General features: G+C 38.8%; 2 protein-coding genes across 4 annotated transcripts in view; one reads left to right on the top strand and one right to left on the bottom strand.

Moving 5' to 3' along the window:
• mroh1 (maestro heat-like repeat family member 1) overlaps positions 1–41,970 on the top strand; it is a 152,450-nt gene extending 110,480 nt beyond the window's left edge. For 2 of the 3 annotated variants that reach the window (XM_051936040.1, XM_028818100.2), the window contains 13 exons: positions 628–763; positions 5,499–5,611; positions 8,568–8,720; positions 11,362–11,516; positions 12,172–12,337; positions 17,829–18,031; positions 18,873–19,010; positions 19,619–19,733; positions 19,834–19,980; positions 20,865–21,053; positions 27,727–27,876; positions 29,288–29,422; positions 31,079–31,240. In XM_051936040.1, the coding sequence (XP_051792000.1) occupies positions 628–763; positions 5,499–5,611; positions 8,568–8,720; positions 11,362–11,516; positions 12,172–12,337; positions 17,829–18,031; positions 18,873–19,010; positions 19,619–19,733; positions 19,834–19,980; positions 20,865–21,053; positions 27,727–27,876; positions 29,288–29,422; positions 31,079–31,225 (1,947 nt within the window). In that variant the 3' untranslated portion in view covers positions 31,226–31,240. Of the gene's footprint in view, positions 1–627; positions 764–5,498; positions 5,612–8,567; positions 8,721–11,361; positions 11,517–12,171; positions 12,338–17,828; positions 18,032–18,872; positions 19,011–19,618; positions 19,734–19,833; positions 19,981–20,864; positions 21,054–27,726; positions 27,877–29,287; positions 29,423–31,078; positions 31,241–38,326; positions 38,392–39,877 lie in introns of those variants that run through there. The other variant, XM_051936041.1, reaches the window with a different exon arrangement.
• A 10,511-nt stretch (positions 41,971–52,481) lies between these two features.
• Positions 52,482–134,922, bottom strand: slc39a4 (solute carrier family 39 member 4). Its single transcript, XM_028818099.2, has 12 exons — positions 134,267–134,922; positions 108,281–108,574; positions 105,016–105,223; positions 102,699–102,820; positions 97,681–97,855; positions 85,143–85,315; positions 75,498–75,662; positions 73,336–73,437; positions 63,746–63,800; positions 63,264–63,416; positions 58,789–58,976; positions 52,482–53,544 (listed from the first exon to the last, which is right to left on the bottom strand). Exons 1-12 carry the CDS (start codon positions 134,411–134,413, stop codon positions 53,416–53,418), a joined length of 1,911 nt encoding a protein of 636 aa, XP_028673932.2. The 5' UTR covers positions 134,414–134,922; the 3' UTR covers positions 52,482–53,415.
• Positions 134,923–144,179: the final 9,257 nt, after the last annotated feature.

The following is a 144,179-nucleotide window of genomic DNA, read 5'->3' as shown; positions in this document are numbered from 1 at the left end:
TCAATAAAGAGTTGAAATCTGGAACATAATCTAAAACTTGCATGTTAGTTGTAAGCCAATACACCAAGAAGTTATGTATTTAAAGTTCAAATGAGGTATCAGAAATGCTACAAAACGAAAATTCTGTGAACAGAGGCAGCATTGAGCCTTGCATAAATACAAGGCACTCTGGTGACTCTGATTTGTCTGTTTCTCCTGTGTTTGGATGGGTTCTTTTTCAGTTACTGATTTTTGTTTTTCCTTCTACATCCCAAATATGCACGTTTTAAGTTACTTAATAATAGATGAATATTCCTTTTAGAAGTAGTTCTGTTTGTAATTTGTAATATGTAAATCTTCAGTATAATAAATAAATATTATTCAGATTTCTGTATTGTATCTATGAGCTTGTATTTTTCTGTGTGTGCACTAGTATGGAATGTTTGACTGGTGAGTATTTCATATTCAAGGTTTTTACTATCTTAGAACAATTCATCAGCTAAATGAGAATAATAGAGTTTGGACTGTAAAGTTTATTGTAAAGGTGTTTCTGACGATTAAAGTAAAATATAAGATTACAAGTTTACATTTTGTTAATCTAACATTTTTATAATAATAACTAGCTCTTTGATATTTCTTTCTGAACAGAACATGGTTACTTTTAATAATCTGGGAGCATTACTTGGACGTTTAGCTCCAAGATGTTCTGACCCTCACCGAGTTGTACGAAAAGAAGCCATGGATTGCATTTATACCCTGCTTTACATCCAGCTGCGTTATGAAGGTAATGGGTGACCAACAAACAAAAACTAATTACAGGAGGGTTGGGGTGGGAGGATTTGTGCCATGGAAATTTTCAGTGTTTTTGTCACATGACCATTTCAGTTATATTTTAGTGTTTATGATTACATTTTTTTTAATAATAATAATTCATTACATTTATATAGCGCTTTTCTCAGTACTCAAAGCGCTATCCACACAGGGAGGAACCGGGAAGCGAACCCACAATTTTCCACAGTCTCCTTACTGCAAAGCAGCAGCACTACCACTGCGCCACCTGTTAATTAGGTTAATTTTAGGTTAATTCAGACACTTACTTAAATGATGGTTGCATGGAATGAACTACAGGTTGGCCCTTGCAATTCAGGGTTTTACGATCAGAGTATCTGCATATTCATGGGTTTGTCATCAGTAAATAAATGGAAATTATTTTGTGAGTTTTTGCAATCTATTGTGGAAAACCACAGATGACACTGTAGCATCGCTACTTAAATGGACTGCAAATCCCAGCAAGCCCTGGATTACTGCATCATTGTGCAGCTTCGATGGTTACCGCAACAGCTGCTGGGTGAAAGATAATGGTGCTAGCTTTAAAAGTGAGTCATAATAAACTGACAGGGTCAATATCTGTGGTGTCCTTTTGTTTAAATGCTTCAATTCACAATTGATGTACAATTACATCCATCTGATCACAGTTTTCTCTGAATTTATGTTCTTGTCCTGTGCCTTCTTATTCATATCATTTCATCAATGTTGGAAAATGTTTTCATATGGGAGTGCTCCCAACTTTTACAATTCTTCACATACATTGACATTAAGGTAGAACAAAACTTTATGTAAATTTCAGGGGGCTGTTCACAGGGGATTTCATTTCATAGCTACACCAACATCAATTGCATCTGCAAAAATGGTCTGTGTCGTGTTTATCATTTTCTGCTTCGTGTTTTGTTAAATTTATGTTTTATCTGTAATATTAATCATCTTTGTCATTTAATACCATAAATATATACATAAGATTATTATAATAAATTTTGTGTAAGGTTATAGTCCACTAAAGAACTGCTGAACTATGCACTTTGTCTAGAGGAAGCCACACATCTTTATATCAACCATCAGCCCCACAAACAGGATTTTCTTGCACAGTGATTATTCTACCTCACATTTCTTTCAGTGTTTTATGTCTTATTTAGTGCAATAAACTTGATGTATACAGTAATCAAGGACCAAAGCATATTCACAGATTTTCACATTCACAGGGGTTAGAAGCAAGGGATAACTGCATTTTGAATAGAGCTAATTTGTGTAATTAAAAAACACAGAAAATTGAATTTTTTCATTTATTTTTAATAAAATTTACAATAAATAACAATGTATGTTTGTGTGTATATATGTATGTTCCAGCTTCACTTCCGAACGGCTGGAACGATTTTCATGAAACTTGGTACACATGTTTCTCATTGGTCGACTAAAAATACTGTAAAGTGAAATCAATTCTAACCCACTCCCTTCTGGGTAGGGAGGAGGGTGATCTTGTGGTCTTGTATGCATGTTATCATCCAGTTGACACTCGGAACAACCACCAGAGGGCGACCTGGAGGTGACTGCCAGCATTCTTTACGTTTGAGCGCCACCTGTTGCTTTTGAAATTAAATGTAGTTGCCTGGTTCTGAGCATCAACTGGATAATAACATACATACAACACCACAAGACAAGCACATTAGTGAGTCTTCATTGTTTGTTAATTTATTTTTATTTTTAAAGTTGTGTATTTTTTTTTTAAATTGTATTTTCCTCAAACAATTAAAAAAAACACTTCTATTTCATGGAAAATGCTAATTTGCAACTTCAGTTTATCGTATAAAAAATATATTTTTTTTTAACTGATTTGTACCCATCTTAAATCTTAACAAAATAATGTGCCTTTTCCAAGATCCAGTTCTTTAATTTTCTTCCTTGAAATTAATGTCACATTATTCACATTTAGTTGACTTAATTTCTTTCACTCTCAGAACTTGATCTAAAGTTGAGAGACATATTGGTATTTGTCCAGTTTGACATGAGCACAACAAATATTTTATAGTGATGCTTTGTGTATTGGTTGCTGAACAGGCTCCGTTGCATCCTTGGCATTTTGCAGTATCTTGACATGCAGTGGCGTTTGTGACAACTCTGTGTTCAGAACTTTCCAGTTACTTAGTTTCAGGTTTTCTGTTTACCTTTCCTTGTTTTTCTGTCTTCAGCTCAAATCAGTCATCAAGGCTAATGTTGTTCCACTAATCTCTTTGCTTACTTTTCATCCTCTTTACAATTTGTCTACCGTTTCCAAATTTAAAGCTATTGGCCACCTCATATGCAGCGCTGTGTGTAGCATCTTCTGGGCCCTCACTGATATTTTGAGTTTGATAGTGTGGCCTCTCTTGTCCTCCCCATCTTTTGGAAAGATAAATTAAGTAACATCTATTCCCTAAAATTCCAGACTATCTGTATATTTGGTTTTAATTTTGCCCTGACTATACCTAACACCTCATTAACTTTATGATGTGCATCTGGCTGCTGATCCCAACTGTCATCATTGCCGCAAAAATACCCTGACGTGTTTTTTACAATACTCTATGTTGGTATTGTCCATTGATTTATGCTTTCTAGCTTGCTCTCTTTGAGTTCATATCTTCCATTCCTTGAATTAGTACAGTATTCCTTTTTCACTACATATTCTTTCTCCAGGACTACTATGTTGTTTTTCACACTTTTCTCTAGGAGAGACTGCTTTCTCTGCTTACAACTGTTGTTAAATTGACACTGGCATTACTCTAGCAATCCCCTGATTCTGTCTACTTTTAATTTTTAGAAATGCCTTTGCTTGAACTTTCTGTGTCATGAAGCAATGGATCATCTAGCTCCAATATACAGACGTTTGCTGAAAAACTAGTTGGTAGCAGGTTGGTCTGTGTTGCAATCCCAGTCTTAATAGCTAACTATCGGATTTGTTGCTTTTTTCTATGTATTCTTCTTTCTGTTGGGCCTGCACAGACTACATTCATTCTGAACCATCTGGAGACTTCTATTTACAGACAGGCATAAGATTTCACTTTTTTAATACACATTTTTATCATAAGTTTGCACAAATGTGGAAATATTTCACTTAGTCTTTGTTTAGAGGGTTTCCTTACTACAGAGATGTCATATTCATATACGTATGTTAGAAGGAGTTTCTTTTTTTCAAGTTTGAATATTCAGAATTAAACTTGAAGTTGAAAATCTCTCCTTTTAGCTTTCTGTTACTGCATATGACTAGAAGAGTTCAGCTGCTGTGGCCCAGCCTGTGCTGAGAGAAGTATAACAACATTCCTGTAACTGACTAAAAGAGCTGTGGCCATGTTACATCGAGATAAAATTGCAAGAAATGTTCATAGTTTGTGTGCCTTGGAGTAGTCACATTAATGTTCCTATCCCAACAAAGCATTACTTCCATCAGTCATTACAGGGATGTGATTCTCTACGTTCAAGTTCTCCAAACATGAAAATATAAAGTGCATCCAATTTATGTAAAAGAGATCTCACATGATTTTAGAGAAGTGCAGCTGTAGAATACAGAGGGGGATTTAAAGTCTGTATGTAAAATTTTTGACCAGTCATAAAAAGTCTTTGCAGCCCAATTCTATGTCAGCCCTGTGTATAAGAGAATCATGGTTGTGTCTCCTTTTTGTTTTCTTTTTATAGTAGGAAATATAATAAACAAAATAAAAGTCAAAAGAGTAAAAATTATCAGTGCATCACTTTATGCATGTGGAGTCACTTGAATTAGTCGCTACATGAATTACATATATGAAATGAAACATCAAAACATGACAAACCTGATGTCACATAATATTTACATATTCTGATAATGTTTATACCAAGTTTATATGCAATAAATTACATTTTTATTCCAGTACTTTTAATTGAGTTCAAGTTTTTTATTTTGTTTTTTTTTTTGTTTGCTTATTTTTTTTTTCTTTAAGAGCTTTTTATTAAGAGAATTTGGGTCTAGTTCAGCCTAAATGTTAATATATTTGCAGAGTTTAAATTTCAGGTCAGGAATCTAAGCATTGTTCATTTTAATGAAGACATTCCATACAGTTTCAAGGTGTGAAGGTCAGTCACTTCATTCATCAGCTTACAGGATGAATAAAGCAATTACAAATGATGTGAGATGTTGGGTGTTGTATCATCTAAAACTTTCTTCAAGGAATGGTCAAGAGCTTTTTCAGAATTTGACTAGAATGTTTCAATCCTGTTCTAAAACAAGTATGTTGGGCGTCCGCTTAACCTTCTTGATGTTTGAAGTTTGGAAATTCTCTTTACATAGCTGTGTAAGTTGGGTCCAGTTGTAAAGTCTGACATTATTTAATTTCATTAACTGTAAAAGTTTGGAATCTAGTATCGATTATAATTTTGACTGAACTGCGTTTTACTTTTTCTTGTGTAATTTAGAGTACAAGTTAAATATATTTTAAAAATGACTCATCTTGTGGCTATCTGTTTATATAGAGCACCACAGATACATTGAGCGAATTAACTTGTCACGTGGGAACCTTTAAATCTGTCATGTTAGCCTTATATTAGACACATTAGAAAAATAAGTATTGTAGAGATTGGTTGGGCTGAAAGGCCTGTTCTTATCATAAAAAACTTAAATGTCTTTAAAATGTAGTATTTTTAGTGTGGAGACTCAGAGCATCATTTTAATTTTCTTTCAGGATTTGCTCTTGACTACAAGGATGAAGGTGTTGAAAGTTTGATAACACTTCGGGACAAACTTGATAATCCTGATCCTACTGTTTTATATCGGACCTGCTCGGAGCTTACAAAGGTAAAACACATATTAGTAACATTATTGTGCATTGATGATTAGATATATAGTACTAGGGTGTTGTACCATGTTAGCCATTATGAATGTAGTGAGAAGTCAAGCAAAATGACAGCTTTTATTGGCTAACTAAAAAGATTACAGTATGCAAGGTTTAGAGGGGCCTGACTTGCCTCGAAAGCTTGCATATTGTAATCTTTTTAGTTAGCCAGTAAATGGTGTCATTTTGCTTGACTTCTCATTGATTAGATATATGAAAGGAAGTATTTAATTGACATGCAGTATTTTCTAGGAAAAAATAATAGTATGTTTTCACTTGATTCTCAGAACTGTGTAATTGAATGCTATACTTACTTGTATTTAAAGGCCTTGATTTAAATCTAAAAGTATAAATGATTAAAGCTATTGGCTGACCAAGAATGTTTTACCTAAGCTTAAAATAGAATCTTTTTTCAGTTTAGTTCTGCATTGGTGGGTGCAGCAATGCGCTATAATCAGCACATGCTTCCAGCCTCTGCATTTAAAGCATAAGTATGCAATAAAACCAAAAAAATGCAATTGCATGAATACAATAATCAAATGAACAATAAGGATTAGGGTTTAGGGTTAGGATTAGGCCACCATTAAGGCTAATTGGCCATTTGCCTAGGGTTTGCGATGGTGGACGCGGTCGTGTGTCATAACCGAAAAGAATACAGTGGAACCTTGGTTCACGACCATAATTCGTTACAAAACTCTGGTCGTAAACCGAAGCAATTTCTCCCACGGGATTGTATGTAAATACAATTACTCAGTTCCAGACTGTACGAACTGTATGTAAATATATATTTTAAGTTTTTAAGCACAAATATAGTTGATTAAACCATAGAATGCACAGCGTAATAGTAAACTAAATGTAAAAACATTGAATAACACTGAGAAAACCTTGAACAACAGAGAAAACTAACACTGCAATAGTTTGCGCTATAGCGCTACCAACCGCTGGCTAAAAACACTTTTTTTTTTTAATGAGTTTTAAGCACAGGGAAAAAACTGAACATTTGAAAAAATCCGTAATTTAATAAACCACCAAGAAAAGTAACATTGCAACAATGCACACTACGAACCGATCGCTGTAAACAGAAGTGAAAACAAAATCAAGCCCAGTGCATTCTTTAACTGCCTTCCTACCTTATGAGTCCAGCCCCCTCTCTCTCGCACTGCCTGTGTGTGTGCGTCTGTCTCTCTCTGGCTCTGCCTGTGTGTGTGCCTCTGTCTCTCTCTGGCGCTGCCTGTGTGTGTGCGCGGCTCTCTCTCACGCTGCCTATGTGTGTGCGGCTCTCTCTCTCGGGCTGCCTGTGTGCCTCTGTCTCTCTCTGGCGCTGCCTGTGTGTGTGCCTCTGTCTCTCTCTCGCGCTGCCTGTGTGTGTGCGCGCGGCTCTCTCTCGCGCTGCCTGTGTGTGTGCCTCTGTCTCTCTCTGGCGCTGCCTGTGTGTGTGCACGGCTCTCTCTCTCTCACGCTGCCTGTGTGTGCGCGGCTCTCTCTCTCGGGCTGCCTGTGTGTGTGCGTGGCTCTCTCTCTCGCGCTGCCTGTGTGTGTGCCTCTGTCTCTCTCTGCCGCTGCCTGTGTGTGTGCGCGGCTCTCTCTCGCGCTGCCTCTGTGTGAACCGATTCCACTGAGGTTGACTAATGAAAAGTCAACGTGGCTCAGAGGTGCATGTGGAGTCTAGCAGAGACAAACGTGAATGACGCCCAGTGTTGTGAGTTGCTGCGTCCGAGTTGGTGGGCGTGGCTCTGCGAGTTGTCGTCGTAACCAATGGTCTTAGAGTTGGTGGGCGTGGCTGTCTTGCGTGCTTTCCATGGGTGGCTACTTGTCAGCGGCTTGGTGAATTATATATTTATAGATGCACCATTGCTTAAAAGATTGATCTAAAACAAACACCACTTACTGTATATACCGTGTCCTCTTTAACACATTTCCCTTCTATGGTAGTCAAGATTCCACTGTCAGATTTTTTTTCCCAAGTATTCCTAAAGTGTGGTTCCATTTGTTCCTTTAGCCATACATCATTTTTAAAGAATTAAATTATGTTTCATTTGTTAATTGACTGTATATGGACAGAGATGAATCTATTTAGAAAAGCAGGTGTTAAACTCCTCTGAAGTTTTGTGAATACTGCCTATTTCCCCATTTGTTTCTTATAGCGTAGTGTTCAAAAAATTATCACAATTTTATTTCTTTGTCTTGTACTTGGCATTGTGATGTTTGGTAGACTGTATTAATTGCAGAGAGGAATTATCTTTTAGTGTGACCATTGGTGGTCAAAGCACAGGTTCAGCCATTGTACAGTGCCCCGGAGCAATTTTCAATTTAAGGGCCTTGTTTAAGGGCCCAGCAGAGTAGAATATCCCTTCTGGCATAAATGGGATTTAAACCGGCAACCTTCTACATACCAGTGCAGATCACCACTTGGAAGGATTTAAAATTTAAGAATAAACTATTTTGACAAATTTTGTTGAATAATATATAACATTACTTAACAGAGTCAGTTTGAACAGGTTCAATAATTGGAGTGTATCTTTTAATTGATCTCTCTTACACATTTGAATATAGTACATTATAAACTGTAATAATACTTTAATTTATAATAAACATGATTAAATGATTCAGTTTGCTAAATTTAACGATGAAAACACAAAATATTTGTAAAAAATATTTCCATTGTAAATCTAAAACTTCTACAAACTGTGTGTCTTGTTACTGTGACATTTCTTTGATCTGCTGAGCTTTCTCCAATGAAATGAAGGGACAGTCACCCCATCTAGTGGTTGTTTCTGAAGCTCCTAGCTCTTTATCCAGAATTTCAGTTAGCCAGCCTTCCTTTATGGTGATCAACTGTAGGTAATCTGGTTTGTACTGTACTATAATTATATAATTATGGTAATTAATAATAAATATGTAGTTGTTATTTTTTAACAGATAATTAGCAAACGTCTTCCTCAGCAACAGCTAAGCACGCTTATCTTCATGCTATTTGAAGGACTAGTGGATTCACAGCCCAATTGCTCCAGGGCATCCAGTGTTGTGATTAACACCCTCTTAAAAACCCGTGGGGCTGGACTGCAGGAGATGGTAAGATCATTATTACATTCTTAAATTGAAACTTAAGTCTTGCTTATAAGAATAGAATCTTTTTGCATAAAGTCCTTAGTTTAAAATGTTTTTGTTAAGTATAGAAGTAGAAGTAAAGAACTTTTAAGTACATGCATCCATCCATTTTCCAACCCGCTGAATCCGAAAACAGGGTCACGGGGGTCTGCTGGAGCCAATCCCAGCCAACACAGGGCACAAGGCAGGAACCAATCCTGGGCAGAGTGCCAACCCACCGCAGACTTTTAAGTACAGAAGTAACTAAAGTTTCTCAAGAATATTTTTTCTTTTTTTGCCTTTTATTCTACGTGTGTGACAATTTTTGTCTTTATTCTTGTGTGGATTATTTGCTTTTAACTTTAACTAAATATTTTTAAAACAAACTTTTGGACTGAGAGATTTCTTTTGGCACGCGTTTTACCTGTGCTTGAACTCGCCTTATATTTCGGCGGCTACAATCATATTATGTGCTAATATAATATAGAAAATAAGTCTTTTCAACTCATGCAAAGTGACAAGTAGCAGTTTTTTAAAAATCGTTTTTAGATTTTCCAAATAAATTTATTTAAAATCTTTGTGATTATTTATGTATCTAATGTTAAATCTTTTTCAGTGCACCAAGTTCATTTTTTGCAAATATTTTTTATTTTAAATTTCATTCAGGATTCGGGGGACTACAGCTGTAGTAAATTGTGAGATACTAGTAATTCAAAAATCAGATGCGTCATTTAGCATCATTTCTTCTTGGTATATTAAAATAGCTAAAAAGAGCTGTTGCATTTTTAGTAATAACAAAAATGGACATAATTGCAATGGTTCAGTAATTTCTTCATCCCTTTAATTTTAGTAAGTTATTTAGGTTTGTGCATTATTTGTAAACAAAATATTAAAAAGTCTCACCCAATGTAACATCAATGTCAGCTGTTACCTGCGACACTCCCCTGTATTTGTCACTGATATGATATCTTTGGCTTTAGCTTTTTTTTATTTTTTATCAAATCTCTGTCAGAGTTTTGTCAGTTTTGCATATACAGAAGTTTGTAAACTTCTCTGGTCCCTGTTTTTTATGTTTTGTATATTTTATTTATTTTTTTCAGCATTGCTCCATTTCAAACTTATTAAAATTGCCTTGTCAGCTAGTGCAAAGCGGTAGTTTACTGCTATTTTACAAGCTCACTATTAGTAATTTTTTGCAGCTGGATAACCTTGAATGTTGAACTTACTATGTCATGTTGTTCCTATTATTCTTGCTACTCATAAATCATAATATTAAACTGTACCTGCTTGAGCAGTATATTACAGTTTAATTAAGTACTTGGAAGTGCTCAGCCAAAATGACTTCTGTAACTCCATGAGGTGGGGCCTTCCTCTAAAATCTGATGAAAATACCTGGCTATTTTTACATGACACATAATTGAATATACTTAATGCAGATAACTGTAAATGTAGCAAAATTAGTGGTTTTTGCTTTTTTAGCATTGTAATACACCTGAATTATTTTCTTTAGGTTTTGTCTCATATTATTTAGATACTTGTATTTTGGTATCTTTATAGTCTGTGTTTGTTTTTACATTTATATGTAGATTAGATTGTAATTGTATTTTTGTTTTTGTTTGAATATATATTCAAAATAATCAACAAACCTATTAAGAAACTTTCTTCCCAAGCTGCCAAGAGAAAGCTGGCACAGAAAATGGGTAGATTTATTTTTTGTGAAGGCAGTTAATGTGTAAGTTTTCTTGTTATTACAAATATCGGATTTATTTATTATAGGTCTGGTATGAAGTCATTCATTCAGTTTAATTGTTCTGGCAAAAATGAGTAATAATATAAGATACAGCCACATAAAGGCATTTTTCTCAAAATGAAATTTTAAACTCACTTAACCTTATTGCATATATCTCAGCTGTGTTTATTTGATTTTCACTTGAGACATTTTTATGAATGCTAAACTAACATCTCATGGATGTGCTAAAAATAAAAAGATTGATTAAATCCATAAGATTCACATTTCAAGTTTTTTTTAGTTAAATATTGGTGTAGATAACAAGCGGCTCTAACCTTTTACGGTAAAGGAGTGTTTGCTTCAGCTAAATTTTCTGCCTTATTAAATACTTTTTAATACTTTTTAAATACTTTACAGTAAAACTTACCATATTAACAGTAGATGAAAGTTAACTCAGCTTGAACAAATAAAATTTTGATACTTCATTTATTTATTTAAAAATGAATTGTAATATCCCCTTGAACTCTGTAATGTTTCTGTTAGTTTCTGAATTGGGTTAAAATCCACAGAGTTATAAAAGTGTTTTTCTTCTGTAGACAAAAGTGAAAGCAATCATACAAAAATGCAGTGGGCTGAAATTAAAATAAACTTGAAGTTTACATTTGGATTTGTGTATATCTTGCCTGGCCCATCCTGAAATATTTTCTAATTATTGTACCACACGTGTATGCAGTTGGAATAATTTGAACATTATGTTAAATCATTTTTATTAGATGTTTAACCAGTAGTACTCAGCTCTACTTCATCCTGTATTAGTTTAGTAAGTAAATAATGATTGATTACTCTTTAGTAAAGCATTCACATTATTTTATGTTATATCATTTCTCTGCTCTTCAGGTTCCTGAAGTTTTAGAAGTTTTACATATTCGTCTCCAAGTGATTACTGAGGAGCAAGTGAAAGTAGCAGTGGGACAGTCAGTTCTTATATTGGCCACACAGCATCTTCAAACGGTTGTGAATACTTTGATTTCACACCCACTTCCTTTTGACAAGTAAGATTTTTGAAGCCTAATAACAGAGAGTTATGTGGAAAATGTTTAATTGTATGTATTTAGGCAACAAAAAGTTTATTAAAATTTTTGCTCTACATCATCCTAATGTATTTTCTATAGTCACAAGATATAACTGGAAAGAGTAAATCAATTTCAGCAATTTATTGTCTGTCCAAAAGTAGCAGCTAAGAGCTTTTTTAAGTTGTACATAAAAGTCTATTAGTATCTTGGAAAACATTCAGTATATAATTTCACATCATGGTAGCTTTTCCCAACTATCTGTATATTTCCACATGAAGAAGGATCTGCTTTAGATTGTTTGGAATTGGTGTTTTTTTTTCTCTCAACTGGAATTTCTTGTGTCTTTCAGGAAAATACTTGTTTTTGTATTTTTTATAAAAATATATTTAATTGAAATCTATGAGAATAAGTATTTTATATATACTGCATTTCTCCCTCTAATACGTATGGTGCCATCTCTTTGATGTAACTAATGTAGAGTCTAGGTATATTCTTCAGTCTACATTTACAACATCTTATAATATGGTGACATAAACCAAACTGTTCTATAACATTAAAGAACAATTAAAAAGAGATTGACAGTTGTCCCTTTTTTAAATTTTTATTTCTCTTTTTTGGTAATTTTCTTGTGCAGCTGGACATGTGAGATGTGGCTTGCTCTTGGTGCTGACAGTAATTTGGCATCCCAAATAATGGAACTAATAATAGAAAAACTGAATGTAATTGTACCTTACGTGGAAAAAAAAGAGTTCTTATTGAAGTCTGGTATGACTAAAGTAGCAACCAATCAGCCACTAGCTGTAAGTATGCTTATTTAACTGCCATCATTCTCTTGTTGTGTTTACCAAATATGTGTGTTTACATAATGTGCATCAATGTTATTTTGGGTCCTTTTTAATTTTTTTTTCTGTTCTATTGTCACATGTTATTTCATTTTCAGTTTAGTTTTATCAACGTTTGACCAGTTCCATTTTATATTTAGCGACTTTCCTTAATTCACTTTTTTTTTTTTTGAGAGAATCCTTTTAGGTTAGTTTTCCCTTCAGCTTAAAGAAATGGCTGTTCTGTGAAGATTTAGAATTGAATTATAGAAAAATGCAGATATGCTCATAAAGGACACAGAAATGGTTCTTTTCGTTTGAGCCAACTGTACTGAGAGTTATTGCTTGTGTTGTGCAGTGTTCCATCTGTTCAAGAACCAGCCTGTTTACTCTGACATTTGGCATTTTCAACTTCGGATCAAGTATTTTACAGAAACTAATGAGGGCAGGTAATTCACACAACCTATATTCAATAAATACCCATGTTAGCCCTTTTTCTCTTTTTCTATGTTTGATAGACAGACAGCAGGATTCTGCAAAGTTAAAGTTTGTTGACCAGTGTCACGTGTCAGTGCCATGGTTCTCACACTCACTATAGACTACTTTATGAAATTAGTTTCAACATTCTTTTTAAATTCATCTGGTTCTTTCGCTGCTGGAGTATGTGAATTTCCCCTTGGGATTAATAAAGTGTCTGTCTGTCTGTCTGTCTTTCTTTTTGAATTTCATAAACCACACTACCATTATCGATTACACAGTTGCTTTTGTTCACTTTTAGTTCCATATTTCAGGTACTCCCAGAAAGGACATTCCTGTTTACAATCAATACTTTGTTGTATGTCCATATATGAAAACACATTATGTCTAGGCAGCAACAAACCTTTTTGCTCATTAGGCTTCATATACATAGAATACATACTGTAGTTATTTAGTGAAAAAGGATGGACAGTCAATAGCAGTGTTCCCTCTAAGGACTGGTTTAGCACATGCAGAAATTTTTAGTTACATTATTATGTGAGCAATACATACTATTATGCAATATCTATTCATATAAAATATTTTTAATGCATTACAAACACACTTGAAAATGTATCTATTGATGAGTTATAATTATTTAAACTATACAGGCACAAACAATTTAACACATGAAATCATTCAAGCCGATCAAATGTATTGAATGTTGCTCATTACTCCATGTATCTTTTTTATAGCACATTACATAGAACTTTTATTTTATTAACAATTCATGTTTTCCCATCCACTCATGATTGGATGTGGCTCATGCACCAGAGCCTAACCCAAAAGCATCAGGCATACAACAATAATCAAACCCAGACACCAGTTATTAACTTCATAAAAAGACAAAATAATACAAGAAATTAAAAATAAAACACAAAACACTGCATTATTACAATTTAGCCACCTTTTAAAAAGGTTAACTGAAGAGACCAAGAAAAGAAAAACTTTAGGGTTATTATAAATGGAGTCTGATGGAGGGCGTGCAGTGCTACAATATAGTATATCCATATTGTGATCCAGCAAGCAGCACAGTTCACTTTATTTAACGTTTTGCAGGCTACTTTTTTAGTTTCTGTTTGAACATTTTACAAAACGTTGCTTTTCCTGCCTTATACCTGTTCCACTTTGCATATCATTGCAAATAAAAAGTGTGCGACTTTTTGTATTACCAATGTTATCCTAAACTACTATAACTGGGGCTCTTCTTTGATACAATGGATTGATCTCCAATCAAACGTTAATTCTTTCTTTTTCAGATCAGCATTCATTGTTAAATTATTTGGTCATTGAGCTTTGCTTCACTATATTTTGCAAATCAAAGTTATTTCAAAGCAAATAACATTTGCAAAGGTTGGTTATGCAACAAACTAATTGAATCATTTTAATGTTAGTTTTTAAAGGATTTGATAAGTGATTGTAATAATTGCATTAGTGGGAGGAAGACTGTGATGCTGTTCCTTCTTTGTAAACTTTCAGCAGGGAATTTAGAGACATGCTCCTTAATGTTGTGTGCATCCACACACTGTATGTATGCACCTCAGAGGAAACGTTGGTCACTGACAATTTGTTTATTTACAAAAAGGAAAAAAAATATATTTCACCTATTTTTATTTTATTTTATTTCGCTTTCATTTTCATTTATCACTCGGCTTTAGTTTCATTTTTGTTTGTTTAACAAGGTGCTTTTTTTTAGTAGTTTCTTATTATTTTCACTAATAATAATAAACCTAATTAATATACAGTATATGCTGTTTACTGTATATTTATGTATATTATATATATATATATGTGTGTGTGTGTATATATGTGCATACAGTGGTGTGAAAAACTATTTGCCCCCTTCCTGATTTCTTATTCTTTTGCATGTTTGTCACACAAAATGTTTCTGATCATCAAACACATTTAACCATTAGTCAAATATAACACAAGTAAACACAAAATGCAGTTTTTAAATGATGGTGTTTATTATTTAGGGAGAAAAAAAATCCAAACCTACATGGCCCTGTGTGAAAAAGTAATTGCCCCCTTGTTAAAAAATAACCTAACTGTGGTGTATCACACCTGAGTTCAATTTCCGTAGCCACCCCCAGGCCTGATTACTGCCACACCTGTTTCAATCAAGAAATCACTTAAATAGGAGCTGCCTGACACAGAGAAGTAGACCAAAAGCACCTCAAAAGCTAGACATCATGCCAAGATCCAAAGAAATTCAGGAACAAATGAGAACAGAAGTAATTGAGATCTATCAGTCTGGTAAAGGTTATAAAGCCATTTCTAAAGCTTTGGGACTCCAGCGAACCACAGTGAGAGCCATTATCCACAAATGGCAAAAACATGGAACAGTGGTGAACCTTCCCAGGTGTGGCCGGCCGACCAAAATTACCCCAAGAGCGCAGAGACGACTCATCCGAGAGGTCACAAAAGACCCCAGGACAACGTCTAAAGAACTGCAGGCCTCAGTTGCCTTAATTAAGGTCAGTGTTCACGACTCCACCATAAGAAAGAGACTGGGCAAAAACGGCCTGCATGGCAGATTTCCAAGACGCAAACCACTGTTAAGCAAAAAGAACATTAGGGCTCGTCTCAATTTTGCTAAGAAACATCTCAATGATTGCCAAGACTTTTGGGAAAGTACCTTGTGGACTGATGAGTCAAAAGTTGAACTTTTTGGAAGGCAAATGTCCCGTTACATCTGGCGTAAAAGGAACACAGCATTTCAGAAAAAGAACATCATACCAACAGTAAAATATGGTGGTGGTAGTGTGATGGTCTGGGGTTGTTTTGCTGCTTCAGGACCTGGAAGGCTTGCTGTGATAGATGGAACCATGAATTCTACTGTCTACCAAAAAATCCTGAAGGAGAATGTCCGGCCATCTGTTCGTCAACTCAAGCTGAAGCGATCTTGGGTGCTGCAACAGGACAATGACCCAAAACACACCAGCAAATCCACCTCTGAATGGCTGAAGAAAAACAAAATGAAGACTTTGGAGTGGCCTAGTCAAAGTCCTGACCTGAATCCAATTGAGATGCTATGGCATGACCTTAAAAAGGCGGTTCATGCTAGAAAACCCTCAAATAAAGCTGAATTACAACAATTTTGCAAAGATGAGTGGGCCAAAATTCCTCCAGAGCGCTGTAAAAGACTCATTGCAAGTTATCGCAAACGCTCGATTGCAGTTATTGCTGCTAAGGTTGGCCCAACCAGTTATTAGGTTCAGGGAGCAATTACTTTTTCACACAGGGCCATGTAGGTTTGGATTTTTTTTTCTCCCTAAATAATAAAAACCACCATTTACAAACTGCATTTTGTGTTTACTTGTGTTATATTTGACTAATGGTTAAATGTGTTTGATGATCAGAAACATTTTGTGTGACAAACATGCAAAAGAATAAGAAATCAGGAAGGGGGCAAATAGTTTTTCACACCACTGTATGTGTTTGTTTATATATATATATATATATATATATATATATATATATAAAATGTTTAATGTATGTATAAATGTAAACTAGTAGTAAATAATGTGGACATTGTATGATTTTTTTTTTTTTTTTTAGAAAGTGATTTCACTTATTTAGAAAAATAGTTTTGTAATATTTCCACAAAGTTCAATGGCTTTTGTCATTATCAAAGAAGATATTAATCAGGGACAGTTTTAGTTAAAACATTAGAACGATTTTGACAACAGGTGTCTGCCCAACATTCTTGCCAGTTCTGTTTATCTAGATTCCCAAGAATTAACATTTAGCTGGGTCTTGAATAACCCCAAAATCTTACTGTCTACCACATCAAATGATTTAATAAGTTAGTACATAATTATAATAGAGAATTGTTGGAAATATATGTAATTCCAAAGAGTAAAATGCAATAAAATGATAAAAGTGTTCGTTAGTAATAGTTAATGAAAGTCTTACTTAATACATTTGTTTATTAGTACATACAAATAAGAATTTCACTGTACTCTGTACACGTGACAATACTGATCCTATTATCCTGTTTGCTGAGCACAAACTGTTCATTCATTCTTAATGCTAAGCTGAAACTGTTTCACTTGAGCCCAGATCTTCACCAAGGGTGTATTCTGACTTCTCTTATATTAGTCAGGACAGACTATAAAAGAATAGCCAGGGCTTGGAGAAAATGATTTTAATCTTTGAAGGACACTATATGCAGATGATGTAGATGATGATGTGCCTATAAACTTATGATGTTGTCCTCATGGCCTTGAATACCAGTTATCACTTGCAAATATGAATCATGATTCTTAAACCGGTGAAAAGGAATCTGGAAGTGCTGTTCAAGAGTCAGAGCAGAAGGAAATTTGGAGATTAAGCACCAAATTGGGGCAGTCATGTCAGTATTGTCAATGTTGAGTTAATTACCATGTAGAGCTTTAGATTGACCATTCCTTCTCACGTTTAAGTACAAGCTTTAGATAAGGACTTTAAAAATGGTATCTTTGTTACTGGTGACCAAAATGAGGTTTGTGCTTAGCATTCTGGGGATCACTGTTTGTATTAGACTGATAAAATGTCCAGAGTATAGTGATATTAAACAGAGTCAGTTAAGCTGGTTTAGTACCTAGTGAGTATGATTGCTGAGAGCTTCCAGTGGAAGATATACTGAGCAAGATCTACTGTGAGGAGGTCCAGGGTTAGACTTTGGACATGGATTGAATTATTTCTCCGTAATAATGTGGAAATTTCTGGGAATGCCTCATTTATATATGGAGAAGATTGTAATGTGACTATTAACAGGACAACATGATATTTTGGTATTTGGTACACTGTATTAATCCCAAATCATAAAGTGATTATCATCACTATTAACAATTATATCACAGTCCTAATTATACATTTCATATAATAATTTATGCAGGCAAATAATCTACTTCTTTTTTGTGCTATTATCAGCTGCAATATTGATATTATTTACTTTTTCCCCTGGCAGATGACCTGTGCCCTCAGAGAAATAATGCTGAATGGCAAGAGCGCAGATGCTGTTTTAGGAATATTCCCACAGTTGTTTAGTGCACTTCTAGTGCGTTTGGGGTCAAGTGTTGGGGTCCAGCTCCCAAAAGACATCAACAGCAATAGCATTAATCAAGAAAAACGTCTTTTCAGCAAACCTCCAGTTTCGTTAGATGTCAGTGGGTAAGCAATGTTTGAAACATAGTTGCAAAAGTTTATACTTAAGTCCTAAATCTTGGAATTTTTTATGACTGTTGAGTGGATATTGCTAAAGTATTGGACAATTAAAGGACATTTTATACAAATCTTCTCCTACAAGAAAAAACTTGCACTGTTCATTATTTAATATTATAAGATGGTATTTTTGATTAAAATGAATTTGTACTATTCAATTAGTTTATTGAAAATCACAAAAAATCTATTTTCTTTGTCTAATTTCTTCTTAAAAGAAGCTGGCTTAAAATGTTACTGGAACATGGTTCCATCATGGAGCATTAGAAATGCAATCAGTATTATTAAAGACTTCACCCATACTGCACAGTATTATTAAAGATCTTGGCCATCCTGCACAGTCTCTTCACCTCCACCTCTCCGGTAAAGAGTACCCAGCCATTAGCACTAACGTCACTAGATTTAAGGGCAGTTTTTATTCACACTTTATAAGGTAACTTGACATGTACTTGTACTGACAACATGGTATTTCTTGTATATGTCGTCTGGTGTTAAATTTAATGTATGATTCTGTGTTTATCTTCTTTAATTTGTACTGTAATACTATGACATGTCATTGTACTATACAGTATATGTACATATGAACTTGAGCTTGAAAGATAGAAACATACAAAAGATGAGACTAAAGCTAAATTTTCATTATTTTTTGTGAATTACTTTCAATATTGTCTATTTGCTAAACAGTCACAAATAGATAAGAGTACTTGGATCTAATTTTTCCATTTTAAATGTTTTATAAATTTCTTATATCACGCAAAATGCAGTTTTCTAATTAATTTATTGTATGTCGTAGAGTTGCAGTAGAGGCACTTCGAATTCTGTTAGCTCGTGCTCAACTGGATGATGTCGTAAAACCATTAGATGAAGAAGGAGCTTGGGAGAAAATGAAAGACCCACAGCAACACACTAAAGGCATAACTGTCTTGGCAAGGTGAGGAAAAAGTAATTTTTATTAATTATGTTGTAAAGTAGTTTACCTTACCCAGGATAGTAAAAGTAAGAATGCAAATACCACCATCATATATAGTGCATGTAAGTATTCATACCTTTTGTCTTTTCTTTTTGAGCAGACTTAAGAAGAAGTTGCTGATAAAATAAGACAAATGCAGTTATTGTCTTTCTTTATAACAAGTTGTATAACATAATTGTCATACTGTATACAGTAGGTATTTTATCTATAACTTTATCCCTTTATATCAGAGCTTGATTAAGTGCAAATTTAGAAATGTGTCCCCACCATACACAGAACTTTATTTGTCCCCTGCTGCATTTATTGAGATTATTGGTAGTATTTAGTTTAGATATTCACTGTACGGAAGTGAACAGTTTAATTTTAATATTCTAAAACTATAAAGTGTTTAAAATATATAAATATTCATCTTAGTCATGAACATTTCTGTTATAATTATTGGAATTAAAGAAGATATGGAAAAGGATAGAAGCCTAGGTCAGCACACACTGCCTACTTTATTGGCAACCCATCCACCATCAAAGGAATAAAGTCACTGAAATATTGTAAATGTTTGTCCGCACTGACAGAGCCATGGCCAAACACGCAGGACCTCGTCTTCCTGGAATTGTTGAAAACTTGTGCCCAAGCCTCAGTAACATCTATGAATGTCAGAGAATTACAGTAACAGCCTTCTTTTCAGAGGTGAGCATATAATATAAAGATTGAATAACTGTGTATTGTTGAAGATTTCTTAGTTTAGTCCCAATTAACTCTTGTTCTTTGCCTTGTTTTTTTTTTTTAGTTACTTAATCATCATGTTGTGTCAGAACTCATGATGATGGACATGCTAATGAACAATATGATGGAAAGGATATCTGACCCCTGCAGCACCATTCGTATGCTGTCCATTAGAGGGTTAGGGAATATTGCTGTTGGTTCTCCAGAGAAGGTTAATGCATTAAAAATGTTTTTAGAAATTAAAACTTAAATTTGAATTTTAAGCAGCGTATTTTGCTGCATTTCAATGGATAAGTGGATAATATAATGTCATGTAAAAGCATACTGAAACAGGAAACATTTCTTTAAATTCACCCATGCTATTTTACATGTACAAAAGTTTACAAGACAGAGCTGAAGAAGGAGCATTATACTACCTAAACTCTAAAAGACCTTCAGTTCAATATATGCTTTGACAATGATGATTTTTCCCAGATTTCCACACTTGGTCATGCCAACAGTGTATTCATTGATTCTGTCTATCACTTTTTTTGTTGGACTGATAGATAATTGATTTTTGGCCACAAAGTACAGCATGTATTATCCCGTTTTCTTAATGCAGACAAACTCTGTCAGAAATGCTTGATACTCTGAAATAACGTATTAATGCAGCATCTAAACACAATCATCACAATCATAATCCGAGTATTTTTTTTAGTTTCAAAGTAAAATTTCAACTAACAAAAGAACCTTTTTATTTGATCTAGTTTCAGGTTTATACTATGTTTAACACACACTACATACTCCAAAAACTGAATAAAACACACTATATATATTGTATAAAGTGAAAATTGAGTTTATACAGGTTTTTATTATCATATGTTCATATTTTACACTGGAATTTATGTATTTGTTAAATAATGACTTAGTAATATGTTAAACATTGCCTGATATTGATGGGTGTTTTTACAGAAAGTGTATTATGTAGTGTCTTAGTAATGAATATTTTCTCAGCATCTTAATATCCTTTTTGTAAGGATTTTATTAATAATGTTTGAAATCTGTTTAATTCAAGTAAATTTACAATTTATATATGTGATCTGGTTTATAATTCAGGTTAACAAATATGCCAAAGAGCTGTTAGCTGCTATGAGCTCAGGAATGGAGGAAAAGGATGACCCAGATAAACAGATTACTTTGGAGGCAATGTCTGGCCTTTCCAAGATTCTTGATTACTTGGACAGAAAAAATGTACAGCTTCTTGTGGTCTACATCTTCATGAAGATCAAGCCTTTCTTAGAAAGTGTATGTTGTGTTTATTTATTATGTTTTAATTACAATAATAAAACTGTAACAGAGCATAAAAAACAGTTCCATTTAATGCCATACGTACTTATTTTACAATTGTTCAGTTATATATAATATTCCATTTTTATTTACAGACATTTGTGTGTGATGCATACAAGTAATCAACAATTGACGCCATAAATCAAATTAATCTGTGTTAAGTGCACTATTGCAATAATGTATACATAGGTAAGAGAGGCAAAAAATAAGCAAGAGTTTAATGCTATTTACAATGTACATTAAACTGCAAACAGGGAAGTGGGTTTCATTCCTCTCCAAATGGAAAAGGAATAATCAGTTGCAAAATCAACAACTGCACATCAAAAGTGTAAGCAGTTTCTTTTTAGCACACCTTCATTGACATATCTAATGATAAGGAAAAGCATGCCCATCTAAAGACAAAACATAGAGATTTGTTATTTGATAAACATTATTTCCTTACATTAATTCTTTGAATAGATAAAATAACCACAGTGAACTTGAACTGATGAGCTTGCCAGCAGCATCATGTGAAAACAAATATCTTTTAAAAATTAAGTGTGGGACTAAACAAGTAAATGGCAAAAGTGCTCATCTCCAGTTGCAAATTTATGTAAAGAGAAGCCAGTGCAAAACAGTGTAAGATGAAGAATGATTAGGAGCATGCTTCTCTTTGAAACAAGACAAGAAACTTTCAGTACATTAATTCTTCAGGGAGTGTTTGCTACAAACTGTAAATACATTTAACACAGGCTAAGTAGGGACTACCAACACACCTCTCTGACCTAAGAGGATACACTCCCTTTTTAGGCAATTTTGTGAAGACATAAACACATCTCATGATATCTGCAAAAAATATCAAGTGTTTGAAGTAAATGTATCATTTTGCAGTTTGTATATGATGATATTAAATCACACCTTCAGTGCAAACCTTTAGACAAAGTGCTGCTTCAAATGAAATATTCACTATTGCTGTGGTAGTTTTGTCATTCACATTTCTGTTTTCCTTTTTCATGAAGTGATTGTTTAAAGATGACAGAACGATATATATAAAACAATACGAAAGAAATGAGGACCAGCATCTTTATTGCATGATCACGATTACCTTCAAAACACTGAGATGAACTTATTTAATGGATTTTTTTTTTTAAATAGTCAGTTACTGTAATATGAATATTTTGATTTTTATGCCTGATCATTAATGTATCTTTTTGCATTTTAATTTGTTTCCCAGTGGAAGGAAATTGTAATTTGACAGCTTATTAATTATAATTGTCAGTTTATTTTATGAATCATTAACATTCCTAGTGCTTATAATTTATTCTACTTCTAATTAAACAAGCCCTTTCTGTTGAAAATACAGTAAGTTAAATAAGAGAGACATTTATAGTTGATAATGTTAGGGAGTTGAAGAAATATGATAGTTTAATAATGTTTCAAAATATATAGTACTAATTTACTGTAGCAATTTAACTGAATTTGATATACAGTCATATGAAAAAATTTGGGAACCCCTCTCAGCCTAGATAATAATTTACTTTCAACAAAAAAGATAACAGTAGTATATCTTCCATTTCCTAGGAACATCTGAGTACTGGGGTGTTTTCCAAACAAAGATTTTTAGTGAAGTAGTATTTAGTTGTATGAAATTAAATCAAATGTGAAAAACTGGCTGTGCAAAAATGTGGGTCCCCTTGTAATTTTTCTGATTTGAATGCATGTCACTGCTCAATACTGTTTACTTGCAACACCAAATTGGTTGGATTAGCTTGTTAAGCCTTGAACTTCATAGACAGGTGTGTCCAATCATGAGAAAAAGGTTTTTAAGGTGGTCAATTGCAAGTTGTGCTTCCCTTTGACTCTCCTCTGAGGAGTGACAGCATGGGATCCTCAAAGCAACTCTCAAAAGATCTGAAAACAAAGATTGTTCAGTCTCATGGTTTAGGGGAAGGCTACAAAAAGCTATCTCAGAGGTTTAAACTTGTCAGTTTCAACTGTAAGGAATGTAATCAGGAAATGGAAGGCCACAGGCACAGTTGCTGTTAAACCCAGCAGGTCTGGCAGGCCAAGAAAGATACAGGAGCGGCATACAGTAATCCCTCGCTATATCGCGCTTCGCCTTTCGCGGCTTCACTCCATCGCGGATTTTATATGTAAGCATATTTAAATATATATCGCGGATTTTTTGCTGGTTCGCAGATTTCTGCGGACAATGGGTCTTTTAATTTCTGGTACATGCTTCCTCAGTTGGTTTGCCCAGTTGATTTCATACAAGGGACGCTATTGGCAGATGGCTGGAAGCTACCCAACTTACTTTTCTCTCTCTCTTGCGCTGACTTTCTCTGATCCTGATGTAGGGGGATTGAGCAGGGGGGCTGTTTGCACACCTAGACGATACGGACGCTCATCTAAAAATGCTGAAAGATTATCTTCACGTTGCTACCTTCTGTGCAGCTGCTTCCTGAAGCGACATGCTGCACAGTGCTTCACATACTTAAAAGCTCGAAGGGCACGTATTGATTTTTGATTGAAAAACAAACTCTGTCTCTCTCTATCTCTCTCTCTCTTTCTCTGCTCCTGACAGAGGGGGTATGAGCTGCCGCCTTCAACAGCTTTGTGCCGCGGTGCTTCGCATACTTAAAAGCCAAACAGCCCTATTGATTTGTTTGCTTTTCTCTATCTCTCTGACATGCTCTGCTCCTGACACGCACTCCTTTGAAGAGGAAGATATGTTTGCATTCTTTTAATTGTGAGACGGAACTGTCATCTCTGTCTTGTCATGGAGCACAGTTTAAACTTTTGAAAAAGAGACAAATGTTTGTTTGCAGTGTTTGAATAACGTTCCTGTCTCTCTACAACCTCCTGTGTTTCTGCGCAAATCTGTGACCCAAGCATGACAATATAAAAATAACCATATAAACATATGGTTTCTACATCGCGGATTTTCTTATTTCGCGGGTGGCTCTGGAACGCAACCCCCACGATGGAGGATGGATTACTGTATACGCAGGATTGTGAGAATAGTTACAGGCAACCGACAGATCACCTCCAAAGACCTGCAAGAACATCTTGCTGCAGATGGTGTATCTGTACATCGTTCTACAATTCAGCGCAGTTTGCACAAAGAACATCTATATGGCAGGGTGATGAGAAAGAAGCCCTTTCTGCACTAACACCACAAACAGAGTTGCTTATTGTATGCAAATGCTCATTTAGACGATCCAAATTCATTTTGGAACAAAGTGCTTTGGACTGATGAGACAAAAATTGAGTTATTTGGTCATAACAAAAAGCGCTTTGCATGGCAGAAGAAGAACACCGCATTCCAAGAAAAACACCTGCTACCTACTGTCAAATTTGGCAGAGGTTCCATCATGCTGTGGGGCTGTGTGGCTAGTTCAGGGATTCAACCCAATATCAACAAATTCTTCAGGATAATGTTCAAGCATCAGTCACAAAGTTGAAGTTATGCAGGGGTTGGATATTCCAACAAGACAATGACCCAAAACACAATTCAAAATCTACAAAGGCATTCATGCAGTACAATGTTCTGGAATGGCCGTCACAGTTCCCTGACTTGAATATCATCGAAAATCTATGGAATGATTTGAACTAGGCTGTCCGTGCTCGGCATCCATCAAATTTGTTTTTGTATGGAAGAATGGTCAAAAATACCTCCATCCAAAATCCAGACACTCTTCAAAGTCTATAGGAGGCGTCTAGAGGCTGTTATATTTGCAAAAGGAGGCTCAACTAAGGATTGATGTAATATCTCTGTTGTGGTGCCCAAAATTATGCACGTGTCTAATTTTGTTATGATGAATATTGCATATTTTCTGTTCATCCAATAAACTTAATGTCACTGCTGAAATACTACTGGTTCCATAAGGCATGTCAGATATTAAAAGGAAGTTGCTACTTTGAAAGCTCAGCCAGTGATAAACAAAAATCCAAAGAATTAAGAGGGGTTCCCAGACTGTGTATGACTGTATGTAGAAGTATTTAAAAAGTTGTTTTTTTTTTTAATTGTCCACTAAGCTGCTCCCTCAACGTTTGGCTGTTTTCTTTGGAGCCCTTTATGAACATTTAATGTTTAGAGGCTTTACTTGTCCACATGTAAAAGAAATATCATCCATCCATCCATCCATTTTCCAACCCGCTGAATCCGAACACAGGGTCACGGGGGTCTGCTGGAGCCAATCCCAGCCAACACAGGGCACAAGGCAGGAAACAATCCTGGGCAGGGTGCCAACCCACCGCAGGACACACACAAACACACCCACACACCAAGCACACACTAGGGCCAATTTAGAATCGCCAATCCACCTAACCTGCATGTCTTTGGAAACCGGAGCGCCCGGAGGAAACCCACGCAGACACGGGGAGAACATGCAAACTCCACGCAGGGAGGACCCGGGAAGCGAACCCAGGTCCCCAGATCACCCAACTGCGAGGCAGCAGCGCTACCCACTGCGCCACCGTGCCGCCCAAAAGAAATATCAACTTAAATTAATTATAAATACATTTTAATATCTTTCAATTAAGATCACTCAAGATTTTAAACAATAAGCATTTGCAAATAGTTGTTTATCCTTAGCAAGATGCAAAACAACATTTCTTTTACTGTTTACTTTTGTTCCATCTTGATCATACTATAAACACATTCTCAGTGAAATAATTATGATGTCACTTATCAACCGTGTCTACAGAAAAAAAATTCAAGCACATAAGTTGTATTCTGATGCTTTGCTGGCTACAACAGTACCATACTGAAATATAATTCACAAGAAATGATAGTATTACATTTTTATAATAATGCATCTAAAATAAATACAAGCACAAAATCTCCTGGACAAAGCTGGCAGCACTGTTAGGATTATGTTTTGATGTCTCCCATGCCCTCCGTACCATCCAGCCATCCGTGTTAAGGGGTAAGCTTAGAGACGTGCAGGTGGATGAGCCTGTGGTGTCCTGGATAATGGACTATCTATCTGGCAGGCAGACCGCAGTTTGTGAGACTCAAGGACTGTGTCTCTGATACAGATGTCCTCTTTTCACTTTTTACTCTGTATACCTTAGACTTTAAATATATCATCACCAGGTCATGTCATTTGCAAAAATTCTCATACTATTCTGCACTTTTGGGGTGTATAAGTTTCACCTGCATTATTATCATTCTTTAATTTAATATTATTTATTGTATCAGTATGCTGCTGCTGAAGAATATGAATTTCCCATTGGGATTAATAAAGTATCTATCTATCTATCTATCTATCTATCTATCTATCTATCTATCTATCTATCTATCTATCTATCTATCTATCTATCTATCTATCTCTCTATCTATCTATCTATCGATCGATCGATCGATCGTTAAAGGGGATGAGACAGAGTAAAGGAATCGGGTGAAGAACTTTGGTACAGAAAGAACTGTGTACAGCTTAACAGCAGCAAAATGAAGGAACAGGTTATTGACTTTCCAAATACCAAAGAGCTTCTATATCCACTCACTATTCAGGGAATGGATGTAGAGGTGGTGCATTGCTACAAGTACTTGGGGGTCCACATCAATATCTTTAATTTGGGTAGCAGCTTCCTTCATATATTCTACAACTCTGTGATGACCAGTGTGATTTTTCTATGCTTTGGTTTGCTGGGGCAATAATATTACTTCATTAGAGATCCACTGAATCAACAAACTTAATTAAAAAAACAGGCATAATTATGGGATGCTCTCCCGTATCCTCTCTCTGACATGCTAATACTGAGCACATTCAACCAACAAATTATTCAGCTGAAGTGTGTGACGAAAAGCAACTGGGGCTCCTTCACAGCAACGGCAATATGCCTGCGTAACGTGACTGTGACTGCCAAGTCAGAGGGTTTTGTTTTGTTTTAATTTTCTTCCTTTTTAATCATTCTGGCTTGTGTTTAGACCAGAGTGTGTGCGTGTGTGTGTGTATCTATCATATAGCACCTCACATTTTCAGATACCTATCTGTCTAGCTGTTGTCTGTCTGTCAATCTCTCTCTCTCTCTTTCTATCTAATGAGCTTTTGTGAAGCCAGACGTCCCCCTGGGACAAATGAAGTTCTGTCTAAAATGTAGTCAATTCCAGAAGTTAAACTAAAATATACATTCTGTTTGTTATAGCTATGTTTAGTCATTTTTATGCCGTGTTTATCATTATCTCCAAGTTCACTTTGAAAGTAGAATCTAAACCAGCAAACACACAGCTTGTCAGGATTTTATGTATACATCTTATTGACTTATATATATCTTAATAGTTTTAGGACACTGCTAAGTTAAAATTGATCTTTTAAGTCTTTCAGTACATTTTTGGGATGTGAAATTTAAAATGTTACACGTCAGCTAAGTAAGCTACATTTTGATCTAGAAAGAAGAAGAGGTTAAGACAAGGCTATCTTACTGGTATGAGTCCTAGACCTAAAATAATAAACTTGTCATGTCAGTGATTTTTTTTTTATCTTTTCACTTGGAGCTATAGTCTGTTGTTACAAATTTAAAAAAAAAAAGTGGGTTTATTAAAAATAAAATGAAGCTGTAGTAAGAGTCAAAGAAAAGTGGCTAAGGTTTCTGACAACAGCTACAAAGAGATTCATTTCTTTTAATGTCTTATTTTTTATTCTAGGAAAATGATGATATCCGTTCTGCAGCTATCACCTTGCTGGGAAATCTCTCTAGATTTGGCGCAGGAGAGCCTGTTTTTAAAGACCAACTTCACAATGTCTTGGTCAGTCTCTTGCTGCACCTTAATGATCCAAGCACCGATGTTGTCAAGGTAAAATATTTTTTAAAAAGTGAAGCAGTTTAATTTACTGTTTTTGATAATAATTCTGATGTTTCTTTTTCTTTTTTTTTTTTTTTTTTTGTTCTTTATTTCGTCTTATACGATTTCTCGTATTAGAAATTTGTTAGTTTTCGCATACCCCTTGGGGTCAGAGCGCAGGGTCAGCCATTGTACAGCGCCCCTGGAGCAATTACAGGTTAAGGGTCTTGCTCAAGGGCCCAGCAGAGTAGGATATCTTTTGGCAGTGACGGGGATTCGAACCGGCAACCTTCAGGATACCAGCGCAGATCCTTAGCCTCAGAACCACCACTCCACCCTTTGCTCTGCTTTATGTTTTTCTATAATTGTCTTTAAGCATAATTATTTTTCTATGCTGTCTGATTTATCATATCTGATTGAATAAATGGTTTGTTAAATAAAAGATGCTTCTGAAAACTGTGGTCCACTAAAGAATGAACTGCAGTAATGTAAGGAAATAAAATCTCATTTGAAGGCTGTTTTTCAAAGGGCAGTAGAAAAAAAAATGCAAACTACGCTTTATACAGAAATGTAAATTTGCAGGCAATTCAGGTTTTACACAGAAGGCTACAGCTCAGGCAAAAATATTAATTTTTACTAGTCCAGAATAGCCAGAATTAGAATAAAGCACAGGTTCATACAAATAACATACAGATGAGATGAGGCATTTAGTGGATGCGACAGAACTATAGCATGGTAGTTGAATGTCATGCTTTTTTCACTTTGCCATAGATGTAATGGACCTTATTGTTGTTGCACTGGGAAACACAGAGAAAGAGTATGGGAATCACACATGTTACTATTTTTCATACCATTCTAGACTGTGGTGAGTCTGAGAGTATGAAAGTATATAAGGAGTGTGAGTGTGTCTTCCTCTTTCTTGCTCAACAAACAAGCACTATAGTGAAATAAAGACAGCAAGAGCACAAGAGAGGTTTTCTTGGGCCATATAGTAAAAATCATTCCACCAAACACCTTGGCAGTTTTTTTTTGCATTTATTTTCTTCTTTTTTATATGCCACCAGCAGTTTGCAGGAAGGTAAATTCAAGTATTATTTCATTCATTTAAGATTAATTCCTGCTATCTCTGAAGGTTTTATATTACAAGTGACCATTAGCCTCCTGCCATATACCTTGGGTAGAAAAAGAAATATAAAGTTTTATAGAATCAGGTTTTAGCAGCCATGAGAAGCACATAAGAACTTGGGGAAAGAAATTTTTCTGACAATAAACACATTTTCCGTGTGCTAGTACTTTTAGCCCCCACATATTGGTAGGTAGGAGTCATCTTTAGTCCCTGCTCTTTGAGTTTTTTTTTGTGTGTTTTTAAACATCAACCTTCATATTGTACAACTGCATGACACTTTTTTCTTTGTGTGTTCAGGCTTGCAAGTTTGCAATGCGAGTGTGCGCTCCAGTTGTGGGCTCTGACCAGATCACAACAATGTTTCAAAATCATCTACATGAAGATAAAGGACTCCACTATGGGGAATTTATAAATGATTTAACCAAGTATATTGTAAGTAACATCCAAATAACAGGTGTGGTGAATGTCTTAACTTCACTCTAGAAGTGCTGCAATTTGTTTTTATCTTAAAATAAACTTTTTCTGTTAAGTTATCCTTGCCACATATTTATTTCTTGTATCTTGAGTCCTTACTAATTTTGCCATTTGGTGCATTTTAACTTAAATAATTATAAAAATAGTACATTAAATAACTCTGAAGTATATAATATATAGTGAAACTTTGTTACTTCCATGTTTAATAGAACAATAAATATTGTTTTATTAATTTCAGAAAAGCTCCATTTGAATGATTTTAAATTTGAATATCATAATGTAAGTTTTGAAGAATATCTAAATTATTCTATGCAGGGAAAAACAGCATATTTTCTGTAGAACTTTCAACATTTTTGAAATTTGGGAGATCATCATTTTTCCATTTACATTTCCATGTTAATTAAAATAATGTGGCAAACCTGATTAATATTTATATGTGTCTTGCAATGCATTTTAAGGAGTTTCTAATCCATTTAAAGACATTAAAATAATCTGTTGCTTATTTGAGATATCTCACAATGAGCTCCTGAAAAAGTCCCTAACTATCTGTATATTTTAAAAAGGAAGTTAAATCTACTTAATCCAGATGAGGGTTATGGGGGACCAGAGCTTATCCCAGATGCATTTTTAGATACCACAAAATAGACCGGAAATTATTTTAGAAGATCTGAAAATGCATATGACAGACCAGGAAATGGATAAGATATATTTACCCATAACCTGAAATTAGCTTATGACATCTTAAAATGAATTTAAGATATTCTCAAACTGAGTCATATTTGAGATGTCTGACATACAGTTTAGTATTTTTATACAAGCATTTCAAAATATCTTAAAATGATTTACTTACTATTGTAAGACGTTTTAGACAGGGTGCCCTATTGGACTGTCCATCAAAATAAACTGTAGAGATTATAACCTATAAATTTAATATTTCTATAAATCTTAACTAAAGTTGGTAATGTATCAGAATTAGCATTAATTGCGTGGCTGCTCCCAAACTACCCTTTTTGTCACATAACCTTTGATTTTACTACCCTGAAAATGTGCATTACTACAGTGTTTTCTGGCTGATTTTTAGAAAACAATGGTCAAGGTTTTTTTAATGATCTGGTATATTCTGGTTTTCTTTAAAATATGGGTGTTCTAAACTCCTCATTAAGTAATACTCACAGAATGTCTAATTCTCTAAGAAGATGTGAATTGTTAATATCTGAAAGACAAACCTCTACGAGAATCCAGGATTAGTGTGTTTGTGATGTTTGAATGCTCACCTTATACTGTAACTGTCCTCCTAGATCCTGAAGTTACCCAGTTTAAGTAGAGTGATGTCTCCAAATTGGCCCAGTGTGACTGAATGTGCATCTGCTCTGTGAAAGACTGTGTTCAAGGTTGTTTCCTGACATGCACCTAATGCTACCATGATATGCTTTGTCCTACTGCAGATCTAAATTTAATTAAATGTGTACTGAAAATTGTAGGATTTATGCTGCTGTCATTTTGATTTGCAATGGATACTTTCATATGTGTTAATTAAGTTGTTTATTTACTAGGTTTAATCTTATTTTCTTTTTATGTTGACCTAATCCAGGCATTTTTGTTTTTAATTTGCAGATTCAAGACTTTCCTGCCATGCTAAACTTTTATCACATTACTGTTATACAATTTTTCAAAAGTAATTGGCCTGAAGTTAGAGCCAGTGCAGCAATGTTTATAGGTATGATTATTAAAATTAAATACCTGATATTATGTTTTACTTAAGATTTTGAATGGTTTCAAATGAAATGAGCACAAAGTCCCGATTTTTTTTTCTTTCCAAATGTAATTGCTTCACTTATTTGGACTTTGTTTTCTATTTTTGGTTCAGTCAAGTCAATTTTATTTATAGAGCAAATTTAAAACAACAGAAGCCAACCAAACTGCTGTACAGCTTCCATAAATACACAAATACATATAGTAAATAAATACACAAAATAAATACTTGCATACAAGTTTAAAAAGCCTAAGGCATTAAGATAAACTTTCAGGTGTATTTAAAAGTGACCAAAGTTGTTGCTGACCTAATATAAACATAGTAGTCTATTCCAAAACCTTGGAGCTGCTACTGCAAAAGCATGGTACCCTCTAGAATTCGCCACTGTCAGTAACTTCAGGTCAGGGGACCTCAGTGATTGTGAAGGACAGTAAGAGGTCAGTAAGATAAAAGAAGGCCAAACCATTCAGGGACTTAAAAATAAACAGTTACATTTTAAACTCAGTCCTGTATTGAACAGGAAGCTAGTGTCAATAAGCTAAGATTGATGTGATGTAATTCTGTGTTCAAGTACCAGTTAGAACCCTGGCAGCAGTATTCTGGACTAGCTGAAGACGAGCAAGGGATGACTGATTAATTCCAATGTAATGAGTTGCAATAGTCAAGCTGAGAAGAGACAAGCGCATGAATTAGCATTTCAAAATCATGTACAGAAGGAAATGTCTTGACTTTAACCAATACCTGAGCTGAAAGAAACAAGCCTTAACAATGAGGTTAATTTGTTTATCAAATTTGAGCGCATTATGAAAAATCACACAGATTTTTTTGTGAAAGTTTTACAGTAGGTTATCAAAGGGCCAGTATTCATTCCAGGACCACAAGTAAGATCAGAAGGTCTAAAACACACAATCTCTGTTCTTTTTTATCATTTAAACTAAGAAAATATAGTGACATCTATATTTTAACTTCTTTTGGACATTCCAATAAAGGTTTAAGAGAATTTGTTTTGATCTGTTTCTGTAGAAGATATATCTGTGTATCATCTGTGTAGCAATAGAAAGAAATACTCTGCTTTTTAAAAAATACATCCTAAGGGCATCATGTGCAGTGTAAAAGAGTAGTCCCCCCATCCTTGAGGGACAACACAGTTGAAAGGGGCTGAGGATGAGGAGAGATTGCCCATGCTGATCTAAAAGCTTCTGCCTGTGAGGTATGATCTGAACCATTCCAAAGCACTGCCGTGAATACCCACAGACTGACTAAGACCTGCGTTAAGGATGTAATGGTCAAGTGTATCAAAGGCTGCACCACACAGCATGTTTGAAAAAGGCTGGGACTGAACCATTCTCAGGATAACTCTTTATAATGTCTAAAATTCTATGCCCAACCACTTCAAAAACACCTTTAAGAAGATGAGTGGGAACAATATTTAGCGGACAAGTTGTGGGTTTAAGGTGACTAATTACTTTTGCCAAAAAATGGAGAGATACAGGCTCAAACTGATGAAAAACAGCTATACATGTAGGAGAGACAGACAAGTCATCAACAGAGTGTGTAATGTGGGATCTAATTTTAGCAGTTTTTTTAATAAAAAATTGGAGAAAATCTTTGCAGACTGTTGGTGTCATTTCAGGCCATGTAGGAACAGACAGGTAAAGAATAGTGTTTATAGTGTTAAATAACACTCTAGGCCTATGACAATTATTTGAAATAATACCTGAAAAAACTTTATCTTGGCAGATTTCACAGCTTTCTTGTAATCACACAAAGAGCCCCTTAAAATATCAAAGGACACCTGAAGCTTGTCTTTTATCCACTTCCCACCAACTTTCTTAGAATTAAACCCATGGTTTACATTCAGCTCTCTTTAACACTAGAATTACCAGAGTCTACGAAAAAACTCATCCCACCTTAAAACCATTCGCACCTCTCCGCCAGTGTCCTTTGTCCTCTAAATGTTACAATAAAAACAAGCTGCAAGCAGCTGGCTATTCCATCCCCCCACTGACTTAGAACGTGCACGAGCATCTCCCAGTTCATACCTTGATTGATTATCTGGGAGTGAAGTGGAGTTTTAGAGTGGAAATAATAGATCGTTATTTGGAACACACGCATTTCATGTGTGTTCCTTTTCTACAGTAATCGGTGTAAACACATTGTTAAAACAGAAACTTTTTCATATTTTACTAATAAATGTTACAAAATGTAGGCATAAACTATAGAGTGTGTGAAGCATGAAATAAACACTTTCACAAAAGGTTCAAGAACAATACAACAGCTTCCGTGGCGTAGTGGTAAGATTTGCTGTCTCAGAGCGCAGCAGGCTTACTGTCCCTCAGAGACCTGAGTTCGATTCCCCATTGAGGAGAAAGTGTTCTTTTTTTTTTTTTCTTCTTTTTAACCGCAAACGGACATAAAATTTATGAATTGGTATGCACTGTCAGTTAATGAGATCGTTATATTTTTATGTGGGATGCTCCTTTTAAAATATTTTTTAACAATTGAGACTGCAATTAACATGAACAAGTGTCCTTATACTGTAACTGTTATTTTTAAGATCCATAACACACAGACAGACAGAACACTGCATAATAGAGAGACAGACAGGCAGAAAAGTCACTAGATATATAAATAAACAGGGAAGGCACATATACTGAAAGAAAAAAAAAGATCAACATGTGTGTTGATCCTGCTGCACTGAATAAGCTCATGCGCTCTAACATTACATTTCCTAATCTGACTCTTAAGTAACAGTGCAAGTACAGACGCAAACCAAGTGTATGTGTGTACTGAATAATATTAACAAAAAGAGCAGCTTACTACTGAAAACAGCAAATATAGGAGTGAGTGGGGTTCAAACCAAGGACTCTTGATGACACTTGGTTTGCATCTGTACTTGCGCTGTTACTTAAAGTCAGATCGAGTTGGGGGTTTGGGGTGATGTTAGAGCGCGTGAGCTTATTCAGTGCTATAGGATCAACGCACATGTTGATCTTTTTTTTCTTTCAGTAATAGCGCCAGCATAAATCCACACCCGATCTGACGCTGTTAGTTTTCAAATAATATTGCATTAGTGCGATGATGTTTTCACATATATTGTCTCATTCTTTCAGGTGTGTAATAGGAACCACAGCATAGAGAGAAGCGTGTACATTGTAACACGTACGCATGTTGTAAATGTAGGAAAGACAATCCTTGCGTGTGTGTGAACAGTTAACATTTGAATCTGATGATTGCATATAGCGCTGAAGTTACTGCTCTGTACTATTCTTTCCTCTCCGTGTCCTGGAGTACAAAAGAAACCGCATACAGCAACATGTGGGGACTGGCAAGATCGGGGGTAAAAAACATGCAGTCACTGATTACAAACCACAAGATGTTATGCGAATGAATATGAATAATATTGCATCCGTGCCACAAGGTTTTCTGAAATGTACTATACAGGTCATTAAACGAATAATTCCAAATATCATATATACCTACGTCTGTTTTTTTTGTTTTTTTTTGTTTTTTTTTTTTGACATCATACACCATAAATTGCACACTAATTCAGCATGAGCAGGAACACTCAATAAAACTGAATAAAAAAAAAAATCAAGTGACGGTGAGATACGAAAAAGGCAGATTCGCCAGCATTTGCGTGTGAACTTTAATCCCTCCAGATGAGAGAATGTCCAGTTCCATTGTCTCAAAACACCACTCACATCTTCAGTTATTCTGTTTCAAATGAAAAATAACAGCGTCGGATCCCTTGGGGGGGGGCGGTAGTATGTATCGCGATCGTGATTTAGAGAGAATAAAACTTAAAAAAAGTTAACTTTTAAAAGTCCTATAAATGCACAGCGTGTGTTACAGACGCAAACCAAATGTATGTGTGTACTGTATAATATTAACAAAAAGAGCAGCTCACTACTGAAAACGGCAAATGTAGGAGGCAGTCAGGATCAAACCGGGGACTCTTGATTACAAGTCAGCAAATCTTACCGCTATGCCACTGAAGCTGTTGTCTCTTCCTTGAACCTTTTGTGAAAGTGTTTACTTGATCAATGGACTTCAGGCTTCATACATTATATAGTTTATGCCTACATTATGTCATTTACTGCTAAAATATGAAAAACATTTTTTTTAAAAAATGTGTTTACACAGATTACTGTAGAAACGGAACACACATGAAATGTGTGTGTTCCAAATAGCGATCTATTATTTCCACTCTAAAACTCCAGCACTTCAGTCACTCCCAGATAATCAAACAAGGCATGAGCTGGGAAAACTTAGTGAACGTTCTGAGGCGGTGGGGGATGGAATAGCCGGCTGCTTGCTGCTCATCTTAATCAGCACATTTAGAAGACAAAAGACGCTGGCGGAGAGGTGAGAACGGTTTTAAGGTGGGCCGGATCTACGAGTTTTTTCATAGACTCTGGTAATTCTAATGTTAAAAACATTTGTCTTTCTCAGTGCATACACAGGTGGACATTTAGTGGCTTTATCTGAAGTGTTTCACTTATCTCCCTTATCTAAGTATCCTCTTATACAATTTTATAATTACCCTATTTGTCTGCCTATCCTGTGTGGAGCTCCTTGCTGTCACCTGTTTGTTTGAGGGAACATTATTGTATGTAGAGAAGTTTCCAAATGTTATTGTGGGTTTCTTTCTCACTGTAATGGTGCTGTTGGGTTATCCTTCTCCTATTTGAGACATCTCTTTCTGCTACTGGAATACCATTATTCCGTACAGTGCTGTCTGCTTGAAAGAAAGGTGGTTTATTGTATGTGCCAGTGGATCACTGTAGCCTTACTATTATTATTACACTGGTGCTGTTTTACACACAAGAGGGTAAACACATGAGAAAAAAATATAATTCCAAGACAAGTGTGTCTGTTTACATGCATGCAGATGAACTGCCTACAAAAATAAAAAACTTTCTTGAAGTTGTGCAAGCTAGGACAACATTTTATTAAAACAATGGCACATGGAAACACTTCACACTCAGACAAACTTTGTGTCTGGCTTGGGATCACTCTAGTGTAAATATGACAGTTTACTGGTTAATGTAGAGTAGTTGGAGAACACCTATGTTGACTTATAGTAAATACTTCACAATGTGAGGTTTCCACCAGTAAAGACTCAGACATTTTTGGTTGACTGCACTCCAAGAAAAAAAAAAAATTATTAGTCTGTTATTGAGTTTTCCAATTCACATTAGTACTCAACCCCAAAAAACAAACACAGTAGATCATCAATAAATTACATTATACTAATTAAAGAAAAGGTAAGATAATATTCAAATAAATTACTCATATTTCTTTATTTCATAATAAAATGGTGATGATGAGTGTTTTAGGAGTAAATTAAAGTTAAAAGCAGATTTCTTTTTTCTTTAGAAGCTGCTTTTAAACCATGCCTTAAGGGCAAGGAAGCAATTGGAGTTGTACAAATTTTCACTGGATATACAGGAACAGGTCTGTGACTGTATGGGAGGTTCAATTTAGGACCCTTCCTTCCCCCTACTATCTAGGTGTCATTTCATGTTGATCTCCTCATGTTTTAAAGGAGTCAAAGGATTTGTTTAACAGAGTAAATTTCTGCTTAAATCCAAATCTTTGACAGTTTCATACACACTATTTGGCAAATGATATATATGAATACCATGCTTGTCTCATATGGCACCTTGCATAAAATGCACCATTATAAAATGCTTTGTAGTTGAGAGGTAAAGAAAGATTTTGCTGTAGTAAAAGGTTTTTTGTGGCACAAAACTCCTCATTGCTTGAAATCTCACACTTTATTTAAATCCAGGATAAGGATGGAAAATCTGGAACAAAACATTTAATATCGCTCTGTCACAATGAATGCTCATCTGGAAGTTCAATGCATATAATGCAGTGATGAGTGATAAGGAACACAAGTGTTTTGGAATTTTGAAACAATAGAGATACACATCTGTGTCAGATGGCTCATGTTTTACATACCACATCAAAGTGGGAAAAAAGGGCAGATATTCTCCATACTCCTTAACCCTTCACACAGGCACCATCTGGAAGCACGCTAATGGCTATCATAAAAAGGGGCGAGCATGACTGTACTAGAAGGCTGGGACACAGTTAGTAAAGTTCACAAGTCGAGAGATTTTTGGTTGTTTAGATTGACATAGTCCAAGTACAAGATTAGCAAATTCAGTTGGCAAGTCTGACGTATCTAACAATTAGACATCACGTTATGTAACACTGGCTTTAAGCAGCTTCTCAGCTGCATATTTTCTTAAAGAATCAAGAGTCCAAACAGTCTAACTTGTGGACCATGTACTACCTCTCAGTCCTCCCTCCCCATATCCCTAAATGTCCAAAGTGGTCCCTGCTAAGCATGCTATTGACTGGGATGCTGGAACCTCTTGCCCATTCTCTCCAATCTCTTTCTCTCTCACCTGATAGATACTAATACATACTGCTGCATCACCTATCCTGTTGCATCTTAAACTGCAATAGCAAAAGTCCTGACACCTTCTACTGGTTTAAAATGGCCCTGCCATTTCACACTGTCATGTCTGTTTGTTTTTTTCCTACTAGTGTAGGTCTTTGGAGATTTCAAATTTCAATCAAAATATTGCAGACATTATTGCATATATGTATTTGTACAGCTGTGCCTGTGGGCGGGTGTTCTGTGGATACTCTAGTTCTTTCTTAAATTCCAGATATAGTGCACAGTCTCATAGGTGAAGGATGATGCTTTGTGCTTTTACTAAAGTATCTAAGGCATATTTGGCTTACAACCTTACCTTTCTAATTTTCACAGCATGTGTCTATTTTCTCAATCAAAAACTATATTGCATGTATGACAATTTATTCCTCCTTTTCAATCTAGGGTAAGATGCAAACAACAATACAAGGACAAACACAGCTTGTGTAATAGAGTACAGCAGTCTACCATGCACTCTCAAGTACATAACAATATATATCAGTAAATCGATTGCATATCCACTGCATTATGTTTTAATAATATTTTAATAGTTAAAATCAATTGTTCCTTCTATTTCTATTTGAACTAAACAGAAACATGATTCGTTGTTTCACTATTGAACTGAATGTTGCTTTTTATTTCATTTACTTAAGGATTTTTTGCTTGGCAACCTTCCAGAAGAATATTTTTCTCACATGAACATGGGCAATATAACCAAAGGTATGACCTGAGAAGGACAGAAGCAATTGTTGCCCTCACCTCTAACATTTATTGTTATGACTGTTATTAAATGTGTTGTGTTCCTAAGTGAGCCTTTCCCAAATATATCAGAAGCAGCTTTCAAGTTCATCATGTGGCATGTACTTTATGAAAATTATTATTAACCTAAAAGGTTCATTAGCAAACTTGAACATTCTTATTTTTTTTTCTCCTGTTACTGGTTTTGTACATTTGATTGAAACCCTTTGTGGTAAATCATTCATGTGAGGCTCTTCTCTGTTGTGAGAGTCTTGAAGATTTTTGTTTCTCGGATATGGTTCTGTGAAATTCTCAAGACTTCTAGAATCTACTTCAGCCTCATTATTATCTGACATAACAGGAAAGACATTCATGCCACTGCTACTTGGTATTTGTGTCCTTGTTTTTATGTCAAATGAGTCAATGATACCTCCAACTAACAGATCCCATTAAGTAAAGTAGTGGATTCTCTCCTGGTAGTGAGAGTAAAGTGCTAGGCTTAAGGGGAAAGCTCATTTATCTTTGGTCTTGTTCACAAGTGTAAGACTGAAAATTGTATTGTGGTAAAATGAGAGAAGAGTGCCAGGGCAAGTGCTTTTAGTTTATGTATCAGTTTACACTAAAGTAATTCTTCATACTTACACGTTGTTCATCATGACTGGTAGAATAATGCAGTACTGAAACAAAACAATCTTTCTCAGTTGTAGTGCTTAACTCCTCTTTCATATAGAATGACAATCCTGCAGTCCTGAGATGAGTTTGAAAGGAATAATCCGAGGTTATATCGATATCTTATATGAATCGTTGATAGGTAGAGTGTGGGGCACATTTGTCATAAGCTGTTATGCCCACCTTGGAACATTTTGGATCTCCTTGGAGAAATGGAACTTGGTTTCCTAGTAAAGGAAGCAAGATAGATAGATAGATAGATAGATAGATAGATAGATAGATAGATAGATAGATAGATAGATAGATACATACATACATACCTACATACATACATACATACATACATACATACATACATACATACATACATACATACATACATACATACATACATACTTTATTAATCCCAAGGGGAAATTCACATACTCCAGCAGCAGCATACTGATAAAGAAAATATTAAAGAGTGATAACAATGCAGGTATACGGACAGTCAATAACTTTGTATAATGTAAACGTTTACCCCCCCTGGGTGGAATTGAAGAGTCGCATAGTGTGGGAGAGGAACGATCTCCTCAGTCTGTCAGTGGAGCAGGACAGTGACAGCATAAACATAATAACATCTATAAACATAGATATAGTAATAATTCACTTTTTAATGTTATATCATAATCATATTGGGTAGTTTATTAGTAAATGTGTGAGCTATGTCTATCAAATCAGGTGAAATATAATGTTGTTTTAGTCCATTCATTTTATACTTGTTCATTCTGTTTTTTTTTTTTTTTATTATTTTTTATAGGTCTTGTGCTGCTACTGCAGGATCCTGAGCCACTGGTCCGAGCAAAGGCAGCAGAAGCAATGGGGCGATTTAATCAGTTTTAGGATTTTAGGCAGCGAAATTTACATGCAGTCAGACATGTCTTTGATCATGCATTCCTTACACACATGTGGAGAATGATTACATCTTTTTATAATGTTTTAAACTATCTTTCATTTGAATAATCATTTACATTGTGACCAAAGACTATATTTTCAGTAAAACTTCATAATACACTAGCAGTCTGAAAATACTGTGAGAAGGTAACCATAATGTTTATATTTTAAAAATACTATGTGTTTACCTTTGCTTAGAAGAAATATTATTTTTGTACATATGTCACATGATATGTATGTATGGTTCTCTCAAATGTTCAGCTTGCTGTGGACTTTCTGTAATTCATGCTGTACATAAATTTCATATCTTTTCAAAATCAAGATGATACTGTTGTAGAATGCAACCATAGAAGCAGCAATAAGAAAATATTTCAATAAATATTTAGAGACTACATTACAAAAATATACCAGTAAGCAGAATCTGTTTTGAGTAAAAGCATTCAGAATGATACAAAATAAATCATAAACATATTTAAAATACCTCAGTCAGTGTTTAGCCTAAATGAAAGTATCAAGTTCCTGGTTTGTCTTCAGAGGGTTTCATGCAAGGTATTGGGTTGGCCCTTATTTATGTAAAGTAAATGTATGGACTTCAGTTAAACAGTCTAGGCTTCCTTTTAAAGAAAGCAGGGAATGTAAGGTAAAGGTGTCATATGCATTTTTAAGTAGTATGTACTGTACATGCTGCCGGTAGCAACTGCCAAAGAGAAATTGCTTTCTAACATATCAGAGTTTATGTCTATTAACAGGAATTCTGTCCCAGCTCAATTAAAATATCCTTGTAGTTGTGCAGTGGTTGTATTGCAGTTTTGCAAGCTTTTATTATTCTTGGACATTAACAAGAGCTTGCTTTTAAGTCAGGACAACTACTGTAAAACTAGAACAGTAGCATATCAAGTAAGTCTCCACCAAACCAACCTTTTCCATGTATTTTCACTGTTACATTTTTGCTTAGTTGGTCCATTAACCGGCACATTGTGAAAGAACTGTACCTACAATTTTGCCAAGTAAAGTATTTAACTACATTTTTTCAGTATATTCGATTACTTGGAACAGTTTATTCTATTAGTGAAGAGTTATTGTAGATTTATATTGTATATATGATATTAAGAAATTTTAAGATCTACATATTTTCTGGTGTTGGTTACCACTAAAAGGGAATGCTACTTAGTGTATAAATGCCACAAGTACAGTATCTAGAAAGTAGAATATCATTTTTTAATCATTTAGTTTACTGTGCAGCTAATCTACAAGGCTGACTTAATGTAGAAACTATATCCATGATGTTGGACCAATTCCATTGTTAATCAAAGCAACATTTCTGCTTCACTGGCAAAGAAATAATGTAGGCCATTTTTACATTTTGTGGGGCAGGTCATACCAGTATATCATTAATTTTTTTTTCAATTACATCAGTGAAATATTTCATTAAAGATACATCTCAGCTAATGGTGTCTGTTTCCAGTAAGCATTGTTTTGTATTCAAATAATTAATTCTTTCTGCGTTTTGTCCATTTTATAAAAGTGGCCTCACCATGTATACCTGAAGCCAATGGTTGACATCCAATGATTGAAGAAGTTCATTATTTATCCTCATTGAGACAGGATATTGTAAGAACCCACAAAAGTTTATTATACAGCTGATAATTTGATTCCCCACTTTAATAATAAAGGTTAGCACAGAAAACATTAAGTGGGAAAACCTTCATTCTCTCTTCAGAACTTGTCAAACTATCCACATATTACGTTTTGCACTGAATATTAATATACATGCATCATAAAATGAATGTAATATTGGTCTGCAATATGTTACATGTATTTACACAAACATACTTTTTTGACAGCATTCCAGGATTGTATTTTTATTTCTGCATTTCTAAGTATGAGAACTGTTCTCTTGTCCTGTCACACTCTGGCTTACCAAACTGTGTTATATTAAAATGTGCTGGTTGTCCAGTGGTTTTGGTCTTCCCTTTGATCTATGCCTTCAGGAAAATGATATGTTCTACAATTGTATAAAAAATGTTCTGTGCAGTGGTTTTCACAAGTGTGTACAACAGTTTATGCCTGAAAACTACACATCCTGTAACAATCTGCTGCAACAAAAATATAACTGTTTTGTGAATAAATCTCTTGTTTATAGGTATTTCAAAAGGCCAGTTCCATTGTAATGGCTTGGTTCTTTGTGGTAATAGTAAATGTAGTACAAGAAAAGTAAAGAAACAGTTGCATGGTGTTTTATTTCCAACATGTACTACAACATGAAGCTTATTATCAGATTTATCTGTAATTTGTTCCTTTATTTTCTTTTGCAAAACGCATCTATATAAACAAAAATTTGTATTTCAGTTTTATTTATATCTGCTTAACGAGCACTTCTTCATAATTTACAGTCTGTATCAGTTTCTATCTATGTAAACACTCATGGCAACAATGCAGGGACAACTTTTTCCCTGTGGTCCTCAAAATTTCCTTTGATTCATGTTGACACACTTCTGGAAACCTGTGCGGTGAGGACCAGACTTTGATAGTGAAACACACAAATTGATGATCTTTAAGCAGGACATGGATTCATATTTTCACATCTGATTGTCAGCCCATTTATTGAAACACCTGACCAATTTTCCTTTCAAATGAACGGATAATCAGAGACGTTCACATCGCTTTTTCACACACAAATACGGTACATTGAGTCATTTTCATCAAATGTACATGTATAATATTTTTGTGTAATTCATTTAGTTGGGTTTTTATTTTAGGACTTGCATAAAAGTCTGATGATGTTTTATGTCATATTTATGCAGAAATAAAGAAAATGGGCATTTAGATTATATTACTGTTTTACCTTTCAAATTTGTCAACAAATTTGATCTTCAGATGCCTCATACATTGTGATTTGTCTTTGAGTCCTCTAATGCATTTTTAAGTTTTTTGGTCTTGGTAAGCATGGCGGTAGTATCTGCTGCTCAGCTTAGTCAAAAAAATCTACACCCTGCTTCTCTCTCTTCCTTTTCATAATTTTTCTTATTTGCTTTCTTCCTCTGTAGAAGCAGTGGTGGTTGCATTACATGTCTCCCTCTGCCAAGCATCCTCTTTTGCCATTATTTCAAAATGGCGATGCTATCTCGCCACCTACAATATGTGTCTTGCAAAACTATTTTTGTAAAACCATCCTTGCTTTTTCTAAAAGCCCAGACCTTCAACTTGTTCACTTTAAACTTGTGCATTGCTTATGTGTCACCTTAGTTTCGCCAGGGACCCCAGCTGTCATCTCTGTTAGCTAAAATTCACAGGCACATTGCTGCAAAGTAGTCTCGGTTTACTGCTCCTCTCCAGCTGCCTTTCTTTCTTCTATTCCTACTTTTAAGATTCCCTTCTTTCCTTATTATTTTTCTTCTTCTTTTGCATCTCACCACTGCTTATCTTCCCTTCAGCTTTTTGTTCTTGGTACAATTGCCACTAAGATAACTCATAACTCCTAATCTCATAACTTGTAGTAAAATTAATTCCAAGGTATTATTTTCAATATTGTTAACAACATTGTTACACCTTCTCCCCAGCATGTTTTGCTTCTGTCTGATGATGACTATAGTACATGTCTTTACCATTTTGTGAATAAGGTGATGGACTTGACATCCAAAATTCTCTCCGAATGATGATGTCACTCAGTGCCCGGAATCTTTTACTTCATTCTCTCAGATTTCAATTAATGATCTACGAGGGACATTCAAAAAGGTTCCAAACTTTTATATTTTCATTGGAAATGGTGAAGGTGGGAGGACTAGTAATTGGGCATTAAAAAGTTGGTATGATGCTGGGGAAATTGCATTGCAAAGGAAGACGACTGTGTAGAAAAGTGATGTGATTTGTTTTTGAAATTCTTAATAAATAGACTTTAAAAAAGTGTGGAAAATTTTTGAATGTCCATCGTTTTTACAATAGTTGGCAAGATGAGACCTGCATCATTCTCTTTAGATATATTATCTCCTTCTGTTTTATTTGGGGCCTTCACCAGCATTGTTCTGTCTTTGCTGTCTATAATCATGAAGCAAGGGTATGTTCACTCCTACTTTAAACATGCCAAGGTAATCCCTTTACTAAGAGAACCTCACCTCGATCCTAGCTCTGTGTGCAGTTATCGGCCAATTTTAAAATTATCGTTTATTAGTATAATATTAGAAAAGGTCGTTGAATTCCAAATTAAATCTCTATTACACCATTTACAGATGTTTTATTCATTGCAATCTGTTTTTCAAAAGCAGCATTTTTCTGAGACTGCTCTTTTAAAGGTCTGTAATGATCTCCTAATGGCTCCTGATGCAGGGAATTGTTCCGTACTCGTTTTACCCGACCTTAGTGCAGTCTTTAATATCGTGGATCATAGCATCTTACTTAATAGGCTTAGACAGTTGGCTGGTATTTCTGACTCGTTAGACTGGTTTTCAGCCTACTTATCAAATAGGAGCTTTTTGTTAGTACAGTAGGAGTAATTTTTCTTCTGCCACTGCTTCTCTAAACTGTCGGGTTCCCCAGGGCTCAATCCTTGGTCCATTGTTATTTTCATTTTACATCCTTCCTTTGGCAGGGATTGTTCAAACTTTTAAAGACATTCCTTATCACTGTTAGGCTGATGATATTCAGCCATATATTTATTTTGCACCACACCAGCTCAATAAGTTGTTCACCCTAGTTGATTGTGTTTCACAGATCAAGAATGGTTCTCTAGCAATTGCTTACATTTAGATTTCAGCAAAACAGAAACCATGATTATGGCTTTCCCTGCATCTTTCTGCATGACTGCCGAGTCCAGTGTTCTAAACCTTGTAGTTGTATTTGATTCCTCTCCAAGTTTTAATTTGCATGTAAAATTTATTTCTCATTTCTGTTACTTTAAGGAACATTTCAAAACCATGTTTTATAGTTTCATCATTGGAGCTTAAAAAATTGTCCATACATTTGATTTTTTAAGCTTAGATTATTGTAAGGCGTTCTTTGCTGGCTTGGACAAAGCATACCTTTTGCTTCTTCAAGCTATAGAAAATGCAGCGGCCAGGTTGCTAACGCATTTTAGAAGCAGAGATCATGTTACATCCGTTTTATACTCTTTGCATTGGCTTCCGGTGGATTTTAGGATTTGTTTCAAATTTCTGGTACAGTAGACCCCCGCGAAGTCACGATTCAGGGTTGGATTTTTCCTTAGAACCTAACTATTAATTGTTGGCGGAAAGCGCAAATATCCTCCGCAATTTTTTATGGCTTTTTTTGTGGCAATACTGTGCTGTAGAGAGAACCACGGCTTGGGATGGTAAAAGTAGCCAATAGAATTTGAAACTGCAACTCCCAGCAGTCCCTGCAGTGGATCTGATTGGTCTTCTGCTGAGAACAGGAAGCAACCGCTGAGGGAAACGCGGTTTGGGATGGTGAAAGTAGCCAATCCAAGAGCATTACTCATTTCTCCTTGCTGCTGATTGATTGCTGCCCTGTGACGCGACTCCAGCTGAGTGTCCTCATGTTTTCCATTTTGTTATTGTATTTATTTTGTTATTCTTAAACGCACAAGATGTTGCCGAATCGCCCTACACCTTCGAAAGCTTCTGGCACTGAGACTAAGTGCCAGAAGAAGTTTAAAACACTCCAGGAGAAGGTTGAACTACTGGATTTGCTCCGGGAACTAAAGTTATGCTGCAGTAGAGCGCTACTATGGCATTAATGAAAGAACCGCACGCTACATAAAGAAGAATGAGGCAGCGATCAGGAATACTGTATCTGTAAGTTTCTGTGATAGTGCCAAAAAAGTAACGACCGTAAGGAATAAAAATATCGTCAGGATGGAATCTGCCTTGGCATTATGGATCACCGACTGCAAGAAGAAGAACATCCCCTTGGACGGTAACATAATCTGTGAGAAAGCACGGAAATTGTACCAGCAGTTCGCTACAGGAGACAATGTAGCAACTTCCCATCACAATGTTCCTGAAACCTATAAAGAAAAGCCAGCATGAAACCCCACCAGAAGAAGACCCATCCAAAGACACGACTACTCCTGAAGAAGAGGTGCCACCCGTGGAGTTTTAAATCCTCTGCATCGTACTGCAAAGCTACTTCATCATCATCATCAATGTCATTCATCATTGGTGAGTACCTGTACATTTTATTGTATTTTAATTAAATTAAATTATTATGTATTTACTCTGCTTATAACAAAGAAAATGACAGCACATACCAAAGAAAACGCGCATGCATGAATTACAGTATGTGTAGCGGTAACATTGGTATTTTACATTCTAGCACCGCGGGAGACATAGCACTACAGTACTGTACAGTAGACAGGTTTACCTTTACATTCTGTTTTTAGGTAATGTATTAAAGTAATTTTTTAGGTAATGTATTAATGTATTAAGCTGAGTTTGCAACGAAATTAAAGTGCTTTGGGAGCATACTGTATTTAGGGTTTAAACTATAAAAATAGGCATTTACAGTGCATCCGAAAAGTATTCACAGCGCATCACTTTTTCCACATTTTGTTATGTTACAGCCTTATTCCAAAATGGATTAAATTCATTTTTTTCCTCAGAATTCTACACACAACACCCCATAATGACAACGTGAAAAAAGTTTACTTGAGGTTTTTGCAAATTTATTAAAAATAAAAAAAACTGAGAAATCACATGTACATAAGTATTCACAGCCTTTGCCACGAAGCTCAAAATTGAGCTCAGGTGCATCCTGTTTCTCCTGATCATCCTTGAGATGTTTCTGCAGCTTAATTGGAGTCCACCTGTGTTAAATTCAGTTGATTGGACATGATTTGGAAAGGCACACACCTGTCTATATAAGGTCCCACAGTTGACAGTTCATGTCAGAGCACAAACCAAGCATGAAGTCAAAGGAATTGTCTGTAGACCTCCGAGACAGGATTGTCTCAAGGCACAAATCTGGGGATGGTTACAGAAACATTTCTGCTGCTTTGAAGGTCCCAATGAGCACAGTGGCCTTCATCATCCATAAGTGGAAGAAGTTCGAAACCACCAGGACTCTTCCTAGAGCTGGCCGGCCATCTAAACTGAGCGATCAGGGGAGAAGGGCTTTAGTCAGGGAGATGACCAAGAACCCGATGGTCACTCTGTCAGACCTCCAGAGGTCCTCTGTGGAGAGAGGAGAACCTTCCAGAAGGACAACCATCTCTGCAGCAATCCACCAATCAGACCTGTATGGTAGAGTGACCAGACGGAAGCCACTCCTTAGTAAAAGGCACATGGCAGCCTGCCTGGAGTTTGCCAAAAGGGCACCTGAAGGACTATCAGACCATGAGAAAGAAAATTCTCTGGTCTGATGAGACAAAGATTGAACTCTATGGTATGAATGCCAGGTGTCACGTTTGGAGGAAACCAGGCACCGCTCATCACCAGGCCAATACCATCCCTACAGTGAAGCATGGTGGTGACAGCATCATGCTGTGGGGATGATTTTCAGCGGCAGGGACTGGGAGACTAGTTAGGATAAAGGGAAAGATGACTGCAGCAATGTACAGAGACGTCCTGGGTGAAAACCTGCTCCAGAGCGCTCTTGACCTCAGACTGGGGCGACGGTTCATCTTTCAGCAGGACAACTATCCAAAGCACACAGCCAAGATATCAAAGGAGTGGCTTCAGGACAACTCTGTGAATGTCCTTGAGTGCCAGAGCCCAGACCAGCCAGAGCCCAGACCTGAATCCGATTGAACATCTCTGGAGAGATCTTAAAATGGCTGTGCACCAATGCTTCCCATCCAACGTGATGGAGCTTGAGAGGTGCTGCAAAGAGGAATGGGCGAAACTGGCCAAGGATAGGTGTACCAAGCTTGTGGCATCATATTCAAAAAGACTTGAGGCTGTAATTGCTGCCAAAGGCGCATCGACAAAGTATTGAGCAAAGGGCTGTGAATACTTATGTACATGTGATTTCTCAGTTTTTTTATTTTTAATAAATTTGCAAAAGCCTCAAGTAAACTTTTTTCGCATTGCCATTATGGGGTGTTGTATGTAGAATTCTGAGGAAAAAATGAATTTAGTCCATTTTGGAATAAGGCTGTAACATAACAAAATGTGGAAAAAGTGATGCACTGTGAATACTTTCCGGATGCACTGTAAAAGGCATTTTTTTAGCCACATCCAAAAGTCGCGGCTTTTCACAATTCGCGGGTGCTCTAGAAACATAACCCCCGCGAATTTTGGGGGTGTACTGTGCTTGTTTATAGAGCATTGAACGGCCAAGCTCCAGTCTATTTATCCAGTCTCCTTCTCAAACTTACTGCCACTCGCATACTTAGGCTCAAAATCTGTTGGTTGTTTCACGTACGAGATTAAAAACAAGGGGGTGGATAGAGCCTTTCAATCATATCCACCCAAGATTTGGAGCAATCTGCCTCTTCATCTTCATATGGCGGAGTCTTTTAAAAAAAAAAAAACAGTTAAAAACTTTCATGTTTAGCCAGGCTATTGCTTAGAGTCTTATCGTTATTAATTTGATTTTAAATTTGTTAATGTATTTGTTACATTTTACTCTACTTTATATCTTAATGTGTAATGTCTTGCCTAGTTTCATCATCATTTTTTTTTTTTTTTTTTTGTGTGACTCCTTGTCTGCTAAAGGCACTTTATTAATAAACTTTACTCACTTACTTTACTTACTCTAGAGCTAGGCTCCTGCTGATAGTCTACCAAGTTTCTTTCTACTGAAAATCCTCTTTATTTAGTCAAACCTTAGGCTGTCAGCAGCTTCAGTATTAAGAAGTGGTGGTCACTGCTAGATTTGGTGTGGGGCTGGCTGGTGATCCTCACCATAATCTGTCTATCTTGGGGCCTGTCCCAGCAAGAACTGGGTGCAAAGCAGGAATTGCCTCTTAATTCAGTCTTAATAATAATAATAATAATTCATTACATTTATATAGAGCTTTTCTTACTATTCAAAGCGCTACCACACAGGCTGGCTGTGGGTGCTGTGTCTCCATGTCTCCTCTCGATTGTCTAGGCACCTCTAATGTTTAAACAGTAGCATCATTTTTTATGGCCAAGCAGGCTTGCTTCATGGGTGGATTTAGTGGATGATTGTCATCAGGGATTATTGTTCTGCTATTTCATTATTACGCCAAAACTTTGGCAATTTGTTAATGATGTCCCTTTGGAATTTTGCTTAATAAAAGTTTAATCACAAAAAAATACACATTGCTTATCTGCCTTTGATTTACCAGCCAGTTGTTAAACATATAGATTTTAGAAAATGTGTGTTAGAAGAACATTTTTTTGCCAGTTTTCACAAGTGAGCTAAAAATTCACTGTCTATTTTCCTTGTAATTCCAAAAATAGAATTAGTGATTGTTTCTGTGTGTCCATTTTCTGAAACCCCCTTAATTGACATAAGGATCATGGGGACTGCTTTCAGTCACTAAAAGGCCCAGTATGTGAGTCTTTGGGAAGTGAGGGAGAATGATCATAGACAAAGTAAAAAGTCGCAGACAGTGGCTGGGAGAACTGAAAGTCAGGACACTGGGGTTGTGAGGTAGTAGTGCTGACCATTACTGCACTGTTCCACCCTGATATCCATCCATCCATCCATTTTCCAACCCGCTGAATCCGAACACAGGGTCACGGGGGTCTGCTGGAGCCAATCCCAGCCAACACAGGGCACAAGGCAGGGAACCAATCCCGGGCAGGGTGCCAACCCACCGCAGGACACACACAAACACCCACACACCAAGCACACAGTAGGGCCAATTGAGAATCGCCAATCCACCTAACCTGCATGTCTTTGGACTGTGGGAGGAAACCGGAGTGCCCGGAGGAAACCCACGCAGACACGGGGAGCACATGCAAACTCCACGCAGGGAGGACCCGGGAAGTGAACCCGGGTCCCCAGATCTCCCAACTGCGAGGTAGCAGCGCTACCCACTGCGCCACCGTGCCGCCCTCCACCCTGATATGATTGTATAAAATCCTAGTTTGACAGAAATGAATGTGCTAGCTAACCAACTACATTATTCAGCTGTCCAGACCAGATTTAAGATCATTCCAGGGTGTAAATATTTTAATTAAAATCTGCAGAAATTAAGGTAACTGCCCAAATTGCGCTGGTTAGTTTGTCTGTAGAGTACTAGACCTATGACAAGGAGTACATTATTAGTAGTGACATCATTTATCTTACGTCCAAAAGTATATTCTGAGATGTTTCAGGTAAAGAAGACAAAAGTCCAGAAGTGCTGAAGAGTGGTGCCGTGTTGCTTGTGGATGAGCACTTGCAGCAGGTAAGAATTTCACTGTACTCTGTTAATGACAGTAATGACCCTAAAAACTGTAAGTGATACCTTTGATTGCCTGTGTTGTTAAAAAAAATATTGCGGATATAGAGGGTCACTATATTATGTTAATGTACGCACATTCAAGTAATATAATAAATTATTAATGAAAGTAAAGCAAGTGATAAATGCATTGAACAGAAGTAAAACAATAGACAGCTTTTAGATACTGAAGTGACTTAAATGTAAATGCTCAGCCTGTCTTAAAGTCAAAATGAGGATTGCTAATATTTGTATACCAAAGAAACACACCAAAATTGCAGATAAACTTTGTTTCGTGCAGGCTTATAATGCATCACACCAGTGACGTTATGCAGCGTGACCTCCCAAACCACATGAAGTACATAAAACTCATCTTATAGTAAAATGCATTTAAAACCTAAGGAGTGAACTCAAACTGGCTGGTAGTGGCTCAGTAGTTTTCACAGATTGCAGATTCCGAGTCATGAAAAAATTGCATCAATTAATGTCCTGTTGTTAGTTGTCAGTTGTGGAAGGTCTGCAGCTAATTGTTCCTTATAATTCTTAAACATTATATTTTTGTTCAAAAGGTAACATATATGTTAAATTCCACTCAGAGAAGCAACTGACCTGATGGTAAGTTCCCAGGCTCACATGCGACTCTGATGTATCGGGGATCAGTTCTGCTGTTGTGAGCGGCTAAATGACGTGTAAAAATACGGAGCTGGAATAACTTCTCTCAAGGTAAATCTGAGGGGGTACTTTTGAGGGACATTCAACAAGTTTCCACACTTTTTTCTTAAACTATTTATTAAGAATTTAAAAAAAATGACATCACTTTTCTACACAGTCACCTTCCTTTGCAATGAAATTTTCATAGACGAATCTACAAGAGAAACCTTTATCCCCACACTGAGCACACATTCGGAGATGAATTTGTGCTCCTGGCACACCTTCTGGCCACAAAAAGCGTTTGACAGAACACTGTTCCTCTTTGGTGCAATTTCTAAGCTTTGCAGCCATCTTATACTAAACTGCAAGGATAGCCAACTTGCCAGACACATGATACTCTCAGACACGACCAATTACTACTACTCCCGCCTTCACTGTTTCCAACGAAAATATGAAAGTGCAGAAACTGTTTGAACGACCCTCGTACATCAGTAATTGAGATGTCATAGAATGTGTCTTTTTAATTTTGAAAATTCACCATTGGTTTTTAATTGAAAACTTTGAAAATGTTAAAAACCTACACAACACTTTTTATTTAAATTATCTATATGAAAATGGAACATTTCTGACAAATTTCCTTGGATAATAAGTTTACCAAATTTCAATGAATTCACTCCAGTGGGAGCCAAGCTGTATTGTGCAAAAAGACAGACAAACTGACATGGCTACCACAGTAGGTGCTTTCACATTTTACGTGATCAAACCTAAAAATGTTGAACTATTTTCTTATACAAAATCATGTGTGTTCGGTTAATTAGCTGCTCTGAATTGCCAGAATGAGTGAGCCTTAGTTTGTGTTGTTGGCATGTTGTGCGATGGACTGGTCCAGTCTGAGTAATAATTCTGTGATAGGGAATATGAGGAATTAATGTTTCCTGCTTTTGGAATTTGTAATTGTCTTTTCTATTGATTATTAATTTTATTATTATGATGATGACATCACTGTTACGGACTATAAAATGTTTCAGGATTGTTGTGAGCTAAAGTAGCAACTATCATGATTAAAATTTTGCATCTTATTTTATTTTTTGAATGTTTCCTTTGCCGTTAAAAATCATCAAGACCTCTCTTTGGGAATCCAAGAGGTTCAAGGGACCTCTTGGTCACATGTCTTTTTTTTGTTGCCCTCATGTGTTTTTCACGATGCTAAAAATGATTAACAGCTACAGCCTTGTGTGCAGCTAAGCTGCAGATATGTCTCCATCACCGTCACTGAATTAATTGTGTTTCTCAAGATTGAGTATAGTATGTGTCATGTTGCTAATAACGGACACTCTATGTTGTGTTTACTGCAGAGCACCGCCATTGACTTCAAATCATTTAGGAAGCACAGGATGTTCATGAAGGAATAACTTCTGGAACCTCTTATAAAGATGAAAACTAAGAAATTTTCTTATGAACTGCAAAGCAAAGTGGATAGCTGGTAAATATAAAATACAAAATACAGTTCAGCCCTTTATATTTTATTGATGCAATAGTATGACCATCATAGTATGGCCAATATCTTTGTTCATTTGTTGCTAAACGATGCTAGAAAGTGCAAGCTGTGCTGCATGTAGCACTTCTCACAAAAAGTGACATCAAGTGACAAAAATGTGCAGGCCATCATCATGACAAATAAGTCAAATATTGTCATAGTCTGGTATTATGCAGCACCTTTTAGTGATAAACAGTACCTTAGTGGTGTTAGATATTAGATAAAGATGCTAGAATTTCCAGTTGAATTTAAATTAAATACAAATTTTTTAGAAGATGTTTACAAAATACAAATAAGACCCCTATCTGAAACTAATTAGATGCTTAAAGTGACTATCTTTATATTTAATTCAAGATTCTATAGGACATGTAACAGTTTAACAGCTGTTGATTAAAAGCCAATTACAATTTCCAAGCCACATTGGTTTAAGTTGTGCTTTTCTGCGATGACATTAAATATCATAAAGAATTCCTTTTTGCAGCACACATTTGACAGCAGCACACAGACGAGTATCCGCTGCTGTTCTCCTCTGCAGCACTGAGTATTACTGATTGTTATTTGGCTGACATCTTTATCCAAGGCCACTAACAACATTTAAGATTCAATTGGTTGCATTTCATTTGTTCCTCCAATTGCAGCACAGGCAGGTGAAGTGACTGGCTCGTGGTCACAGTGTCACCAGTGGAATTTGAACCCACAAGCTCAGGGTTTGCAGTCCAAAGCCTTAATCACTTTGCCACACTGCCTGCAGAGTATTCCACAAGAAGAACTGTTTTCATGCCAGATTATAAAAATAATTGTATGTAACTTTGCACCATTGTGCGAGTATAATGCATAAACTATCCTAAATCTGATTAGTCTATGCTGAGTAATTGCACTTCACATTCCCCTATTCCTTAAAGATCTAGACAGTGATATTTTCCTCAAAGACTGAAAGCAGTAGAAGAATTCCCCATCCAGTCCATAAGCCACAGTTGTGCAAGAATAATAAAAGCCAGGGTCTCTTGTGGTCCTTGTGCATCATAGACGGCAGCTACAAGAGAAGAAACAAACACACAAATTACTAAAACGGAAATAATGCCTATAGAATCGTAATGATATACTCAACAAGTAAAAGGAAAAATAACAAGCCGCCAAATAAATAAAGCACACATGGACTGTTTAACAAATATGGACAAGCGATGGCCCATGGTGGAGATAAAAAATGAGGCCTAATGAAATGCATCATGACCAGTGGAATCAATTTTTATCCTGTAAAAATGTAAACAGATGAAGTCATTGGATTACTAACTGACAAGTATTGTATAGCGCAGGGCAGGCTGATGATCTCAAATGCAAGAGCTTGATGCCAAATCTCCCAGTTTATTGAAAATTATTTTCAGTGATTTCATTTTGATTTAAATTACTTGCTTTCCAAGTACACACGTTTTCCATTCTAGGTGTACACTACAGTTTTTTAGTATATTGTGAGCTAATCTGAGTTCTTCATCTGCTCATCTTTCCGCGGTTTGTTTGCTTAATAAATCAAACATTAATTATTTTGAGATCTCCCTATCTGACTTTAATATATGGCTTGAAGCTCACACAATGGGGTGCAATAAGTGGATGTAGGAAATCGCTGAATATACAGTGGAGTGAGAACGCATTCGGAGCCCTTCGCTTTCTGAGCACTTTATTGTGTTACAGATTTAATTTTAAATGGATACATATGACATTATTGCACATCAATCTGTACTCAATATTCCTTAATGACCAAGTGAAAACATATTGTCAGAAAGTTTGCAAATTTATGAAAAATCAAAAAAATAAATCTCTCATTCAAACCCTTATTGCAGTACTTTGTAGAAACTCCTTTGGCAACAATTCTAGGTCCTTTTGAATTTTTTTTTTTTTAAACTTCTTAACAGATTTTGCCCCATTTTTAGGCCTGTGCAGGGAGCAAGCTTGCATTTTGAGTAGGGGTTAGGCAGCCAGGGTGAGGCCAATTCAGTACACCTGAAAAGAAGGCTGGTCTCACTCTTGTTAGATTTTGTTTTTGAGGCCTACACCTCTTCCATTATATTTTATGAGAGGAATCTATGACAACATTAGAAACCACTCCTGATTTTGTAAAATTAGCTGAGGCTGCTAATCATTTGTCAAGTTAGAATTTTTCAATCTGTTTGACTTATTGTCTAAAAAATATGAGACACATATACAGCTAAGTCTCATTATCCGGGAGGGTTACGTTCCTGAAAACCCCTGCAGAAACTGACACTGGGGATACTATCCTATGGTAAAATTGGGGTTAGATTCCTATGGACCCAATTCACTATACACTTTTGCTACCTGTTACCATAAACACATAAAATACCAATAATCAACTAAGCTCAAAACACTTATAGTAGCACTACGCTTCACTGCCATTGTTGTCAATTAATAAATATATCCAAAAAAACAGTGTAAAACACAGAGAACCCAAGGAATATTACCAGAACGTGCAGAGTTTCTAACACAACAGAAGCTGTGAGAATGAAGTCAGTTAACTGTGTTGCCGAAGCAGACAGGTAGGTACCTGGACCTGTGTGGCTGTATTCTGAGGAGCACAGTTTAATGATTCTGGCTCATGTGAGACAAGTGGGCAGGACTTGCGAGGTCCTGTGTCTTGGGAGATTTGGTGTCTAGGCGAATTGGGTCAGGACCAGCAATGGAAGATGGAAATGAGAGGATGTGCCATTCCACTCTTGTCCCTTGAGACTTGGTAATAATCCCTCTGCAGGTTCACCTATGGAAATCATGTTACAACTTTTTCTTCCTCTAGATCAGTGATGGCGAACCTATGGCAAGCGTGCCAGAGGGGGCACACAGAGTTCGTTACTAGAAAGCCAGAGGGATGCGGGGCTGGGCTGCTCCCCTCCTCCTCTCCATGCGCGCCTGAGGACATTTCTCACATCACCCGCCCCCCTGTCCAGCAGCCTAATGGGAGCACTTCCTCCCTCCCCTGTCTGGGGTAAGGTGGGCGGCTCACATGTGGCGTGAGGGTGCGTCGCGGACGGCAGCCTGTTGAGTCTGTGGCCAAGGTGATTCCTGTGGTGGGTCTGGAGGGGAGCATAGCTCACAGTGTGGCATAGCAGAGGGGAGCAGATTGTTGATTTAGGGAATATCCATTTCTTTAGTGTCAACTAATAATGTTAACTATTTTTGGTATAATTTTATGTTTTTATAGACTGCAAGTCATGAATACAGCAAAAAAAGCAAGAACAGATAGTGGAAGATTATTCCAAGAGGCCTGGACAGAGTCATTTGGAGTGATTGAACGCAATGGGAAAGCGTTGTGTGTCGCACATCAAGTGTTAGACGGCACTTTGACACCAACCACAAAAGTGTTGCCAAACTTGGTGAAACTGAAAGAAAAGAGTTTCTTGAAGGGAAATTGAGGAAATATCATTCCCAGTATCTTTCTAGAACAAATCATCTGTTTTCAAATTTCACCGTGCATAGCAAAACATGGTAAGCCCCTCTCTGATGGGGATATTATCAAAACGGCCATGTTGTCTGGGAGTAATTCCCTTTTTCATGATTTCCCAAACAAGGATAAAATTATTCAACGCATCTCTGAGATGCCACTTAGCAGAAATACTGTTAAAGATCGAGTCCAGCGCATGGCAAGTGATGTTAGTCAGCAGCTCACCACTGACTTACAAAAGGCAGCCTGTTACTCCATGTGCTTGGATGAAAGCACAGATATAAATAATCATGCAAGGCTAGATGTAGTTTTGCGTTATGCTGTTGGTGACATCATGAGAGAAGATCTGGTGAAATTGGTGTCTGCACCTAAAAGAACACAAGGGATAGATATCTACAATGCTGTGATGGAGGCTTTTTTGTCACAAGACATAAGACCAGAAAAAGTGGTTTCAATTACTAGTGATGGGGCACCTTCTATGGTGGGGCAACATCTGGTTTCATATAGTTCTTTGTTAAAGAAACAAAATATCAAGTCATTCAGTTCCATTGTATTATACATCAAGAAGTTCTTTGTGCCAGGGAAAGCAGCAAAGAATTTGACGATGTCCTCAAAGATGTCACAAAAATGGTGAATTACATTATGGCTCATGCTCTGACTTTTCGACAGTTTCAAGCACTTCTTGAGTAGATTCAGTCACAGTATAATTGTTTACTTATGTGCAATAATGTCTGGTGGCTGAGCAGAGGACGAGTCCCGGAGAGATCTGTAGCCTGTTTATGAATGAAAAAGGGCAGGAATATCCACAGCTCTCTGATATGGCCTGGCCTACCAACCTCATGGTTTTTTTTACAGATTTTACACTACACTTCAATGTACTGAACAGACAACTACAAGGTGCAGGGAAAACAGCAGAAAGGATGTTTTGATAGAGAAAACTGCAGGTTTTTGAAAGAGACCTTGAAAGTGGGCAGCTGAAATATTTTCCAAATCTAAAAATGCATTTCGAAAATTCTACAACATTTGCAGACAATCCTACAAGCCATCAGGAAATCTACAAGGAATTTTCTAGCATTATAGCAGCTGCAAAGGTGAATTTTAGTAACAGATTTTTACAGTTCCGTAAGATGGAGACAACCCTGTGTTTTCTTACTTCTCCAGATGAAGCCAGATTTGAAGAACTTGATCTTTCCTGCTTACACTGGTTAGATTTAGGAAATCTGGAAATGGAGCTATTGGAATTTCAAGAAAGCTCTATCTGGGAAAAATAAATTCTATGGCCTGCATGAAACACTTGAGAAGATAGAAGGGATGACAATGGACAGCACGGTTAGTTCTGAAGTGTGGAATTCTCTGACAAATAATTTTAAGCCAATGAAAGCACTTGTGATTGCTTTCCTTACTTCGTTTGGATACTCTTATGTTTGTGAGCAGCTGTTCTCAGCTTTGAATTTTATCAAATGTGACACCAGAAACAGACTAAGGGATGACCTGAGTTCTGCATGTGTTGCTGTCAAACTTACAAAGTATGAGCCAAGGTTAGACAAATTACCGGCATGCATACAACAGCAAAAATCACATTAATTGTTCAAAAGCATGCCAAATGCAAACTTTTATCTTTCCATAAAAAGTTGTTTACATCATTGAAAGCTCTGTTATTGTGTTTTTCTTTTAAGACAAAAGATGTTAATGTATGAGTTGTTTTTTTCTAAACTAAAACCTCAGTATTCAGGTTAAATTGCTGTGTTGGCACTTTGCGATAAATAAGTGGGTTTTGGGTTGCAGTTTGGGCACTCAGTCTCTAAAAGGTTCGCCATCTTAGCTCTAGATAGTCAAGTTCGATCGTCTTCTTGACACTCCACCAAAGTTCGCAAGCAACTGCAGCAGGGCAGATCTGAGGACCTCACTAAACCATCTAGTCGGTAGTAGCAATAGGAGGTGTACTCAGAGGACAAGGACTTGATCAGCACAAGCTTATGACCTGCACTTACTGGGAATTCCTCATTCATTGGGTATTATTGTAAGGCCTGTCATGAATGTTCCAATGGCTTACCTGTGCCTCTCTGTGCCGGGCAGACACATGTTGATCCATTCAGTGTAGAGTATGGGCTGCTGTGGATCTCTATGGCTACACAGATCTGTTATTACTCTATTTCACATGTTGCTGCTGTGCAATTTGCCTCTCAGGAATTTTTTACTATTGCAAATAGGTTATACTTTTATAGAAGCACATAAGGGTACCCATGGGTAGCGAGGTTTTACTGTACTTCCAACTGAGAGAAGACCCAGGACATACTGCAAGGAATCTGTCTTTCACCTGGTCTGAATGTAGATGAGAATTTCCTACGAGAAGATGGACAAAGTTTTGAGGACATGGAGCCACTGCATGTTACCACTATGATCCTAACCAGAAAATATCAGTCAGAAAGTAAAATGAATAATTTTTATTGAATCAGGGATTTGGTGAAAATATATCTGAATAATCAAGTGAGATGCGTGACAATTGAAGTACTGCGTTGTGTAAACTAATTATTACTTAAGTTGCATTTGGGGAATTTCTTAGCTTGCAAATGGACCAGACAGTAAAAGACTGCTGATCAGCTTATTAGCACACAATCAGGAATTTTGCTGTATGCAGCAGTACAAATTGCTGAAGTTCAATAACCTGCTGTCTGCATGAGATCATAGAATTTATTGTTTTCTATGACTGTTCCATTGACTGAACGGTCTCCTCTCATTCGTGAGTTGACAGTCCATGCAAGCCTAAGGGAACCTGATGAATATTTACTTTGTTATGCAACAGCAAAAACACGCAAAACACAATACACTTACCATGTCAGCGAGAGCAACGTAAAGAAAGAGGCCAGTCGTGATGGTGAAAATCCACTCCTGTGCTGCCTGGTTCACGGATACTGAAAGCGCTATATACAGTCCAATAAATGAAGTCAGGGCACTCCCAAAATTCAGCAGGATGGCTCTCTTCACAGTCAAACCACAATGCATCAGAACAGCAAAGTCACCTGTGAGAAGAAAAGAAGCATCATCCTGGATCTTAGAGTGGAACACGGGAGAAGGCAATAAGGGTGAGAGTAACTTAATTTGACTTCATTAGGCTTTGGCATTACCTTGAAAATGGGAAGTGAAAGAGTTCATAAAATGGGTAGTAGAAATGACACCCTTTCCACTTGGTATTAATGGTCATTATGATCTTTTAATAGTAAATATTATCTTTTTAACTTACAATAGTAACCGCTTGTAACACTGGACAAAATAATACTTTTGAATCTTTATGTCGTAAAGGGGTTTGTACACAGCTAGGCCAATGGGCATACTTGGTCCTGTGACCCCTTTTAAGGAGCTTTTCTTTCTGTCAGAATGCCACTAAGATAAAATGTACTGAGGTTTTGATTTTATAGTAAGTTAGGGGCACTGTCATAATACTGTATAAACCACTATGTTATAAAATAAGTCCCAGTGGTCACAAACATTACTTTTAACTTTAGATCACATTTACAATACATCCAATCTGCTTATTTTTATTCATTGATTTTCTAACTCCCTTAATGAAACTTTCCTGGCACCATCTATGAGTGACAGATTAGGAGCAGGTGTTGATACAGCACATTGCCGTACCCACCACTCGACAAACCAACTCAGGATCCCAGATTAGGATCCGAGTGCAGCCATGTGACGGGTGACACCTCAGCACCACACTAGTTCAGATGGAGTGGGACAGTGTCAGGTTTTTATGGTGGCTGGAGTGGCAATCCTGCCTCCAACCTCCAAGTTTTTCCTGCAGGTTAGAGGGCCTACATGCAGGGATGGATGCAAATTAACGTCATACCCAGGATGGAGCAATTGCAGGTTTAGGGCCCAACAGAGCAGAGTCCATTTTGGCATTTACGGGATTCGAACCAGCAACCTTCCGATTGCCAGTGCAGATCCCTACCTCAGAGTCACCACTCCGCCCATCTATGAGTGGGGACCCAAAAATTCCCAAATCGGTCATTGGATGAGAATAGGGTGTAGTTATTGAGTATGCCACTAGGTGTTGCATGCCCACAGTATTTTTAATTAGTCTGCCGACTGGCATTGTGCAGACGTGATCAAGACATGTATTTCTGCCATTTATTGTATAGTCGTCCATGTGGCTTTGGTGATTATATTTATTTTTTTAAGTAAAAAAAAATCACGTTTGTTAATATCAAACATCAAGACAATGATGATTGTGTTTTTCAACATTACTGGACACGTTAATAAAGAGTTTGCCCCTAAACAGAGTGTTAATCAGAAACATACGGAATTGAACTGCTGAGGCATCTGGGGGAAAGCATCAGTAAACAAAAGTCTGGAGCAGTGGCACACGCAAAACTGCATTTTGTACCAGGACAGCACACCTGCACACACTGCGGCACCATGACAGCTCACCTGCATACGTCGCATTGTCACTCAAATGAGTTTTTGACCAGAAATAATGTGGTCATTGCTTCAATTGTCCTGCATTCACCAGATCTCACTCCCTGTGACTTTTTGTTTTTTACCCAAATTAAAATTGAGACTGAAGGAAAAAAGATTTGCTACCGTGGAAGAAATCCAGGGAAAAAAAAAATGCAGGAGACTCTAAACACGAGAACAAAAGACAAGTACAGGAAATGCATTGGATTGCATCTCCTGGGATTGACTTAAAATGGCGTATGTTGTATAATAAAGTTTCTTTTTTTTAAACAATTCTTGGGTCCCCTACTCATCTGTAAAGCAGATATTCCTGATGCTTGCAGGACGAGAACTAGAGGGGAGGGAATTTTGGCCTTCTTATGATGATACCTGTAGTGCTCTTATCTTTTACCCACCCTCACATACAGTCATATGAAAAAGTTTGTGAACCCCTCTCAGCCTGCATAAAAATTGACTCTATTGTATTCAACAAAAAAGATAACCGTGGTATGTCTTTCATTTCCTAAGAACATCTGAGTACTGGGGTGTTTTCCAAACAAAGATTTTTAGTGAAGCAGTATTTAGTTGTATGAAATTAAATCAAATGTGAAAAACTAGCTGTTCAAAAATGTGGGTCCCCTTGTAATTTTTCTGATTTTAATGCCTGTCACTGCTCAATACTGATTACTTACAACACCAAATTGGTTCGGTTAGCTCGTTAAGCCTTGAACTTCATAGACAGGTGTGTCCAATCATGAGAAAAGGTATTTAAGGTGGTCAATTGCAAGTTGTGCTTCCCTTTGACTCTCCTCTGAAGAGTGACAGCATGGGATCCTCAAAGCAACTCTCAAAAGATCTGAAAACAAAGATTGTTCAGTCTCATGGTTTAGGGGAAGGCTACAAAAAGCTCTCTCAGAGGTTTAAACTGTCAGTTTCAACTGTAAGGAATGGAATCAGGAAATGAACGGCCACAGGCACAGTTGCTGTTAAACCCAGCATTTCTGGCAGGCCAAGAAAAATACAGGAGCGGCATATGCGCAGGATTGTGAGAATGGTTACAGACAACCCACAGATCACCTCCAAAGACCTGCAAGAACATCTTGCTGCAGGTGGTGTATCTGTACATCGTTCTACAATTCAGTGCAATTTGCACAAAGGACATCTGTATGGCAGGGTGATGAGAAAGAAGCCCTTTCTGCACTCACACCACAAACAGAGTCACCTGACTTGTATATCATCAAAAATCTATGGGATGATTTGAAGCAGGCTGTCCATGCTCGGCAGCCATCAAATTTAACTGAACTGGAGAGATTTTGTATGGAAGGATGGTCAAAAATACCTCCATCCAGAATCCAGACACTCATCAAAGGCTATAGGAGGCGTCTAGAGGCTGTTATATTGGCAAAAGGAGACTCAACTAAGTATTGATGTAATATCTCTGTTGGGGTGCCCAAATGTATGCATCTGTCTAATTTTGTTATGATGCATATTGCATGTTTTCTGTTAATCCAATAAACTTAATGTCACTGCTGAAATACTACTGTTTCCATAAGGCATGGCATATATTAAAAGTAAGTTGCTACTTTGAAAGCTCAGCCAATGATAAACAAAAATCCAAAGAATTAAGAGGGGTTCCCAAACTTTTTCATATGACTGTACAACAACTCTACAGAACTACGAGACAAGGAGGTCCTGCATGGCCATTCAGGTCATCAAAGCTCCATTACGAGGGCTCTGTCGACGGTATGTGACACACATCTCTTACAGCACATCACACGACCACGTGTTACAGTTTGGTCTTGTTTTCAATTCTAATGTATTATTTAAATTTTATTTTAATTTTCCAATTTATTAATTTAAATTTTTAAATAAAGAGTAAACTGAATTATATAGAATCTATTTCTTATCACATTTTATTGTTTAAACCACTATTTAAAGATGTTAAAACATTTTAAATTCTTATTGTTTCATCATTGGCACTGCCATTTTTCTGTAGTAACTGCAGAATTGCTAGCCTCAGATGACAGGAATTGAAATCAATGATGAGTTGATGTAAAGATCAGAGTTTGTGGATAAAAAACTTTATTTCTAACGAATAAATATTTGTTTAACAATTTTCAGGATAAACACCCTGAGTGTAGACTGGTTAGACTCGTTTTGATTTTTGGTTAACAAAGTTTGCATTTCTTCTCCCAGTCCTTTTGTAATATAATGACCGTTAAAAAAAAAAAAGAAGCAGGCACCTCCTATTCCTATTTAATTGGGACAAAAAAATCATTTATAAATTTATAACTCATAAACAGACAAATTAGCGTTTAGAATACATTATTTACTATATCTATAGGCGTGATTTACTAACAGTTGCGACTTTTTAAAAACGTTTAACTACTAAACCTCTTAACACTTTTTGAGTTATGTTTACATTACAAGCAGCTACAACGCCTATAAAAGTCTTCACCCCGTGGACGTTTTCTCAATTTCTTGTTATGCAACATTTATTCATAGCAGATTTAATTTGACTTTTTTTAAAACCGGTCAATAGACAAAGACTTTTTAATGGCAAAGTGAAAACAAACCACAGCAAAGCGGTCTAAATTAATTACAAATACATATTACAAAATAACTGCTCACATAGCCATGGCAAACACATTTTTTATTATCGTTGATAACGGGATAACTAAACTAAAATATGACCCAAAACATCATCAACAGCCCATCAGCTTTCAGAGTCTGATAATCCCGGTCAGGACAGCATACAGGCAGTCCCACAACCTGCTCAGCGTGAACCGTCAGCCCATTATAGGACAGCACACTGGCTATTATATTTATGACAAAAAGAATAAATAAATATATATATATAGCCGACTGCTTACCTAACTCATGAGGAAGCTCATGACAAAGCACTGCCAGAGACGTAGCAAGGCCTGATTTCCATGACAGTGAGAACGCCGCACCCAATGCAAGGCCGTCTGCAAAGTTGTGGATGCCATCCCCTATCGTGATCATGTACGGGAGGAGCTGTTGCTCTATGGAACAATAAATAATATTAAAGAAAGGCATCACCTCTGATTTAATAAAGCATAGAAACGAGTTTGCACTCTCCCTTTTCTGCAGGATTATAGAAAGAGTAATGCAGGAGCAGGCAGGAGAGGTGTTATTTCTGCCAGGTAAGACCTTTTACCTAAACCATGTGAGACATGTTGGCAATGATCTATAACAGGGTTATTATTACAGACATTTACTGTCTCAGTGGCCACCACACGTATTCTGTACAATTCTACATCGCCAGGACAAAAGACTTTCCCGTTTCTAAACAACCATTAGGCTTGAGCCACAGGTATCTGAGGATACCCACCTCGGGTTTTAGTATTACAAGTCTGCTGGTTGCTTTCCAGATCATCTTTCTCCATCTGCAAAGAAAAAAAAAAAAGAATCATTTCATCTTTTTATTTTTATAAATTCATGAAGCTCTGTGTGACTAAATTAGTTCCCAGGCTTTAAATCACCTCCTTCAATTGAAATTTCCTGAGTCTGTATCCAGTAGCATCTAGACAGGCTTAATGTAATCCATCTGTGATAATGTGATAAAACCTGCTGCCAACATCTTTCTCTAATATATCTTAAAAAACACCTTGTCATTTTAGTACCGTTTTCTTGCCAGAATTCATTATTCATTTCACACTTCTCTCGAAATACAATTAGTTTCTCTGCAACTAACAAAAAATGTGAGCAAGTAGAACTTGCCGCTCTAGTTGTTAGTAAGCATAATAGCAGTAATCTACAGTTCAGAGGAAGCATCTTGCAATTTCTTTGTATATCTAATGTCATTTTAATTTTAATAAGATTAAAATTTTATGTCTAATATTATATCTAACATCAGCATGGGAATAAGTTAAAAGCAAGCAAGCCTACAGAAAGAAATTGCATATCTATGAATCTATGTTCTTATTCTACAGATTTAAGGATCTGTTGGAATAAACTGATAAACAGCCACTTGATGCATGAGCATAAACCGCAGGAGTTCAGCCAGTTCAGATATCATTTTTACGGTGAGAGTAATCCTAAAATGAATTTGCTATATTCAGTTCTGCACTAATAAAGAGGAAAAGGAGGAGGTGATTGTGAGGGAGAAAATATGAATGTACTAAAAAAATACTGGTGTAAAAAATACATTTCATTGAGATAAATAAAAGCCAAATATGTTTTTATAATTACAACAACAAGTAGAAACCAACAAAAATTGAATTGCATTGTGAAGACAAGATGGCTGTTCTCTGTGTGATGGCAATTACACTGTTTAAATAACAGTGGTCTGTACTAGAATCCTCCCGCGCGAAAAACTCAAAGTTCTTTATAGACTTAGGCCTGCTGAATCCATTTCTGAAATTAGAATTTCTCTACCATAAACTGTTTTTGTGGAATACTGGATTTAGTTTTGTTTTTGAAACAAATTTCTGATGCTTTTAAAATAAGATATCTTGTTTCATGGCATTAGTATTTTTCAGACTCAGAATATTATTTGAAGTATATCTGAGCTGAGAAATGTCAGTTTTCCTCTTTCTTAATGTTAGCTGCCAAATTTTCTTCTGGGGACAAATTAAAATGTATCTATATATGTCTGTCTGTCTATCATATTGGGTCATTTGCTACCCAACTCAATTCAGACCAGGGCTGTGGAGATGCTGAAACCTATCAAAGCTAGAACAGGGCACAAGGCAGGAACAAATCCTGGACAGGGCACCAGTCCACCGTACGGTAAACAAACACACACACCAGCCACATACTACAGGCAGTTTAGCGTTGCCAGTCCGGCTAACCTGCATGTCTTTGGTATGTGGGATGAAATCCATGCAGACTCCATGCAGGTAATACCCTTGACGCAAACCTGGCCTCCATACTGCAAGGCAGCAGTACTAGCACTGTGCCACCGTGCTGCCCTCTATCTATTATAGAGTGCCTTACCCATCTGTCTGTCATATAGTGCCTTTTCCATAGGTCTGTTTGTCTGTCTGTCTATTATATAGTGCCTTACCTATCTATCTATCTATCTATCTATCTATCTATCTATCTATCTATCATATAGTGTCTTATCTATCTATCTATCTATCTATCTATCTATCTATCTATCTATCTATCTATCATATAGTGTCTTATCTATATGTGTGTCTATCTATTATATAGTGTCCTATCTATCTATCTATCTATCTATCTATCTATCTATCTATCTATCTATCTATCTATCTAGTTGAGGCGGTGTAAACAATCCAGAATCAAGTCCTTTCTGCACATTTTTTGCTCTCAGTTTTTTTTCTCTGTGCATATTCTTTCAAACTGTCCAGAAATGTACATTTAGAAGGTTAAAAGGGTGTGTTTTTATTGTCCAAAATAGAGAGAGTTTTGGGGTTAATAAAGTTTATCTAATCTAATTTGGCATGGCAAGAAGTTCCACCAGGTCTTTGCTGAAATGGAAGAGATGTTATAGTGGAAAATGGAAGGAGTCTATTTTAGTAGACTCCTGTTGGTCATGCCACCGTATAACACAGTATTATAAGAGGAAAAAGAATAGTAACTACTTTTTATTACTAATAATTATGTTAAAAAAAAATAATATATGTAACCTTCATCTCTCTAAAACTGTACCTGATAGAACAATTCTCTTTCTGACGGAACCAGTTTAAAAGGACATAGAAAAGTAATTGAGCCCCAGGTGCCATGGGATTGCTGTTGCCATGCAACTGAAAATAACAGGTGTGACCAGAAGTGGTTCATGTTAATGGATTGGCTGATGGCCTGCCAATGAAACTAGAAAATCAACATGAATGGCTGGCTTTCAAACAACAAGACGTGCCATCTGAAAACAACCAACACTCAACTTATCTAGAATGAGTTGAGTTTGAAAAAGCATAAAATGGACCCTCCCTTTTGCAGATCAGGCACAAATTCCAAAGAGTTATTTTAAAATGAGCACCTTGTAACATGTCTACTGAATCTTATTTTTTAACTGTTTCTAAGCCATCAGAAACTGACTGTAACAAATTGCCTCATAAAGTAGACTGAAATTACAAACAAGCACTGCCTTAAAGGACGTTAGCAGAAATAAAACCAAAGATGGTCTAAACCTCTGGACAGAAAACACCACAATCCAATGATCTGAAGCAAATATGGGCAAGTCGCTGTTATTCAAGATGCTACCTCAGATTATGTGTTTCACTATTTCTGCTAAAACTTATTGATGCCAAGGCCTAGTTTTAGGCCCTCGTGCATCCTTCTCTTTGGAAGGTTAAAATCCCTTATTATGTCAGAGTAGGACAGGCACTTTAGTCCCGGGATCCACTTGGTTACTTATCTCTTCACAGCTTTGAGTGCTGATATGTCTTTTTAGCAGCCATGCACCATTTTGAGCTTACTCTACACATAAAATGTATTTTTAATATGTTACTTACCCCATGTAGTTTGTAGTAGTGGCTTAGAAAAAGTTTTAAACTCGTGTTTTCATGCACAACAAAAGAAAAGAGTTTATGATGTAACAGACGCTAATGGTAACCTGTGCTGTACAATGCAAACAAAGTGAAAAACGTCAATGGAAAAAAAGGAAAACAAAATCTCATGTTACTCGCGCCACATAACCCACATGCCTGTTATCGTGTTGTAGGCTCAAAATGTGCAAAACAGGATTTTTTTTGCTTCAATATTATTAATAGTTATATGGGAAAAGCAGCATTTATAGTAAACAGGAAAGGTGCATTCCCATAATTCTGTGCTTTTGAAATGTTGACAGGTCTCTTGACCAATGAATGCGAGAGAGAGAGGTGGGTTTTCACATCCTTTGCCATTGTGCAGCATGGATCACTTAAGGTTCAATTATGTCATAAACTTTTTATTTCCATTCTGCATGAAAACATGAGATCATTTTTTTTTCAGCCATTATAATAAACTACATGGGGGGTAAGCAACATATATATATAAAAAAATTGAATATTCTTTTAACATTCTTTGTTTTACACTATTTTTAACAATGTAATCTAACATTTTATTTGCCTTTTTTCTTACCAGCTTCTGCATATTGTTAAGACAATGTGACTGTTGTGTTAATGTACAGTAAACCCTAATTCCTGTGTGTGGTACTTTGTACTTGCTGATGTTTAACTGTATTTTTAAAGTTTCTGCCAAATGCAACGTTTTTGGTCTCGTTCCAGGTGGTTGTGCCATTCCTGCTACTATTACGACATTATCTCTTGTCAAAGAGGCTCACCAGTGTCTTTGCAGGGAACGTCATATTAGATGACATTTTCCATCCTTTTTCAGGCGTAGGCTTCATTTAAATTATCTTAGTGAGTTCGAGGTAGTCGGCAGTGCACTCCCATGAAGTCATCTCTCCTGACATACCCAGCGAATAGAAGTCACGGAATGTGACGTTGGCTTTAGACGACTGAGAGCAGCTTGCATTTCTTCATCAGTTCTCATTAACTTTTTGCATAAAATTCAATCCAAGAAATCATTTGAAAAACAGAAATATGATTCACTTATTTTCCAGGTAAGATCTGGAATGTGCATTTCAGTGACGATTGCTACATGTGACTGTTGCCCTGAAGTTAGTGAGCACATTTGTTTCTGGTACAGTATTGCAAAGTTGCCATTTTTTGTAAATATTTCGCCATAATATCTGTTGTTGAAACTGATTGATTTTATTACAAAATAAGAGAAGGGAAGGACCCATATTGGCTACAAAGCAGGAACCCACACACACACACACACACACACTGTGTTAATTCAGAGTCGCTACTTAGCCTAACCTGCATACCCATGGGATGAGAGACAGAACAGTGGAGTATTGTGGTGGGGAACTGCAAACAGCTGGGTGTCATGAGGGAGCACTAACTGGGTCCATGGCGTGTGCTGTATTATTAAATTCCTATAAATCCAGCTACTACACCGTTGATGCCCATGCATGTTGTGGCCATCTCTCTCACTACTTCATGTGCACTACTGAAGATGCTGTAAGTCAGACATAACAAAATCCTTTTACCAGGTTAATCTCATCACTAATGTGAGACACGTCGCCTACCAAAATGCCCTAGAAAACACAAAAAAGATTAAACACAAACTGTAATCCACTTTTCCTTTCTTTTACTCAATTCACAAGACTTTTGTAACTAAAACTCCAAATTATTTAACAAAAAAAATCTCTTTTTTCTGAGTATGATGAATTTGTCTGTTCACAGTTAATCATTTTGCTACAAAAAAAATAGAGAATACAAACAATAATACCAACTGAAAAGTGAATAACTTTTTGTTAATTTGATAGTTCAGGTTTTATCATTTTGTCACTTTTGTTGCTGAGCTGTGGTTTTCTAAATCTGACAAACCTCAGTTTGCTCGCCACTGACATGAACATTACTGACGGTCGGATTTCAGACATGCTGCTTTATGAAAACTGAATCCATTTCAGCCCTGGAGTTATATTGGGTGTTACTGAAAACTAAGGTTTCTGGGATATGCAGGTCCTGCCCAAACATCAGCACAAGAGGTGTGACTCCAGTGGACTCCCGGACAGTGAAGTGCTATAACCACAACATGGTTGACTGCTGTAATCAGGAAAGTCAATCCCTTTGTGTGGATTTGCAGGGGTGGTGGTCTCTCGTTGCTGTCTTCCCCCATTTTGTCAAAGCTGCAGCCATGTTCCGGGCCTCAGATCTCCACCTCAAGATGCTCCTCAGAAGAGCCCAGTAAGTTCATTGTGGGTTTGTGTGGTGCTCTGTGCTTTGCTGAGTTGGACCATTGGTCTCCACTTATCCCACTTCTAACACCAGTGTGATAAAACATGGTTCTAGTCCGTGGTGACTCCATGGATATTTGCTCAATGTATTGAACTTTTATTAGCTTGCTATCATAACAAGGGGTGTATGCTATGGCATTGTGGTGGCAGGTTTGTCTTTTGGTAGTCTGTATCCATAACTAGCACTGTTGCTTTTCAGTTCACCAAAAACAAAACCGAGGAATCACAGTTGGTGTCGCCGAATCTTTAAATCTTTATCTAACCTAAATAGTGATGGCTGATTCATGAATGATTCATTCTTTTTGAACAACTCTTCTCATAAGTATGAACGAATCGATTCAGTGGAGCTTGGCAGGAGTGCTAAAGTGCCTGCATGTCCTTCATGATGTCGTCATCATCTTTTCTTGCTTTAATGCTGGCAGATAATTAAAGGGCAGGCATAAGAACCACCTGAGCCATGAGTCTCAACTGATTTGGTTTGTGAATGAGACTCTACCCGGGAATTGTTCTAACGATTTTTGTTTATTTGATTAGTGAACAAATCATAACAAGCTGTATAACTCTCATTCATTTGTGATCGTGTAACAAACATCTTATTTTAATTATGCATCTTTGGACGGTTTGGGAGACAGTCAGAGAGGTGAGGTAGCATTAGTTTGGACATGTGCAGAGGAGAGATGCTGAGTATATTGGGAGAAGTATGCTAAGGATAGAGCTGCCAGGGAAGAGGAAAAGAGGAAGGCCTAAGCGAAGGTTTATGGATGTGGTGAGTGAGGACATGCTGGTGATGGGTGTAACAGAGCAAGATGTAGAGGACAGAAAGATATGGAAGAAGATGATCCGCTGTGGCAACCCCTAATAGGAGCAGCCAGAAGAAGAAGAACTGTGTTATCATGCTTAGTTTTTGGAAACAATGAAATATAATTTAGCATTTTAAAGATATATTTAATGATATATGCAATATTTACATACAGTAATCCCTCACTACTTCGCGGTTCACTTTTCGCGGATTCACGACTTCGCGGATTTTATATGTAAGCATATCTAAATTCATAACGCGGATTTTTCGCTGCTTCGCAGGTTTCTGCGGACAATGGGTCTTTTTACTTGCTTCCTCAGTTGGTTTGCCCAGTTGATTTCATACAAGAGATGCTATTGGCGGATGGCTGAGAAGCTACCCAATCAGAGCACACAGTTAAGTTCCTGTGTGCTGCTGATTGGCTCAGTGACGGAGTGTTGCATTAACCAGGAAGTCTCATCTCACTCATTCATCATTAACGTGCTAATGCTTCAGGGGCCGTGTCCAAGCACCAACAGAAGATGCAAATGATTGCAGAAAAGGTAAAAGTTTTGGATATGTTGAAGGAAGGGAACAGCTACACCGCTCTAGGACATCGATTCTTTTTATTTAAAAAGGAGGAAAAACATATAAGATCTACGGCCGCAGTGTCCTTTAACCAGGGTGCAAAACGAGTTGCAAGTGGACGTGATAAGGCAGTAGTCTGGATGGAATCTGCTTTGGGGATCTTTGCAACAAGGTCGATGACGTCATGACCGCCTACAAGCTGCTACGTGTACTTCACTATACAGTAAGTGTAAACTTATCTACCGATTTCATATTGCTTAGCAGTTGTCCCTGTTTTTAATAGAGTAAATGGTGGGTTGTAAACAATACAGGGAGGGTTTAAAAACGTCCAAATACACATTAAATAATTAAATAAATATAGTGTCCCTACTTCGCGGAAATTCAGTTATCACGGTCGGCCTTGGAACCTATCTCCCGCGATAAGTGAGGGATTACTGTATCATTAATTATACATATTTAAAAAAGATATAGTTGTGCTTGAAAGTTTGTGAACCCTTTAGAATTTTCTATATTTCTGCATAAATATGACCTAAAACATCATCAGATTTTCACTCAAGTCCTAAAAGTAGATAAAGAGAAACCAGTTAAACAAATGAGATAAAAATATTTTATTTGGTCATTTATTTGTTAAGGAAAATGATTGAATATTACATATTTGTGAGTGGCAAAAGTATGTGAACCTTTGCTTTCAGTATCTGGTGTGACCCCCCTTTGCAGCAATAACTGCAACTAAACATTTCCGGTAACTGTTGATCAGTCCTGCACACCGGCTTGGACGAATTTTAGCCCATTCCTCCGTACACAGCAGCTTCAGCTCTGGGTTGTTGGTGGGTTTCCTCACATTAACTGCTCGCTTCAGGTCCTTCCACAACATTTCAATTGGATTAAGGTCAGGACTTTGACTTGGCCATTCCAAAACATTAACTTTATTCTTCTTTAACCACTCTTTGGTAGAACGACTTGTGTGCTTAGGGTCGTTGCCTTGCTACATGACCCACCTTCTCTTGAGATTCAGTTCATGGACAGATGTCCTGGCATTTTCCTTTAGAATTCTGATATAATTCAGAATTCTTTGTTCCATCAATGGAGGCAAGCCATCCTGGCCCAGATGCAGCAAAACAGGCCCAAACCATGACACTACCACCACCATGTTTCACAGATGGGATAAGGTTCTTATGCTGCAATGCAGTGTTTTCCTTTCTCCAAACATAACGCTTTTCATTTAAACTAAAAAGTTCTATTTTGGTCTCATCCGTCCACAAAACATTCTTCCAATAGCCTTCTGGTTTGTCCACGTGATCTTTAGCAAACTGCAGACGAGCAGCAATGTTTTTTTTGGAGAGCAGTGGCTTTCTCCTTGCAACCCTGCCATGCACACCATTGTTGTTCAGTGTTCTCCTGATGGTGGACTCATGAACATGAACATTAGCCAATGTGAGAGAGGCCTTCAGTTGCTTAGAAGTTACCCTGGGGTCCTTTGTGACCTCGCCGACTATTGCATGCCTTGCCCTTGGGGTGATCTTTGTTGGTCGACCACTCCTGGGGAGGGTAACAATGGCCTTGAATTTCCTCCATTTGTACACAATCTGTCTGACTGTGGATTGGTGGAGTCCAAACTCTTTAGAGATGGTATTGTAACCTTTTCCAGCCTGATGAGCATCAACAACTCTTTTTCTGAGGTCCTCAGAAATCTCCTTTGTTCATGCCATGATACACTTCCACACACATGTGTTGTGAAGAGCAGACTTTGATAGATCCCAGTTCTTTAAATAACTCAGGGTGTCCACTCACACCTGATTGCCATCCCATTGATTGAAAACACCTGACTCGAATCCTAGAGGTTCACATACTTTTGCCACTCACACATATGTAATATTCGACCATTTTCCTCAATAAATAAATGACCAAGTATAATATTTTTGTCTCATTTGTTTAACTGGTTTCTCTTTATCTACTTTTAGGACTTAAGTGAAAATCTGATCATGTTTTAGGTCATATTTATGCAGAAATATAGAAAATTCTAAAGGGTTCACAAACTTTCAAGCACAACTGTATTATTTATATACACACACACATATCAAAATAATGCAGTAATTATTAAATTATACCCCCTGCCCCAGACTTCTCATAAACACCAGACTCCAAATGAATAGAAAGAATCGAATCAAGACAGTTGTCTCAGTAAAGTGAAGTGACACGTTCTTTTCTACACCTAAAACTTTTGATGGGAGTAAAAAAAAATGTTTTACAGGCCAGTTTAACAGAGTGCTGACTTTGTAAACTCTGAAAGGGCAAACGGAAACTGCATCTTGTCGATAGGACTCATGAAATGGTGGCGCCCACAACAAAATCAATATGGAGTCAGAAATGGTGCAAAATTATTTTTAAGGAAAAAAACCCTCCTGTAACAATATAACTGATATTTGAGATCTTCATAGTCAGAAACCCCCTAATAGACATAAAGATCAGAAAAATCTTTAAATGAAGGAAAAGAAAACTTTTAAATGAAACAGAATCATAGCAAAATTATTTTATTCTATTTTTTTGTTTCAAAATGCCTTCATTTTTTATTAAATATTTATTACAGCTCTGCAAATATCCTTTTGAATTTTATAGTGGGTATTGGGACCAAATTTGTAATTAAAAAAACAAACCTGCCACTGCCTGTCTTAAAGAACATTGAAGATTATCATTTCAGAACAGTTGTGTTAGCTTGTATGTCTCTTTATTTCTCATCCTACACTTTAATAGACGAGTGGCTGAAATAAAATAAGTTTCCTTTCATACCATAGAGAAATCTTACCAGATCGGCCTGTGAGGTAGAAGACGACGATTTACTCTTTTTTTCATTGTGATAATTCTGAAGCACAGTTCCATGGTCACAGTGGTTGGTATTATTTTCACCCTACAGACACAGAAAACAACATCAATGTTTTACAAATAAAGTAAAACAGAATTAAAGTTACAGTATGACTTTCAGTTATGGTACCCTTTTATTTAGAGTGTTGTGTCAGCAAGCTGATGAGGTTTTAAGAACAAACTTGGAGAAGAATGAAAGAACAGAAACAGTTAAAAATTGGGAGATCAAAAAAGTACGAATGACCTTTCAAAAATGAGCGAAAGGTCAAAACCAAAGCAAAAATTAAAATAAGAATCCAGCAAAAGGACTTTTGGGATACGAAAATGAACATTCATCCAACCTTTTAACCCATCACAGTGATTACTCTCAGGTCCCAAACTCAGAGGACCCACCCTTAGAAACATGAGCAGCAGGGTGTCCAAAATAACAGCGACCGCTAAGAAAAGAAAATGGACGCCAAAATGGTGCAAAAAAATGAAACAACTATTACAGTACATAAACAAAATTTAAAAATCTGAACTGAGCTCAGGACCCCAAAACGAGTGCTGGATCATTTAAAATGATTGAGAACAACACATAAAGATTCCAAATCCGAAGTTGTACAATGGTATAGTTTTCCCTTTACAGTAATCCCTCCTCCATTGCGGGGGTTGCGTTCCAGAGCCACCCGCGAAATAAGAAAATCCGCGAAGTAGAAACCATATGTTTATATGGTTATTTTTATATTGTCATGCTTGGGTCACAGATTTGCGCAGAAACACAGGAGGTTGTAGAGAGACAGGAACGTTATTCAAACACTGCAAACAAACATTTGTCTCTTTTTCAAAAGTTTAAACTATGCTCCATGACAAGACAGAGATGACAGTTCTGTCTCACAATTAAAAGAATGCAAACATATCTTCCTCTTCAAAGGAGCAAACAAATCAATAGGGCTGTTTGGTTTTTAGGTATGCGAAGCACCGCGGCACAAAGCTGTTGAAGGCGGCAGCTCACACCCCCTCCGTCAGGAGCAGAGAGAGAGAGAGAGAGAGAGAGACAGATAAAAAAATCAATACGTGCCCTTCGTGCTTTTAAGTATGCAAAGCACTGTGCAGCATGTCGTTTCAGGAAGCAGCTGTACAAAAGATAGCAACGTGAAGATAATCTTTCAGCATTTTTAGACGAGCGTCCGTATCGTCTAGGTGTGCGAACAGCCCCCCTGCTCAATCCCCATACGTCAGGATCACAGATAGTCAGCGCAAGAGAGAGAGAAAAGTAAGCAATCTAGCTTCTCAGCCATCTGCCAATAGCGTCCCTTGTATGAAATCAACTGGGCAAACCAACTGAGGAAGCATGTACCAGAAATTAAAAGACCCATTGTCCGCAGAAATCTGCGAACCAGCAAAAAATCCGCGATATATATTTAAATATGCTTACATATAAAATCCGCGATGGAGTGAAGCCGCGAAAGGCGAAGCGCGATATAGCGAGGGATCACTGTATCTCAACTCCATGCTCTCCGACATTGTCAACCTCTCCTTCTGGTTTCATCCTTGTATCTGTTCCCTGTTTATTTTTTACCAAGTGTAACCTCAAACCCATCACTCCCAGTCCAGCTCTGCCGTTGGTTTAGGTCCTTTTCTTAGGTTGGTCTGCCCTGACTCTTCCAGTGAGTCTCCTGTCAGCTGCTGTGCAACTTAATATATATATATATATATACTATATATTCGCTCACCCACCCCCCCCCAACCCCTCTCTCTGGGGGCGCGCGCTTCACGCTCACCACTTCGCATCTCTGCCGGTCACGTTATGAAGGGGGGGTGGGGGGGTGGGCTGAACACACGCTAAGGAGATGCGGACGAATCAGCGACTGGCTTGCAGCTGCTGCTGCCAAGCTGCGTGATCTGCATGTCGCACTACATGACGATAATTTAACAGCCTGTACAGCAGCTGTCCTTTTGTCTCACTTCCTTGTCTTGTGGGATGTTAAAGTGTCTCCGAGAAATTGTTTGTAAGTAGGGTGTGACATGCAAGAAGTCTTGTGGGACTTCAAAGTGTCTCCCCGATATGATCACATCTCGACCCAAAATTTTTGTATATAATAGATAGATAGATATATATTTTACCTCAGAATGTTGATGAGGACGAATGATGATGGAGAACAATGTTTCCATTACAAAAAATAAATAAATTCCAACAAGCACCACCAAAAGCTTCCAGATGTATTCTTTGCTGTGTTCATCTTGATTGCCTTCCTCTTCTCCAGAGTGCTCTCCATGGACACCAAGAAACTAGAAAAACCAACACCAAAATAAATAAATACATAACTTTGCTTATTTTCTTTGCAAGCCAAGACAGGATGTGCAATATAATTATTTTTTTTATTGTTTTCTTGAGATAATGGAGTCATTTTCTTGAAATCTCAATGAAAAAAACAAAATGTTTCTGAAAAATAAACATTAAGCTTAGCTTGTTGGATACTGTATAATGACTGGATTGTGAGGTTTTGTGTGTGACGTTTTCCATGCATGCACGTCTGTGGATCACTGTCTGGGCTCAGCTGAGTTATGTACTACCATGCCAGCTCGAGAGGGGGTGCTGCTGCTATTCTTGAGTTTGCGGCCAAGCCACCTTTGTTTTTAGGCCTCATTTGAAATTAAATCTATTTTTAAGATCTAAGCAGTGGCATCCAGTACCGTATCTTGTAGGTTGGTGGGCATCACCTAACTAGTAAAGTATTCAGCATACAATAACATTTATTCCAGGGGTGTCCAACTCCGGTCCTGGTGGGCCACAGTGGCTACAGGTTTTCATTCTAACCATCTTCTTAATTAATGAGCCATTTTTTTTCCACTGATTAGCTTGTTTTGCCTTAGTTTTCATTGACGTGACTCAGACCCCTTAGTTGTTTCTTTTTACTTAATGAACAGCCAAACAATAATGAGACACAAAACAAGCTGCCACATGACCAGCTAACTTGAAAATATAGAAAGGTGAAGGTCTCGGTCATGTTGGTCTGCTCAGGTCACCAAAACATCTTAATGGTGGTCTTAGAAAAAACAGAAAATCAACAGACTGCTGTGGCAGAATGAGAGCAGCAACAAGTCGTGATATTTATTAACGGCTTTAATTAACAGCAAGAATTGGCTTCTCATTAAGAAACTGGTTGGGGTGAAATTGGTTGGAGTTTGACGTTCCAGTTTACCTGGTCATCTGTTGGCTCGTTTAACATCTCATTTCTGTTTGGCTGCCATTTAATGAAGAAAGGAATAAATTCAGAGGACTGAATCCTTAAAAACAGGGATATTAAAATGAAGGGGAAAGGAGTTAATTAGCAGTGAAAACTGATTAGGAAAACGGGTAGAATGAAAACCTGCAGCCACTGATTTAGTCTTTGAAATTTAATGTTCTCTGTTAACTCCCTACAACTGATGTACAGTATGTATATTCAAATTTTTGATTTATACATATCATATATGCATTACTACTCTTCTGTTTTATGTAAAATGTATTAGAAATGCCTTTTTGCTGGTGACAGAATACAATTACCTTAAAGCACATTTTCTACCCAGTATTTTTTGTAAACATTTTTTATTTCAAAGCACTTTGGATCCAAGTTGCAAATTAAATCCATGTATTACTCAAGTTCAAGTTGATTGCTTTGTTAGCACAGTATAATGAAATTATTATTTGCATGTCTCCCCCACAGACGTGTGACAGTAGTACAATGCCAACAGACAAAAAAAGATGATAAACGTAATGTGAGGTGTTGTTTTTTAAAACTCGGATTTCACCTTCTGCCAGAGATCTGACAAAACAGCTTGTTGCACAGTTTCCGTGTTTCTGCTTTCTGGCAGGATCTAAATGATCACATTACTGTCAGACATCAGAAAGTTGATTACGGGTTTAATTACAATTTTTGACTGTCAGGGTCTGCAGTAACTGCCATGACTGTCTTATAGAAAGGTGCACTCGAGGAAGGAGACTCAAGAGCGCATCAGTCCATGACACTTTGTTTGGCTCTACAGAAATGTTTTGCAAGGCAGTAGAGTTAATGAAAATGCATAAGCACTGTATGCCAAGGTTGTTAATAAAATTCTGTGGGAACATCAGAGCTAGCTGTCATGGAATTGTGCCCTTTAAGAATAGAAAAAAAATTAAAGTTTATGTGTTGCAGTATGGTTTCATGCCAGGAAAGAGCACCACAGATGTGATGTTTGCTCTGAGGATGTTCATGGAGAAGTTTAGAGAAGGCCAGAAGGAGTTGCATTGTGCCATTTGTGGACCTGGAGAAAGCATATGATAGGGTGCCTCGAGAGGAGCTGTGGTATTGTATGAGGAAGTCGGGAGTGGTAGAGAAGTACGTAAGAGTTGTGCAGGATATGTACGAGGGATGTGTGACTGTGGTGAGGTCTGCGGTAGGAGTGACGGATGCATTCAAGGTGGACGTGGGATTACATCAGGGATCGGCTCTGAGCCCTTTCTTATTTGTAATGGTGATGGACAGGTTCACAGGCGAGATTAGACAGGAGTCCCCGTGGACTATGATGTTTGCTGATGACATTGTGATCTGTAGCGAGAGTAGGGAGCAGGTTGAGGAGACCCTGGAGAGGTGGAGATATGCTCTAGAGAGGAGAGGAATAAAGGTCAGTAGGAACAAAAAAAGAATACATTTGTGTGAATGAGAGGGAGGTCAGTGGAATGGTGAGGCTGCAGGGAGTAGAGTTGGCGAAGGTGGATGAGTTTAAATACCTGAGATCAACAGTACAGAGTAACATGGAGTGTGGAAGAGAGGCAGGGTGGAGGGGATGGAGAAGAGTGTCAGGAGTGATTTGTGACAGACGGGTATCAGCAAGAGTGAAAGGGAATGTCTACAGGATGGTAGTGAGACCAGCTATGTTATATGGGCTGGAGACGGTGGCACTGACCAGAAAGCAGGAGACAGAGCTTAAAGATGCTAAGATTTGCACTGGGTGTGACGAGGATGGACAGGATTAGAAATGAATACATTAGAGGGTCAGCTCAAGTTGGACAGTTAGGAGACAAAATCAGAGAGGCAAGATTGCGATGGTTTGGACATGTACAGAGATGCTGGGTATATTCGGAGAAGGATGTTAATGATAGAGCTGCAAGGGAAAAGGAAAAGAGGAAGGCCTAAGCGAAGGTTTATGGATGTGGTGAGACAGGACATGCAGGTGGTTGGTGTAGTAGAGCAAGATGCACAGGACCGAAAGATATGGAAAAAAATGATCCGCTGTGGCGACCCCTAACGGGAGCAGACGAAAGAAGAAGAAGAAGTGTTGCTTTTAGCTCCTCCAGTACTGAGAATTACAAATAAATATCAAAAAGAGAAGGCAAAGTATGAGTTGAGGCTACAGAACCTTCGTAAAAAGGAAAATTGAAAGTGCATCTTGACAAAAAAAAGTTTGAGTATGAAAAATAAAATAAGAAAAAAGAGATGTGACATACAACCAAGTGAATAGTTAATGAATGGAGCTAGCTGAAATGAGATGAAAACTGTTTTTAATTTAATTACTTTAATTTAGTTCCAGAGAGCCAAATATTGTTGTAACTCAAAGGAAAATCAGTAAGGAAAAGACTTTGTTACTTTACATAATTTTAAGTCATATAAATTCTACATTTTTTAGAATTATGAATATGTCTGGGCGACATGGTGGCGCAATGGTAGCGCTGCTGCCTCGCAGTTAGGAGACCCGGGTTCGCTTCCCGGGTCCTCCCTGCGTGGAGTTTGCATGTTCTCCCCGTGTCTGCGTGGGTTTCCTCCGGGCGCTCCGGTTTCCTCCCACAGTCCAAAGACATGCAGGTTAGGTGGATTGGCGATTCTAAATTGGCCCTAGTGTGTGCTTGGTGTGTGGGTGTGTTTGTGTGTGTCCTGCGGTGGGTTGGCACCCTGCCCAGGATTGTTTCCTGCCTTGTGTCCTGTGTTGGCTGGGATTGGCTCCAGCAGACCCCCGTGACCCTGTGTTCGGATTCAGCGGGTTGGAAAATGGATGGATGGATGAATATGTCTTTATGCACTAAATCCACCAAGTTTGATTTCTTCACAGGAAGACCTGGTGAAATTTAGAACAAACTTCACTGTGATGTTCTTAAAGTAGCCAACCTGGAACCTCTGTGCCTTGGCGCTTTTCAAGAAATGGTGGGACAACTCAAATAATAATTCAATCAAACCAGCTTGATGTCGTGAGTAATGATGAGTGAACCGTGCTGAACTTCCTTAATCTTGAGTTCAATGAAAATGGGGGTTTCAGAACTTTAGCAAACTTGGTGAAGTGCATTGAACTCAATATGGAAGGAGGAACTGAACTAGTTTTGAGTGGATTATAATGGAGCAGTGGTCCTTTAAGTGTCCCTGAGGGCTAGTGAGGTATCTACCAACTATCCTGGACTGATTACTGTGGCCAAAAATGTGACCGGAGGTGTGAGGCAGCAGTGTTAAACACTGTGCCACCCTAAAATAAAATTATACTCCATATTCACAACACACAACTCTCCTTGCATCTCCTAATCTCACCACTACGGCTATCTAACACCTACAGAGTCTGTCATGCAAGGGATCAGTGTCATACACCCAGGGAGCTGCCACTGTCACTACCCAGTCTGCGCTACACAGCAAGAAGCGTAACGTACTTAATCCAGCAGTGAAGGCACATGTACAATGAATCTCAACAGGCTTTGTTATCCCAGAGGGAAATTTGTTTACAGAAGAATATTATAAAAACATAAGACATTGTTACACTGACAGAAGAAAATAAACCGCTGACAACCAGTGTTATGATAAGAACACACACTTAAGATTAGTACAGAAATAAACAATTACTTTTAATGATATGCAAAATAATAAGTCAGAATATTAACAAAACAAAATACTTATAGCTATGGGAATAAAAGAATTCTTTAATCTGGTGCTCTTTACCCTTGAGAACCTAAATCTTCAGCCTGCAATTTAAGAAAAAGTGGATGGCTACTGTCTGACTGAATCAAGTCTGCCTTCTTTCTAACCTGTTTGTGAAACAGCTCAGTGTCAGAGATCTATCTATCTATCTATCTATCTATCTATCTATCTATCTATCTATCTATCTATCTATCTATCTATCTATCTATCTATCTATCTATCTATCTATCTATCTATCTATCTATCTATCTATCTATCTATCACTATTGAATTTTCTAAGAATGAAAAGTCGTGTCTTCCCCTTCTTAAAGATTTGTTTCACCTGTTAGCAGTGATTGCCCCTTTATATTTGTAGTGCTCTACCATCTCCACTGTCTCCTCTTTAATTAATGCTGACACAATGGTAGGCGGGGAACCACTTAGATCTACAACCACATCCTTTATCTTTGAAATATTTAGCTTTAAAATCTCCTTTAAACAAACTTATTAACAACAAGCCAATGGCTGTCCTCCTTGTCTTGTAGAAGACTAACAATGACCAAGTCATCTGCAAATTTCAGTGCAAAAGGGGTTTGAGTCAGGCCTTGATTCAAAAGTTATGATTTGGTTTAATTTCATTTTGTGGGGCAGTTACTCCCTCGTTCCTGTCATAATTTGACTTTAGTAATTTGTTAGCCTCAAAAAATCAGTAAGGTGGAGTTTCTGAGATAAAGGAATGCAGTGATGTCAATTTTTTGTTTTGATGCATATTTGTGAACTTTTCTTTTTTGATTTTTTTTTCTCTCAAACAATGTATTGTTTTTGAATAAGCACCACCATCTTTGATGTGCAGGTTTAATGATTGTCTCAAGACGTCACTGCTGCAACAGGAAAACTTACAGCATTATTATTTCTGAATTATCTCGACTGTTGTATTAGTTTGATCTCTTTGGTTTGACTCCTTTTGGCTCCTAACTTCAATTCTTGTCTCTTGTATTGGATAATAAACTGTACTTAACTTTATGGCTCCTAACATCTCATTATGTCGTTTATGACTCTTGATTTCTGCTTTGCATTTTGGGCTGTGTTTTAACTAACTAACTAGCTGTGATATAGCAGGTCCACAGCTCAAATTGAAAAGGCAGTGGTAGTGTGGCCGGAGCGGTCCCTGGGGGTTTCGTTATGCGGGCGGTCCTCGCTTAAGTGCACAGGTGAGGAGTCGTCTGCATCTGTAATTGATGCCAGGAGCTGCTAATTGCCACACCTGATCCATGTTCCCGTGATAAATAATAGAAGCGTAAGGCAGCTAGGAAAGGGGGAATGAAAAAAAGAATGAGAAAGGAGAAGGAAGCAAGAAGGAGAAAGCTGTTGCAGGAGAGCGAGGTCACGCAGGCTCGCGCTGATTGCAGGCAGCGGGGAGAGGCAAGCCCGAGTGGGGTGTTTTTTGCCGACACCCGGGGCCAATGGTAGTGGTCGCTCCTGCTGAGCGCTTGTTTAGAGCAGGAGTGAGGAGTTGTCCGCATCCGTAATTGATGCCGGGAGCTGCTAATCGCCATACCGGATCCACGTCCCCATTATATATAATAGGAGCGTGAGCGTGGAGGGGGAAGAAGAAAGAAAAAGGGAACAGAGGTTAAGGAAGAAGGCAGCTGGAAGCGAGGGAGCCGGTGTATGGAGAGAGAGCGAGCGCTGACTTGTGGATGTTTGCAGCCAGCTGGAAGAGGAGAGCCCTAGCAGGGTGTTTGGTCGACACCCGGGGCCAACGGTAGTGGTTGCTCCTGCTGAGCGCTGGTGGGGAGCAGGAGTGAATGGGAGAAGGTTGGCTCACTGCAGCAAAGGCAGCGGGAGTTGGAGATTTGGAGTGGAACCCCAGCGTGAGCGTCCTGGCCGTTAGGGGAAGCCAAGTCTCGGTCTGGTGGATTGCTGAACGAAGCCAGGGATTTGGAGGCCACCAGACCAGCCAAGTGGAGAAGGTCAGCTGCAGGTAGGGTGACTCCCCTGGTGCATAACCTGGAAGAGAGAAGCAGGGGAGTCGCGCCGGGTTTTGCTTTTAAAAGGATTATTTTTAACCTCATTTTTAAATGATCTATTTATATGATTTTGAAACCTTCACAATTTCACTTACTTTTATTGGATTATTTATTTATTGACTTTGAGATGCAGTGCAGTTTATTTTGAACATTGTGATTTTGGTTGTGTAAATAAAAGCTTTTTTGCACTTTTTGCACCATCCCCTTATTTCATGATGTCGTCAGTGATCAGCTCATCCAGTTACATTACCAACGGTGTCGGGTTCAAGAGCTCCCAGAATGGAGCCGGGAGCCTGGAGCAGAACCCGCATCGTCACACTGGCATCTACTTTAGCCTGCTCTTCTGACTTTATCTCCAGATCTTTAATTTAAAACAATCTCTGACAGTTTCTTCCTGTGCAGTCATTACATCTGCAGAGTGAACAACCTGGAAGTGACTGGCTGTGACATCACAAGGTCAGGAGTGTAAAGGTCACAGTGAACACTTCCTGTTTACTTGAGTTTATGGAGTACAACTAAGAAGCTGGCGTATTGTACGTTTATGTTATTGACAAATGAGTGTTTGCAAATAAAATATTGACGACTGTGTGTTTGACTCCCCGGCTACGAATCTTTTCCTGTTTTCTTGTGTATGTCTTACAGTCATATGAAAAAGTTTGGGAACCCCTCTTAATTCTTTGGATTTTTGTTTATCATTGGCTGAGCTTTCAAAGTAGCAACTTCCTTTTAATATATGACATGCCTTATGGAAACAGTAGTATTTCAGCAGTGACAATAAGTTTATTGGATTAACAGAAAATATGCAATATGCATCATAACAAAATTAGACAGGTGCATAAATTTGGGCACCCCAACAGAGATATTACATCAATCCTTAGTTGAGCCTCCTTTTGCCAATATAACAGCCTCTAGACACTGTCGTCCTATAGCCTTTGATGAGTGTCTGGATTCTGGATGGAGGTATTTTTGATATTCTTCATACAAAATCTCTCCAGTTCAGTTAAATTTGATGGCTGCCGAGCATGGAGAGTCTGCTTCAAATCATCCCATAGATTTTCGATGATATTCCAGTCAGGGGAGTGTGACGGCCATTCCAGAACATTGTACTTCTCCCTCTGCATGAATGCCTCTGTAGATTTCGAACTGTGCTTTGGGTCATTGACTTGTTGGAATATCCAACCCCTGCGTAACTTCAACTTTGTGACTGATGCTTGAACATTATCATGAAGAATTTGTTGATATTGGGTTGAATTCATCCGACCCTCAACTTTAACAAGGGCCCCAGTCCCTGAACTAGCCACGCAGCCCCACAGCATGATGGAACCTCTGCCAAATTTGACAGTAGGTAGCAGGTGTTTTTCTTCGAATGCAGTGTTCTTCTTCCACCATGCAAAGCGCTTTTTGTTCTGACCAAATAACTCCATTTTTGTCTCATCAGTCCAAAGCACTTTGTTCCAAAATTAATCTGGCTTGTCTAAATGAGCATTTGCATACAACAAGAGACTCTGTTTGTGGTGTGAGTGCAGAAAGGGCTTCTTTCTCATCACCCTGCCATACAGATGTTCTTTGTGCAAATTGCACTGACTTGTACAACGATGTACAGATACACCATCTGCAGCAAGATGTTCTTGCAGGTCTTTGGAGGTGATCTGTGGGTTGTCTGTAACCATTCTCACAATCCTGCTCATATGCCGCTCCTGTATTTTTCTTGGCCTGTCAGACCTGCTGGGTTTAACAGCAACTGTGCCCGTGGCCTTCCATTTCCTGATTACATTCCTTACAGTTGAAACTGACAAGTTTAAACCTCTGAGGTAGCTTTTTGTAGCCTTCCCCTAAACCAGGAGACTGAACAATCTTTGTTTTCAGATCTTTTGAGAGTTGCTTTGAGGATCCCATGCTGTCACTCCTCAGAGGAGAGTCAAAGGGAAGCACAACTTGTAATTGACCACCTTAAATACCTTTTCTTATGATTGGACACACCTGTCTATGAAGTTCAAGGCTTAACAAGCTAATCCAACCACTTTGGTGTTGTAAGTAATCAGCATTGAGCAGTGACAGGCATTCAAATCAGCAAAATTACAAGGGGACCCACATTTTTGCACAGCCAGTTTTTCACATTTGATTTAATTTCATACAACTAAATACTGCTTCACTAAAAATCTTTGTTTGGAAAACACCGCAGTACTCAGATGTTCCTAGGAAATGAAAGACATACCACTGTTATCTTTTTTGTTGAAAGTAAAGTAAATTATGATGCAGGCTGAGAGGGGTTCCCAAACTTTTTCATATGACTGTACTTTCTGGTCTTTCTAGGAGAACACAAACCAATCAATTTGTTACCTAGAAGCTCCTTCATGTTGAGAGAAAAAAACACCAATGAATTTACTTGTAATGATTGGTTATTTTATTAGGATCCTTTTAAAGTTTAATCACATTGTTGTTACGTACCTTAGATTTATAGCCCTAATGCGAGTGTTCACTGCATGGACTGCTGTCCATTCTATGGTTAACGCCTTTCTTAAACCCACTCCTTTGGGAATGGGCTGAGACCCCACACTACTGTGGTTTGGATCAGTCAACAAAAAATAAATAAGTAATGAATGAGTGAGTTAATTTGGGCCTAGCAGTGAACATACAATCCAATCCAATTTTTTTCTTTATATATAGCCCAAAATCACACAAGAAGTGCCGCAATGGGCTTTTACAGGCCCTTCCTTTTGACAGCCCCCTAGCTTTGACTCTCTAAGAAGACAAAGAAAAACTCCCCAAAAAAACCTGTGTAGGGGAAAAAAATGTAAGAAACCTTGGGAAAGGCAACATGTCGAAGCCCTGAAGTATGGACTCACCTGAGGAATGAGGTGTAAGATGGCATCTCCCGTGAGAGAGCCTACGGCCAGGCTGATGCAGAACTGGATCAGGTACTGATAGACGGTACTGCATGAACTGCAAGTCAGGACCATGATGCCAAAGAGGGCACAGAGACATATGATCAAGTTTGCGATTGACGCGTACACATATGCTGAAAAGAAACAACAAAAAAAAAAAGAGATGCAACACAATTCAATAAACTGACCAAGTCACACCTGAAAATACATTCAAAGTACATTAGTAGTTTAAATCTATAAAGCAATGTGTCACAAAGCATTTTAAAAACAGTTATTTAACAATATTAATTTAAATAAGTGTCATGCCTAGGATTTTGTACTCTCCAGAATCACCGGTGGTTGTGATAAAGACAAACAGCCAAAAATGTAAATACTAAACCGATAACAACTTTAAATCGAATGTAATTACTTTGAAACAAATCTTTAAAAAAAATCCACCTTAATAAAAGGACATGTGTCTGTGTATCTGTGTTTCCATCAAGTTGCTATGGCTCTCTTATATGTAATTTGGTGTGGGATTCATAAAAGCAGTGCTAACGTGTGTGATGTGCCATCTGTTGGAATGAAAAATGCAATGCATTTCATTACTACATGCACTAAAAAAAATACATTAAAGTAGATGGTGCACTGCAAACATTAATGCTGAATACTTCAGCCCAACAACTGCCGGATGGACAGAAATCAGTTTATTTGATTTTAACCCCTCTTAGACAGGGAACAGCTAGTCTAATACAAGAAAGAATATGACACGGTTACTGTAACCGGTACATTTTTTTTGCAGAAAATGAAACTAACAATGAAAGTCTGCTTATTTCAATATAACTTGGGCATAATAAACTTTTTAGACTTCATGTTGAAGGAGGCTAAACTAAATGGGATTTTTGCATGTTCATTTCATTTATGTTTTCTTTTTCATCACCCTAAGGAAAAATGAATGAAATTACAGTGGATCAGGCACCTGTTGTCTATTGTCCATATTTTTGATTTATATGCAGTGGATTCAGAATGTATTTAGACACTTTTCTACACACTTGTGTTGTAGATACAATTTTTTTTAAATTTGCGACTAGATTTGCAAACCTTTCTGAAAACATGCTTTCACTTTGTCATTGTGGGTTATTGAGTTTGGGTTGATCGGCAAAAATGGCAAATGTACCAACTGAAAATTACAATCTGCAACACAATTAAGTGTACAGAAAGTGAAGTGGTCTAAAGACTTTTCTGGATCCACTGTCCAAGTCTAAAGATACAAATTGTTACTGGTCTTCTAATATGTAATATGTAAAAGGTAAGACAATGAATTAATAAAAAAAGGCTAAAACCATTAAGAAGGCTGTGGCCTGCAGAGGGCGCTCCTGCCACCCAAAACCAACACAGACAGACGCAGGACACAAGTTCAGCACACAGGTTTTATTTTTTCCCTGTGGGAAACGCTTTCCTTCATTTTCAAACCTTCACAACACAGTTCACAAGTCCCAGTAAACACTTGAGCACAGCTCACAGCACTTTCTTTTCTTCTTTTTCTTCTGTTTCTGTCTCTCTGTTTCTCTGTCCACCTCCAATCTTCCTGGCAAGCCTACCCTAGCTATGGCATCCCTATCCCCACCTGTGGTGCCAGGTATCTTTCCAAATGTGCCTAATGGACTAAATCATCTACTTGTGTTTGCAAAGTATTTTATATTCCTGTGTATTCTAGAAAAATGTCTTCACTTACAACAAGAAACAATTCAAAGATGCTGGAGTTTTCCAAACATTTTCATTAGAAATTCATGTTATGGTGAAATAAGACCATTGGACATCACGACACTGACACCATCAGAACAGAAAGATGATGCATAAAAAGAAAAATCCTTATACTCACTGGTAATGGATCACTGATGATGTGGGGCCCTTGGGGTCCTGTTGAAGGTCCTAAACCCTAAACACCTAAACTTAAAAAGCCTGATGTGTTTGCAAGAAAGTTGTGACTTAGTCATGGGTGGCCATAAACTCACATCCAAAATCAACTGCGTCTTGACAATAAAGTCAGCATTTTTGGATTGGCTATGTCAATGAACCTGACCAAAGTCTAAAGGTCTGAATTGAAGTGGGTCATCCATACATTTAGATTGATGGAGATCACATGGAGATTGCACCTAAGAAATTTGACAAATGAGAGGAGACCGTTCAGTCCATCAGGGTCATTTCTTTAGCTAATAGCTAAGCTGTCCCAACATCTCATCCAGGTAATTCTCAAAGGGTTTTCAAGGTTTATGCTTCAACTACCCAGACTCCTACAACTGTTTGCATAAGGCAGTGCTTCCTCGCTTCAGTCCTTAATACACTTCTGCTTAACTTCTACTGATGTCCTCGATTCACCATTTAGTTGAAAGAAATACTGCTGGATCTACTTTATCAAAGCCTTTGAGAATTTTGAAGACCTGGATTAGGACCTACACAGTCTCCTCTGCTCAGAATCTGTCAGAGTAGGACACGTCCTCAAGTCCTGACATGCACTTGGTTGCTCTTCTCAGCCCAACTTCGAGTGCTGCTGTGTCTTTCTTGTATCACGGTGACCGTAAAACCCCAGATGTGTCATATTACTGCATTGTGTAGTTTGAGCGCAACGTCCCTTGACTTTTATTCAACATTTTTGATTTTCTTGTAGGACAGCATTTCCCATCTTCTCTTTACAACTGATTTTCCTTTTGCCAATGTGTACCGTTTTACACTTTCCTACATTAACTCACATTTTCCAAGTGTGTTCGCCCAGTTCTAAAGCTTGTCCAAGTCTTCTTGTATTGTTTCCTCAGTGTCTACCATTCCTGCAATTTTAGTATCATCTGTAAATTTCACAGGTTTACTAATTATTCTGAAATGTGTGGGCTAAGGACAGACTCTTGAGGGACTCAACTGATGAGCTCATTCCATGTAACTCTTATCTGTACTCTTTGTCTCCTGACAACTTAAAATCCAGTTTTGTAGGTTACCTCTGATGCCTATAGCTTTTAGATTATAATCTGATTTGAGATCCTTCACAATGTGTCCTCTTGACATTATTATTATTATTACTAGTCATTAAGCCCGTTATAATAACGGGCGCTAGAACAGTAGTGCATAAACATTAGTAGGAACAGTCTATATTAAATGGCAAGGGACTTTGACCTCATTCTTTTTGTTGGTCGTATTTTTCTTTCTTTCAGCCTCTCTTTTGTTGATGTTTACTTGCTGAGCTGACCGTTCTTCGTGGGCTGCAGCTGTGTATTGTGTGTCTTTAATTTTCTGTGACAGTAATACAGTCTTGTACGTCCGCTGGCTTGTACGTCCGTAATATACCTTTAATTTTCTCTGGCAGTAATACAGGCGTGCGCGTCGGTAATATGCCTTTAATTTCCTCTGACAGTAATACTGGCTTGTATGTGGCTGTAATATGCGTCACTGTATTGTGTACCTTTAATTTCCTCTCGCAGTAATACTGGTTTGTATTTCCATAAAACACCTGTAACTTTCTCTGACAGTAATATCGCGCATCGCGCCGTGCCCTGCGCATGCACACTTCACCAGAAGACACACACACACGGACACCTGGACGCACACAGGGATTTTATTAAAGAGGATTACTATTATAAGCCTTTACTGGAAAAGGCTGTCACCCATGTCAGTGTCCATACAGGAATCTGATAACTGTGACACCCAAGCTCTGAGTGAAAACATTAACAAGTTTAAATATGTACGCCTACCAGTAGTCTGCTGATGAGAGCTTCATTGTATGCCTAAGACTTTAAAAGCCCCTCCATTAGACTTTCTGGCTTAAGTGAACCAAGCATTTCCAAGGAAAGGCAAGGATGAGACTCCCAAACATGACGACCTGATCTTCATAAACATCAGACTGAGATGGCATACCTGCCTTTTTTTGCTTTTGTTCCTCATGGTGTGTTCTTCCGCCTAAGCTAAGAGTAAAGCTTACAATGTGGAGTAAGCATTGTCTGACAAACTGAGAGTTTATTGTAGATAAAGAAAATTCTGTTTAAGTTCTTTGCCCAGAGTCCATAAGATAACATTCATAAACCCACTTAATGTAATTAATAGTCATGGCTGGCCAGAGCGTACCCCAGACATATTGGCCCCTGTTGGTCAAGTCAGGGTTCATCCCCTGGCTCATGTTTAAAGTGCCTCTTTTTATCTTATTTGTTTTTTATAATATTGTTAAGTTCATTTATTATTTAATTAATGTATTGTCTGTCATTCTGTCCTATTTGGTTATAATTTGTGTTTTTTTTTGCGGTTATCTTTATGTCCCTTGTGTTTTGCAGGTGGATCCCCAAGAGACAGGGCCACCCATCCGTTACTGTTAACAGGCAGGCTGAGATTTGAAGTCCGGGGCACTTCACTCAAATACGCTTTGGTGGTTTGTGTGAGTATTGTGATTGGCTTTGATTTTTTTGGTCTGCTTCTTGACTTTTTGCTACTGTTTCTCAGGATATTCTTGAAGGTTTGATTTGGTGTTCATTTGTCTTGGGTTGCCCTCACAGGCAAGTCTTTTTAATTCTTTTTTTTTTTTTGAACTAAGGGCTCTGCCCCCTGCTTGCTTCGCTCGCCCACTCCCGGGTTTGGTTAACCAGATATACAATTTTAAGAGATTGTAATTTTCATGGGAATTGTTACATATGCATTATATTCACTTTTACTGTAAAACTTTAGTAAAAACAATATTTGGAATTAACTTTTCTTCAAGATCACATTGAATTTTGAATCCGTGTTTGGACTTACAGTACATCGTGACAATGCAACGTATAACTGCCTTTGAGTTAATATCGTTTCTTTCTCTCTAATAAATAAAACGACTTTTTCGAATGTTTGTCCATGCTCTTTCTTCTTTGCTTAGTCATTTATGTGTCGACTAGAATGTATAAAATTATTGTCCTGATAAAATTTCTAAGAGCTGAGAGCGCAGGAAGTGTGTCTGCCAAAAGCATTCACACGACTGAGAGGTTAGATGACCGTGGTCTTGTTTGAAAATAGTTTCGAGTAGGGCGTGACGTAAAAGAATCTCATGTTAAAGTCTCCGTCTCACGGGACTTCATACTGTGCCAACGTTTTTAAAATCTTTTTATTCTCACTGGCAACACGAATTAGACGATCTACAAGTCTCTGACTTAAAGTTTAAATCTGAACAATATATTCGATCTCTTTTCACTGTTCCATTATTTCACCAAGTAATAATTTCTGTTTGTTTTTGCGGTAATGCAATCTTTTTCCTATCCTTTTTTTGAGACTTTTGAATTTTCGTACTTCCATTATCTCTAACCTGCTCTGCATGTTCAACTTTGTCATCTACTCTTTGTCCTTTGTTTCAGGCCCCGGGCGTAGACTCGTCTCGTGGGACATGTAAAAGAAACAGAACCTATTGTATCTCTCAAATGCTGTAAGTCAGTTTATGTAAAGACATCAGCCAAATGAGAAATTGTGTGTCTTCTAGTCAGGCTGGTGCGATTCAGACCTTCTTCTCTGGGTGTTTTTGAAGGCTTCACACAAATTTTGCCCACTTGTAAGATTACATTAAAATGTTCACAAGGCTGAAAGTAGCTTGAAACAGTGCACCAGTCCACCACATGGCCCACTCATTTAGAAATGCTGATCATAAATATAGATAATTCCTAGGGGTTCACATACTTTTTACTTTGACTGTATATACAAATTTCAAGTTGAAGGAAGCAACAAAAAGCAGTAAAATTGCCTGAAATAATGTAATTTATCATGTGAATCGGATCTTGTCTGATTATTGTTTGGCCAAGCTAAACCATACAATTCCTACACCTCACCCTTGTGAATGTGTGTGCTGTAGACTGTAAATCTGATGACTTCAGGAGTTTTGGTCTCTCCAGGATGTGCTGCTATGTGGTTTCTCAAGGGCAGCCTGATTTATGAGTCTATGCTGCAGTACTGCTGAGGTGGGCCTGGTGAGCTCTCCATTCTACTTGCTTGCTTTAGCTCCTGCTTGATGATTAAGTAGCAGGTACTGATTTTGTGATTTTTACCTCAGTGTCGTCAATATGTTTTTCAGCTTATTTGCACTTTCCTCCTTCTTTACTCATTCATTAAATGTGTAGATACAGTAGATACAATATAAGACTCGTTCACACACACACACACAGACACACACACAGATTCAGAGCTGTCAAATAACCTAACAGGCATATCTTTGAGACTTTGGAGGAAAAAGAAGAACACTTGACACTTGAATCCATAAAGATGTAGGTAGAGCATGTGAGCTCCACACATCCAGGGATCAGGGTGGGTTTCTGGCCACTGACACCCCACATTTACAGCAAGGAGATTTTGAAAATGGATGGGTGAATAAAGTGTAAAGGATGTGGTGGCAGCATTGCCACTTCAGGGCACCTGTAAGCCCAGTTTATTTATGGGTTAGGGATGGTAAAGTTCATGGACTTCCGACCACCACATCTATATGAGAATGTTGGACATTCCCATTCAAAAACCATGGACATTAATTCAGAGTTTGCCTTCCACTTTGCATGCCTTCAGACTTCTAGGTGGGCTTTCCACAAAATTTGTAGTCTGTTTGTGGGACTTTATACCCATTCAGCCAAACAAGCGTTTATGAGGTCAAGTACTGATGTGGGATGAAAAGGCCTGGCTCACTCCTGGTGTTCCAATTCATGCCAAAGGTGTTTAGTACTGTGAATGCAAGTGCTCTGTGCAGGCCACTCAAGTGTCTTAATGGAGCTCGCTTTGAGCAGAGTGGCACAGTCAGAAAGGGGCCTTCCTTAAACTGTTGCCACAATGTTGGAAGCATACAATTGTCTGAAATGTCTTTATATGCTGTACCCTTAACAATACCCTTTACAGCAGGCATTATGCATTATGGGAGGTAGGGTTCCCCTGCAATCCATCAAACCCATATTCATCCATTAGAGAGCAAGTTGGTGAAGAATGATTTTTCACTCCAGCGGGCACATTTCCATTGCTCCAGAGCCCAGTGGCAGCAAGCTTTACACCCCATCTTGCCAATAGATCTCAGGTTTGTATGCAGCAGCTCAGCCATGGAAACCCATTTCATGGAGTTCCTGATGAATATCTGGGATTTTCCAATGCCAGGAGGATACTACCTTCTGGACTGCATTGTGCCTACTATAGAGCTTGGTGGAGAAGCAATAATGATGTGGGGCTCCTTTTGAGGGTCTGGGTTAGGCCTCTTGGTCCCAGTGAATGATACTGGTAATGCTACAGCCTACCAAGACATTTTAGACAAGTGTGAGCCTCCAACTTTGTGGCACCAGTTTGGGGAAGGTCTTTACTGTTCTTTCATGATTGTGCCACTGTGCACAAAGCCAGAGCCGAAAGGTCATGAAGGAACCCGAGTGGTCTGCACAGAGCTCAGACCTCGGCCTGAATTACAAGCAGAATGTGCAGGAGATGAATACACGCAGACTCAGCCTGAGACTCTGCTATGTGACAGACATTGAAATGACATCGGAATGCCTTGAAAGTCTGTAAGAAATTGTTTTGCTCATCTCTCTATATATAAAATCCAACATCTATCTATCTGTCTGTCTGTCTGTCCGCTTTTCACGAGAGAACTACTTTTTTTTTTCTAGAATTTGTTTGAACATTCTGGTTGATTTTGCGACTTCTCTCAAGAGTGATGTATTCGCACTAATCTGAAACAGAGGCTGCGGGTCGAGGGGAGGGGGAAACATGACGACAGGAGTGGGGAGTCAGTCTACCTCTGGCCACGTTTTGGAGCGTAACTTGCCTCTGCTTAGCAAGTGATACCTTTTTCTTTATTGATTTTTAAAGTTTGCCCTGTTTCACTACTACGCGGGGGACGGCTAATAATGTATTGTGATGGACGGCCGGCAGCTCAACCCGGCCGACACATCCAGGACACTAGATGGTGTCTTCCCTGCAGCATAGAGGTGCCCTGGATTCCTGCAGGACGCTGTGCAATATGGAGTTCGGCTTCAGAGCCCTGCTGGGTACCATGGGTGCCACCAATTGATGCTGCAGGGAGATTTCTGCTTCCCATATAGCCTGGAAGTACTCCCAAGTCATGGGGATGGAAGGACAGTAGTGCAGAAGAAAGGTACAACTCTCCATCTGACCTGGAAGTGCTGAAAAATCACATGGACAGAAGTAGGACGGACTATATACTTATATATACTTATTTGGATGATAAATTAGACTGGACTGTCAATTGTATGATAAGCTGGACTGGATTGCCAATACTGATGCTCTGTGTAAGAAAGGACAGAGCCGGTTATACTTCCTTAGAAGACTGGTGTCCTTCAACATCTGCAATAAGATGCTGCAGATGTTCTATCAGACGGTTGTAGCGAGCGCCCTCTTCTACGCGGTGGTGTGCTGGGGAGGCAGCATTAAGAAGAAGGACGCCTCACGCCTGGAAAAACTGGTGAGGAAGGCAGGCTCTATTGTTGGCATGGAGCTGGACAGCTTGACATCTGAGGCAGAGCGACGGGCACTGAGTAGGCTCCTGTCAATCATGGAGAATCCACTGCATCCACTAAACAGTATCATCTTCAGCGACAGACTGCTGTCACCGTCCTGCTCCACTGACAGACTGAGGAGATTGTTCCTCCCCCAAACTATGCAAATTCTTCAATTCCACCCGGGGGGGGTAAACGTTAACATTATTCAAAGTTATTGTCTGTTTTTACCTGCATTTTTATTACTCTTTGATTTAATATTGTTTTTTGTATCAGTATGCTGCTGCCGGAGTATGTGAATTTCCCCTTGGGATTAATAAAGTTATCTATCTATCTATCTATCTATCTATCTATCTATCTATCTATCTATCTATCTATCTATCTATCTATCTATCTATCTATCTATCTATCTATCTATCTATCTATCTATCTATCTATCTATCTATCTATCTATCTATCTATATAAAGGACTGGTGCAGACCCAGCAAGTGAGCCGGAGTTTGGAGGGAGTGTGAAAGAGCTTGCTGTGAGGAGAGGAGGGAAAAGTATTATGTCGATTAGTGTGTGTATTGTGGATGTGGTGCTTTAGAAGCATTATAGAGAAGAAAAAGATTAAAAATGTTCTTGGTGTTTTTAAACCTGTGTCTAGAATATCCGTCTGTTGGGTTTTACGGGGTAACAGCGCCCCCAAGTGTCCACAATATATATTTAAACAAATGGCCTTACCTATTCCAGCATGCAAACAGTTAATTATGAATAAACAAATTAATATGAAATATGCTTTAACCAAATGTTTAATGTAGAAGAAAAAATTTGCCGAGCAGTATCTACAGTACAGTACACCATTATTTAATGCCTACCTATTGACAGTGGATTCATAAAAGTATTCAGAGCCCTTCACTTGCTACACACTTTATTGTGTTGTAAATTTAATTTTAAATGGATACATATGCCATTTTTGCCCATCAGTCTACACTCAATAAACCTGCCATGACAACATGAAAAACCTGCTTTCAGAAAGGCTTACAAATGTTTAAAAATCAAACACTGAAATCTCTCTTTCCTATGCGTATTCAGAGCCTTTTGCTGTGGCCCTGCAAATTGTGCTCATCCTACTTGTTTTAAATCTCCTTGAGATGTGTTGAGAACTTGATTGGCGTCTACCTGTGTGCAAACGGAATTGGCTGGACATCATTTAGAGTGTGTGAAAGAAAATGTAACTGCTTGCAAGCTACTAAGGGTTTAAAGCTGTTTAGTTATAACGAACGGCAGGTTATTCATACAGGCGTCTGTCAGAAGATAAGGTGCAGTAAGCTGACCGAGGACAACTTCCTTCTTTAGGAAACGCGTCTGTTAAGACACAGGAAAGATGACTTTTTCTTCTTTGAAACGTACACAAAAAAGAAACAGTTGGCCGATTTGCGTAATATAAGATGAAATGCTTAGATGTTATTTCATACTGTAAGTAAGGGGGAAGGAGGAAAATGAATATTAAAAGCCGATTGAAACAGGGAAACTTTGCTCTTCTGCCTTGCAACGTGGAATCCATGTACTCAACTGTGACTGAATAAAGACTGATTGATTGAACTATTCCTGTCTTTCTCGGGAAACTCTTTCCACAAGAGGCACATGTGCACCTGTGTACAGAAGGTCTCACAATTCACCTTACATGTCAGTACAAAAACCAAGCCATTAAGTCCATGGAACTCTCTGTGAACCTCCGTGATGAAACTGTAGTGAAGCACAGATCAGGGCAAGGGGATAAAGCTGTTTCTAAAACTTTCAGTGTTCCCTGGAGCACAGAGACCTCAATCATTGTGAAATGGAAATTTGGAACCACAAGGACTCTTCCTAGAGTTGACCTTCTGGACAAACTGGGTAACTGGTAAAGAAGGACCTTGGTCAGGGAAGTAACCAAGAACCCAATGGTCACTCTAACAAAGCTTCAGAGGACCACAGCTGAGATGGGAGAACATGTCAGAACATTGGACATCTCAGCAGCACTCCATTATTGACATTTGTGGTGGAGTGGCTAGATGAAAACCACTCTTGAGTTAAAGGAATATGACAGTTGAAAGGACTTTGAGAGCCTGAGGAAAATGATTATCTGGTGCGATGAGACAAAAGTTGAACTCTTTAGACGGAACTCCAAGCACTACGTCTGGTGAAGACATGGCACTGCTCATCACCTGCCTAATACCACCACTATGGTGAAGCATTGTGGTGGAAGCATCAGGCTATATGGGTGCTTCTCAGCGGCAGGGACAGTGAGACCGGTCAGAATTGAGGGAAGGCCAAGTGCAGTCAAATATAAAGTGGGCCTTGAAGGAATTCTGCTTCAGAGTGCATGCAGCCTCAAACTCGGGCAACTATACACATTTCCAGCATGACAATGACTTGATGCATACAGTCACAACAACACTGGAGTGGCTTTGAGACAAGTCACTGACTGTCATTGAGCAGTCCAGCCAAAGCCCACACATCTGTGCAGAGACCTTAAGATGGCAGTTTACAGACACCTCCCATCCAAGCTAATACAGTTTGAGAAAAGCTGCCAGGAAGAATGGGATAAACTGTCCAAATCGAGGGGTGCAAAGCCAAGCCAAGTAGACTCAAAGCTGGAATTGCTGCCAAAGGGGCTTCTACAATGTACTGAATTAAGGGTCTGAATGCTTACATGAATGAGCAATTTTACTTTTTCTTTTTAAATAAATTTGGAAACCTTTCTGAAAACTGTGTTATTGAGTATGGATTGATGAACAAAAATGGCAACTTTATCTTATTTAATATTAAATCAGCAACAAAATAAAGTACTGTATACAGAAAGTGAAGGAGTCTGAATACATTCTGAATCCACTGTAATGCACACCTTTAAACAAATGCCTTACTTATGCCTGCATATGAACTGTGCATTGTGAATAAAGCCAGTAACGTGAAACATGCATTTAACTATTGTTGTGATGTGAAATTTTGTATACAAGTTGATAAATATTTTGTATGTCTTTTTTTGTAACTTAGACAAAGCAATATAATATTAGTGTTACATTATAGATAATAACAGCAATGGTTTAAGAACCCCTTCCCCCTTTTAGGAATGAGTCTCTTTGTAATTTTACGACATGCTTGGGGGAAGTGCCTCAAATAAGTTTGACCAACGATTCTCTGCAGGGCTCTCTCAATCAGCGCCCACAGGAAAGCCAGGCCGCCTAGCTGGAAAGTTTCACGGGGGCAGGTGTGAAGGTGTTCTCTGTCCCATTGGTCTGAAGTATGGCTGTTTGGAATTGGCTTGTATCAAAAGCCTTTAAGTACCATGACGCCCTATTGGCTGTAGGGGTTGGACAGAACATCTATAAATTTGCTTGCTTTACACCACTCTCTCTCTTACCAAATGATGAAGGAGCATCTCACACACCTTGAACTGAAAAGAACAACACAATGGAGAGCACAGCTCGGCAGCCATATCGAGACAGGCAATGCGGCCTGTTCTGAAGAAAACTGACCACAAATGATGACTTAACTAGAGACATTTTAAGTAACTAACAGGCTTGTGTGCCGCCTGAAACTACACATCAGAATTTATCAGGTTGTATGGCTGCCAATATTCACTTGTACTTTGCATATTGTTATTATTTATGAATATTATCAATAATTCATTATTTAAAGTGTAACTTAACTCCTGCTTGTCTTTTACTACACCGAATTGACTGAGGTTATAAATGTAGAAGGGAAGGTGGGGAGAAGTTATATGGCACAATATCTTATAAGCAGTGGTAAGTCTGTGAGATTTGAGGCATCCTGACAAAGGCTACATATTAATAATACAAAAGGGGAAAGTACAGTAAAATATTACTCTACCAAGACAAAACAACTACAGTATACATTAATATGGTGGAAAAATCTGTTGAGCAGCATTTACAGTAGAATGTATCATTATTTAATGCTATCTATCTATCTATCTATCTATCTATCTATCTATCTATCTATCTATCTATCTATCTATCTATCTATCTATCTATCTATCTATGTATCTATCGAATCACAGAAAGGCTCACTTTCCCAGGATGTCACCAGTCCAGGGTCTTGTTGAGAGCTCGTCAGAAGTTCACACGACTTGCTCAGTATTTGCTGTATAAGTGCTGGGCTTAGATGTGCAAACTGTGATCTTGACACTCCCGTGCTGTTGTCAATATTGTAAATCATCAAGATCTCCTCTGGATTGAAACATTTCTGTAAAGAAGCAAGCATGAGATTAAATAAATGGAGGGGCACATCCAAGTGAAACAGTTACAGTATACTCTGGAACAAGGCTGCAGTCCTTACGGAGTTTAAAGATACCATTTAAGGTGCAATTTATAGTCAGTTTCTAGAGAAAAGCCAAGCAAAATGACACCTTTTTATTGGCTACCTAAAAAGATTACAATATGCAAGCTTTCGAGGCAAATCAGGCCCCTTCTTCAGGCAAGATGTAAGTTTCTGTAGTCAGTTTCTGTAACAGATTTGCAATGTTGTATCTCTCCATAATAAACACATGATTTTTATTCCAACCAAAATAAATGTTTATCCAGCTGAGAAATTCACTCAGGGTGGTAGCAGCCACCACTTAAAGCAGTTACTCCTCCCTGAGACAGCAATAGTGGTCTGTAAATTTAGGACCTTGAGGTTTACAAGTAGCTAGTTCTAGTGCCGCACTCACTCAAGATGGACATATGGCTGAGAGACAAAGGGGACAACTTCCCTAGCAGAGACAGCTCTTTAACTTAAAGAGGAAAAATTAAACCTAGTTAACAGTTGTGTCATTTTTGCTGTGATGTGAATTGCTATTTCAAAGTAATTAATGATAGAGCTCAATATGAAAAAATCATATATGAATGATAATTTGACTTTTGTTCCTGTTGCCATAACATACATCCATCCATCCATCCATTGATCTAGTCATTGTCTAAACCTGCTTTAATTAGGGTAGGGTCGTGGGGAAGCTGGAACCTATCCCAGCAAGCATTGCGTGCAAGGCAGGGACAATCCCTGTGTAGGGTGCCAGTTCATCACAGGGTGAACACACTCACACACACACACGCACACACACACACACACAGATATTAGGACCAATTTACGAGTATTGCCAGTCCACCTAACTTTCATGTGTCTTGACTGTTGGAGGAAACTGGAGCCCCTGGGGAGAACATGCAGACTCCAGACAGGCAGCACCATTTCCATAGCATATATATCACTAGGGGGCTGTGCCCCCTGCTCACTTCGCTCGCCAACTCCCTACATGCTAGTCATTTCCTGGATCTGCCGCTTGCAACGAATTGTGCTGTGCTTTTGGATGAACACGAATATCAACTCTGTCTTTGATATCTCCGTCTTTCGAAAATATTATCGCTGACAATTCATCACATGTTGGTTTATTATATATGCAAGCATGATCTTTCGGATTCATATAGAAATCCAAGAAAACTTCTTGGTCCGTGTTTTTCAGATAAATTTTGTGTAAAATGCAATACTTTTGGACGTATGGATTTGTATCCATTATTGGCTGTAGAATTTCTAATACATCCGATCGTTTAACACATTTAACACTATGTTGCATCACTTCTCCGTGATCATAAATATAAACCTGTGGTTTCTTTGAAATTAAACTTGTAGTGGCTCTGTCATATCACCTATGTCCATATATTCGATCTCTTTTTGCTGTTCCGTTATTTCACAAAGTAATAATTTCCATTTGCGCTAATGCAATCTTTACTATCAGTTTTTTTGAGACTTTCGATTTTAGTACTTTCATAATCTCTAACCTGCCTCTAATGTGCTAATTAAGGCCACTGCCATCAGGCAATACCGTTGCCACAAAGGGGTGTATGTGGCCTGAAACAGCATATAGATAGGTGGTACGTGTCAAAGTCAAATCCACATGAATGCCAGGACTCAAAGTTTAACAGCAGAACATTGCGAAGAGCATCACACTGCCTCTGCCTGCTTCTCATGGAGCATCCTGCTGCCATCTTGTTACGGTAAACAATACACACGCAACTGACTGTCCACTTGATCTTAAAGAAAACATTTAGTAGACCAGGCCACCTTCTTCCAACACTCCATGGTCCAGTTCTGAAGCTCGCATACCTGTTTTAGATATTTTCAGGTGTGGAAATTGATTAGAATGGGAACTCTGATCAGTCTGTAGTTACGCAGCCACATATGCATCAAGCTGTGATGGACTGTGTGTTCTGTCATCTTTCTCTCATGGCCAGCATTAATTTGTTTACCAATTAGTGCTACAGTAGCTCTTCTGTGGGAACCGACCAGTCGGGATAGTCTTCCCTCCCCATGCACATCATTGAGCCTTGGATGCACATGACTCTGCTGCCAGTTCACCGGTTATCCTTCTTTGGACCACTTTTGGTAGGTTCTAACCACTGTACACCCCACAAGAGCTGTAGCTTTTGAGAAGGTCTGATCCAACTGTCTAGCCATCACAACGTGGCCTTTGTTAAAGTCGCTCAGATCCTTACGCTTGCCCATTTTTCCTGCTTCCAGCACATCATCTTCTGGCACTGGCTGTTCACTTGCTGTCTGATATGTCCCACCTCATGACAGCTACCACAACTACCACCGAGATAATCAACGTTATTCACTTCACCTGTCAGTGGGTTTAATGTTGCAATTTTAAGGCAGAACTATCTAAATTCTATAAATGGCATTTCTTAAAGTGTACTCTCCCAGAGACAGATTAGATTAATTGAACTGATTTCTGGGCTGAAACTCCAGGAAAAGGCACTGTCCAAAAAACTCACTGTAGTAAAAAGGAACCCCCCCCACAACAAAGGTACCCCCAGGGTTGAAATGTTAGGTTACAAAGTATTGCATAAGGTGGGATATGTGTGCCAGAGTTTGCTGAGACTGGACCAACGGTGTGGAATTGAATAAATAACAAACACATTTGCATATTGAGCTTTATATGTTGGATGATATATGTATAATATAACGTATAATATATACATACACGTGAGAGTTTCATAAAAGTACAGTATATTTATTGCTGCTTTGCCCATTGTTATAATATTACCTGTATAACATTTTGTTTGTAATCTGAAAGTTTAAATGGATTATGAACTGATTTGTATATTCACATTCATATATGCATTTTATGTGCACTATAGGAATTTCCTTCATTAAACCTCATATCTGTAGTAAACTGTGAGTTTTCTGGGGCTTCATTTACCAAGAACTGTGACATTCATTAAAACAAATAAATTCCTATAGTCCACATAAAATGCATACATGAATGTGAATATACAAATCAGTTCATAATCCATTTAAACTTTCAGATTACAAACAACATGTTATACAGGTAATATTATAGCAATGGGCAAAGTAGCAATAATTGTACTTTAATGAAACTCTCACAGTATGTCATTGACAGGGACGCACGATTGGCCAGGGGGCACCATTTACAGCTTCACTTTGGGCAGCAAATAAAATGCTTGTGCGGACCCTGAGCACAGTGCAGTGTAAGTGACGATCGTCACCAACCAGGCAGCTCATTTACTTACGTGACTTAGCCACAGATTAAGAGGCAGGACTTTGCTTCCCTGTCCTTACTTGAGGAGGTTGTCAAAATGATCTCAGTAATTGGAGTATCATCTGTCTGGAGACATTTTTCAGTCTTCATTCTACTACCACATCACCTTATTTCACATTATTGAATAAAATGTCCACCTCTGCAAACCCTTTTTGGTAATAATGACAGTTTCTTCAATTTATAATCTGCAACCCCACCCTTCACCTCCCCAAGTGTATTTCTCATCTCTTCTTTCATTTGGTAAATTTAGATAAACCACTGACAGTGTAATCTGACCCCCCTGGCATCCACTACTTCATTGTTCATTCTGCTCCCCGTCTCAGAGCCATTCCCTCTACACTGTCTCAAATTTAGAGAATTTTCACTGAGATTTTTAATTAAATACAAGCCGAGCATATCCATCACATGTGCGGATGGGCACAATGGCGGCGGCTCACTTTTTCGCAGTGTTACAGCCTTTGGGATCTTTACTGCCTCAGTGTGTGTGTAGAAGTTTTGCCAACAGAGCGGATGTCTTGATAAATTCCAAACCTGATTTTCACCAACATACTGTAACTGTCTTTCTTTGATAATCAGGGAGAGCAGAAGGAGCCAGCGCCCAAATCTCTAGAGAACTCCAGATTATGTAAAAACTCTCCTCTGTGCTGCCTTGAGCTTGAAGCTCAGGTTTAAGCTGCCAGAAAATTATACTGTGAAATGTAAAGAACATTTGTATTCTGATCATTTACCCTAAACGTCTTTCCTCAATTCTAAAGCAAAAAAGTTAAAAACTCACCGATTCAAACCAATAAATGGGGACTTTTACCTCCATGGAGAATTTATTTTGCTATGGACATGTCAGCCATTTGTGTTGTCACATGAAGTGATGACTGTGGAAGTTCACATTCCGAAGTTTACAGAGAACAGTGAAATTCTTACTCGTATGTGCTAATCGACTTGCCACACATCGCTACCTTACCTCAAAGTGTCTGTGCTGTTTACTTGGAAAATCTCAAAAACATTAGTAGATAATACCCATCTCGACTAGAACATACAGCAAATGACATTTTTCACAACAGGAAATATTGGCTTATAACACAAAATAAATCACTTTAATGTAACTGGACCACAAAGAGTTATAATATACATTAACTGATATAATAAGTGAAACATCCCATTACTTCACTGGTGTTAGTGAATGAAAATGGAGATTTTATAGTGGTGGTAGTGGTGGATGGAATTTTAAACAGAATAGAGTTTTGAACCATGCTGCACAAGGAGAAGAAATCCTTATGTGTGCCTACAGGCCTTAAGCTAAAAGCTAACAATTTTGATTTCCCTACAGTTGTTCACTTTTATGCTATAGCTTGAGTCCCGTGTGACGTTAATTGATTGCGATTTGCTGAGGGTCAGCTCCTCGTTTGATGTCATAAAGTAGAATAAATGTCCCCCTTGAGGCTCAACTTTACTCAACCTTCTCCATAGAATTCTAGTTTGAAAAATGTCGCTTACCGCATCCCAGCTTCCATTGTGAAGAGCCCTGTTGGTTTCATGACCATCATGATCATCTGCATGTCCATCTTCCCTTTGAGTCTCAGCGCCCAGCTTCAAGTCAGACATAAGTTCAGAAAGACCTGACAACAAGGAATATCATTGCTTAGACAATGGCACCCTGACTAATCTGATGACTTTGAGTGTGCCATGGTACTGTGATGTAGCAGATACGTAGTTGAGCCACCTTACTGTGCGTCATCACAGTTCAAACTCTGCATGTGTCATTTCTGCATGGAGTTTATACCTGTTCTCCATTTTATTTTCCTGTGAACCTGAATTTCCTCTTGCAGTGTGAACTTGCGAAAGGTGAAAGGTTGATTGGTAATTCTCAAACGACTCAAAATGAGCGAATGTGTCCTGTTATAGACGTGGGTATCAGCACCCAGTGCAACGGAGATCATTGCAGGACACATTCATGCACATGGCCACACTCAGTCACACCAGGCAGCTTAGAGTCACCGGTCAGTCAACTGCTGGGCACAAAAATCACAGAACCATCATGTCACCCAAGAAAAGGCATATTGTATATTTAGCAAGTGATTGTATTATTTCCTATTCAATTTGTCCTCATCATCTTTTTCATTGTTTTCCTGATGGGGTTGTAGGTAGGAACAGGCTGAGCTGGAATGACCAGGCCTCACCTTCACCAGAGAATTCCTTTAGCCCTTCCAAGGGAATATCCAGAAGCTTCCAGTTGAGAGATGCAACAGAATTTTAGATTAGGGAGAGGAGCAGGAAACGAAAGCCAGAAAACAAGCAGGGATCAAACACCAGGAGAACTAAACCAATGGAATGAGGCACCCACAATGCTCATCAGAAATGTTACTTCAAAACCCTAATGTAGGCCCAGACCTTGTAGGCAAATTGACAATCACTACACCAGTGGTTCTCAAACTGTGGGGTGGCCCCCCCCTAGGGTGGTGCAAAGTAACAAAAAATGGGGGCGCAAAGATGTGAAAAAGAGAAAACAAGAATCTAAAATATGAAAAATGCATCTATTGAAACCAAAACAAATTAACTTAAACTACATTCTGATACTAGAAAAATAAATATATAGTTAGATAAATGTCGATAAAAGTTAAGTAGGTATAATTAAATATTCATCTATGATATATCATTAATTAAAAAAGAACAAATTGGTATTAGTGGGCTCCTTTCAAAAAAAACATTTGGGGGGCCGCGATTAAAACTGTAATGAAAACTCGAGTCACAAATACTTAAAGGTTGAGAAACGCTGGACTACACCACCTGTTCTTTTCAGTTAGTGCCCACATTCTTGGATGTCAACAAACAGCTGGTTGACATGTTTTATACGAGCGCCCCACTGGCGTCACAGGCAGTGATGTCTAAAAGTCACATGATAGCAACAGGCACCGTTGCTTCCAACAAACTGCACACAATGATGACACCCCTTACCGAAATAGAGAGTACAAAATGGTGTTACAGTAAACAAAATCAAATAATTCATGAAAAATGAACACCACCTCTAAAATGAAGAGCAAATCCCAAATGAATATCTAAAATGAAAATAATGACAGAAATATCATCTATGGGTCAATCCCAGGTCTTCTCCCTGTGGGTTATGCCTGGGGGTATCGTGACTCCCTGCCAAACCACCTCACCGGAGCCTTCTTGATCCAGGGAAGCAGCAGTTCCACTCCCAGGTCATTCCCTAATGGGGATCTCCTCACCCTGTCACCATCCTGTGCAGTAGCCTTGTGTCACCTACTTGTACTGGAAATCTCAATTTCACAGGCGAGGATGGGGATGTGGGCTGACTGGTAAATCCATGGCACTTCTTGTAGCTTTAAAACAGCTGTTGCTTTGCCATCACGGTATGGCACAGTGCTTGTAAGAATTGCTGCGCCAATTTGTCAGTAAATCCCATTGTCACCTCTACCGTTACCTTACAAAAGACCCTGCAGTACCTCAACTTCTCTGCTGGTCACCCCTTATCATCAGGGAACGAGCCACTCTTCTCAAAAGGACCATGACCTCCTACTCCCACCCAGCTATGAATATTTTCCACTAGGAATCATAACCTAATGGCTCAAGCCCCATCTTGATATCCTGCCAATATAAAACCATGAAAAGGAGATAAAGCAAGACGAACCGTTCCAGAGTCCATCACCCCATTAAATGGTCGCCACTGATACCCTGTGTGTGAACACAGATCTTAATGGGGTTGAATGGTAACCACAGGAACAGGTAAGTCAATTACCTGTTAGTTAATTGCTAAATAATTATTATGAGTAACAAATATTATTTTGCCTACCTGTCAAAGTCATGTTTTCAGATTCATTTTTATAGTGATCAAAAATATAGTCCAGAAAATAAACGGGTCCTGGCAGCTTGTGTACATGGATGCAGTCTCCTCTGAGAACAAAGAAAATGATATTCCCAAAAAGCCGAAGAATGTCTGTTGATGTGCTGCCGGAAGATGATAAGCTTTCATCATGGAGGTCAGCTGCACTAACGCAGGACTGAAAGAAAATCAAATTATAAATGATCTTAAATATAAAGGACAGACTGATATTTAAACAGTTAACAAATGAGCAATAAAAGCAGGTAAAATGTTTAAATGCTGGAATTCAAAAATAATAATTACAATTGAGGGCTGGTGCCCTGCCCGGGATTTGTCCCTGCCTTGCACCCTGTGCTGGCTGGGATTGGCTCCAGCAGACCCCTGTGACCCTGGGTTAGGATATAGTGAGTTGGACAATGACTGACTAATTACACTTAAATTTCTAAGATTTATAAATAATTTATCTTCTTTGGACACCATTTTGTTTTCTGCTGCTGCCTCCATGTTGAAGACATTTGTCGATGGTTACCACCATGGTACCAGGCTTGAAAAACCAAAAGTGTGCAGGCCCTCATGTAATGGGCACAACGGGATAAATATTGTGTCTTAAAGGTGGCAAGTCACAAAATTTATTTAAACAGGAATCTGGAAATGAAGCATAGTCATAAACCGAGCAAAAGTTCATTACCAGGAATCAGGTGTAATTGTTTGTCAAATCCTAAATCAAAAACCAAAAGTTGTCATTGAAAGATAATCAAAGCAAGACATTTTTAAGCTGGAGGTCAAAAATAAAGCAAAGCAAACGTCGCAATGAAATAATTAATTTCAATCTCAGATGATCCGGTGGGGTGCATGATGGGACATGATGGTGACATTCTAAACTGTCATGCAAAAAACAATGCTGGTCGGTAACCATGGTGAAGACTTATAGTGTTTGTCTCATCTCAGAATGTCGCTGCCTCTCCCAGATGTTCTCCTCCCTGAGACAACACTGCTGAGACACAAACTCCTGGGCCTTGAGCTTCTAAGCAGCAACTTCTACCCCTCATACTAAGGGGGAGCTCCAGATGGTAGAGTGGGAATAAAACCTGCAGCTTGTAATTGCTGCAAGCCCATTACATGAGTGGAATCTCATGGAGGATAGCAGCATCCTGAGCACAGACATCCTAATAGTACGTAATGGTGTAACATTACTAATAGGAGATTCAACTAGTAATTAATACATGCTGGCACTGTTCATTTCTATTTTAATTAAGTCTTTTTTCAGTGTGTTAACTCTTTTGAGGCTTATGTTTTTTCGGTCAAATGTTTTCGGACAAACTCCTTTTTTGTGAGAATGTCAAATTCCTGCTTTTCCTAGTGACCGACCTTGGCTTTTGACGAAATACAACTTCAATGGAAACTCTAACTCTAACTCTAAGTAAATGTACTTTCACCCAGTAAGCCATTCTGTAAAAGTGGGAGCTTCGGACAGATTTGAATGTGACGTTTTGATCTGTAATCTTATACTGTGACAAAGTTTTGGAGGGTATAGATCAAATGCAATATTAACTCATTTATGGTTTACTATTATTTATTACATACAGCACTGACATTTACAGGTTGCACATTTACGTGGCCCTTAAAATGAACTGAATGTTTGAATCAGTGTGCAAAAAGGAACAGATGAAAAGAATTAATCTGCTGAACTATGTACAATGGCCACCTCCTCTACGTACTGTCTGTGGGGGGCTTCTTTACTGATTTGTCAAACGTTTCAACTGACCAAGGTCCGCCGTCACTCATGGCTCGTGTTGTACCCAGAGCTTGAAGTGGGACTGTAAAGCGTATCGGTACTTCACTTGTTGTACTTTGCAAACTGAAACGTAGCGCATATTGTGGTCTGACCTCCAAAGGGGCACCCAAGTTCTCTGCAATATTGCATTTATTTTATCACCGCCCCCAACCCCATTCTTTGAAGTTTATATAAGCACGCTCAACAAACTGGCTTGAATTTGAATTATTTTATACAGGATCGTGAGGAGTAAGAAGCAGCCAACAGAACAGGGAGTACCCAAGGAGGCCACTTGCTAACCACGTCTTCTTTGAGGTTCGCCTAACTTTTCTTTGTCCACTTCACATTTCATTTTCCATGCAGTTCGCACCCTCGTCTCTGCTGGAAGCCCCAATTACAATTACCATTTGGTCAGCGGCACTCTTCTGCTTGTCACATTCACCAGTGTGAACTGCAGGCCCCATTTCTCCATGTGATCTCTTGTCAGTAACGAGACCAGAAAAGCACGCACTGTATTACTACCCTCAAATATCAGCAACATCAATAAATTTCAAATTGTTCAAAGTGTTTATGAGATTTTGGGTATTTAGTTTTTCTATTGTTGGGGGAGTTACCCCTAAATACTGACATATCGAAATGGCTTTTCTTAGTGGACACCTACTGACTTAGATATTCCATCCTGCCAAATTCCAGTTTTGTCCTTGAGTGGCCCACCCAAAGCCCAGACTTAAACCCCATATAACAACTGCGGACAGACCTGAAGATGGTAGTTTACAGATGCTGCTCTCCAATCAAATGACGCTTGAGAGGATCTGCCTGAAAGAATGGAATAAACCGCTCAAATCCAGGTGTGCGAAGCTTGTTGAGATGTACCCAATGAGCTGTAATTACTGCTAAAGGGGCTTCTACAATCTACTTAATTAAAGGTCTTAATGCTGTTTTGGTGCCGTGGGGGCGGGGGGGGGGTGGGGGGGGGGGGGTCTACAAGGTATTAGGCCATCATAATTAATGTTGTGGCTGATTGCTCCACATACAGAATATCTTCCCTTCCGTGCATTTTCTGACTCCATGATCGTACAATGACCATTAAAGGAGGTGTAAGGAGGTGCCAGTTATTTACATTTGTATAAATGTGGTGCTGCCCATTATTGCGATCAATAGAGCTTAGCAAATCTTTATTTTAATTAATTTTACATGTTGTTTTCATCTTTTGTATTTTTATATTAATATAGCATTAGTATTATGTATGCATTGTGTATAGTAAAACTGTGAAACATTTCTAATGTATAAATATGAAAATGAAGAGTCATTCGCAGTGTGTGAATTCAACAGCTGCTATTCACAAATTGTAGTACTTAGCAACATTTTTAGTGCCATCCACAGCTCAAGGTGTTCAGGATGCGTCCCTTTGTCCAGCACGGAGATGTCAGTGTCAGCAGGAGCAGCTGCTCCTCTCCTTACCTTATCTGTGTCCACTGGTAGGTAATTCTTTTCTATTGCAAGCAGCAGGTCCTCCAGTTTATTTGGGGGCAGAATGAAGTGGTCTTCCAGACTGTCTTCTCCCACCAGACTTTGCACAAAAGCTGTTGTTTCATAGTTCCACTCTTTATTCTTTATAGCAAGACACGCTTGAGAAGGGTTGCTCAGGTAAAACACCAGACCCGCGGTGAGATTGAAGAAGTCTTCTGACTCGATTCTGCTTGCTTCTGATAAGTTGTGCCTCGTAAGCTGAGTGAAATCATCAAATGTAAGACACTAGGGAAAAGAAAAATAAGATACTGTTTAAAATAAAATGAACGACATGAAGTTTACTAGCTGTTAACTTCCTGTGAAATTCTGGAGAAAACAAAATAATACAACCTGACTAAACATTCACTTAATCCAAAATAAGGTTTTAGGGCTAGGTCCTAACCTGGCAGATTGGGTGTAAGGCAGGAATCAGCCTTCGACAAAGCACCACTCCATCACAGGGCAAATAGTGAAAGATTAGGAACAACAGCATTATAAGCAGACAGCAAGAAATAGCAACTCTAAGATGTAAAGTGCTGGCTGTGATGACACTGGGCCACCTCACCTTCGTTTTTCACTTACCGTATATGCTCACATATAAGTTGGGTCTTGAAACCCGAAAAATCGATCATAAAATCAGACCCTGACTTATATGCCTGTTCAAAAATGCGACACTTAATTTTTTCTTCTTGTGTCCTACAACCTCGCACAGGTTTCTCAGAGACATTGAATTTTGTTGCAGCAGCGCAGTTACCAATTTCTTTCGCCACTTCAACGGGTTTTAATTTAAAACCAGCTACATATTTTCTTCAGATTGAACGCTCCATTGTTGATAAGGGATGCTCTTAGGATAAAGGTATATGAGGGCGTGAGATATAAAAAACACAAAACAGTGCAAACGTTGCTTTGGAATAGTTTGGGTATTACCGTGTGGCCACGTAGGCTCCATGGTTACTCTCTCAGGTGGGCGTTAGCATATCTCTTGGATCAATAGCGTGAGTTTCCGCATTCGACTTATACGACCGACATTATAAAATACCAGAAATTATACGGTAAAATCAAGTCTTGACCTATCCGTGGGAGAACTTATCCACAAGTGTACAGTATATGGTAGTTCATTTTTTCTGTTAATATGTTAAGTATGCATTTTTATATAAAACATGGAAATTCAATAATAGTTAGAACCTACTGTACATTACAACTGCCAAGGCAAACTCTGCACAGGGTTTTGTTTGCTTGAGTCTCCTCCAGTGGCCAAACGTGCTGTTAGGTCAAATGGTGAGTCTAAACTGGCCTGGTATGACTGTGGCTACATCCACACTACATTGGTTGCCTTCCATCTACACTACTCCAGTGCTTTTAACTTCTGAAAACGAACACTTTTGGTATCTCTCCCCAGAGCCGTCAACTTCTGAAATACATGCATGGGTAAAAACGTAAACTTTTGAATTTGTTCCCACTAATTACATGCCTCTTCCCTGATCGGATCTTACTCGTTACAATATCTCATTCCCTGCTGGGTCCCCCTTCACAGAAGGAAACCATATTCCAACATAGCCAGCACAGAAGAGCTGCACCCCATGGCGCTTGTTGTCTTGCTCACCCGTGTGCATCTCAATTGTGTTCTGTACAGTCAGAATGCTGCACACATGCACAAACAGCAAATAATTTGCATTTGCTACTGTTTTGCGACAGAGCTCTTTGTCGTTGCTCTTTTGTCACCGTCCCTTTCATGGGTTTTTCCACCCAGTGTGGGCAAATATCTGCGCCACATGTATTTTCAGTCATTTGAGTGTGGAGTTCACTTTCATAAATCACGTGAAAACACTAGTGTGGATGGAAATTGTTTTCGTTTAAAAATGCAGTTTTTAAACTTCCCCATCTCGCTAGCTGCACACCATCTTGCGTTAACCTCAGTCACAGCAGCTCACTTCTCCTTGAAATCAAAGTGCACAAATGACACGATGTTAATGTATATAAAAATACAAAATAAAAGCAGCTTAACTTATGTAGTACTATATGAAAGATGGCTTGATGACCCATAATGCTACCGTAACTGAATGTGTATGTGGAATTTCTGTTAAATTAAGAACAACCTTACGGCCGCATCATTGAAAGATTTTATTAATTCACTATTTCCCAGACACTGTAATTTATCGACAAAGGGTCACAATGATACACTCTCAGTCATATTTGGATTCAGCCAATAAATTTTAGCTTGAGACTTTAGCACAGATTTTTAAATCTCTATCGGGCACTTTTAAAAATTTGATATTTAAGAACGGTGAACACAGACACTTAACATCCAGCAGGTAACAGCAGCACATACTGTAAATCCTCTCATCTCTTGAGCAGGAATCGGCCGTCTGTGAAGGCAACTTCAGCCACATGATACTGTAAAATGATGTTGAAAAACATATTTTATGTATGCTACTAGTACATGTTGTCACATTTTTATTATTAGTGATAACTCACCATTACAAAAATAAGTAATAAATAAAACTGGGACAACAAACTCACTGAAGACGTGACTAGAAAATCAAGAAATAGTCCAACTTTCGAACCAGCTATCCACCTGCATGTTACGTCAAGCGCATATTTTCTTACTTGTGGTGAGGCAACTCCTGGTAAGACTTTCAAACAAAAGTCGCCTGCTGCTGTTGACCTTGATGTCAGATTGTGGGTCAGTACCTAGGCTGCTGCTCGATGAAGAACAGAGTAGTGTTGTGTGATCAGTTTGTGAGGGGTGAAGATCCTAATTGAAGTGAGATTTGCACCCATTTACACACTCACAATGGGAAACTTGCTTTACATCGTTGAATTGCCTGCTTTTCTTGTACAACAGTGTGCTGTAATGGCTGCCCATACTATGAAAGCTCTTCATAAAATGAAATTCTGGCCTACAGTCCAGACGGTGCTGCCTTCCAATTTGTATCTGTCTGAACCCCTCAAGGATTTGCTTTGAGGTTGTCAGGTGAAAGAAAATGTGCACAGCTGACCGCTAGTATCAAAGTACTGAGAAGCAGGGAAGCTACCTTGAGAAATTATGAATTTGATGGTTCTCTAATGTAAGTAGAATATTTATAAAAATCCAAGCAGAGAAACTTTTTCTTGAACACTAACGTTCATCTCCTGTCTTCCTTATTTACTGTCGGAGCCCAGTTGCTGATGGGTGTTATAGCCACTTCCTCTTGAATTTTGGACCTTACTGCTCGATGTGTCATTTACTTTGGCGTTTCCCTTTGTCACAATTACATCAAGTTTCAGTAAAATCTTCTCACTGTCCATCCACAGCTTTGCTGCTTTTTCTCTTTTATTTTTAACATTGACATTCTCATTGCTTCGGAGCAGTAAAATGGATGTAAGAGTCCAGGTCGTCCTAGTCTGCTGAATATCAGAGGCCAAATGCTGCAGAAGCACAAATCCTTTTTTTATTAGAGGGGTATGATTTGGAAGGTACATACAAGGGCATCAGATAAGTGACTCGTCCTCATTTATGGTTATCTAGTTTCGATAGCTGGACTCCGATATTGAATTGAACCACAAGATGAAAAGAACATGTCACCTTGACCCACTGTGACCCAAACTGGTCATTTCCTGGAAACGTTGTGTTCTCAGTCAGCACAGTGCATGCATTTAACAAAATAACTGCTCTACAACCCTTTTAAACCTTGCTACTTTAATGACTCTTGCATATTTGTGTATTCTTGTTGCTGTGCTTATATTTGTTATCACTTCTGGCTTTTATGAGAGGCCTCGTGATCAAGAATTTCAATGCACTTGCTGCAAGTGGCAATAAAGTTTAATTATAACTTGGAGGAGCAGCGCTTTACCCTGTCACTAAGGGCCCTGCCCAAACATCACAACAAGAACTTTGAGGAAGAGCACCCAGAAAGCAGTGGAGAGACCACTGAATGGACTTACACACACCAGATATCAGGCCGGACCAAAAATATGGTTGCACAGAAAGCATTAGATGTTTGGCCTGTGTTCAAGGATCAGAGGTGCGACGCTCCCCAGGGCTGTGCAGAGTGGCAGAATCTCTTTGTCCTTAAGCTTTGGTTTGTTCTGAGTACTTTGATTTACCATACGGTGCCTACAAAAGTATTCACCCCTGCTGTGCGTTAGGGGTCCGTGGCTGTGCAGGATTTTAAATTAAAAACAACTTGACTCAGGCTTTTGGGTGTCGGTGTGATGCCGTGGGTTGTACCATTGGGAAATGTGCCGATTGCTTATTAATGTGGGAGCCTGATCATTGGCTCATTGGCCATCCACAGGTCATTAAGCAAGTCACCTGCACCCACCAAGGTATAAAAGGAGTCTGAGTAGACAAGAGGGGAGCATAGAAAACAAGAAAAAGATCAGGAGTGCAAGGAGTGTGAGGGAGCGAGGAGAACGGCACTCCAATGGTGGCTCACTGCCGCTGAACAGTGTGGAGGAGTGGGAGCAAGCAAGTGCTCCAGGGGTCCTGCTAGACCAACGTTGAAGAAGTCTGAGTAGACAAGAGGGGAGGATGGAAATCAGGTGAGCCAGCACGGTGGAAAGAAGGCAGGGCAGACTGAAAGGGAGCAAGATGAACAGCACTCCAGGGAAGGACCTCTCCTGATGAACAATATGGAGGTGCGGGAAAAATCAAGTGCTCTATGGATATTGATGCACTAAAGTGAAAGAAGTCAGAGTAGACAAAAGGGGAGGATTGAAAACAAGGAAAGAATTGGGATAGCGAGCCAGCACAGTGGAAAGGAGGAAGGGCAGTCGGTGACCCCGTGAGGGAGTGAGAAGAACACCACTGCAGGGGTGGGTTGCTCCCCTCTAATCAGGGGCTCCAGGGGTCCTGCAGGACCGATGGCCAGTAGCAGGCTGATGGAGGTCTGGCTCCAAGCATCTCAGCGGTGACCGACAGAGGAAGAGGGACCATAGCATCTCAGTCCTTCTGAGAAGACCTGAAGAGCGAGCAGTGGAGACGAGAGAGAAAGATGTCCTGGGCCTGCAAGGGAGAATGAGAAACCAGAATCCAGTGTCTGACTTTTATTTGTGGATTTAATTTGGCCTTTTCAACACTGATCAACAGAAGAAGACTTTAATGTCAAAGTGAAGGCAGATCTCTGCACAGTACAGTATACAGTAAGTGGCAAAGTGAGCATCGGACTACGGGAACAACCACAACGCACGGCTGATGACACAACAACACATCTACATGTGACAGGGAATGAGGCCGGTGATTTTTTTTCATTAGAGATCCTTCTTTAATTTTAAAACACCAGACAGACAGGCCGATGTGAAATTAATGGATGAAAATACATCTGGGCAGCAAACTAAGCGCCATTCTTCTTTTGTCACTGGCAAGGATTTCACTGGAAGCAGAACACCATTTTTTTTTTGTAAGTTTCACTGTAAATTTAATTTGGTGCAAATTGTTTTGCTCATCATTAGTAGATACTAAAGACTTTTTTAAGTGCGCTTACCTCATTAAGGTGCTCAGGGTATTTGCTCTAAGGACCCCTTTAATAATGATTTTACTTTACAACTTGTGATGCTGTCAGTGACACTCTTCTAAAGAGCCCAACGTTGTTGGGTTGTAGTTACAAATCCATTAACGACTGATGGACTGCTTAATGTTCCGAGTGTTGTGTAACGCACATTGCACTTGATATCAGGTGTACTGTTTATTGTATAAATAATCCACACTTCATCATTTTCTTCTGTCATAAAAAACTTTTAAAGTCAATTAAGGTAAAATAATCAATGGACGAGTTGATTCTGTAATGGTGAAGAGGATCAGGACGTATTATACGCACTAGACTGCATGCCTAAATAGTAGATGTTGGCTGTTCCTGTATTCTTTATTATGCTTTTTAAACAATTTTCACTGTTCATATTATGTTGTTTTCTTTTCTTACATCACTTTGGCTCCTGCCACATGTGCAGATCCCAGAGTGATAATGGTGGATTGTAAAAACGATGGTGATTGCTGTCCCACTCCCAATCATACTTAGATTAGCCACCTTTGCACTTCTTCTTGATCTCAGACTTGCCTGATCCCATGTGACTCAGCTGTAAATAGCATTAAAATTATTATAACTTTTTCACATCAGAGATACATTGGCGATAAGATATCTTGAGGTCTTTTTTTTTTTGCATGTGCCTGTGGTTTTTAAAAATAGAAAAATTCCATGAAACCTTATTTACTTTCAAACTCTTATAGTGCAGGAGTGGTGAAAAAATGGAGGTATTTACTGTGTAACACCATAAGTTCATCCCTAATTCTTTTAAAAGTAATTCTAGGAAAGAGGAATGCTTTTTAGGTAACACTTTAGAAAAGAGACTTTAATGACTTGCTTAATAATAAAATAATAATAATTATTATTTACATTTATATCAGTGAGTGGGGAGCCACTTCAGCTGTCACTAATGTGTAGCATCCACCTGGATGAGGGACAGCAGCCATTATTGTGCTAATATGCTCACCACATATAAGCTGTTAGGTGGTGAAGTGGTGAGAGAGATAGCCAATTAGAGGATGACAAGGGGGCCAGAATGACTAGGCCATGGTGGGCAGTTTAGCCAGGACATCGGGATACACCCTGCTCTTTACAAAGGATGCCCAGGGATCTTTAATGACCACAGAGAGTCAGGACCTCAGTTTTATGTCTCATCTGAAGGACGGTGCCATTTTTACAGCATAGTGTCCCCGTCACTGCCCTGGGGCATTGGGATCCACATTCAGAACACAAGGTATGTGCCCCCTACTGGCTTCACTAACATATCTTTCAGCTGCAACACAAGCTTTTCGTACCTGGTCTGTTAGTCACTAATTGCTATGTGCTGTAACACAAAGTCTGAGCTGGGGTCTCGTATTCAACAGTAATTGACCCACACATGCACTGTAAGGGTCTGCTCTCGTAACATGCTGTGCAAGTCTAATTAAAATCAAACAAAGTGTGTGCGAAGGTCTTGTTCCAGGGCAGTAAGTGACTAATAATCGCTCTTATGTAATCCCTGTTCTGAAGTGTTAACACTTTTTTGTTTCTATCTGATTAGCAGTCGTGGGGCACTGTGGTGGGGTAGAAAGAAGAGATATTAATGAGCCAAAAATAAAGTGACTAGTGATGAGCAAACAGGATAGTTTGCATACAGTTTTGCGAAAGTGACCCTAAATGTTGTTTTATAGGCATTGATTTTGCAATTGTGAAACTCACAGCTCACTAAAAGAGTTTTTTGAGATGGAAAGGGAGGAACACTGCTGCCTAAAGCCTTGTTTGCACCTCCATGTTTATCTGCACTCATTTCTGCAGCTGCCTCTTGGTCACTTCACCCCAGGAAATGGCAGTACTTTTTGTAAAAATGTGCTTCCGCATGAAGGAGAGGTGAGGAGCACACGCTGATACAGCACACCGTCCATGACAAACCAACTCAGGATCCCAGATTAGAACCCGAGTGCAGTCATGTGACGGGTGACACCTCAGCACCACACTAGTTCAGATGGAGTGGAACAGTGTGAGGTTTTTATGGTGGCTGGAGTGCCAACTCTGCCACCGACCCCCAGGTTTTTCCCTGCAGGTTGGAGGGCCTACATGCAGGGCTGGATGCAGATTAACGGAGCAATTGCAGGTTAAGGGACTTGCTCAAGGGCCCAACGAAGTAGAGTCACTTTTCGCGTTTATGAGATTTGAACCGGCAACCTTCCAATTGCCAGCGGAGATCCCTACCTCAGAGCCACCATTCCGCCTATTCCTATTCGCCAATGTCCACATTATTGTGTTTTCCACATGGGAGAATTTCACTATACAGAAAGCCGCTCTCCTGCCATGTCCCTTCCTGTGTCGTGATATCCACACTTCACACATGGTGGAGCGTCAAGCTTCTTTTCTGTCTCAGATGCATCTTTAGGATTGCAGTTGCTAAGGTTTTCAATATAATTGGCATAGTGGGCATTGTAAAACGAGAAGAACCACAACACACAGCCAAGTCAACAACATTTCTACGCATGAAGTGGAATAGGAACTTGTTTGTTTTGCTAGAGATCTTTATTTAAAAATGAAATGACAGACTGACAAGTTTGAAATTAACTAATGAAAATGCATCCATGTGGCAATGAAAGGCCTTTCTTCTTGTGTCAGTGGCAGAATTTCACTGGAAACAAAACACCATTTTTTATTTGAAGTTTCACACAAATGGATTCGCTAATCACTCATAACTACTGAAGATTGACTGTTCCCTTCTAAAAGGTACTCGGGTATTTGCTTTCAAATTTATAATTGTTTACTAGAAGTGAGAGTTTATTATGGCAGCAATGGGTGCACAGCCCAGCACAGCACACATTCACACATGTGTTGCCATTCTCAAAATCCGAAACCAATTCACAACTGCACCCAGGTGCCACTGTTTGGCCCATTTTGAAAATCATGTGAATTTGTAAATGAGCAGGTCCAACCAACAACATCCACACATGCGTTCTCATGTCCAGACAGATTTAGATTTTGTAAATGACGACCTGGACGTCCCGAGAATGGAAGGATGGGGGAAGGTGGCCACTTTTGGACACTGCCTCCCCCAAGACGCTAAATGGCAGCCCCCCTGGAGTGTTCCCATAGGGCATCCTGGGACTTGGAGTTCGGTATCTCAGCCCTGTTGGGTGCCGTGAGTGCCGCCAGGAGTCATGGGGAGTCATGCTTCCCTTAAGTCCGGAAGTACTAGGAAGTCAGGAGGATGGAAGCCCAGAAGAACTTCCGGGCTGATTAAAAACTTGAATTCTCCATCTGACCCAGAAGTGCTGGCAGGTCACATGGACGGAAGAGCAGAAGCACTTCCTGGTCAAGGACTATATAAAGGACTGCTGAAAACCCAGCAAGCAAGCCAGAGTCGGGTGGAGGTGGATGAAACATGCTGAGAGGTGTGGAGGAGAAAGAAAAAGAGAGAATTGTGATGATTGTGCAATATTTAGTTCTGTTATTGTGGCTGTGGTGCTTGGAGAGCACTGTAAGAAGAAAAGAATTTAAAAATTACTTCTTTTACTGTGTGTCTGTCTATTGGGTTAAAGGGGCAACAGTGACCCCTAGTGTCACTTTAGGGTGGAAACTTTACAAGAACTCCCTTTAGAGATCTGGGGATTGAATCTGTCTGCCACACCAGTGTGTACAGACGAAGCGATATCAGTAATCTTGGAAGTTAAAATTCTACTGTGGAGCAATTTGCACCTGCGTGACACATCACCAGTTGTCCAAGTTTGCGGATTCAATAGACATCACCTGTCATGACTGCTTTTCTGCTTGATCTTTTTGTCTCAGATCTTTTGAATCCAAATTTTGGTTTCCATTTTGGATTGAGATGAATGTATGCTAATCATTCCACTTTAGACCACTCCCATTGTTTTAGCTTCATTTACATCTCCTGATCTCTTATTACCTTGCCCTTGTGACCCGTGGTAGAACAAAATCAAATGGGCTCAAAATAAATAAAATCAGGATCCATCAGGTGAAAAACTCAGACTCCCTACAAAAAGTTTCTAAATAAACCAGCCAACAATATGATCACTGTTACGGGATATGCTCATACATACAGAGCCAATTAATTGGGTTATGGGTGACTTTAAAATCTTCTTAGTGAAGAGATGCCATGAGACCACTGCACGCCGAGCCATCCATAGTTCATAAAGCATCTTAGATATCTCCTGTACTGCATTGCCTAAACTGGACACACAGTTCCTCTCTTTCCACTCAAAGACTAAGTCTTGCTACTGCAAGGGCTGGATGGCAATGACAGGTCTTGTGTCAGTCCTCAGACATGTCCTTTAACGTTAACTCCTGCGCATGGAAACCTTTCTTGGCTTTACTTAGTCTCCTGACGAGGGTCATTCGTCACTAACCCTTGCTAGTCTACCTACCTCCTAGTGCAGGGGTATCCAACTGGTGGGCTGCAGTGGCTGCAGGTTTTCATTCTAGCCATCTTATTAATTAGTGAGACCTTTTTGCTGTTGATTAGCTTTTTTTGCCTTAGTTTTCATTGACGTGACTCAGATTCCTTAGTTGTTTCCTTTTCCTTAATGAGTAGCCAAACAATAATGAGACACAAAACAAACCTCCACATGAACAGCTAACCTGAAAATAAAGAAAGGTGAAGGTCTCGGTCATGTTGGTCTGCTCAGGTCACCAAAACATCTTGACGGTGATCTTAGAAAAAATAGAAAATCAACAGTCTGCTGTGGCAGAATGAGAGCAGCAACAAGTCATGATATTCAATAACGGCTTTAATTAACAGCTTCTCATTAAGACATTGGTTGGAGTTTGATGTTCCAATTTAGCTGGTCATCTGTTGGCTCGTTTCACATCTCATTTCTGTTTGGTTGCCGTTTAATGAAGAAATGAATCCATTCAGAGGACTGAATGCTTAAAAACAGGGCTATTAAAATGAAGGGGAAAGGAGTTAATTAGCAGTGAAAACTGGTTAGGAAAAGGGTTAGAATGAAAACCTGCAGCCACTGCGGCCCACCAGGACTGGACTTAGACACCCCTGTTCTAGTGCTTTCCAGGGACCTTGCATGTCTTCTCTACTCTACTCTACTTCTCTAAAGACAAGAACTACTTGTCTTTAAATACAGATAAAACAGAGATGTTAATTGTTGGAGGGAATGACGCTGATCACAACAATATTTTGTCATCATTTAACTCAGTGGGAATCCCAGTCAATTTCACTGAATCAGCCCGCAATCTAGGAGTTATCTTTGACTCTAGCATGTCATTTAAAGCTCATATTACAAAGTTGTCCAAAACATGTTTCTTCCATCTTAAAAATGTTAGGAAATTAAGGCGCTTTTTAAATAAACAGGATTCTGAGAAACTAATTCATGCATTTATCTCTAGTAGGATTGACTACTGCAATGCGGTGTTCACTGGATGTTCAAACTGTTCTTTATACAGCCTCCAGTTAATCCAAAATGCGGCTGCAAGAATTATTACAAGAACAAGAAAATACGAACACATAACTCCAGTTCTTAAATCCTTACACTGGCTCCCGGTTAAGTTTAGGGCAGATTTCAAAATCCTTCTTTTAACATATAAAGCATTAAATCAGGGGTAGGCAATGTCGGTCCTGGAGTGCCACAGTATGTGCAGGTTTTTGTTCCAACCCAGTTCCTTAACGAGAACTCAATTATTGCTGATGAAGCACATATTGCTTAAGTGACATTTTAATGCTTCATTTTAGTGGTCTCGCTTGTTAAGGTTCTCCAACCTTAATTGCTTATTTCAATCTTAAACTGCTGCTGCACAAATCCAAATCTTATTATGGGATATATCATCTACTGTTAAATTCTGCTATGTAATTCTAAAATTTATATTTTTTATTTTTTAGTATATTGAGGAATTGTTCTGTTCTGTGTACTGCATTGTATTGTATTGACCCCCTTCTTTTGACACCCACTGCACGCCCAACCTACCTGGAAAGGGGTCTCTCTTTGAACTGCCTTTCCCAAGGTTTCTTCCATTTTTTCCCTACAAGGTTTTTTTGGGAGTTTTTCCTTGTCTTCTTAGAGAGTCAAGGCTGGGGGGCTGTCAAGAGGCAGGGCCTGTTAAAGCCCATTGCGGCACTTCCTGTGTGATTTTGGGCTATACAAAAATAAACTGTATTGTATTGTATTGTATTCTCCATGGTCTGACTTCTCTCTATTTCAGGCTGCCTTGCCTGTTACCCTTTTGGATATTTTACACACAGTGCCACCCTTAAGAGGTGCCCTTTTCCCACACTGTCATATAAATTGCCACTCTTGGTGGGTGATTTTTCTCTCTCTTTTTCTCCTAGGGCACCATCCCTAACATGTATCACTTTTTACTGCCAGGGTCATTCTTTGGATCCTCTATAACAGGGGTGTCGAACTCCAGGCCTGGAGGGCCACAGTGGCTGCAGGTTTTCATTCCAACCCTTTTCCTAATCAGTGACCAGTTTTCACTGCTAATTAACTTCTTTTCCCTTTCATTTTAATAGCCCTGTTTTTAAGGATTCAGTCCTCTGAATTGATTCCTTTCTTCATTAAATGGCAGCCAAACAGAAATGAGATGTGAAACGAGCCAACAGATGACCAGCTAAACTGAGATTTCAAACTCCAACAAATTTCACTCCAACCAATCTCTTAATGAGAAGCTGGTTCTTGCTGTTAATTACACTCGTTATTTAATTCCATGGCTTGTTGCTGCTCTTATTCTGCCACAGCAGACATTTCCAAAACTGTTGATTTTTCTGTTTTTTCTAAGAACATCGTCAAAATGTTTTGCTGACCTGAGAGTTCGACCTTACCGAGACCACCACCTTTATTTCCAGAAACTGTGTGATTGACACAGCTGGTCATATGGCGGCTTGTTTTGTGTCTCATTATTGTTTGGCTGCTAATTAAAGAGAAAGAGACAACTAAGGGGTCTGATTCATGATAATTAAAATTAAGGCAAAAGAAGTTAATTAGCAGCAAAAACTGGTCACTAATGAAGAAGATGGTTAGAATGAAAACCTGCAGCCACTGCGGCCCTCCAGGACTGGAGTTTGACACCCGTGCTCTATAACAACACTATTAACAAACTCCATAAAGTCAGAAACTGGCTAGCAATGGGACCCATGTGCCACTGTTGTGGCCATTTTGAAAATCATGATAGCAATCAGATAACTGCCATGTTGGAATTACTGTATGCGAGCAACTCTCGAAGCCAAGCAACCTATTGTGATCAGCACTGTACAATTCTGGACTTATTGACACCTGGGAAATAAGGACAAGGTGTATCATCTCTAATTAGTAACATTAATCAATGGGAATTGATGAATTAGTGAAAATCCTCCGATTATTTACATTGCAGAAGGCCACAGCTATGACTGCCCTCTGTCCAACAGTGCTGCCAAAAGCCAGAGCGGTCAGAGCTAGAGATTAACTGTACCTTTGAGTGTTGACGACATAAATGTTATAATGTGGGGGCAAAGGACATCGATAAAACAGCATTACAGTAATTATATAATACCTTGTGGATAGATAATATAAACTCATAATCCATCCATTTTTCCATGCATCCTTGATCCCACTTCAGAGTTCAGTGTCACAGGGCATGGAGCCCAGTCCAATGCATGGCACACTCACACACTTTTACTTAGGCACTGTTAACATCTACAGCTGGCCTAACATGGATATCTTTGAGATATGCGAACAAAAACAAAGCCTGCCGTTGAAGTCCCCACATGGAGAGGGGGAGAATATTGAAAAGATACAATGTCTGTGGAAGATTGTTTGTCCGTTGCCAGGGCAGGGCAACAGCAGGCTCTCAGCGCTGCAGTGAAGCGCCACAGAAGCAAATCCTAAAAGATCAGGGTCGCGCTATAAGTCCCTGTCATGCACCCCAAAACATGAGGCTTAGTCTCAGTACTTTATCAAAACCAGCTTTATTCAGCTTGAAACAGGAACAGCAGTTATTTATTGTAGCGTGATCTGCCACTCTCCTATACATCGACACAGCAGTCAGGCAAGGTCATGGCCAGGTTAGTGGCCAAGTAATCCTGTTTCCTGCATTTACGATGTTCCTTGCATCACCCATCGAGATCTTTTCTGTTTGCTTTGGTGGTGAACCACCCCAGAGCTGTGAGCCTGCTGTTGTCCCAGCAATGGATAAACAGTATTCCACAGACATGGCGATCGCACTTCTGGACACTCTTCGGTGTGTTGTCCAGTTGGGTGGGTCCCAGGAGAGTTCAGAAACCTCAAATTTTCTTGAATGAGTGCCGCATTAATAGGAATGTTTCTTGAACGAGCATCACTGAACCACATAAAAATGGCTTTTTCGACATTTTCAAATGCAGCAGTTCACATACGTTTGCAACCTGAGATTTTTCTTCTTTTTTTCCTCAGTCTTTCAAGAAAGTTGACAGCGTCGATAGCGAAATTCCAAATTCACTGGCAACGTCTTTTTTCTTTTTGCCGGAATCGAGAGCCACAAAAAATTAAAGTTTTTTTTCTAATATGAACTGTTATCGTTTTTAAGTGTCTGCTGTTTCTATAGGAGGGTGACAATGAGTTAAATTCCAGTGGATGTTTTTCAAATGTTGATGTGCTTAATAAGCAAAAAAGGTATCACTGAAAACCGCAGGAAACAAAAACAGCAAAAAAACAGTATGTGGAAAGTTCAAAGAAAGAAAAAAAAATAACAATGATTCTGTTTGGGGATCATTGTGTACAACTGAGCTGTGACCACAGAACTAAGTGCTCTGTGGATGATTCATTCTGGCATTTCAAGGTCTTTTGGGCACTTTGTTGTATTAAAGTATCTGCTGAATGTACTTCGTAGTAACGAGATTTCTATAGACTCGTGTCATATGGGGAAACTGTCAGGACCATAAAAATACTTCGTTGTAATGAAAATTTCATTGTAAAGATATTCATTGTAATGGAATTTTACCTCTATATTATCCTTGAATTGAAAATATCACTCAATAGACATCTCATAGGAGTTATTTATATTGAGATTTAATTAATGTTCTAATTTTTTAAGTTTTTCCAACTAACTGAACTGACTACATGCAACTTAAAAATGACATGTTGTGTTTACCAAATATGCTTATTTTATATTAACTTGATGAAATTCACATTAGGATGATTTTAGTAATTCCTGTCACACATGCGCATCGACTCACCTGGACGAGAGGGGGTGCTGTCGCTATCTATCTCCCTTTATTTGGGGTCTCAATAGTCATGACCTGACCAGGGTGAATGAGAAGATAAGCGAGACTTACTTGCCAAAAGTGCAACAGAGTTTGTTAACGTATTAAGAGATTAATCTATCTATCTATCTATCTATCTATCTATCTATCTATCTATCTATCTATCTATCTATCTATCTATCTATCTATCTATCTATCTATCTATCTATCAGTTATATAGTGCCTTTCACATCTATCTATCTATCTATCTATCTATCTATCTATCTATCTATCTATCTATCTATCTATCTATCTATCTATCTATCTATCAGTTATATAGTGCCTTTCACATCTATCTATCTATCTATCTATCTATCTATCTATCTATCTATCTATCTATCTATCTATCTATCTATCTATCTATCTATCTATCTATCTATCTATCTATCTATCAGTTATATAGTGCCTTTCACATCTATCTATCTATCTATCTATCTATCTATCTATCTATCTATCTATCTATCTATCTATCTATCTATCTATCTATCTATCTATCTATCTATCTATCTATCTATCAGTTATATAGTGCCTTTCACATCTATCTATCTATCTATCTATCTATCTATCTATCTATCTATCTATCTATCTATCTATCTATCTATCTATCTATCTATCTATCTATCTATCAGTTATATAGTGCCTTTCACATCTATCTATCTATCTATCTATCTATCTATCTATCTATCTATCTATCTATCTATCTATCTATCTATCTATCTATCTATCTATCTATCTATACTGTATATATATATATATAAAGTATATATCTCTATCTATATATATATATATATATATACAGTATATCTATCTATCTATCTATCTATCTATCTATCTATCTATCTATCTATCTATCTATCTATCTATCTATCTATCTATCTATCTATCTATCTATCTATCTATCTATCTATCTATCTATCTATCTATCTATCTATCTATCATCTCCTAGCTCTCTCTGGCCCAGCGAGGACACTAAGCCCCACCTGTTCCCCAGCTATAAGAAGCCCAGCTGCCTGGAAGGAGGCGTCTTTTGTGATCAGAGCGACCCACCGCACGCAGCTCCTCTCAGACAGATCCTGAATCTGTGCCGACTCCTTTTGTTTAGTTAAGCCTGAAGAGCTAGAAGCGTAGACACCAAGAGGTGTAATTTCTTTTGGTGACTTTCAGTTATTTAAATGGGACGACCCGGTTGGCATCTCAGCTTTTATTTTTTTATGAGTTATTATTCCCAACCCCAGCTACATTGAAAAAAAAAGCAGTTCACTCAGGTCATTTAAAGCTAGGCAGGTGCCCTGAGTTTAGTTATTATTTTAAAAGATTTTATACCGAAACACCATTTACTGTATACTGCACTCTATGAGCACGGGTGCCCTGTCCAGGGTTTGTTCCTGCCTTGCACCCTATGCTCCAGCAGACCCCCATGACCCTGTTCAGGACTAAGCAGGTTAGATAATGATTGTACCAACACGAGGGACAAAGAACATGCTTTTATTTAAGACTGTGCAGTTGTTTTATACATTACTTTAAACTTTTTTACATATTTTTTTTATTGCACGGTACAAAATACGACTTTGTCGTTCTCATCATCAAAATAAAAACAACATGTATTTGATATCATACAATGGGCTTTGGTCTCCATTATTTGGGGAGGAGTGTATGTGTGTGTGTGTATGGATCACAAAAGAGAATAAGGAGACTTGATTTGGGAATGAAAGATTGCCATTATTGTATATTGGAGTGGACTCTAATATGATATCAAATGTACTTTAAGGAAAATGTCTTTTAATAAATGTTATTTGCACAGTGCCAAGTACAGACAACCTGCACCCCCAGCCTTTGTCGTTGCCATCATCACAGTGTGTGTGTGTTTCAAGGGCACAGCAAAAGGTCTGAAAACTATCATCAATGTGATATTTCAGTTTTTTGATTTTTAATAATGTTACAGAAATTCCTAAAATCTTGTTTTTGTTTGGCCATTTTGTTCTGTTGAGTGTGGCTTGACAAGGGAAGAAATTATCTTTAAATCACTTTAGCACCAGGCTGCAAGGTAACGAAATGTGTAAAAAGTGAAGGGTCTGAAGACTCTGTGCCTGTCCTATTCCAACAAATACACTGTACAACACGGTGGAGCGTGCCTGTACACTGAATACAATGTCTTGAATTATGTTAATAATACAATAGTTGCTTGGACCTCACAGAATATTTCTTTATAGCATTTAAATTAATTGAGTGTACTTTTATGTAGCCGATTACCCTCTGACTAGTATGCACTGCGATCCTTAATCCAACAAATTATAAGTTCATTATTGCTTTGTCAGTAAATTTCAATAAAGCTGACGTGCGAGAGTAATTAATAAAAGATGAAATAAATGTTAAAAGTCTGTCACACCTTCTCAGTTTTCACAGCAGGAGTTTTGTTTTCAACAGAAAAAGAAAGACAAAAAGTGCCCCGAAAACCCAAATCAGGTGGCTGCTCTAAAGTTTCAGTTCTGGAGAGATGCTTTTACTTCACAGTGTTACTAATATTTATGAAACAATACTGTTTGAAAGCCCCTTTACAATTGCTGAAAGGCTAATATTTCATCCTTGTTAATGAAAGTAATCAAATCCTTACGGTGAGAAAGTGACAATAAGACACCTTTGGGCAAGAAGGGTTGCCATCCTACTTTTAGGCCTGGTCGTCATGAACTGTTTCCAGGTGTCTTCCTCCAGTCTCTCCCTTTGCATTCCTGGATAGTGGAAGGAGTTCTGTTTAAAGAATTAATACAAGAGAGAGGCATTGCCACCTAACCCCAATTCAGTGACCCTATAAGTGGAGTTGGCATGTCGTTGACTGGCACATCAAACTGGTTGATTGCGAGTGCGTCCTAAGCTTTGTTTCTGCATGGACGCCGTGTTAGACAGGTGCCTTGAAAATGGATGAATGGATAATTAAAGTGCAGCAATACTTCCATGGAGATTATTTGTATGTAATTATTTCTTGATTTATTTTTGTGGGAAAGACATGAAATAATCTGTCCTCTTAAGAAAGCCTTCAAAGTTTCCCAGAGCATTCCTGCAGAGACCTCTGAGGATAAGTTTTTCTTTTAAAAAAAATCGATTTGCTTGGATATAAATTCTGTACAGTTCTCGTCTGCTAATAACAGGGGGATAAGATGCCAGCTGTGAGATGAGTATGTGGGGCATAGTGATTTAAGCTCCATGATCAGAGGAGCGTGGTCAGAAATAACGATAGCGTCGTATTTACAAGATTTAATCGTAGACAAGAAATTGCTATCTATAAAGCAATAATCACTTCTTGAGTGGCAGTGATGCACTGGTGAAAAGAAGGAATATGCTCTTGAGTTTGGGTTTAGAAATCTTCAGGGGTCTGATAAGTTGTGATCAGTTACAAACTGTGTAATTGCCTTTGCAATGTTAGATGTCATTGCCCCTGTAGCTGAAGACCTATCCTGGTCTGGATTTAAAACACAATTAAAGTCCCCAGCCATTATAATTTTATGAGTGTTCACATTGGGAATGGATGCAAATACATTTTGGATGAAGTCCTTGTCATTCACATTGGGTGCATAGATATTTATCATCATCACTTTACAGTTGAATAAATTACCTATGGCAATCACATATCTCCCTTCAGGATCAGATACTACAGGGGTCTCCAAAACGTCACTCGCAAGCTACTGGTAGCTCGCCAAAGGGTTAATGAATCCTACATAAATTTGAAAACTTGATTAGTCAAATCAGGGATGGGCAATCTTTCCAAAAAATCATATCATGATCCTTTTAACACAAAATCATGATCCACAATCTGAATTGCAATGTATTTTTTCAATGTGGTATACACTTAAGAGAATATCCGGACTCAACACTTTATTTTAAATATCAAACAAGGTTGAATTTAATTGTTCTCTCATTTGCTAGCTAAGCAGAGTTAAGGTACCTGCTCCGAAGCTGGCGAGTCAGTGAGGAAGGACCCCCCCCCCCCAAATCTTGAATTTACGCAAATAAATTGGTACTGCAAGCAAGCCATAATACAAAGTGAAATGAGAGAAGTCACAAAATCAACTGGAATGTTCAAGCAAATTATAGAAAAAACCCAATCTAAATCCGTTAAGTAATTCTCTTATGAAATGTGGACAGACATACAAGTCAAGTCAAGTTGGAGAGCATGCACTTGTACAGTGCGGTGCCGCACCCATTACACAACGAAACAACTTGGGATCCCGGTTTGCAACCCTCCAGGCAGACACGCGGTCCAGTCCCACCCTCCGGAAATGACCCTCTATCTGCTGCAGCCAGGTGTTATGTGGTCGACCCCTTGGTCTGGTCCATCCACTTGGGTTCCTAACAATGAGGATCTTACGAGCTGGATCACCCTCAGGGATACGTGCCAAATGGCCGTAGTGCCGTAACTGACTCTCCCTCACAATGCAGGTAATGTGACTCATTCGGGACTCCATGAGCAACTGTTCATTCGACACAAAGTCAAACCAACGGTACCAAAGGATTTTCCAGAGAGACACAGTACCAAAGGAGTCCAGTCTTCGTCTCAGGTCACTGGATAGAGTCCATGTAGCCATATAGCAAGACAGGAAGCACCAGGTCTCTAAAGACTTGGACATTCGTCCTTTTGCATAGATATCGGGATCACCACACACCCCTTTCCAGCAACCTCATGACCCCCGATGCTCTTCCAATTCGTCTAATGACTTCACAGGAAGAGTCACCAGAGACATAAATGTCACTGCCAAGGTAAATAAACCTCTCAACAAGTTCAACACTCTCTTCACAGACAGACACAATGCTGATGGCTGTGCCTAAGAGTTCATTAAAGGCCTGGATCTTGGTTTTTATCAGGACACTCGCAAGCCCTGACACTAAGACTCCTCGCTCAGTCTCTCGAGTGCCCCAATCAGAGCCTCCATTGACTCCGCGAAGATCACAGCATCGTCAGCAAAGTCAAGATCCATGAACCTTTCTTCACCAACAGATGCCCCACAGCCGCTGGACCCCATGACCTTGCCCAACACCCAGTCCATACAAGTATTGAACAGAGTAGGAGCAAAAACACACTTGTGACGAGCCCAAGAATCAGCTGGGAAGAACGTAGAGGTCCTGCCTCCACTCTGCACAGCGCACACAGTACCAGTGTACAGGCCGGCCATGGTATCCAGCAACCTCGAGGGGATCCCGCGAACCCTCAAGATGTCCCACAGGGCAGCTCGATCAACTGAGTCAAACGCTTTGCGAAAATCGACAAAGGCTGCAAAGAAACTTTGCCGATATCTGCGTTTGCGCTCCATGAAAACCATCAGTGCCAGGATGCGGTCGATGGTAAACTTCTTAGGTGTAAAACGAGACTGTTACGGTCGCTGGTAGGTGAGCAAGTGATCACAGATCCTATTGAGGATGACCCTAGCAAGGACCTAACCCGGCTCCGAGAGCAGCGTTTTCCCCCTGTAGTTGCTGCAATCCAGGCGATCACCCTTCCCTTTCCAGATAGGGACGACAAGTCCCGTTTTCCAGTCAGTTGGGATGATGCCCATCTCCCAAATGGAAGCAAAGATTGCTTGCAATGCCAGGAGGACAGCCTTACCACCAGCCTGGAGAAGTTCACCCCAGATACCACAGATCCCTGCAGCCTTTCCCCCCCTCAGCTGGTTCACCACCTGTGCAATCTCAGTGAGATTGGGTGGTTCACAGCTAATTGGAGGATCAGCCTCAAGAACCATGGACCCAGAGATATCCAACATCCTAGCCGGATGATCAGCTTTGAACAACTGCTCAAAGTAGCCAGCCCAGCGGGTCCCAACTGCAGTGTCATCCGTAAGGACCGTTCCATCAGCTGCCCTGACTGCGACTCTCCGAGGAACAGATTCAGATGTGCGTAATGCTTCGATTCCTCTGTAAGCAGGACATGGGTTGCTAGACCACAGATGGTGTGTCACTTGTTCACAGATTCCTCTAACAAACGCCTCTTTGTCTGCCCTCAGAGCCCTCGTAGCCGTCCCTCTTAGTTTCCGGTACAGACCAGAGTTGCCACTGAGCCGTGCACTGAGACTCCTCTCAATGATATCCAGGGTGCCCTGCAAAATGAAACACCTCCTTCTGGGAACACCGGTAACACCAACTCAACCCTCAGCAAACTTCGGGGTCTTGTCACGGAAGGTCTCCCACATCACATTAGGATCGGTAATTGTACCCAAATCTGAAAGTTCCTCACACAAACTGCATGCAAACTCATTAGAAACAGCCTGGTCTTGGAGTCTGGCCAAGTCCAGGCTCATTTTCCTAGTAGGTGGTAACCTATTGGACCTAAGGTGGATCCTAAGAGTTGCAACAACAAGTCTGTGGTCAGAATTCACAACTGGGCACTTCTGTAGACCCTGCAGTTTTGCAAGAGCCTCCAGCGTCTGCCCATGAGGATGTGATCGATCTCTTTCACCGCACCACCAGTATTGGAGTACCAAGTCCAACGATGCGGTTCAGGGTGCTGGAACCAGGATCCAGCGATTCGCAGCCCCTGGCCTTTTGCAAAGTCAAGGAACGTGGAACACCTCAGAGAGTGCTGCCACTGAAGTGCGGAGTTTACGTAGCTCCTCCGACAGCAGAGGAAGATGATCATCTTGCCGTATGTGCCGCCTCAGCACCACACCAGTTCCGATCCCCAACAGACCTGACCCTATTGGCTCTCCAATGGTTTTGACTCTTCCGGGGATGGAGATCCCAAGGGCTTTCCCCTATCCCCTTCATGATACAAGCAGCCTTCCTATGTGTGGATGCAGCAGAGCTACTCCCTCGGAGAGCAAAAAGGAGTCCTTTCTGTAGTCTTGGAGCTTTGTGAGGTTTTTTTACGGTGGCTGGAGTGCCAATCCTGCCACCAACCCCCATGATTTCCCTGCAAGTTGGAGGACTGCTTGCAGGGCTGGATGCAGTTTAACGTCATACCCAGGACAGAGAGACATACATTGGATTTTATATATTATAATATTAATAAACCTTCAAAATAATGTGCAGTTAAAGTCTCAACAGCATTCTCAGCATTTCTGGAGCTAAGTAGAGCCAGATAACTATGAGAATCTTCACCAAGCAGCTGTGAAAATGTCTGCTTTGTTTAGGTAAACATACCTCTGTGAGTCTGACATGAATGTCATGAAATCAAAGTTCAGAACAAGACTGACAGACGAACATTTAAATGACTCCATAAGAGTGAAACTAAGTGGCTCCACTCCACCATACACCTCTCTTGTTGACTCCATGCAGTGCCAGTCATCTGACTAACTAAAAAACACATCACACATGCAACTGGACATGTGAAGTGAAAGAGTGACATGGAACAAAATGACAAATGAATAAGTCATATCTGTGTATTGGTAATTGCATTGTTTGTTTTGACAGCATTCATGTTTTAATTCAATAGTGTGAGATACACTAGAAAATGCATACAAACATACAAAATGCACTTGCAGGTGAACTAAATATTTTTTGTGATGTTTAAATGCAAAATGTGAGTTGTGGACACCAACATTTTGTAAATGTTCAGGCAAAACAAGCTTATTCAATTTGTTTGGGTTGAAATAAGCTATGAGAATAAACGTTAGAAAACACAAGTAGCTCTCGGCCATTTTCATTTTGTAAAAGTAGCTCTCAGGGGAAAAAAGTGGGAGACCCTTGAGATATTATATCTGTTATTGTTCTATGTATAAGAATTCCCACACCTTTAAAGCTGGAATGAAATATTTGACCAGTCCAGTCTCTATTTTTGTGTAATTATTAAAAAAAAAGACAAGAATGGTTATAATGATTTAATTATCATGCACAGTGTCTTCATGCCGAGTGTTGTATTTGCCTTATAATTTTATTTCTTTCCCAAAATTCAAAGACAGCATGGCTTTTATGTATAGTGTTGAACTATAACCTATAAGGCCCCTGGTTCAGTTTGCTCCATTCACTCATTCTGTGACCCCTAACTATGGTCAAGTCTCTGACGGGTCCAAGTTGTGTCCGGAGTCGCTTCCTGCCTTGTACGTGATGCGCTCAGGACAGACTTTGGTTCACTAAGACCCTAAGCTGGATTTAGAGGGTCTGAGAATGTTATGTGCAAAACATGAAAACATGAACTCAGAATTGTTAGTTCATCCTCCATTACTGATGCTGCACTCAGATCAGCACAAAGTTCAAAACCACTTCATAATACACAGACAATTTTATTTTGAAAATTTTAATATGTTCAGAATGTAGTACTGGGGTGTTGGCTCTTGAAAATTTTAGACCCATATCTAACCTGCCTTTCTTAACTAAAATTCTAGAGAAGGCAGTCATTATATAGTTAAATGAGCACCTCAATAAACATGCTATTCTTGATAAATTTCAGTCAGGTTTTAGAACAAATCACAGCACAGAAACTGCACTCGTTAAAGTAGTAAATGATTTGCGGGTAAATGCAGACAAAGGCCATTTATCTGTTCTCATCCTCTTAGATCTGAGTGCCGCATTTGACACCATTGATCATAATATTCTTAAGAATCGCCTTAGTCAATGGGTGGGCCTCTCTGGCAGTGTCTTAAATTGGTTTGAATCCTACCTGGCAGGGAGAAAATTCTTTGTTAGTTGTGGTAATTACAACTCAAAGACACATGATATCCAAAATGGTGTTCCACAAGGCTCTATCCTGGGTCCGCGGCTCTTCTCAATCTACATGCTTCCGTTAAGTCAGATTATCTCAGGGCACAATGTGAGCTGCCATAGCTATGCTGATGACACACAGCTGTATTTATCAATAGCTCCTGATGACCCTGATTCTCCTGATTCACTAACACAATGTCTAACTTAGTGATTAGTGATTGGCAATAATGGATACAATTAAACTGGATACATTAGGATTAAAAGTCAAGACTGAGGTAAAAAACTTAGGGGTAACTGTTGACTGTAATCTAAATTTTAAATTGCATATTAATCAGATCACTAGGACAGCATTTTTTCACTTAAGAAACATAGCAAAAGTTAGACCTCTTATATCATTGAAAGATGCTGAGAAATTAGTTCATGCTTTTGTTTTCAGTCGACTAGATTACTGTAACGCAATCCTCTCAGGAATACCCAAAAAAGACATAAATCGTTTGCAACTAGTGCAGAATGCAGCTGCTAGAATCCTAACCAGGAAAAGAAAATCTGAGCACATTTCTCCAGTCACTACACTGGTTACCTGTGTCATTCAGGATTGACTTTAAAATTCTGCTTATGGTTTATAAAGCCTTAAAGAATCTCGCCCCATCTTACATATCGGAATGTCCAACACCTTATATTCCAAATCGTAATCTCAGATCCTCAAATGAGTGTCTCCTTAGAATTCCAAGAGCAAAACTTAAAAGAAGTGGTGAGGCAGCTTTCTGCTGTTATGCACCTAACATCTGGAATAGCCTGCCAGTAGGAATTCGTCAGGCTAATACAGTGGAGCACTTTAAAAAACTGCTGAAAACACATTATTTTAACATGGCCTTCTCATAACTTCACTGTAAATTAAATCCTGATACTCTGTATATCCAATTCATTATAATAACTATTCATGGTGGCTCTAAAATCTGTACTAACCCCTACTCTGTCTTCTGTTTCCTTTTCCGCAGTGCCGGATTAACCAATAGGCACATGTAGCATATGCTACGGCCCCCGCAATTTCGGGGGCCCCCAAATGGTGGACCCAATATTTAATGAAAAAGTGTAGCATTGAAAAACTGGTCTTTAAAAATATTATCTTTATGTTTTTAAACTGTAAATTTCTTACACAACAAAACTTTAGGGGCCCAACACATAAAATTCACATAAATATTATAAGATTCTTATTATAATCGAGAGTAAAATAATTATTTAGTCCGGTTTGAACTGTTCAGAATCTAAACTTCAGATGATGCAGACCAAAAGGGCCCCCAAATTTGAAATGTGCTACGGGCCCCCAAAGCTCTTAATCCGGCCCTGCTTTTCCGGTGTCCTTTTGGTGGTGGCACCCAAAGCACCGTGATGTTCCAACAATGATGGATTAAAAGCCAGAAGTCTGTATGACCATCATCATCCGTGAGAACCCTAGACACAAGAGGACTATTTCATTTATGTTAGGTAGAATGCCCAGAGGGGACTGGGTGGTCTCGTGGCCTGGAACCCCTACAGATTTTATTTTTTTCTCCAGCCGTCTGGAATTTTTTTTTGTTTTTTCTGTCCACCCTGGCCATCGGGCCTTACTCCTTTTCTATGTTAACTAATGTTGTCTTATTTTAATTTCTTATTTTGTCTTTTATTTTTCTTTTCTTCATTATGTAAAGCACTTTGAGCTACTTTTTGTATGAAAATGTGCTATATAAATAAATGTTGTTGTTATTGTTAGCCATTATGAATGTAGTGAGAAGTTAAGCAAAATGCCACCTTTTATTGACAAACTAAAAAGATTACAATATGCAATCTTTTGAGGACAACTCAGGCCCCTTCTTCAGGCAACATGTGCTTGACTTCTCAGTATATTCAGAATGTATAATATTCTGTATTGTGTCTTTTGTGAACCCTCTTTTCCTTTACTGCAGCGAGCCCAAATCCACAAGGTATAAGGCGCGGTGCACTGGGCCACTTTAGATCTTTTCATTAATTCAACATTGCTATCTTCAGGAACTAGAATTTGTGCAGAAATCCCACCCGAGTGGGGAGAAGAAACTGAGCACAATTCACATTGATCGCACCAGCAACTGAACGCGGGTACTTGACGGGGAGAGGTGCAAATCCCTAAGCACTGTGCCACCAAACTGTCTAATATAATTTTACAATTCTATTTCAGAGTTTATAACTTAATTTTGACGCCTTCTGCCTTAATCCGTTTTACTTTGAAGCATGGAGAGAACTACATTTTACAAGACACAGAAACTGAATGTAACATTTATTTGTGTTACCCAAGCAGTGTTCCCCCAATTGAACACTTGTTACAAATAGCTGCTTACTTTCAAAACAAGCCTTTCTGCATACTTTTAATACATTTCAAGGTTTGTTTTTTTTTCTTTATAAAAGACTCCCTTGTGTGACTTACATGGAGTTTAAGAATCATAAAATCATCCAAAGTACAGCATAGCCTAGCATAGCACAAGTAAAAGCTGGTAGACTTTGCCCCGCTTTGTAAAGTGTGCAGAACTGCTGGCCGAAAGCGAGGAAGAGCCGAGAGCAAAAAAAAAAAAAATGTGTGCTTACCTTTCCACACGACACTCCAAAGCAGTGCACACGTTTCTCCAAGATGCTTAAAAAGGCGTTCATGGCATCATGGCTCAGAAAGTCTTTCTTCTGTAGGACAACAGGCTCAGCACGTTTTGAAAATCTCTTCTTTGGAAATGATCTCATTGTGGCAAAACATAAACCCTTGGCAAAGGAAGACAATTTGCCACAAAAAGCTGAAAAGGTGCATATTGGATGAAGCAGGAAAACACACCAATGTTAAAACCAGACAGCCTGGATGTAGGACTGCTGATCTCTGTAGGTCTTCTGAGCCAAGGAAGAATCTGGTGGCTTTTGGCGTGCTATGCTAAGACTGCTGTAAATCTAATCTTGAACAGACTCTAGCTTTTGATTGGCCCAAGAGAAGTGTCTGCCTCTTCCCCATTCGATGAAGAAGCTTAGCAGCCCTTATGCAGATTGTGACTGTGAACTCCAGGATTGTTACTCCAAGTGACGAACAGAACCTCCTCCGACACTTTCATTCCCTTTTTGATGTAAAATCAACACACACTGCCCTCCCTTGAGAGAAACTCCCCCTGGCTTCCTTATGGGAAGCTAAGTAACAATGGGAGCTCAACTTGTGTAGGATTAAATGGCAAACCAACACCTCCTCTGACATTTTCATTCTTTTCATGTAACATCAGCACACAGTGCCCTGCCTTCACCTGACACTTTTATATCGATAGGAACACAACTGGCACGGACTTAACAGGACACTGACCCGTCAGACAAGTAAACACCGTGGACGTGTCATGGGAGTAAACAGAAAAAGGGACAGACTATGGGGTGCAGGGAGTCCATTGTGCTGTTTGGAAAGAATGGGTAGAAGAAATACTTGTAGGCACTGATGGCCATAACTTATTAAATATGAATGTAGTCCAAATGCGAGTCTCCTTTAGCCTTGAAAGATTGGAACATATCTGAGCTCACATTAAATTGGAAGGGTGACATGTTTTTGTAAGAAAAAAAAAGGATTTCTGAACACCTTACAGAGAGCCTGTTTAGCAGAATTCCCCCTGAAGGGAAAGGAGATATGAAATTTGACAACATCAAGGAAGCAAATGGCACTTATAAAACAACACCATAACAGGGAAGAAAGAATGAAGTATAGAAGCAAAGATGCATCTACTGTATATTAAACCAAATACGTAACAACAATATTACCTGCTGCAGGATCTTGGGCAAATCTGAATTAACAAAGATCTAAAATAACAGCAGTTGAAATGAAGTAACTAAGGTCAGTAGCAGATAAAACAAAAAGGGACGGGCAAGAAAGAAAAGGATCTGTGAAGAACTGGAAATGCAGTCAACCATGGAAACTATAAAAATGAAACAGCTACAACAGTGTGGACATGAAATAAGAATAAATAAATGAAACAAGGAGACCCAGAAAGGTGTTGGAAATGAAGTGCAACGAAAAAAGACCAAAGGGGAAGAAAACATGAAAGAAGAAATTAGAAAGAGGGGTAAAACCGTGGAATAAATGAAGATCTTGAAAAAGACAGAATTAAATATAATCGATGGCTCAAGACCCCAACACTGCAATGTATATGTGATGGACAACCACAGCCATGGTGACCTCCCTTTATTTGGGGTCTCAATAGTCATGACCTGAGGACTGACCAGGGTACGTGAGAAGATAAGTGAGAAGTACTTGCCAAAAGTGCAGTTGAGTTTATTAACATATTAAAAGTTTTAAAGTGCTTCCAAACATCTGCAAAAGAGTGCATACAAATCAATAAATAGTTATGTAAATAAATCTTGTGCCATAAAAATCAGTTCCCTCCGATGCTTTAAAATAAATGAGTCTATCTATCTATCTATCTATCTATCTATCTATCTATCTATCTATCTATCTATCTATCTATCTATCTATCTATCTATCTATCTATCTATCTATCTATAGATTATTTTCTATTTATTTATCTGTCTGTCTATGATAAGCTTGATGAAGAAGTATTATATATATAGTATCATATATGCACATCAGTGGATCATTTAACCATACATTAATATGCTGGAAAAAAATCTGTTGAGCAGCAATTACAGTAGAATACATCATTATCTATCTATCTATCTATCTATCTATCTATCTATCTATCTATCTATCTATCTATCTATCTATCTATCTATCTATCTATCTATCTATCTATCATATGGTTTATTTTCTATTCATTTATCTGTCTGCCTATGATAAGGCAGATTATACAAATAGCAATAATAAAAACGCTCGAGTCTAGCAGGAGAACTCAGCAACATCCAAGGGTACAATGGCTTAGAGAGCTGATCTTTCCTTTGTCCAGCTTTTGAGAGAAAATATGGTATAAACAATTTTTTTCCGTTGGCACTTTACTGTAGATATGTTGGAACAGCATGTTGTCATAAGCACACCTCAGGTGTCTGATCAGAATTGTGTGGAAAGCAACATACTGCACATTCACAATAAGTAAACCATTAACGGTGTGTTGACAAAGGACTACTGGGGAAAAGAATTCATTTATTTGTATAATGCACAGTCCAAGGGTATTTCCTGGTTTTGTTACACATTCTTTAATTCCTTAAGTTTATAAAAATTTTTACAAATGATGTACTACCCTTTGAGCAAACCTTTAAATGTAACACATGCACATGAAGAATCAAAGGCAAGCAAACTAAATGAGCAGGCCATCATACTAAATACTAAAACTATGGTAGCACCTCGATCATTATACACTAACTTTATTAATTGTTGTAAGTTAACTGATATGAGCCCCCCCCCCATTCACAAACCTAATAACATACCATAGCGGGACATTCTCTGATCCGTTTACAAGCAATTCAAAGCCACAATGAGACATACGCTGGCAGCCCAAACTGGGGGAACAGCCCTGGATGGGACACGAGCCCACCACAGCACCCACTAACCCACACATACCCACAGGTAACTCAGCCTGCATGTCTTTGTGGATGTGAGAGGGAAAGTCAGTAGGGAGAAAGTTCAGTCTTCACATGGACGGCAATCAGGTTTCAGAGTATTAGAAAAGAATGTGATGAGAACAGGCAGCTTAGTCCAATAAAGCTTGCCAGTCTTATTCACCTAATTTCTCCAAAATAACATCAAGTCGAATTTTGAAGTTCTCTTGAGGCCTACTCTTCACTGCACGACTTGATAATTTATTACTCTGTGTGCAGAACAACTTCTTAACCATTGTGCAAAATTTCCCCTTAACAAGTTTCCAACTGTGTCCCTGTGTTCTTGATGAACTCATTTTAAAATAACAGTCTCGATCCACTGTACTGATTCCCTTCATAATTTTAAACACTTCAATCATGTCACCTCTTAATCTTCTTTTGCTTAAATTGTATAGGCTCGGCTCTTTTAGTCTACCCTCATAACTCATTCCCTGTATCCCTGGAATCAGCCTAGTCACTCTTGTCAAGGACCTTTTCCAGCGCTGCTATGTCTTTTTAGTAGCCTGAAGACCAAAACTGCACACAGTACTCCAGATGAGGCCTCACCAGTGCGTTATAAAGCCTGAGCTGAACCTCCTTGGACTTGTACTCCACACATCAGGGCACTATATAACCTCACATCCAATTAGCCACCTTAATGAAGTTATGTACACTAATAGTTTATGACGTCCTGCTCTGTCTAGATGTAGATAGTACCAAGTCCACTATGATTGCTACTGTAGCTCCTCCTAATATGATGGTGTGTTGTCTTACTGCATGACACAATTATCCTTTAGTTCACTGACAAATAACTAGACATATTTGAAGACACAGAGCAGAGTTAATGGTTCCTTGTATTATGGCTAATCAGCCATGCCTTAAGATATCCCAATAACTCCACACTAGACTTCCACCACAGCCATTATTTTTGATTGATGGCATGATGTCCTTATCCTGGAATTCCGTGTTTTCTTTACACCTGACAACATGGATCCCATGTCCATGTGCCATCTGTAATTAGGATATTCTCCCAAAATATTTGGGGTCATTCATATCCTTCCAGGCGAACAAGAAGTGAACATTAATGTTGTTTTGGTTCGCAGTGGGTAGCGCTGCTGCCTCGCAGTTGGGAGACCTGGGGACCTGGGTTCGCTTCCCGGGTCCTCCCTGTGTGGAGTTTGCATGTTCTCCCCGTGTCTGCGTGGGTTTCCTCCGGGGGCTCCGGTTTCCTCCCACAGTCCAAAGACATGCAGGTTAGGTGGATTGGCGATTCTAAATTGGCCCTAGTGTGTGCTTGGTGTGTGGGTGTGTTTGTGTGTGTCCTGTGGTGGGTTGGCACCCTGCCCGGGATTGTCTCCTGCCTTGTGCCCTGTGTTGGCTGGGATTGGCTCCAGCAGACCCCCGTGACCCTGTGTTCGGATTCAGCGGGTTGGAAAATGGATGGATGGATGGATGGATGGATGGTTCACAGTGGTGTCTGCCTTGGTTCTTTCCAAAAAAGCCCATTTTTGCCCAGCATTTTTTCTGATTGTGGAGTCATGAATGCTGAGCGTCAATGAAGCAAGAGAAACCTGAATGACTTCTGGATCCTTTGTGACTTCCTAGATGATTTTACGTTGCACCCTTAAAGTAATTTTGATGGCCTGGCCACTTCTCAGAAGATTCACTACTGTTCCGAGTGTTTGCCATTTGGAGATTAAAGTTCTCTCTCTCTTATGGAGCCTTTGAAATGACTTTGTTCCCAGAAATAATGGATATTAGCAGGTTTTTTTCTGACCTCTTCAGAAATATCAGGTAGTTGTGAGGTTATGTAATTTCTGCTGCTGCTTTTTGCTGATTGCAAGAGTCAAATAAAGTGAGGCTTTGTACTGAGCAGAGCTGGCAGTAATGACGACTGCTTGTGTCCAATCACCTGACTCTAACTATCCCTTAACTGGATTAAATTAACATCGGGGCAGTTACTTTTTAATATTATAAGTAGCTTTATTCATTGCATATATGAAATAATTAATTTGTTATTTGTTTAATCAGACACACTTTATATAATAAGAGAAAATATTCACTGTCAAAGATTTACATTAATAGGCGAAACCAGGAAGGGGTCACTTACTTTTCACAAGTCTTTACTGTATGTACCACATCGTATTCTGTGAGAGGAGGTATACAAATATGGAGGCTGCGGTTACTGGACACGCTGGAGGATTTGTGGCTGGTGATATGGTGGCCTGCTCTGATTTATTGAGTTTATTGAATAATAAACCTCAACCCTTTTGATTGCCATTATTGCACTGGCACTGGTGCCCACAAATGGGTCCAAATATCGCTGCCATTGCTAGGGATTGTGGGAAAGCCATTTTTTCTTTTCAGGGTCATTCACTAGGCATATCTTCATAATGCTTTTTTCTTAACTTATATTCCAAGCTCTGTCCTTCCATGAACCTGATCTTAAGCACATTTCAGAGCCATACATCTTCTTGCTGGAGTAACTCAATTTAATTGTGCTTTGTGGTTTAGGTTTGGGAGGGCATTGATTATGTTGAGCCCTCACTTCTTGCTATGCTCGAATGGTGGATTGGAAGGTCATACAGCAAAGTTTATTTGCTGACTGTTCTCTAATGTATTGGCCACACACCCTGCATACAGTAATTTGGGTGTATGACACAATATATTAAACTACCCTTAATGTAGAAACAATGGATCACAAATAGTACATTATTACAAAGAGAAACTACACTACACTACAGCTTGTCTGAAGAAGGGGCCTGAGCTGCTTACATATTGTAATCTGTTCAGTTAGCCAATAAAAGGTGTCATTTTGCTTCACTTCTCATTACAAATAGAAACAACTGTAATTGTACAGATTCAGACTGAAAGCTGTGAGCAAAAGTGCGAGTCATGGGATGAGGGGGGCCTCAGGTAAGGCTCTGTAGGCCTCATTGCTCCAGGACCCTTGTTGCCAAATGAGCACAAAAAGCCTTCGGTATCTGCTGCAGCGTCTTTATATAGTGAAGACCTTTAAAGATAGAAATTTATTATTTATACTCGTTGGGGAGTAATTTGACATTTTGCAGAAATTCTTTCAATGAATACAAACATAAACAGATACATAAATAAATATACCTACGCACACCCTAGAATGACAAAAAAGGAAGAAAATGTAAAAATTACAGACTTGGCACTCCCTGTCCCACTGAAGCATTATGCAGGCATATTGTCGTTGGTATGAAGGGGCCCCGATAGTGTTTTTTGACACACTTCTGCTGAATAATTTGTTGGCCGAAAGTCCTCAGTGTTAGTGATTCACAGAGAGGATGTATAACATTGTTCATAATGGCTACCAAGTTTTGTTTTAATTCTCTCTTTGCTACTCCCATCATGGGGGGAGTGGTGGCTCTGAGGCTAGGGATCTGTGCTGGCAATCGGAAGGTGGCCGGTTTGAATCCTGTAAACGGCAGAAGTGACAACTCCATTAGGTCCTTGAGCGAGGCCCTGAACCTGCAATGGCTTCATCCTGGGTATGATGTTAATCTGCATCCAGCAGGTCCTCCACCTTACAGGGAAAACTTGGGGTTGGTGGCAGGACTGGCACTCCAGCCACTGTTCCATTGTGGTGCTGAGGTGTCACCCAGTACCCTCTGGTCCCAGTCCAGGTGGTTTGGTCTTGTGGTGGGTGTGGCAACGTGCTATCAGCGCATGCTTCCAACCTACCTACTTCCTCCAGGGAGTCCAGAGTGTTTCGTATGACTGATCCTGCCCTTTTATTTAGCTGGGCCACCCTTGAAGTGATGTTACCAGCCCAGCAAACCACAGCATAGACGATCACACTGGCCATCGTAGAGCTGTAAATGATGAGGTCGCTTCCCACATTCAAGGAACACAGATGGGTGATAACATAGAAACCGTTGAATTTAAGTCAAGAATATAAAATGTACCATTGAGACCGTATCTGGAATATCACGTGTGCTGTTCTGGTCACCATGGTACAAGAAAGACACAGCAGCACTTGAAGCTGTGCTGAGGAGAAGAACCATGTGCATCCCAGGACTGAAGGACGTGTCCTGCATAGGGACCTCATCCACGTCTTCAGAAATTTCAGAGGCATTGATAAAGTAGATCCAGCAGAATTCTTTCAACTTAATGAGGAATCCCATCCTCGAGAACACAAGTGGAGATTAAGGGAAAGAACAATAGGGCTGAAGTCAGGAAGGGCATCTTTATGCATAGAGTTGTGGGACTCTGGAATTAACTACTGAGACATGGGCAACCTTTAAGAAGAATCTGGAAGAGGCATTGGGACAGCTTTGCTATTAGCTAATAAACTTTCTTATATAGTTCCTCGCAACTACTCCTGCAACATTTTCCACAGGTGGTGTACCTTACCATCCCCAGGGCTTAACGCAACGTGCAGGGTCGTCCTGCTTTACTACATTCACAGACATTCAGTCCTTCTTATAGGACCTGCTCCTGTAACAAACCATAGAGCTATTATCAGACAGTCTGGAGATTCCAAGATAAAGACATGTCAGATGGGAATTGCCGCTTTGGCAGCTCATGTTCAAGACGTCCACATGTTTCTCTACTTCACAATTACTCCTTTGTTACAAAGAAATGTTAGCAGACCTGTAAAGGTTATCTTCATATTTCACTTATTGTTATTTTCCTGAATATTTGATGGCACAGGTGACATAATAATCCGAGAGCTGAGATATGCTAGGAGGTGGTGTGAGCAAAGTGAACCTAAATAAATTCAAAGAGAAAAAGGTATATCAAGGAAAAAAGTTTAATAACCATATTAATAACAATCAACTCTGCCATTGTCAGGCTCAACAACTACATTCTTCTGGACAAAGACCGGCTCACAATCAAAGTGCACAGCCATGAGGCCGTGAAAGCCAAATACTTAATCTCCACTATTACAATGGAGGTCCGAGAACAATTCCAGTTGCAAGGGTCTACAAGTGTACCCTTGAAGACCCACCTGAGAAATGTCATACAAAGGCACAAGGAGGCAAGACTGAAAGAGACACCACTGCATGGTCAATTATTTAAGCTGCTAGAAGAACTGCATGTAGATAAAGATATGTCTTGCACATGGCTTCGAAGCTCAGGACTCAAAGGAGAGATGGAGAGTCTCCTATTTCCCACACAAGACCAGACAGTCAAAATGGCCTCCTTAGAGGAATGTTGATAGCAAGTTCAGGATGTGTCACGCCTTTGCCGAGCACATAAGTCACATGGCAGCTGATTGCCTAGTGTTAGCGCCTACAGGACACCTGCACAGGCATAACCAAGAGGCTAGCTGTCTGTGCTGGGCCTTGAAGTACCTGATCTCTGGTATAAGCACACGTCACCAGGTGGAACGAACATCAGTGATGTTACTGTCATATGGCACATGGCTATCAATACTGATCAGGCAATGGCAGGCAGTCGACCAGGCAAAAAGACTTGCCTTCTCATTAATGTTGCTTTCCCAGGAGATGCTAATCTTCTAACAAATGAAGCAGAGGAGATTAGCAAATACTAAGATCTGGAGATAGAAACCAAGCAAAAGTGAAAACGATGCCGGTTGTTATGTATTTACGTTCTAATACCCTTAAAAAGATTTTCAACAACTTGGAACTGTTCATAGGAAGACCAAGTGCCAGAGAGGTTCAGAAGACTCCTATGCACAGCACACTGTCAAGCTTGAGTCACAAAGTTGCACAAGAGAGTACAGCAGGTTTTCCATGGAGTAGAAAGTTTATTGCTGTTCTGTCAGTTACAAACACTCTCTTACAGAAGTGATCCGACCTCACAAGGAACAGCTGCCAAACTTGATGCATTGACCCCAACTCCTTGTCAAAAGAACACAAAGTCTTCTTCATCAAGGGGATCCAGTGGGCCGGTAGCAGCAGCCGGAGCAGAGGGAATCTTGGGGAAGAGAGACAGGAGAGTAAGACGTCAGGAGGACCGCAACTCAGTCCTTTAAATAGAAGCCGGCAGCTGACCCCACAAAGAGGAGCTTTAAGAGTGGGTTTGTTTCCCATTCAAATACTGTTTAAGAGGGGGTTTCTGAAGGAGCAGTCACAACACATTCCTGAGGAAGTTTCTCATGTGAGATGAGTGCTACGTCTCTGGCTGAGATTCACTCATCTACCTTAGCACTGGTGATTATGTAAAGACAGCAAATTATAAAACTAATCAAAAAGTATGCGTCGAGACTGTGAAAGAAAAACAATATGCATCTCTTCTATACAGGGTTCAGAGCTCTGACTATCAGGCCACTTACCTGCTTTTATTGGTGTCCTCATGCTCTCTTTACTTTGCCTTCTTTCTAATCTGCTGGTCTCTTTTCCTCCCACAGAGTTACGCTCTTGCTCTATTAGTTAAATGGCAAGATGCTAATTCCCATTCTTCCCAATGGCATCTTACCATCCAGCTTCTGCCCAGTGCTATGAATGACCCTGAGTGATTTGAGTCCCTTTATTACAGTAGTTTTTGGAAGGTCTATACTGTACTTTAACACTAGAATTCCTGAAGCCTACGAAAAAACTTGTAATTCCGGCCCACCTGAAAATCCTTCGCACCTCTCCATCAGCGTCTTTTGTCCTGTAAATGTGTTGATCAGCACAAGCAGCAAGGGCTTAACTTGAAAAAAATTCTCAACTTCTGTTTTTGTTTTGTCTTTCTGAGGTATTGTGTGTTGCGTAGTGTTAAAAGAAAAGAAATTTAACGATTTAGCTGAAGCATAATAAATTGTCAAAAAAGTTAAAGGGTCTGAATACTTTCTGAATCCACTCTACTTTGTACTATCTACTTTGTGTTTTCACTTGTGTGTTGCTAGTTAAATAAACCACATTTTGTTTAAAATACAAAAACAAGGAATATAACAGACAAAAGGAATCAGCTATAGAATGCATTTGGGTAAATAACAGCAGCACTAACCTTAGGGGTTATAAACCCAGGAAAGCAACAGTTGGAA

Source organism: Erpetoichthys calabaricus, chromosome 13 (genome assembly GCF_900747795.2).
Source record: "Erpetoichthys calabaricus chromosome 13, fErpCal1.3, whole genome shotgun sequence".
NCBI classification, from domain to species: Eukaryota; Metazoa; Chordata; class Cladistia; order Polypteriformes; family Polypteridae; genus Erpetoichthys; species Erpetoichthys calabaricus.
The sequence above is the reverse complement of the archived record's forward strand: the minus strand, read 5'-3'. Positions and strand labels throughout refer to the sequence as shown.

Bases quoted from the DNA above. Each gene is read 5' to 3' on its own strand.
- slc39a4 (XM_028818099.2), bottom strand. From the start codon at position 134,413: ATGAGATCATTTCCAAAGAAGAGATTTTCAAAACGTGCTGAGCCTGTT. The intron at 105,224-108,280 runs GTAAGGAGAGGA...ATTTTCTTTCAG, and splicing joins TACCAGTGGACACAGATAAG to TCCTGCGTTAGTGCAGCTGA. The intron at 53,545-58,788 runs GTAAGTGTATTG...CTTCTCTTGTAG, and splicing joins ACGTTGCTCTCGCTGACATG to CTGCCGTCTATGATGCACAA.